Source organism: Tachyglossus aculeatus, chromosome 14, assembly GCF_015852505.1.
Source record: "Tachyglossus aculeatus isolate mTacAcu1 chromosome 14, mTacAcu1.pri, whole genome shotgun sequence".
NCBI classification, from domain to species: domain Eukaryota; kingdom Metazoa; phylum Chordata; class Mammalia; order Monotremata; family Tachyglossidae; genus Tachyglossus; species Tachyglossus aculeatus.
Window position 1 is genome coordinate 1913470 of NC_052079.1, and position 144179 is coordinate 2057648.

Below are 144179 nucleotides of genomic sequence, written 5' to 3' on the forward strand. Positions count from 1 at the left end.
GGTTCGAATCCCAGCTCCACCTCATGTCTGCTGTGTGACCTTGGGCAAGTCACTTAACTTCTCGGAGCCTCAGTTACCTCATCTGTAAAATGGGGATGATAACTGTGAGCCCCATGTGGGACAACTTGATCACCTTGTATCCCCCCCAGCACTTAGAACAGTGCTTTGCACATAGTAAACGCTTAACAAATGCCATCATTATTATTATTATTACCTTGTATCCCCCCCCCAGTGCTTAGAACAGTGCTTGGCACATAGTAAGCGCTTTGAGAAGCAGCGTGGCTCAGTGGAAAGAGCCCGGGCTTTGGAGTCAGAGGTCAGGGGTTCAAATCCCGGCTCCACCACTTGTCAGCTGGGTGACTTTGGGCAAGTCACTTCACTTCTCTGGGCCTCAGTTCCCTCAGCTGGAAAATGGGGATCAAGACTGTGAGCCCCACATGGGACAACCTAATCACCTTGTAACTTCCCCAGAGCTTAGAACAGTGCTTTGCACATAGTAAGCACTTAATAAATGCCATTATTCTTAACAAATACCAACATTATTATTATTAATTCTTAAATATACCTCTAATATGCCCACAATATGCCTGTTGTGGACAGGGAATGGTTCTGTTTATTGTTTACTGTTGAATGTGTCTCCCAAGCGCTTGGTACGGTGCTCTGCACACAGTAAGCACTCAATAAATACGATTGACGACAAATTCCACATTTCCTCTTCTCCCGTTCCCTTCTGCGTCTCACCCTGGCCCTTGGATTCGTATCCGTTATTCATCTCATTCATTTCTAGACTGTGAGCCTTCCAGACTGTGAGCCCACTGTTGGGTAGGGACCGTCTCTATATGTTGCCAACTTGTATTTCCCAAGCGCCTAGTACAGTGCTCTGCACACAGTAAGCGCTCAATAAATACGATTGATTGATTGATTGATCTCATCCTCCGCTCCGCAGCACTTAAGTCTTATCTCTAAATAGAGAAGCAGTGTGGCTCAATGGGAAAGAGCCCGGGCTTTGGAGTCAGAGGTCATGGGTTCAAATCCCGGCTCTGCCAATTGTCAGCTGGGTGACTTTGGGCAAGTCACTTAACTTCTCTGTGCCTCAGTTACCTTATCTGTAAAATGGGGATGAAGACTGTGAGCCCCCCGTGGGACAACCTGGTTACCTTGTAACCTCCCCAGCGCTTAGAACAGTGCTTTGCACATAGTAAGCGCTTAATAAATGCCATTATTATTATTATTATTAATTTATCGATTTCCTTTCATATCTGTCTGCTCCCCTGGCCAATGAGCTCATTGTGGGGCAGGGAACGTGTCTTCTAATCTCTGTTAGTGTCCGCCAACTCTGTTTTTGCATCCTCTCCCAAGTGCTTAGTACAGTGTACTAAGAACTTGTACTTCCCAAGCGCTTAGTACAGTGCTCTGCACACAGTAAGTGCTCAATAAATACGACTGACTGACTGAATGAATGAATATAGTGCTCTGTCCACAGTAAGTGCTCAATAAATGTCATTGATGGGGGCGCGTGTCAGCACTGAGATTCCATGACGGTTTGTTTCTTGTGAGTTTCCATAGCTGAGGGGGGGAATGCAGTGCCAAAATGGCAGCATGGAAGAGTCTCTAACTTCCATTCATTCACTCATAAATAAATCGTATTTATTAAGCGCTTACTGTGTGCCGAGCACTGTACTAAGAGCCTGGGAAAGAACAATTCCACAATTAACAGTGACAGTCACGTCGAAGTAGCGGGACAAAATTCCTGTCACCCTGGAGCACCACATAGCAGTGTGGCTCAATGGAAAGAGCCCGGGCTTTGGAGTCAGAGGTCATGGGTTCGAATCTCAACTCTGCCACGTCGGCTGTGTGACCTTGGGCAAGTCACTTAACTTCTCTGGGCCTGTTACCTCATCTGTAAAATGGGGGTTAAGACTGTGAGCCCCACGTGGGACAACTTGATCACCTCGTATCCCCCCCCAGCATTTAGAACAGTGCTCTGCACATAGTAAGTGCTTAACAAATGCCATCATTATTATTATGTGCAAAGAACTGTTCTAAGCGCTGGGGAGGTTACAAGATGATCAGGTTGTCCCACGGGGGGCTCACAGTCTTCACCCCCATTTTCCAGATGAGGTAACTGAGGCCCAGAGAAGTGAAGTGACTCGCCCAAAGTCACACAGCTGACAATTGATGGAGCCGGGATTCGAACCCATGACCTCTGACTCCAAAGCCCGGGCTCTTTCCACTGAGCCACGCTGCTTCACAACTTGTCAGCTGTGTGACTTTGGGCAAGTCACCTCACTTCTCTGTGTCTCACTTACCTCATCTGTAAAATGGGGATGAAGACCGTGAGCCCCACATGGGACAACCTGATAACCTTGTATCTCCCCCAGTGTTTAGAACAGTGCTTAGCGCTTAACAAATACCATTATTATTATAGCACTCAATAAATACGATGGATTTCCTCTCCTCTCCTCCCTCTCCATCCCCCCTGCCTTACCTCCTTCCCTTCCCCACAGCACCTGTATATATATATAGATGTTTGTACATATTTATTACTCTATTTTACTTGTACAGATCTATTCTATTTATTTTACTTTGTTAATATGTTTGGTTTTGTTCTCTGTCTTCCCCTTCTAGACTGTGAGCCCACTGTTGGGTAGGGACCGTCTCTAGATGTTGCCAACTTGGACTTCCCAAGCGCTTAGTACAGTGCTCTGCACACAGTAAGCGCTCAATAAATACGATTGATTGATTGATGGATTTTATTATTTCCCTTTCCGCTAGATCCCGGAGTCTCCCCTCTCCAGGATGGGCTCTGATGATTTATGTGGGCCCAGCCTGGGGGGCCTCAACCCTCCCTCTAATCCCCCGTCAAAGGACTCCGTCTTCGAGCCAGCTGCGATCTAACTTCCACGCCTTTGTGGTCCGGCAGATTTTTTTTTTATTACTTGGATATCTTTGTTTTCATTATTTTGAGATTTGGGGATTTGGTCTGTTTCATGGATATTGATTCCGTTTCCCCCTCGAGCTTCCCACTGTTTGTTTCTGCATTTGATCGGCGGGCAGTGGAAGGAAGACAACCTCTTCTCAGGCGGTGCCAGATATTTGTACTTCCCAAGCAATTAGTACAGTGCTCTGCACATAGTAAGCGCTCAATAAATACAATTGATGATGATGATGATTTCCAGCGCTCTGCTTCGCGCCAGCAGAAAAATGGATGCGTTGTGTGGTCTGAAATTCCAGGCAGGTCTCCTGGCTTTTTGCTGCGTAATAATTATAGTGGTTAATAAAAATGATGGGACTTGTTAAGCACTTACTATGTGCCAAACTCTGTTCTGACCTTCCAACTCCCAGGCCCGGGGGTCTATCAATCAATCAATCGTATTTATTGAGCGCTTACTGTGTGCAGAGCACTGTACTAAGCACTTGGGAAGTACAAGTTGGCAACATATAGAGTCAGTCCCTACCCAACAGTGGGCTCACAGTCTAAAAGGGGGAGACAGAGAACAAAACCAAACATACTAACAAACTAAAATAAATACAATAGATATGTACAAGTAAAATAAATAAATAGAGTAATAAATATGTATAAATGTATATACATATATACAGGTGCTGTCCACTATGCCATCCTGTTTCTCATAATAATACTAGCATTTGTTCGGTGCTTGCTGTGTGCTAAGCACTGGGGTAGATACTAGATCCCTGTCCCACCCAGCGTCCGTGGTCTAAGTGGGAAGGAGAACGGGTTCTGAATCCCCATTTTCCAGATGAGGAAACAGAGGCCCAGAGAATAATAATAATAATAATAATAATAATAATAATAATAATAATAATGGCATTTATTAAGCGCTTACTATGTGCCAAGCACTGTTCTAAGAGCTGGGGGGATACAATAATAATAATAATAATGGCATTTATTAAGCGCTTTCTATGTGCAAAGCCCTGTTCTAAGCGCTGGGGAGGTTACAAGGTGGTCAGGTTGTCCCACGGGGGGCTCACAGTCTTCACCCCCATTTTACAGATGAGGTAACTGAGGCACAGAAAATAATAATAATATTGGCATTTTTAAGCGCTTACTATGTGCAAATCACTGTTCTAAGCGCTGGGGAAGTTACAAGGTGATCACATTGTCCCACATGGGGCTCACAGTCAATCCCCATTTTACAGATGAGGTAACGGAGGCCCAGAAGTGAAGTGACTTGCCCAAAGTCACACAGCTGACAGTTGGTGGAGCCGGGATTTGAACCCAACAGTGGGCTCACAGTCTTGAATGGGAAGACAGAGAACAAAACATATTAACACAATAAAATAAGTAGAATAAATATGTACAAGTAAAATAAATAGAGTAATAAATACGTACAAACATATATACATATATAGTGGCAGCCATTTCTACCTCACTGCGTCACCATTAGGCTGGAAGAGCATGAAGGGCTGAGGGGAAGGTCTTGATCTTCCTTTTTGCATTCTCCCAACATCCCCCGTGTTTTGCCGCTCATTCGTTCATTCAATCATACTTATTGAGCGCTTCCTGTGTACAGAGCACTATAATAATAATAATGATGGCATTTGTTAAAGTGCTTACTACGTGCAAAGTACTGTTCTACAAGGTGATCAGGTTGTCCCACGGGGGGCTCACAGTCTTAATCCCCATTTTCCAGATGAGGTAACTGAGGCCCAGAGAAGTGAAGTGACTTACCCAAAGTCACCCAGCTGACAACTGGCGGAGCCGGGGTTTGAACCCATGACCTATGACTCCAAAGCCTGGGCCCTTTCCATTTAGCCACGCTGCTTCTCTACAAGGTAGAGAAGGTAATTACAAGGTAATCAGGTTGTCCCACGGGGGGCCTCACAGTTTTAATCCCCATTTTACAGATGAGATAACTGAGACACAGAGGAGTTAAGTGACTTGCCCAAAGTCACACAGCTGACAGTTGGCAGAGCAGGGATCTGAACCCATGACCTGTGACTCCAAAGCCCGGGTTCTTTCCACTGAGCCACGCTTGCCCAGCGTCACACAGCAGACAAGTCAGGGAGCAGGAATCAGAACCCTTGTCCTTCTGACTCTCAGGCCGATGCTCTATTGATTCATTCATTCATTCAATCGTATTTATTGAGCGCTTGCTGTGTGCAGAGCACTGGACTAAGTGCTTGGGAAGTCCAAGTTGGCAACACAGTCTTGAAGGGGGAGACAGACAACAAAACAAAACATGTGGACAGGTGTCAAGTCGTCAGAGCAAATAGAATTAAAGCTAGATGCACATCATTAACAAAATAAATAGAATAGTAAATATGTACAAGTAAAATAAATACAGTAATAAATCTGTCCAAACATGTATATGTTTGGACATATATATACTCCAAACATATACACTCCGGGCTTTGGAGTCAGACATCATGAGTTCAAATCCTAGCTCCTGCCAATTGTCAGCTGCGTGACTTTGGGCAAGTCACTTCACTTCTCTGGGCCTCAGTTCCCTCATCAGGAAAATGGGGATTAAGACTGTGAGCCCCACGTGGGACAACCTGATCACCTTGTATCCCCCCGGCGCTTAGAACAGTGCTTTGCACATAGTAGGTGCTTAATAAATGCCATTATTATTATGTCACAACTTCTCTGGGCCTCAGTTCCCTCATCTGGAAAATGGGGATTAAGACTGAGCCCCACGTGGGACAACCTGATCACCTTGTATCCCCCCAGCGCTTAGAACAGTGCTTTGCACATAGTAAGTGTTTAACAAATACAATCGTTATATTATTATTATATAGAGAGATGCTGTGGGGAGGGGAAGGAGGTAGGGCGGGGGGGGATGGGGAGGAAGAGAGGAAAAAGGGGGCTCAGTCTGGGAAGGCCTTTTGGAGGAGGTGAGCGCTCAGTAATAATAATAATAATAATAATAATAATAATAATAATAATAATGGCATTTATTAAGCGCTTACTATGTGCAAAGGGCTTTGAAGGGAGGAAGAGAGCTAGCTTGGCGGGTGTGTGGAGGGAAGGACGTGAGCCGGGGGTCGACGGCGGGACAGGCCAAGTGCTTAGTTCAGTGCCCCGCACATGGTAAGTGCTCAATAAATATGATTGATAGAGAGACAGAGAGAGACAGAGACAGTTTCCTCCCCAACCAAAGGATTGGATTGTCCTTGGTTTTCCCAGAAGAAGGGAATCCACTGTCCCCAGCCGAGTGGTTTCACCCTCTCCTCCGCCATCCGGCCCCGCAAAAGACGCCTGCCTTCATCCTCGTCCGCAAACCATCCCGACGCGCGGGTTGGGCTATTCAAATGGCTTTCCCCACAAAGTACTTTAAAATGCATTAAGTTATTAATTGCCTGCTGGCACTTTAATCAAATGGGAAAATTGACGTAGCCGGGAGCATGTATTTTTGTGGGAAGGAAATTTATTTAAGAAGAAACAGCAGCTCTTACTGCTTAATTTCAACGGAGAAGACTGTGGCAAATCGGCCGCCCTGGAAAATTAATAAAACATTTCCAGCTGCAAACAGTGACTAATTGTACGAGATGGAGGCTGCCCGGAATTAATAACTTGCAGTCTTCTGTGTGAAGAACCCCTACTAGTTCAATTTACCGGGAGATTAAATTACTTCTAAGTTTGCCATATTAAAGCAGAACATGAATAAAATGTTAGCGCAAGCACATCTATTATTTACCGTCTGTGATATGGATATAATTATTTCCAAACAACGACAACGTGTCGTGACCGGTAATATTCAAATCGTTCTCTAGCCCAGACCATCTCTTCCCTCTCCCTCGCCCCCCAAAAACAGTCAATTGGAGAGGCAAAAGAGAAGCAAGAGCCCGGGCTTTGGAGTCAGAGGTCATGGGTTCAAATCCCGGCTCCGCCAACTGTCAGCTGTGACCTTGGGCGAGTCACTTCACTTCTCTGGGCCTCGGTTACCTCATCTGTAGAACGGGGATTAAGACCGTGAGCCCCATGTGGGACAACCTGACCACCTTGTAACCTCTCCAGCGCTTGGAACAGTGCTTTGCACATAGTAAGCGCTTAATAAATGCTATTTTTAAAAAATGGAGGACTGAGAGGATGGGCCAGGGCTGGACAGGATCTGACCTTTGACCTTCCATGGCCCGGAGGGCTCCTTCCTGGTTCTGGGAGGTGGCCCGGTGGTTCGCTCGCATAGTTAGCCACAGGCCTTTGCAGCAGAGATCAGCCAGTCCTGGGGGTCCAGCACAGAGTGGAGGCTGTGGGGAGACCCCCACGGTCCCGACGAAACAGCGTGGCTCAGTGGAAAGAGCCTGGGCTTTGGAGTCAGAGGTCATGGGTTCAAATCCCGGCTCTGCCAATTGCCGGCTGGGTGACTTTGGGCAAGGCACTTCACTTCTCTGTGCCGCAGTTACCTCATCTGTAAAATGGGGATGAAGACTGTGAGCCCCCCGGGGGACAACCTGATCACTTTGTAACCTCCCCAGGGCTTAGAACAGTGCTTGGCACATAGTAAGCGCTTAACAAATACCATCATTATTATTATTAATAAGAAATATCATTGGTTGGCTGATAATGAGCTTACAGTCTCCAAGAGCTCAATCCATTGCTCTGCCCAGAGAAAGCACTCAATAAATAGCACTGCTTGATTGATAACGAGCTCATAGTCTCCAAGTGCTCAGTACAGTGCTCTGCACTAAGCGCTCGATAAAAACCATTCCTTCACAGATCGCTTGATAACCAGCTTACAATCTCCTAGCGCTAAGTATACTGCTCTGTACATGGCGTTCAGCTGATGCCTCCTCCTCCTCTCCACCCTTACTCCTTCCCTTCCCCACAGCACCTGTATATATGTATATATGTTTTTACGTATTTATTACTCTATTTATTTCACTTGTACATATTCTATTTATTTTATTCTGTTAATACGTTTTGTTTTGTTCTCTGTCTCCCCCTTCTAGACTGTGAGCCCACTGTTGGGTAGGGACCGTCTCTAGATGTTGCCAACTTGGACTTCCCAAGTGCTTAGTCCAGTGCTCTGCACACAGTAAGCGCTCAATAAATACGATTGAACGAATGAATGCCCTGGACAGAGGGAATGAACCCAGGCCCAGCTGAAAGCACATTTCCTCAATTCTAATCTCTTTTCCAACCAGAGAGGCTGAAAGCACCCAGCACTGAAGCCTGATGTGCCATAACGGGGCTCATTATTTCTTGGGTCAGAAGATAAGACATCCCGCAAATAAATTAGTTCCAGCAGATCTGTGTGCCTAACAAGCAGCGCAGACTAGGACTGGAGTCTGTTTTTCCAAAGACACGTTCCCATTTCAGTAATTAATTGGGGGGGGCGGCCTTAATTCCCAGCTTTTCCACCGGGCAGAGACCAGAGCTTCTCCTCTGGATGTTCGATGAAAGTCGATGCTGTCATTACGTTACCTGGATAATTAAAAAGTGTCACTCACTCGCCTCAGTATTCGACCGTATTGAAGTCTCATTTTCTAATAGAGTTGTCTTGGCTCAGGTGAAGAATTCTCCTTAGAAAGAGGAGGCCTGATTATTCAGTGACATGGCCTCTCATCCCTCGAGAACCTTTCCTAACAATCGGAGATGTAAGACACTTGTTTTTTTTAATTGTTCCACTCTTGTGGCCTGAATCACAGAAATTAAAGTTGAAAGAGATCCAGCTGTGGTCATTTCCTTCCCATCCCCGTCTCGCTCTCATCCCTTTGTTTTTGATTTTTATGGCATCTGTTAAGCACTTACTGTGTGCCAGGCACTGTGCTGAGCGCAGGGGTAGATACAAGATAATCAGGTGGGACACAGTCCCTGTTCCACGGACTCACGGTCTTAATCCCCATTTGACAGATGAGGTAACTGAGGCCCAGAGAAGTGAAGTGACTCGCCCAAAGTCACATGGCTGACAATTGGCAGAGCCGGGATTAGAACCCATGACCTCTGACTCCCAAGCCCAGGCTCTTTCCACTGAGCGACTCTTGAATGAGGGTAACTGTTGGTTCAGTGCTTAGAACAGTGCTTTGCACATAGTAAGCGCTTAACAAATGCCATCATTACTATTTAGACAGGAAGGGGGATTGTGAGTGGTCCCCTTCGTAAAGCCCCTGGAGGGGTGAGGGGCAGAAGTAGGGTCCTAGGGGTCAGAGAGCACAGGGCTCCAGCAGATTGGGGAAGGGGAGAGAGCTAATAATAATAATAATAATAATAATGATGATGGCATTTCTTAAGCGCTTGCTATGTGCAAAGCACTGTTCTAAGAGCTGGGGAGTATATGTATATATGTTTGTATGTATTTATTACTCTATTTATTTTACTTGTACATATCTATTCTAGCGGGCTCAATACTTCATGCTGCTGCCCGGATTTTCTTTGTCCAGAAACGCTCTGGGCATGTTACTCCCCTCCTCAAAAATCTCCAGTGGCTACCAATCAATCTGCGCATCAGGCAGAAACTCCTCACCCTGGGCTTCAAGGCTGTCCATCCATCCCCTCGCCCCCTCCTACCTCACCTCCCTTCTCTCCTTCTCCAGCCCAGCCCGCACCCTCCGCTGCTAATCTCCTCACTGGGCCTTGTTCTCGCCCGTCCCGCCATCGACCCCTGGCCCACGTCATCCCCCGGGCCTGGCATGCCCTCCCTCTGCCCATCCGCCAAGCTAGCTCTCTTCCTCCCTTCAAGGCCCTACTGAGAGCTCACCTCCTCCAGGAGGCCTTCCCAGACTGAGCCCCTTCCTTCCTCTCCCCCTCGTCCCCCTCTCCATGCCCCCATCTTACCTCCTTCCCTTCCCCACAGCACCTGTATATATGTTTGTACATATTTATTGCTCTATTTATTTATTTATTTTACTTGTACATATCCATTCTATTTATTTTATTCTGTTAGTATGTTTGGTTTTGTTCTCTGTCTCCCCCTTCTAGACTGTGAGCCCACTGTTGGGTAGGGACCGTCTCTATATGTTGCCAACTTGTACTTCCCAAGCGCTTAGTACAGTGCTCTGCACACAGTAAGCGCTCAATACTAGCTAGCTCTCTTCCTCCCTTCAAGGCCCTACTGAGAGCTCACCTCCTCCAGGAGGCCTTCCCAGACTGAGCCCCTTCCTTCCTCTCCCCCTCGTCCCCCTCTCCATCCCCCTCATCTTACCTCCTTCCCTTCCCCACAGCACGTGTATATATGTATATGTGTTTGTACAGATTTATTACTCTATTTTACTTGTACATATCTATTCTCTTTATTTTATTTTGTTAGTATGTTTGGTTTTGTTCTCTGTCTCCCCCTTCTAGACTGTGAGCCCACTGTTGGGTAGGGACTGTCTCTATATGTTGCCAACTTGTACTCCCCAAGCGCTTAGTACAATGCTCTGCACACAGTAAGCGCTCAATAAATATGACTGATTGATTGATTAGTGGAAAGAGCCCAGGCTTGGGAGTCAGAGGGCGGGAGCCACTTCTCGGCTGTTCTCTGTGCCTCAGTTACCTCATCTGTAAAATGGGGATTAAGACTGGGAGTCCCATCCATGTAGGACAACCTGCTTATCTTGAATCTACCCCAGTGCTTAGAGCAGTGCTTGGCACATAAGTGCTCTGCACACAGTAAGCACTCAATAAATATGAGTGACTGAATGAATAAGTGCTTAACAAATACCATAATTATTATGTTCCCTGTGCTAAGCGCTGGGATAAGATAGCTACTCTCCCTCCCTCTCAGACTGAGACCTCTGTGTGGGAAAGAGGCTGAGTCTAGGTGGGGAGACCGACATGACTATAAATAAATGATGGATAGGGACATAAATGCTGTGGAGCTGAGGGATGGGGGGAATAAAGGGAGCAAATCCACATGCAAGGGTGACGCAGAAGGGAGTGGGAGAAGAGGAAAAGAGGGCTTTTAGTCTGGGAAGGCCTCTTGGAGGAAATGGGCCTTCAGTAAGGTCTTGAAGGCAGGGGAGAGTGATGGGCTGTCGGATTTGGGGAGGGAAACAGTTCCAGGCCAGAGGCAGGGCGTGGGCGAGAGGTCAGCCGGCAGCGGTCTCTGAGGGCCGACCGCTCGTGTGGTTGATCACGGCTCCACAAGAAGTACGGCAGGCTGGACAATGGGGACGCCGGGGTTCATGGATGGGGACTCTCAACACCCCTTCTTTCTAAATAAACAGGAAACAGCCCCCCCAGGTCTGATCCTCTTAACCTAAAGTTCTTACCCCGGGTAGCCGGGGGCTCTAGGGGAGCGAAAACCGGCAACAGAGTCCGCCAGGCCCCTCCGGAGAAACCGAGCAAATTGAAAGTCGCCAAGGGGTTCGGCTCCAAGCCGCTCGTAATTCCATTTTCTGTGTCCCAACAGGACAAGTCCCACTTTGAAGTTTTCCCTTCTTGTTACGAGGGGGCCCGGCTTTTGTTTAATCCATTTTAGCCCTTAATACCTGCCTGGGATCAATGCGGGTTGGCTAGCTTACCCTGAGCTCACACAGGCTGCCTCGAAACTGGCCTCGGGGCCTCTCTGCTCCTCTTCTGGGTGAGCATCCCAAATAATTAACGTCTACAGTCAGGCCAGTGCCTTCTTTGAACCCCCAGAAACTGTCTTTTCGCAGACATCAAATCCCATTTGGCTACAGATTTCTCGGAGGGAGAGGGCAGGGAAAAGGAGTGGGGAGAAAGGAGGGAAGTGGGGAGAGGGGAGAGAGGAGCTTTTAGGCCCAAATAAAAAGCCAAGCTCTCCCCTCTAAGAGAAGCGTGGGTAGGGTCCGGCCTTATACGTTTTGTTTCGTTGTCTGTCTCCCCCTTCTAGACTGTGAGCCCGCTGTTGGGTAGGGACCGTCTCTATATGTTGCCAACTTGTACTTCCCAAGCGCTTAGTCCAGTGCTCTGCACACAGTAAGCGTTCAATGAATACGATTGATTGATTAGTCCAGTGCTCTGCACACAGTAAGCGCTCAATAAATATGATTGAATGAATGAATGAGTCAGAAGGAACTGGGTTCTAATTCCACTCAGCCTCGTGCCTTCTGGGTCATCTGGGGTGAGTTGCTTCACTTCTCTGAGCCTCAGTTACGTCATTTGTAAAATGGGGATCACAACTGTGAGCTCCATGCAGGACACAGACTGTGTCCACCCCAACTGACTTGTAATGATAATAATAATAATAATAATAATGGTGGCATTTATTAAGCGCTTACTATGTGCAAAGCACTGTTCTAAGCACTGGGGAGGTTCCAAGGTGATCAGGTTATCCCACGGAAGGCTCCCAGTCTTCATCCCCATTTGACAGATGAGATCACTGAGGCCCAGAGAAGTGAAGTGACTTGCCCCAGAGTCACACAGCTGACAATTGGTGGAGCCTGGATTTGAACCCATGACCTCTGACTCCAAAGCCCGGGCTCTTTCCACTGAGCCCCGCTGCTTCTCTGCCAAGCTTAGTACAGTGCTTTGCACACACTAAGCGCTCCACACGGGGCTCACGCTCAGGATCCCCATTTTATGGATGAGGGAACAGAGGGCCAGAGAACTGAAGTGACATATCCAAGTTTTCACAGCACATAGGCGGCGGACACATTCATTCATTTATTCAATCATACTTATTGAGCGCTTACTATAAGAGGGTTTGCCCCCTCTTCAGTAAATGCCCAGTGCACTTTTATTATATTATTTATATAATATTATGATATATCATATATCACATATAATAGTGTATTTATATATCATATTTACTTCAATAAATATATAATTATATGCTAATTATATTGATTTTCATTAATAATAAATAAATAATTTTAGTTAATTAATTTCCTTGGTATTTATTACACATTTATCGTTTATTATTATTTATAATTATAAATTATTATTTATATTAATTTGTTTTTTATTATAAAAATCAATTTACGGCCTTTCTGGTTCTCTGGGTGGGCAGGGAGGCCGGCGTTTTTAGTCAAGCATCCACTGCCCTCTCATGGTCACAGGTCTGGGGGTCCAGGAGGCATTAATAAAGAACAAATAATCATTACGGTACGTGTTAAGCTCTTATAATGTGCCGAGCCCTGCACTAAGCATTGGGGTAGATACAAGTTGATCAGGTTGGACACAGTCCCAGTCCCACATTGGGCTCACACTCAGGACCCCCATTTTACGGATGAGGGAAATGAAGGCCAGAGAATTGAAGTGACTTACCCAAGGTCTCACAGCACGCACGCGGCGGGCTCATTCATTCATTTATTCAGTCGTATTTATTGAGCGCTTATTGTGTGCACAACACTGGACTAAGCGCTTGGAAAGTACTATTTGGCAGCAGATACAGTCCATTCCCAACAACGGACTGAACCCCCTTTTTCCTTTCCTCCTCCCCATTCCCCCCGCCCTACCTTCTTCCCCTCCCCACAGCACCTGTATATATGTATATATGTTTGCACAGATTTATTACTCTATTTTACTTGTACATATTTACTATTCCTCTTTATTTTGTTAATGATGTGCATCTAGTCATCAGAATAAGTAGAAATAAAGCTAGATGCACTGTACTAAGCGCTTGGGAAGTACAAGTTGGCAACATATAGAGACGGTCCCTACCCAACAATGGGCTCACAGTCTAGAAGGGGGAGACAGACAACAAAACATGTGGACAGGTGTCAAGTCATCAGAATAAATAGAAATAAACCTCGATGCACTGTACTAAGCACTTGGGAAGTACAAGTTGGCAACATATAATAATAATAATAATGATGGCATTTATTAAGTGCTTACTATGTGCAAAGCACTGTTCTAAGCACTGGGGAGGTTACAAGGTGATCAGGTTGTCCCATGGGGGGCTCACAGTCTTAATCCCCATTTTACAGATGAGGTAACTGAGGCCCAGAGAAGTGAAGTGATTTGCCCAAAGTCACACAGCTGACAAGTGGTGGAGTCGGGATTTGAACCCATGACCTCTGACTCCTAAGCCCGTGCTCTTTCCCCTGAGCCACCCAAAAATGGGCTCACAGTCTAGAAGGGGGAGACAGACAACAAAACAAAACATGTGGACAGGTGTCAAGTCATCAGAATAAATAGAAATAAAGCTAGATGCACGGTACTAAGCGCTTGGGAAGTACAAGTTGGCAACATATAGAGACGGCCCCTACCCAACAACGGGATCACAGTCTAGAAGGGGGAGACGGACGACAAAACATGTGGACAGGTGTCAAGTCTTCAGAATAAATAGAAATAAAACTAGATGCACATCATTAACAAAATAAATAGAACAGTAAATATGTACAAGTAAAATAGAGTAATAAATCTGTACAAACATATATACATTAACAGTAAGTGTTAATGTCTTCTTTCATCGTTTTCCAAGTGCCTAGGACCTTGCCCTCCATACAGAGGGCATTAAATTACAAAAAAAATGCTGATTCTGATCATTCTGACCGAAAAGCTAGAACAAACTTCCACCCTAAAGTCCTTGCGAGTGAAATGACTCGCATTTTCAAAAAAGAAATGATTTGTGAAGGTACACCTGTCTACATGCTGACACCTGTCTACATGTTTTGTTTTGTTGTCGGTCTCCCCCTTTTAGACTGTGAGCCCGCTGTTGGGTAAGGACCGCCTCTAGATGTTGCCGACTTGGACTTCCCAAGCGCTTAGTACAGTGCTCTGCACACAGTAAGCGCTCAATAAATACGATTGAATGAATGAATGAATGAATGTACAGGTGCTGTGGGGAGGGGAAGGAGGTAGGGAGGGGGGGAGAGGTTGGGCGGGGGGGATTGGACTCTCCCAAGCGCTTAGTACGGTGCTCTGCCCATAGTAAGCGCTCAATAAGTAGCATTGATTGATTGATTAGCCCTGAAAACTGGTCAAAGTCTGTTGCAGAAGGAATTTAGGCCCTCAGGCACGAAGTACTCACTTTGGCCACAAGATGGCGGCAGCACTCAGCTGTTGGGCCCTACTTAGAGGAAAAACTGCTCTGAAATTATAATAATAATAGTAATAATGGCATTTATTAAGGGCTTACTATGTGCAAAGCACTGTTCTAAGCGCTGTGGAGGTTACAAGGTGATCAGAAATTATAATAATAATAGTAATAATGGCATTTATAAAGCGCTTACTATGTGCAAAGCACTGTTCTAAGCGCTGTGGAGGTTACAAGGTGATCAGAAATTATAATAATAATAGTAATAATGGCATTTATAAAGCGCTTACTATGTGCAAAGCACTGTTCTAAGCGCTGGGGAGGTTACAAGGTGATCAGAAATTATAATAATAATAGTAATAATGGAATTTATTAAGCGCTTACTATGTGCAAAACACTGTTCTAAGCGCTGGGGAGGTTACAAGGTGATCAGAAATGATCATAATAATAGTAATAATGGAATTTATTAAGCGCTTACTATGTGCAAAGCACTGTTCTAAGCGCTGGGGAGGTTACAAGGTGATCAGAAATTATAATAATAATAGTAATAATGGCATTCATTAAGCGCTTACTACGTGCAAAGCACTGTTCTAAGCGCTGGGGAGGTTACAAGGTGATCAGAAATTATAATAATAATAGTAATAATGGCATTTATTAACGCTTACTATGTGCAAAGCACTGTTCTAAGCGCTGGGGAGGTTACAAGGTGATCAGGTTGTCCCATGGAGGGCTCACAGTTTTAATCGCCATTTTACAGATGAGGGAACTGAGGCACGGAGAATAATAATAATAATGATGGCATTTATTAAGCGCTTACTATGTGCAAAGCACTGTTCTAAGCGCTGGGGAGGTTACAAGGTGATCGGGTTGTCCCACGGGGGCTCACAAATTTCATCCCCATTTGACAGATGGGGGAACTGAGGCCCAGAGAAGTGAAGTGACTTGCCCAAAGTCACACAGCTGACAATAAGCGCTCAATAAATACGATTGATGATGATGATGAATTGGCGGAGCCGGGATTTGAACCCTTGATCTCTGACTCCAAAGCCCGGGGTCCTTCCTATTGAGCCACGCTGCTTATTTTCTTTTTTTTTATGGTACTTTTTAGGCGCTTACTATGTACCAGGCGCTGTTCTAATTGCTGGGGTAGATATATGTCAATCTAGGCTGTGAGTCCGTTGTTGGGTAGGGACTGTCTCTATATGTTGCCAACTTGTAATAATAATGGCATTTATCATCATCATCCATCGTATTTATTGAGCGCTTACTATGTGCAGAGCACTGTACTAAGCGCTTGGGAAGTACAAATTGGCAACATATAGAGACAGTCCCTACCCAACAGTGGGCTCACAGTCTAAAAGGGGGAGACAGAGAACAAAACCAAACATACTAACAAAATAAAATAAATAGAATAGATATGTACAAATAAAATTAAGCGCTTACTGTGTGCATAACAATATCATTTATTAAGCACTTACTATGTGCATAGCACTGTTCTAAGCACGGGGCGGGGGCATTTACAAGGTGATCAGGTTGTCCCACGGGGGGCCCACCGTCTTAATCCCCATTTTCCAGATGAGGTAACTGAGGCTTCTCTACTTGTACTTTCCATGCGCTTAGTACAATGCTCTGCACACAGTAAGTGCTCAAGACGATTGATGAATGAATCAGGTTGGACACAGTCTCTTTTCCGCTGCTCCCCCTGCTCCACAGTACTTGTTTATTAATAATAACAATAATAATGACATTTGTTAAGCGCTTACTATGTGCCAAGCACTGTTCTAAGCACTGGAGGGGATACAGGGTTGTCCCACATGGGGCTCACAGTCTTCACCCCCATTTAACACACGAGGGAACTGAGGCCCAGAGAAGTGAAGGGATTTGCCCAAAGTCACACAGGTGACAGCGGAGCGAGGATTTGAACCCATGACCTCTGACTCCCAAGCCCGGGCTCTTTCCACTGAGCCATGCTGCTTCTCAGTGATGGCATTTGTTAAGCGCTTACTATGTGCAAAGCACTGTTCTAAGCACTGGGGGGGATACAGGGTGATCAGGTTGTCCCACGGGGGGCTCACAGTCTTAATCCCCATTTTACAGATGTGGTAACTGAGGCACAGAGATGTGACTTGCCCAAAGCCACACAGCTGACAAGCAGCGGAGCCGGGATTTGAACCCATGACCTCTGCCTCCCAAGTCCGTGCTCTTTCCTCTGAGCCACGCTGCTTCTCTCTCTCTCTCTCTCTCTCTCTGTATTATATGTGTATATATGTCCATATTTATAATTATAATTCTATTTATTTTGATTAATGCTGCATATATATCATGGTATTTACTTATAATGATGTTACTGATGCCTGTTTACTTGTTTTGATGTCTGTCTCCCCCTCTAGACTGTGAGCCCGTTGTTAGGTCGGGATTGTACCCATCTGTTGCCGAATTGTACTTTCCAAGCGCTTAGTACAGTGCTCTGCACACAGTAAGCGCTCAATAAATACGACTGAATTAATAAATGAATAATCAGTTCAGACAGAGCCCCTGTCACACCTGAGTGGGAGGGAGAAGCAGCGTGGCTCAGTGGAAAGAGCCCGGGCTTTGGAGTCCGAGGTCATGGATTCAAATTCTGACTCCGCCGCTTGTTAGCTGTGTGACTTTGGGCAAGTCACTTCACTTCTCTGGGCCTCAGTTCCCTCATCTGTAAAATGGGGATGAAGACTGAGCCCCCTTGGGACAACCCGATCACCTTGCATCCCCCCAGCACTTAGAACAGTGCTTTGCACAAAGGAAGTGCTTAACAAATACTATTATTATTATTATTGAATCCCCATTTTGTAGATGAGGAAACTGAGGCGCCGAGAAGTGGACTTGCCCAAGGTCACATGGTGGACAAGTGGAGGAGTCCGAATTAGAACCCAGATCCAGGCCTGTGCTCCTTTCCCTAAACCACACTGCTTCCCCTCCTTGAGGGCATGGTTCTCTCTTTTTATGATGCTGATGGTATTTGTTAAGCGCTTACTATATGCCAAGCACTGTTCTTTTATGTCCATCGCCTACTCCCAAGTGTTTAATACAGTACCCTGTTTAATACAGCACCCTACTCAGAGCAGGAGGCCGACAGATACCAGTGACTGATTGAAATTGTGAGACGGTCATTTCAAGCAGCGTGGCTCAGTGGAAAGAGCCCGGGCTTTGGAGACAGAGGTCATGAGTTCAAATCCTGGCTCCTCCAACTGTCAGCTGTGTGACTTTGGGCAAGTCACTTCACTTCTCTGGGCCTCAGTTCCTTCATCTGTAAAATGGGGATTAAGACTGTGAGACCCCCACGGGACAGCCTGATCACCTTGTAACCTCCCCAGCGCTCAGAACAGTGCTTGGCACATAGCAAGCGCTTATTAAATGCCATCATAATAATTAAAAGCAAAACAAAAAAAAAAAAGCAAACCCTCACCAACCCACAACACCTAATGAGTTTCAGCCGATGAAATAGATTCGCACCAGTTGCGGTCCAATTAAGGAAAGTAGTTCACGGGGGAAATACTTGCTTACAATTTCCCTAAACGAGCCCGCTTCCTTTTAGGTGCAATTAGCAGTTTCTTAATTTTTTTTTTATCCCCTAGCAAATGGAACATTCAATCATATTTATTGAGCACTTACTGTGTGCAGAGCACTGTACTAAGCACTTGGGAAGTACAGGGTGGTAACATATGGAGACGGTCCCTACCCAACAACGGGAACACAAAGAGTCACCCTCTCAGACCGCGATCTCAGAGCAGAGAGGCCCAGTGGGAAGAGCCAGGACTTGGTTTATATTCCAGACTCAGTGACTTGCCCGCTGTGTGACCTTGGACAAGTCATTTCACTTGTCCCACTCTCTTCTGCATTACTCTGTCTTCCTCCCTTTATTCCAGCCCCACCCCTACTTAGGGCCATATCTGTCATTTATTTATATTAGTAAATGTCTCCCCCTCTAGACTGTAAACTCGTTATGGGCAGGAAATATGTCCGCTTATTGTTATATCATACTCTCCTAAGTGCTTAATACAGTGCTCTGCATGCAGTAAGCACTCAATATAATAATAATAATGGCATTTATTAAGTGCTTACTAGGTGCAAAGCACTGTTCTAAGCGCTGGGGAGGTTACAAGGTGATCAGGCTGTCCCGCGGGGGGGCTCACAGTCTTAATCCCCATTTTACAGATGAGGTCACTGAGGCCCAGAGAAGTGAAAATAATAATGGCATTTATTAAGTGCTTACTAGGTGCAAAGTGCTGTTCTAAGCGCTGGGGAGGTTACAAGGTGATGAGGTTGTCCCGCAGGAGGGTTCACAGTCTTAATCCCCATGTTACAGATGAGGTCACTCACTGAGGCCCAGAAAAGTGATTTGCCCAAAGTCACCCAGCTGACAATTGGCAGAGGTGGGATTTGAACCCATGACCTCTGACTCCAAAGCCCGGGCTCTTTCCACTGAGCTACGCTGAATAAATATGACTGAATGAATTGTCTGGGCCTCAGTTCCCTCTTCTGTAAAATGGGGATTAAGACTGTTAACCCCATGTGGACAGGGACTGTGTCAAACCTGATAACCTTCTATATACCCTAATAATAATAATGGCATTTATTAAGCGCTTACTATGTGCAAAGCACTGTTCTAAGCGCTGGGGAGGTTACAAGGTGATCAGGTTGTCCCATGTAGGGCTCACAGTCTTAATCCCCATTTGACAGATGGGGTAACTGAGGCACAGAGAAGTTAAGTGACTTGCCCAAAGTCACACAGCTAAGTGGCGGAGCTGGAATTTGAACCCATGATCTCTGACTCCAAAGCCCAGGCTCTTTCCACTGAGCCACACTGAATAAACATGACTGAATGAATTGCCTGGGCCTCAGTTCCCTCTTCTGTAAAATGAGGATTAAGACTGTGAACCCCATGTGGACAGGGACTGGGTCCAACCTGATAATCTACTCTCGCGCTTTGAACAGTGCTTGACACATAGCGAGCACTTCAAAATACCACCATTATTATTCCATGATACGCTTACTACACACCCACAAATCAGCACCAAGCATATGCATTATTATTCATTCTATCATATTTATGGAGCGCTTACTGTGTGCAGAGCACCGTACTAAGCGCTTGGAAAGTACAATTCGGCAACAGATAGAGACAATGCCTGCCCACAGCAGGCTCACAGTCTAGAAGGGGGGAGACAGACACCAAAACAAAACAAGCAGACAGGCATCGATGGCATCAATATAAATAAATAGAATTATATTATCATTATTACTATGGAATTTGCTGTTACTAGGTGTCCATCAGGTCCCACAAAGGGCTCACGGTCTGAGTAGGGGAGAGAGGTCCCCATTTTACAGAGGAGGTAACTGAGGCCCAGAGAAGTGAAGTTACTGGCCCAAGGTCATGCAGCAGGTGAGAGGCGGAACAGGATTAGAACCCACGTCCACCGCTCGTTCTTCTGGGGAATTAGAGGGCAGGTTTTCACCCCGACATGCGAGACTCATCGATCAGGCATGCCTTACCCCCCTCAACTGGATAAAAGCCATTATCCCTGGCCATCAATGAAGCACTTAACCCTTCCCACCTGGGGATCCATTACCTTAATCCCCAGACACCCCTGAGACAGCCTGCTTGGAGAAGCAGCCCGGGTTAGTGGCTAATAATAATAATAATAAAATAATGATGGCATTTATTAAGCGCTTACTATGTGCAAAGCACTGTTCTAAGCGCTAGGGAGGTTACAATGTGATCAGGTTGTCCCACGTGGAGCTCACAGTCTTAATCCCCATTTTACAGATAAGGTGACAGATGCACAGAGGAGTTATGTGACTTGCCCAAAGTCACACAACTGACAATTGGCGGAGCTGGGATTTGAACTCATGACCCCTGACTCCAAAGCCCGGGCTCTTTTCACTGAGCCACGCTGCTTCTCTAGGACACGGGCCTGGAAATCAGAAGGGCCTGGGTTTTAATTCCAGCTCCGTCACTTGTCCGCTGTGTGACTTTAGGCCAGACGCTTCACGTCTCTGGGCCTCAATTCCCTCATAATAATAATAATGGTACTTGTTAAAACATTTACTATGTGCCGAGCACTGGGGTAGACACAAGTGAATCAGGTTGGACACAGTCCCTGTCCCACATGGGGACAACGCTCTTAATCCCAAATTCCATAGTAATAATGATAATATAATTCTATTTATTCATATTGATGCTACTGTTGCCTTTCCACTTGTTTTGTTGTCCGTCTCCCCCCTTCTAGACTGTGAGCCTGTGGTGAGCAGGGATTGTCTGTGTTGCCAAATTGTACTTTCCAAGTGCTTAGTACAGTGCTTTGCACACAGTAAGTGCTCAATAAATACGACTGACTGAATGAAGTGACTTGCCCAAGATAATAAAAATAATAATGATGGCATTTAAGCGCTTACTATGTGCAAGGCACTGTTCTAAGCACTGGAGAGGTTACAAAGGTGATCAGGTTGTCCTACGTGGGGCTCACAGTCTTAATCCCCATTTTACAGATGAGGGAACTGAGGCACAGAGAAATTAGGTGACTTGCCCAAAGTGATGGAGCCGGGATTTGAACCCATGACCTCTGACTCCAAAGCCCGGGCTCTTTCCACTGAGCTACGCTGCTTCTTCTAGACTGTGAGCCCACTGTTGGGTCAGGACCATCTCTATATGTTGCCAACTTGGACTTCCCAAGCGCTTAGTCCAGTGCTCTGCACACAGTGAGCACTCAATAAATACAATTGATTGATTGATTAATTCTCAAAATCACACAGCAGGATGAAGATGGTGAGCCCCATGGGGGGGGGGGGGACACTGTCCCACCTGATTATCTGGTGTCTGCCCCAGCGCTTAGAATAGTTCCTGGCACATAATAAGTGCTTAAAAAAACACCACACTGAGGAAGAATGACTTCCTGACACTGAGGAGGAATGAATTCCTGGCATTAAAGGGGGCGGACGATAGTTTCCCTCGGGAGGTGGTCCAGGAAGACCCCCGGAAAAGAGCTGCCGATAAATAAGACGTCATTAATAAATCAGTGATGGGAAATGGAGGATGAGGTTCGTGGGTGGAAGAGGGCTTGGGTGAGGCAATCACGCTGTGGCCAACACGGAAGCATTAATAAATCTGTCCCCTCTCCCGGCAAAATGAAGCTTGAGGAGCCATTACAGCCAAATAAATGGGGCATCTCCCCATGATACACAAGGCGGGCTCTTCTTTATTTTATATTTTGGACGGCGTTAGCAAGTACAACTGCATCAAGGCCCCAGGTGGTACACACCCTGAGCTCCTTTTGAACTGAACTTCGTTCAATCGTCTTGATTGAGCGCTTACTGCGTGCAGAGCACTGGACTAAGCGCCTGGAAACTACAATTCCGCAACATCTAGAGACAGTCCCTACCCAACAACGGGCTCACAGTCTAGAAGGGGGAGAAAGACAACACCACATGCAGACAGGTGTCAAAACCGTCAGAACAAATAGATGTTGGGTACGTATTGTCTCTGTTGCCGAATCGTACGTTCCAAGTGCTTAGTACAGTGCTCTGCACACAGTAAGCGCTCAATAAGTATGATTGAATGAATGAATACACACACACACACACACACACACGCAGAGTGCCTAGATCCTGATTATCCCAGCTTTAAACACACACAAATGGAATGGCTATTCAAGCCACTACGATCCCAAGCTTACGGATTTTCAAGCCAAAATCCTGAGTCTCCCAACCTAAAAAACACACATGGTATGGCTAAACAAACCACCAAGATCCCAAGTCTCCCAGCTTTAAAACACACACACCAGATATTCAGGCCAACAAGATCCCAAGCCTTAAAATACACACAAACACACACACATACACGATATTCAAGCCACCAAGATCCCAAGCCTTAAAATACACACAAACACGATATTCAAGCCACCAAGATCCCAAGCCTTAAAATACACACACACACACACACACACACACAACAGATTTTCAAGCCACCACAGACCCAAGCCTGAGGATTTTCAAGTTAAAATCCCAAGCCTCCCAGTCTAAACAAACACTCACATACACACGGAGTGGATATTCAAGCCACCAAAATCCTGGGCCTCTCAGCCTTCAAATACACACATCAGGTATTTATATTCAAGCTACCAAGATCCCAAGCCTCATACCCCTGAGAATTACCACAACTGCATAGATAAACTCCCTTTCCTGATTCGCAGCCACTGACTGACACACAAACTTGGGGAGAATTTCAAGCCAAGTTCCCTAAACACAAAAGCACTAAACTTACCCACACTGAAACGTCTAAATGAGCGAGAAAGCTTCCTTAAATACACAGAAAAGGTACTGAGCAGCTCACCAACTCCCAAGCAGCCCACGGCCACGGACTGACACACAAACTTGGGGGGAATTTCAAGCCAAGTTCCCTAAACACAAAAGCCCTATACCTACCCACACTGAAACGTCTAAATGAGCGAGAAAGCTTCCTTAAATACACAGAAAAAGTACTGAGCTACCCACACTGAAACGTCTAAATGACCGAGAAAGCTTCCTTAAATCCACAGATAAAGTACTGAGCAACTCACCAACTCCCAAGCAGGCCACGGCCACTGATTGACACACAAACTTTGGGGGGAATTTCAAGCCAAGTTCCCTAAACACAAAAGCCCTACACCTACCCACACTGAAACGTCTAAATGAGCGAGAAAGCTTCCTTAAATACACAGATAAATTTCTGAGCGACTCACCAACTCCCAAACAGGCCACAGCCAGGCGTTTCCACTGGCCTAATCAGGTGTTCTTCATCACACTTCCCTCCCCTCAATTTGAAAGTTTCCACGTGGGCAAGCCTGGCTTTCATCCCAGAGGATTATAGGAAATGTAGTTCCTTGGCAATCACTGCTGCAAATGTTGTGGTTCTCACAATCACTCGATATTAGTTCCACTAAGCTCCCTATCCCCAACCCTCCATTCATTCATTCATATCGAGCGCTTACTGTAAGCAAAGCACTGTACTAAGCACTTGGGAGAATACAATACAGCTGACACATCCCCTGCCCACAACGAGCTTATAGAAATAAATAATGAGTTAGAGCCCTTTTTGATCTTAGTGCCTCTAAGATCACTAAGGCCGCCTGAGTCAGGAGACCTGGGTTCTAATCCCGGATCAACCACAAGCCTGCTGGATTGGCAACTCAATCACTCTGGGCCTCAGTCTCCTCATCTGTAAAATGGGGATTGAATCCTAGTCCCTCCTACTTAGACTGCAAACCCCATGTGGGACAGCGACCAAGTCCAACCTGATCATATTATGTATATATGTTTGTAAATATTTGTACATATTTATTACTCTATTTTACTTGTACATATCTATTCTATTTATTTTATTTTGTTAATATGTTTGGTTTTGTTTTCCGTCTCCCCCTTCTAGACTGTGAGCCCACTGTTGGGTAGGGACCGTCTCTGTATGTTGCCAACTTGGACTTCCCAAGCGCTTAGTACAGTACGATAAATGGAAACATCCCCTGACGCCAACTTCCCCGTTGATCCCTTGATCACCCTCTTCTCTCCTGCTTGTTACTCCCTCCTTTACGTCTGAGAGGCCCCATTTCAAGTCCTCAAAAAATCACATCTCCTCCAGGAAGCCCTCCCTTAAAGGTCTGTTCTCTCTCCAACCACCAGCACCTATGAATACATCCTTATTCTCAGGTAATAATAATAATAATTATGGTATGGTAATAATAATAATTATGGTATTTGTTAAGCGCTTACTGTGCGCCAGACACTGTACTAAGCGCTGGGTACCGCCCCTACTTGTAATTTTTTTAAAATATCTGTCTCCCCTGCTAGAGTAAGCTCCTCGAGGACGGAGATCATGTCCGCTTACTCTACTGTCCTCTCTCAAACGCTTAGTAAGCACTCAATAAATACCATCCATTGTTTGATTCAGCCAAGCGCTCCCAGCAAAATCCAAGGATTCCCTCTTCTGCTCGATTTAGACGGAGCGGGCATTCCCACCAAGCGGAGCCGTTATTCCAGGTGCGACCGGGCACATTCCCTTTGCTTTCCACAAGCACAGGAGGAAGCCGTCAGGCCCATTCATTCAAACTCAGCATCTCAAAAGGAGTCTGTGTGGACTGAAATTACCTGCTTGCAACTCGGACGAAGCGACGGGTCCAAAAGAAATTGCGTTGGCCGTTTGCTGCGGTTCTTCCACAGAGCATCGGGAAGGGTGATGGTTTGGTGAACTATTAAAGGGAACAGGAAGCAGCATGGCCTAGTGGCTAGAGCCCAGACCTGGGATCCAGAAGGACCTGGGTTAGAACCTGCCTGCCGTGTGACATCGGGTAAATTGTCTCACTTCTCTTGGCCTCAGTTACCTCATCCGCAAAATGGGGATTAAGTCTGCGAGCCCTGTGTCCAACCTGACGATCTTGTAGCTATCCCAGCACTCAATCCAGGGCCTGGGACACGGTAAGCGCTTAACAGATGCTAAAAGGTGACAGATGAACATTGACATTCACACTCTGGACACAAAGAGTCGAGATACAACCCGAGATTGAATATTTTAATCGTTTCGGAAGGTTTCCTTTCCTTGAAAATGGCTTGTACTTCCACAGGTATGACGGTGAAGAAATAAATTTCTCAACTGGTCATGGCGTAGAAAAGAGTGGTTTTACTTACAAATCGACCCGGAAAACGGAACCGTGGAAAACACCGGAAACCGTGCTCGCCACTCGGAGGGTAGGGAGGGGGAAAAAAATTGCATATGCGTTGATTTTTCTGGAGCCCGTTGTCCCCCCTCCAGCCTTGGTTCTCCACTGGAAATCAACGTCGGCCCGTCACGCTTCCAAGCAGGGCCACGTGGGATAATGTCCCCATATAGGTCAGCTCTCATTGGGTTAAAAGCTTTCCCCCGCCCCCTCGGCATCACTGCCTGGCCCAGGATCAGGTCTTGATTTAATCTGAGACTAAATTTTGGGTGGGTTGCAACCCCCGATGTCAAATTCAGGGGATACTCGTAGGGGACCGCGGTCACCCCTTGACAAGTCTACGATTTCGTAGACTTGTTTGGCTGGACACCGCCCCCTCCTCCACTCTGGAAAGCCTGTCTGGCCGAGAGCGGACGGCTAAATTTTCTGACGTGCCGCTTGCCGTCAGGTGTGGATGGCATTTGCTGTCCGCCTCTAGACGGTAAGCTCGTCCTCTAGACTGTAAGCTCGAGGTGGGTAGGGAGTGTGTCTACCAACTTTGTTTTACTATACTCAGCCAAGCACTTAGTACAGTGCTCTGCACACAGTAAAGGCTCAATAAATACCACTGACATTGATACCGCTTCCCTTCCAAAACTGAGGGACGACTACTTTTCTTCTTTTGTTGGGGGATCGTGAACTCCTCAATGCCGTGACCGAGAGCAAGTGGTAAGTGGCGATGACTATTACGAGGGCACATTTTTTGGAGCAACATCAATCGAGAGGAAGGGAAGGTGAGATTGAGGGATTTGCCTTTAAATTTGGTGATCCGGCGCTTTCCCCAAATGGTGGGAGACCAAACGTCGCCGGAGCCCAAAATCGAGATAAGCCCAAGCGGAAATCCAAAGCTCTGGATAGCTCGAATTTTGAGAGCGAGTGCTCCTAAAACCCCTCGGGATTTAATAATCCCCTTCTCCAATTCTGAAACTTAGAAAATGACTCTCTTCCGCGTCAAAGCTAACAGGAAGTGCCCACGAGGAAGCGCGTCGTTCCAAAGCAACCGGGCGTTCGTCATCTTCCTGTGGAGAAAAATAGCCACGACCAAGAAGCTTTAGAAAGACAAACTCTCCTTGGCTTTCTTACTGACAACCTGGAAGCTGATCGCTGGCAGCCCTGGGCATCGAGATCCCTCCATCTCCCATGGCATTTATCTTTCCCCACGCCCGCAGTTCTTCGCCAGTCAACCTCATTTCGGGTGGCCCCCGAGGCACAGAGTCACGAATAAAAAATGAATGGGTGACGACCCTGTTATCTTCTTTCCTCCCTTATTCCAGTTCCCTTGGATGTCTTGAAAAACACCAGCAACTACAATGCTGAGTCTTTCCTGGGAATGTGAAGGTGCCCCTCGAACTGATCTGAATCCGACGAACAGACGGCAGGTGGGGTAATGAGATGGGTAATGAAAGGAGCTCCATTATGAGCCATTTTTTTCCATCCCAAATATGCAAGGTCAAAGGGGAACAGGAAGAACAATGTGGGAGGAAGGGCAGCGTGGCCCAGCGGAAAGGGCCCAGGCTTGGGAATCAGACCTGCATGTCTGTTGGGTGACCTTGTTAAGTCATTTCACTTCTCTGTGCCTCAGTTACCTCATCTGTAAAACGGGGATTACGTCTATGAGCCCCATGTGGGGCGAACACTGTGATCAACCTGATGGTCTTTTATTTACCCCAGCACTTAGCCCAATGTTTGGCACACAGAAAGCGCTTAACAAGTACAGTGGTTATTATTATCGGGACAGGAGCTTCACTGTGCACAGAATTGGGGGTCTCAGAGTCACTGTGCACGCTGCTGGTGTGGGAGGGCGGGGGCTGAGCTTCACTGAGCTTGACAAATGGGTTTTGTTGTGGTATTTAAGAGCGTATTATGTGCCAGACACTTTTCTAAGTGCTGGGGTTGGACACAGTGGCCTTTTGTGGCCTCTAGGCTCAGAAAGTTTTGGAAAAATTTTTTTCCAAGGACATAAACCTGACTCTTTGCAGCTGAGGTGGTGGGTGGGTGGGTGGGTGGGTGGTTGTGTGTGTAAGGGTGTGTGTTGGACAAGTTGAAAAACAGGGCCACTTGGCTGACTCATCACCCCTCGGACCTTAAAATTTCTGACCTCGGAGCCTTGGGAACAAGCACGCCCGGCATCTGAATCCCAGGCTCTGACCGACTGAGGAGGCCCCTGGACCATCTTCAAGGCCCGCCCGATTGGCTCTGTCCCTGCCCGCGGGTGAACCGATGCGAACTGGAGCATGGGGTTCGGAGTGGGAACTCTCGCTGCTGCCACTGACCTCTTTCCTCACAATCCCAAACGCCACCCAGGCCCCAACACACTTCAGACCCTAAAAGGCGGCGGAAGAGTAGAGCTATCGTGAAAGAACGGATGGGATGGATTCTATACCGCAAGGAGCTTTGGGAAGCAGTAGCCTGTCCAGCATCGACAGGTTAACTAGACGACGGCGGACAGCCCAACGCTGATGAAAATCGCCCCAAATCAGAGCTCTCTCGAGGCCCCACCCAAGGCCCCGACGGTGGCCGAGGTCAGACCGGACTGGACTTCAATCCCGGGTCACGTGCTCCGCTCGGCTCCTCCCAAACCCATCCGTGATTCCGATGAAGAAAGGCCTCCATGAGGTTATTATTCGGGACGGAGTGAGGCCGGGGGACGGAGGGCACGATTCGGCTCGAGAAGGCCCCTGGACAAGTTCGAGAGCCATGATGCCAAGCTGGGGGCTGTGTTCACACGTTTCTGGGGGCCGGAGAGCTGAGGATGGCATCTCCGTTTCTGCCTAGCTCGCAGATGTTTTCCAGAGGCTTCTCGTGCTGCCGCGGAACCACAACCCCATCTCCCGATGGTTTGCCGCCCTCCGCTCGCGGTATTCTGGCTACCCCTAAAGCCAGGAAGAAAACCTGGGCATGAGCTTGGAAATGGCCACTTATCCCGGTACCGCTGTCCGAGCTCCGCAAGTAACTCGATTTGCATAAATCTGGAAAGGCGGCATCCGGGCCTAATTGGCTTCATCGGCCTGGGTTGCTACATTTCGATCCGCTCCCCCGGGCAGACAAGGGGAGCCGTAGGGATGCCAGTGAGGGAGGATGGAAGGGGGTGGAAAATTCCTCATTTTATCCTTAGAAGGGGCTCTGGTGGTGCGGGGGTGGAGGGGGGTGAGAGGAAATTCCACTCCATCGCATGAAGTTCCAAAAACACCACCGCCAGCAGAATCTCCGTGCCCTTCAGAGGGGAGCGCCAAGACAATCTCCGGTTCCAAACCGCCCCGCGCCGGGCTGAGGCGGCTCCTTGGCCCTCCCACCCAGGGCACCCGGGGGCAAGGAGAGCGTGCCCTCACGTGCCTTCTAAATCAGAAAGACACGGACCTAAGGGCCAGACAAAACCCGCCAGGAACATACGTCGCCAGGGGAGCGGAGGTGAAAATCAAAACGGAGGACCCCTTCGACAAGATCGCTACAGAAAACGCCTCAGGTCTGGGTCGGTGCCAATGCTTCTGTCGCCGGAGAGCAGGCAACATCGCCGACACATCCGAGGGACTCCCGGTCCCCCATCCCCCGGAGGGAGGATGATCCGAAGGGAAATCCGGCGACCGTGGACGGGCCGGGGGACGGCGGGGAATGGGGGCACAGGAAGCCTCAGTCGATGGGGCCCTGGAAAATGAGTTTGATGCAGTTGTGTTCGGCGGCCAGCTGCGTGGCACAGAAGGGGCAGGCGGCGTGGAACGCGTGGGTGCCGTGAGGCAGGGGGATCTGGGACCAGTATCTGGCCGACTTCTCCGAGCACACGTGGCCGCAGGGGGCAAAGGCATGGGTGGGAGGCCCGGCGTCGACGTAGAAGCCGGCCTCGCAGCCCAGCCAGAGGGGCACGTAAGGGCCCACCGTCCGGCACATGGGGCACTCGCGCTCGTTGGCTTCCGCGTCGCCGCGGTGGCCCCAGTTGTGGTGGCCATGAACGTGGCCACAGGTGAGGTACGCCCAGGGCTGCTTCTCCTCCACCACCTCCTTCCGGCTGATGCTGGGGAAAGCCAGGGTGCTGAGCCCCACGGGGCACTGGGGGCGGGCGGCGTTGATCTCCCGGCGCAGGGCCTCGATGTGCTTCTGCGTCGGGGTGTGGAGCAGCCCGTCGGCCGTCCGCCAGAGGAGGGTGGCCCCGCACAGGTCCACCAGGGAGCCGTCCTGAAGGACGTTGGTCTCGCTCTCGACCTGCACGAGGGGACGGCGGAGACGGGACGTCAGCTCCTCCGGGACGGGGGTCGTGCTCGCGAACCCTCTAGACCGTCACCTCGTTGCGGGCGGGGAACGTGTCTGTTCGGTTGGACTCTCCCAAGCACTCAATAGTGTTCCGCACTTGGGGTAGACACTACATAAACAGGATGGACACAGTCCCTGTCCCACAGAGGGATCACAGTCTTAATCCCCATTTTACAGATGAGGTAACTGACGCACAGAGAAGTCGAGCGACTGGCCAAAGGTCACCCGGTAGACAAGTGGCGGAGCTGGGGTTAGATATGTAATATGTAATGTAATATTACAATATCACCTTGTAACCTCCCCAGCGCTTAGAACAGTGCTTGGCACATATTAAGTGCTTAATAAATGCCATCATTATTATTAGTATGTAATATGTACATATTTACCATTTCTTTTGTTAATGATGTGCATTTAGCTTTAATTCTATTTCTTCTGACAATTTTGACACCTGTCTCCGTGTTTTGTTTTGTTGTCTGTCTTCCCCTTCTAGACTGTGAGCCCGTTGTTGGGTAGGGATCGTCTCTATATGTTCCCGACTTGGACTTCCTAAGCGCTTAGTCCAGTGCTCTGCACACAGTAAGCGGTCAATACATACGATTGAATGAATGAATGAATGAACAGACCCATGCTCTTTCTACTGGGCCATGCTGCTTCTCCTCCTGTTCCCCCTTCTCTTCCCCGTCTTCCTTCTCCTTCCCCCGCCCCCCCCGATCCCCAACTTACAGAAGCAGCGTGGCTCAGTGGAAAGAGCCCGAGTTTAGGAGTCAGAGGTCATGGGTTCTAATCCCAGCTCCACCACTTGTCAGCTGTGTGACTTTGGGCAACTCACTTGACTTCTCTGTGCCTCAGTGACCTCATCTGTAAAATGGGGATTAAGACTGTGAGCCCCATGTGGGACAACCTGATTACCTTGTATCCCCCCCAGCGCTTAGAACAGTGCTTGGCACATAGTAAGCGCTTAACAAATGCCATCATCATCATCATGATTATTATTATTATTAGAGGGTAAACCTTTTCCACAGATGATAGGGCTTTCCAGAGGGAAGCAGCTTGGCCTAGTGGACGGAGCCCGAGACTGGGAGTCAGAAGGACCTGGGTTCTAATCCCGCCTCACCACTTGTCTTCTCTGAAACCTTTGGCAAGCCACTTCACTTCTCCGGGCCTCGGTTCCCTCCTCTGCACAAATAGGGATGAAGACTATGAGACCCACGGTGGACACGGACTGTGTCCGCCCTGAAAACTTTATAGCTACCCCAGAGCTTAGAACAGTGCCTGGCACATAGTAAGCGCTTCACATTAAGAGTGTGAGCCCCACTTGGGACAGGGATTGTGTCCAAACCGATTTGCTTGTACCCATCCCAGTGCTTAGAACAGTGCCTGGCACACAGTAAGCCCATTAACAAATACCGTTATTATTATTATTAATAATAATAACAAATTCCATTAAAGAAAAGAAAAAGAAAAAAGGGGGGGGATCTGCACCTACCAGCTTTCCCCTCTGCTGTGCGGATCTCGTCTCTCGCAGCGTGTAGACGTCTCCGCACACCGAAATCTCCCTCCAGACTCCGGGTTTGGACTCTTCGGTGAAGCCGCCCCTGGGGTGCATCACCAGAACGCCGTTTGTGGTCAACCCGTCCATATGGCCATCGGGGTTCTTCCACTTGGCGGCCTTTTCCTAGACAACACGCCACAGTCCGGGGGAGAAAGTCGGGCTTTTATTTTCACGGACTCGACAGGGAGATGCCTTTTTTTGGGTGGGGTGGGCATTTCAGGGTTCTTGGAAATCATCTGCTGCTCTTTTTCTCATTCCTCTGCTTTGAGGGAAGACCATCAGTAAGCGAGCTGGTCATATACGCTCTTTGGGGAAGCAGCGTGGCTCAGTGGAAAGAGCCCGGGCTTTGGAGTCGGAGGTCGTGGGTTCGTATCCCACTCCGCCACTTGTCAGCTGTGTGACTTTGGGCAAGTCACTTCACTTCTCTGTGCCTCGGTTCCCTCATCTGTAAAATGGGGGTGAACACTGTGAGCCCCATGTGGGACAACCTGATCACCTTGTAACCTCCCCAGTGCTTCGAACAGTGCTTTGCACATAGTAAGCGCTTAATAAATGCCATCATTATTATTATTACTATTATTATTTGGAGTCAGAGGTCATGGTTTCAAATCTCGGCGCCGCCACATGTCAGCTGTGTGACTTTGGGCAAGTCACATCACTTCTCTGGGCCTCAGTTATCTCATCTGTAAAACGGGGATTAAGACTGTGAGCCTCACGTGGGACAACCTGATCACCTTGTAAACTCCCCAGTGCTTAGAACAGTGCTTTGCACATAGTAAGCGCTTAATGAATGCCATTATTATTATTATTATACGCTACAGAATCTGGCAATGTTTGAGAGGAATGGCCTCTCTCCTGACTGGCAGGAGTTTCTCAGGCAGAAACTCCTCACCCTGGGCTTCAAGGCTGTCCATCAGCTCGCCCCCTCCTACCTCACCTCCCTTCTGTCCTTCTCCAGCCCAGCCCGCACCCTCCGCTCCTCCGCCGCTAATCTCCTCACCGTCCCTCGTTCTCGCCTGTCCTACCATCGACCCCCGGCCCACGTCATCCCCCGGGCCTGGAATGCCCTCCCTCTGCCCATCCGCCAAGCTAGCTCTCTTCCTCCCTTCAAGGCCCTACTGAGAGCTCCCCTCCTCCAGGAGGCCTTCCCAGACTGAGCCCCTTCCTTCCTCTCCCCCTCGTGCCCCTCTCCATCCCCCCCATCTTACCTCCTTCCCTTCCCCACAGCACCTGTATATATGTATATATGTTTGTACATATTTATTACTCTATTTATGTATTTATTTATCTTACTTGTACATATCTATTCTATTTATTTTATTTTGTTAGTATGTTTGGTTTTGTTCTCTGTCTCCCCCTTCTAGACTGTGAGCCCACTGTTGGGTAGGGACTGTCTCTATATGTTGCCAACTTGGACTTCCCAAGCGCTTAGTCCAGTGCTCTGCACACACTAAGCGTTCAATAAATACGATTGATTGATTGATTGATTGATTGATTCCTTCCCTTCTTGTAGGGCAAAGTCCAGAAACTCTAGGCCTACCTCCGGAAACCCGAGGTGAGGCGGCAGCGTGGCTCAATGGAAAGAGCACAGGCTTTGGAGTCAGAGGCCAGGGGTTCAAATCCTGGCTCTGCCAATTGCCAGCTGTGTGTCTTTGGGCAAGTCACTTCACTTCTCTGTGCCTCAGTGACCTCATCTGTAAAATGGGGATTAAGACTGTGAGCCCCACATGGGACAACCTGATCACTTTGTAACCTCCCCAGCGCTTAGAACAGTGCTTTGCACATAGGAAGCGCTTAATAAGTACCATCATCATTATTATTATTATTTTTAACATCAGCTCCCCAAACCGACCACGGGAAGAAACCCAGCCCAGGCCCAGGGGCCATGACCAGACCCTCGGCTGAGGAGCCGGGTTTTCTCTGGTGGGCGCTCACCCCGAGGAAGATGTTTTTGGAGGAGTCGAAGCCGGCGGCGAAGATGCGGGCCGTGTAGGGGGCATTGCGGTCGCAGACGATCCGGCACGCGAATCGCGAGATGGTGCTCTGCGTGATCTGGGTGTCGTCGTCGTCGTCGTTCTGGCCGCCGGACAGCGTGTCCGTCACGACGAAGTCGATGGGACTCTCCGTGGACCTTCCAACCTGCGAGCAGAGGACGCCGTCACGCGCCCGCACTCCCGGCCCCCCGAAACCTTGCGGTGTTCCGAACGGCAGCAATAATGATGATGATGATGATGCTATTTGTTAAGCACTTACTATATAATAAATGGGACCCACCTTTCAGGAAGCAATACCATTTCATTGCAGTCGAAACTTGCTACCCATTCTCCCAAATCCGGAAAGCATCGTGTGCCTTCTGGGGAATCATTTGCTTGGGAAATGTATATATGTACATATGTTTGTACATATTTATTACTCTATTTATTTTACTTTATTTTTATTTTATTTTATTTATTTATTTTATTTTATTTTATTTATTTTATTTTATTTATTTATTTTATTTTATTTTATTTATTTTTATTTTAATAGAGGATCTATTTATCTATTCTATTTATTTTATTTTGTTAATATGTTTGGTTTTGTTCTCTGTCTCCCCCTTCTAGACTGTGAGCCCACTGTTGGGTAGGGACTGTCTCTATATGTTGCCAACTTGGACTTCCCAAGCGCTTAGTACAGTGCTCTACACACAGTAAGCACTCAATAAATACGATTGATTGATTGATTGATTATAATAATAATGATGGCGTTTATTAAGCGCTTCCTATGTGCCGCTGGGGAGGTCACTCGCGGGGGGCTCACAGTCTTCATCCCCATTTTACAGATGAGGGAACTGAGGCATAGAGAAGTGAAGTGACTTGCCCAAAGTCACACAGCTGACAACTGGTAGAGCCGGGATTTGAACCCATGACCTCTGACTCCAAAGTCCGGGCTCTTTTCCACTGAGCCACGCTGCTTCTCTATCAAGCACTGTTCTAAGCATTGGGGTAGAGACAGGTTTATCAGGTTGGACATAGTCCCTGTCCCATATGAGGCTCACCGTCTTAATCCCCATTTTACAGATGGGGTAACTGAGGCCCAGAGAAGTGAACTGAGGACCAGAGAGGCTCCTCTTCCCCTCCTCATAGTCCCCACTCCCTCCCTCTGCTCTAACCCCTCTCCACCCCACAGCACTTGGGTCTATATGTACATATTTATAATTCTATTAATTTTATTAAAGCTCATCAATCGTATTTATTGAGCGCTTACTATGCGCAGAGCACTGTACTAAGTGCTTGGGAAGTACAAATTGGCAACATATAGAGACAGTCCCTACCCAACAGTGGGCTCACAGTCTAAAAGGGGGAGACAGAGAACAAAACCAAACATACTAACAAAATAAAATAAATAGAATAGATATGTACAAACAGACACATTCCCTGCCCACAATGAGCTCACAGTCCAGAAGGCCGCACAATACATTGATTCCCAAATAGCTACAACAAATTTAGGACTCAGAGGGCAAATGAAAACTTTGGTTCACCTACTCCACAGAGTTCTTTATTAAAAATAAGGGTTTTTTTTTCCAAGAACTCTTTCTGCTGGAGCAGAATCCATCTCTAGATGGAATTTTCCATAGCAGCCATTTTGTTTAAACTGTATTTAAGGGGCACTTAACTATTGTTTAGGATTTTGTTATATTACCTCATTGATTTTTAGCCATAAACAAAGACGCCCTGTCAGATGAGCTATAGTTCTGCTTTTTTCTCAGAGGATCTTGGCTCCCCATTCAATCGTATTTATTGAGCGCTTACTGTGTGCAGAGCACTGTACTAAGCGCTTGGGAAGTCCAAGTTGGCAACATATAGAGACGGTCCCTACCCAACAGTGGGCTCACAGTCTAGAGGACTCTCTATTTAGGAGTGATACTAAGCTCGCGAGCCAGAGAGACGGGATTTTGGGATGGTATCCAAAAGAAAAAGAAGAATCCTAGAAACATAATATCGATCGGAATACGAATGCATCGCAAGTGTTTTCCTCCCTGGGATAAGCAGATTGGAGTAGCGTGGGCCGCGCCGGGAGAGTAATCAGCAACGACAATAATGATCGTATTTGTTAGGCGTTTACTATGTGCCCGGCAAGAGGTTTAGAAGTCAGGTCTCTTGACTCTCATTCATTCAATCGTATTTATTGAGCGCTTCCTGTGTGCAGAGCACTGTACTAAGCGCTTGGGAAGTGCAAATTGGCAACCCATAGAGTCGGTCCCTACCCAACAGTGGGCTCACAGTCTAGACTGCTTCGCGATTCATGGTCAAGGGCAGAACCAAGACACCTTGAAGAGGCCTGCTACTCACCTGATTTTCACAAGCAAACATACCTGAAACATATCTGTGTCTTTGTCATGGATATATTCCACCACCACGGTCTGGTTTCTTGACAAAGTGTAAGAGATACTGTGCTGACCCTTACAGCTGACGGCCTGCGGAGGAAAGGACAGGAAAAATTCGCCATTTTCAAATCCCCTTCGACTCTACTGCTGCTTCAGTGTTGTTAGCAGTGTAATACTAATAATGATAATTATGGTATTTGTTAAGCGCTTACTATGTGCGAAGCACCGTTCTAAGCACTGGGGAGGTTACAAGGTGATCAGGTTGCCCCACGGGGGGGCTCACAGTCTTAATTCCTATTTTTACAGATGAGGGAACTGAGGCACAGAGAAGTGAAGTGGCTTGCCCAAGCTCACACAGAAGACAAGGGGCGGAGTCAGGATTAGGGAGAGACCTGGTGGAGTGGGGTTCCTTGACAGAAGAAATCAGTGAGGCCTAGAGAAAAAAGCCCAAGACTGGGAGTCGGAGGATATGGGTTCTAATAAGTACCTTCTGTGTGCCCTTGGACAAGTCACTTCACTTCTCCGAGCCTCAGTTACCTCACCCGCAAAATGGGAATTCAATCCTTGTTCTTCCTCCAACTTAAAGACTGTGAGCCCCATGTGGGACCGGATTATCTTGCATCTACTCTAGCGCTTAGTACAGTGCTTGGGGCTTATCAAATACCAAAATTATTATTATTCATATTCATTCAATCATATTTATTGAGCGCTTGCTGTGTGCACAGCACTGGACTAAGCACTTGGGAAGTACAAGTTGGCAACATTCATTCATTCATTCAATCGTATTTATTGAGCGCTTACTGTGTGCAGAGCACTGTACTAAGCGCTTGGGAAGTACAAGTTGGCGACATAGTGAGACGGTCCCTACCCAACAGTGGGCTCACAGTCTAGAAGGGGGAGACAGACGACAAAACAAAACATATTAACAAAATGACAACCGTCAGACAACATATAGAGACGGTCCCTACCCAACAGCGGGCTCACAGTCTAGAAGTCTATTATTATTGTTAAATCACCAGGGAGGGTCCAAGTGTCCACTTTACTTCCAGTGAAGCTGTATTTATGCAACAATGCACAGTTCTGGGTAATTCTGCTAAACGGGGTGTCCCATTCTCGATTCAGGGACCAAGCTTCCACTGTAAAGTTCCGATGAGAAGATTGTTTCTGATTAGCCTCCCGTCTCTCCTTCTCCAGCTCAGCCCGCACCCTCCGCTCCTCCGCCACCGTTCACCTCCTCACTGGGCCTCGTTCTCTCCTGTCAATCAATCAATCAATTGTATTTATTGAGCGCTTACTGTGTGCAGAGCACTGGACTAAGCGCTTGGGAAGTACAAGTTGGCAAAATATAGAGACGGTTCCTACCCAACAGCGGGCTCATGTCTCGCTGTCGACCCCCAGCCCATGTCCTCTCCCTGGCCCGGAATGCCCTCCCTCCGCACATCCGCCAAGCTAGCTCTCTTCCTCCCTTCAAAGCCCTACTGAGAGCTCACCTCCTCCGGGAGGCCTTCCACTGAGCCCCCTTTTTACTCTCCTCCTCCCCACCTCCCCCCGCCCTACCTCCTTCCCATCCCCACAGCACTTGTATATATCTGTACAGATTTATGACTCTATTTAATTTATCTGTACATACTTACTATTCTATTTATTCTGTTAATGATGTGCATATGGCTATAATTCTATTTATTCCGACGATTTTGACACCTGTCTACATGTTTTGTTGTCTGTCTCCCCCTTCTAGACTGTGAGCCCGTTGTTGGGTAGGGACCGTCTCGATATGTTGCCGACTTCTAGACTGTGAGCCCACTGCTGGGTAGGGACCGTCTCTATGTGTTGCCAACTTGTACTTCCCAAGCGCTTAGTACAGTGCTCTGCACACAGTAAGCGCTCAATAAATATGATTGATTGATTGATTGATTGACTTGTACTTCCCAAGTGTTTAGTCCAGTGCTCTGCACACAGTAAGCGCTCAATAATTACGATTGAATGAATGAATGAACAAAATTCCGAGTCGGGAGACAGTCCTTCGGAAGCTAATCATACCCGAAACGTGCCACCTTCCAGATTTGTTCATTTGGGCTTGGGATGCACACTGGCTATCACCGTAAATCTACCAGGGATAATCCGATCGTGACAAATATTAGTTTCCCCAAACCGTGGCTTTTAACATCAACATAAAAAAGACAATTGTGCAATAATTCTCCGACATCAGACATAAATTGCCTCGGGGAAGAGGAGAGGGCTTCGCGGTGACTATAAAATATGCATGAGTTGTTTTTCAAAGAAACAAATTTAGCCGAAGGAATGCGGAATCTATTTTGCGTGTTGATGTTCTTGGGAATTTTCTGTCTTTTTCCAGGAATAACGTTTCCATCACGCACTTGGAACGTGGCTGCCTCGGAGGAGACCCCAAGTGCTGACTCTAATATTTTCCTAATAATAACGGTCTGTTTTATGTGCTTCCTTGATGCCAAGCACTGTGCTAAAAGCTGGGGTGGATACCAGACAGGGATAATTGAGCAGTGCGCCCTACGGACTGAATCCTGGCTTGGGAGTCAGAAGGACCTGGGTTCTAATCCCGGCTCCACCACGTATCAGCTGTGTGACCTCGGGCAAGTCACTTCACTTCTCTGGGCCTCGGTTCCCTCACCTATATCGTGGGGATTAAGACCGTGCCCCTTATGTAGGGCAGGTACTGTGTCCAATCTAATTAGCCTGAGAAGCAGCGTGGCTCAGTGGCAAGAGCCCGGGCTTTGGAGTCAGAGGTCATGGGTTCGAATCCCAGCTCTGCCAATTGTCAGCTGTGTGACTTTGGGCAAGTCACTTCACTTCTCTGTGCCTCAGTTCCCTCATCTGTAAAATGGGGATGAAGACTGGGAGCCCCCCATGGGACAACCTGATCACCTTGTAACCTCCCCATCACTTAGAACAGTGCTCTGCACATAGTAAGCGCTTAATAAATGCCATCATTATTATTATTAGCTACTTAGAACAGTGTTTGACATATAGTAAGCGCTTAACAAATACCATCATCATCACGTGGACTGTGTCCTACCAGATTAGCTTGTATCTATCCCAGTGCTTGGCACATAGTAAGTGCTTAACATCCACCATTACAAAAAATACATATACCAACACTAATGATAATCTAGTGCCTCGCTGTCTGAGGGAAAAGATTTCCTCTTGGTGCCTGGAAACGAGTGAGGCTTGTTGAGTAGCAACAGGTCAATTTTTTAAATTGACTCCAATATAACAGAGCGGGTAGACACAGTCTCTGCTTCTCAGTGCCCTTTCCTGACCCCCCCCTTACTACACACCTCAAAAAAAGAGTCTAAGGCCGGACGCTGGGAATCAAATTGTCTAAACTTTGTTCAAGAGAACACTCCTTCATAGCAGGAGCCACAGTATAAATGTTTTGTAGCTAAGCCCTGATTTTCAGCCTATTTCCCCAGCCTCCCTCCCAAAGACGCACTTTAAAAATCTCAGATCCCAGATAAACCCTTCCTTACTCGGCGACTCAGTCGCCACGGAATCAATTATCCCACACCGCTGGGGAAGGGACACATTTTTCTGCCGTAGCTATTGTTTAAACAGCTGCCCACCTTTTAAAGTTTAAATAAACCAAAGATGCACTAAGCAGAATTTAGTAGAGGATAAAACCTCTCTTGCCAACGGGTTTGAGAATGGGAGTGGATTTCACCGGCAGGCTGCGGTGGCAGCCAGCCTAAATGAACAGAAATAGAATTCGCACTTCTCGTTTCTTTCCCAAGAGAAATGTGGGTGCAAACATTTCGGCTCTCCCTGAAACTCTATTCGTTCTCCATCTTCTTGCACCAAACATATGGACACTGGCGAAATTCCTCCTATATGACCACATTCCCAATCAGGCTTCCACCTTTTTTCTGGCAATTCTAAGCTTGGACTGTAAGCTCACTGTGGGCAGAGAATGTGCTTGTTATATTTTCCTCTCCCAAGAGCTTGGTACAGTGCTCTGCACGCAGTAAGCTCTCCGTTCATTCATTCATTCGTATTTATTGAGCGCTTACTGCGTGCAGAACACTGTACTAAGCGCTTGGGAGTACAAGTTGGCAACATATAAAGATGGTCCCTACCCAACAACAGGCTCTAGAAGGGGGAGACAGACAATAAAACAAAACGTGGACAGATGTCAAGTCGTCAGAACAAATAGAATTAAAACTAGATGCACAAAATACTAAATACTATTGACTGATTGGCAGGGTAATGGTATTTCTGAAGACCCTCCCACAAAAGCCTTGTCTTTGTCCAGCCTCCTTTCCTCCCCTCCACGTACACAAGAGCAAATGGATTGGAAAATCTGTAACTCCCAGGGTACAGTTGCTGCTCTCAGAAAAATCTTTATTAAGGGCTCCCTGGGGGGGCATTTGGAGAAGCTAAGCTCTTCCCACTCTTCCTCTGGGATTTCAAGGCTCCGTTTTCCCTCCCTAGATAATAATCCTAATAATAACTGTGGTATTTGTGATGTGCTCGGCCCTGCATTAAGCGCTTAGGTAGATACGAGAAAATCGGTTTGGACACAGGCTCTGTCCCACGTGGGGCTCGCAGTCTTCATCCCCGTTTTACAGATGAGGGGGCTGAGATCCAGGGAAGTGAAGTGACTTGTCCAAGGTCACATAGGAGACAAGCAGCAGAGCCGGGATTAGAACCCAGGTTCTTCTGACTCCCATCCATTATACCACACTGCCTCTCTATAGAAATAAATCTAGATAAAGTCCGCCATCACCTTGGCTTCACTGCCCAGGGTTTCTTACTTTTCTCCGAAGGAGAATGATACTTCTCCCACTCTCTTGTGTGTTGCCCCTTGCGCTTGGATTTGCACGCTTATTCACCCCTTCCTCAGACCCTCAGTTCTTATGTCCACATCCCTCATTTATTTATATCAATGTCTGTCTCCCTTTCTAGACTGTAAGCTCGTTTTGCGCAGGGAACATGCCTAGGAGGTCATAGGGTCTAAACCCGGCTCTGCCATTTGCCTGCTGTGTGACTTTGGGCAAGTCACTTCACTTCCCTGTGCCTCGGTAACCTCATCTGTAAAATGGGGATTGCGACTGTGAGACCCTGTACTCCCAGTGCTTTGTACAGTGCCTGGCACATAGTAAGTGCTTAACAAATGCCATCATTATTATTATTATTACCACCAAGTTATAGTGTACCCTCCGAAGAATGGGACAACGTGATGATCTTGTATCTCCTCCATTCATTCATTAATTCAGTTGTATTTATTGAGCGTTTACTGTGTGCAGAGCACTGCACTAAGCGCTTGGGAAGTACCAGCTGGCAACATATAGAGTCGGTCCCTACCCACCAACGGGCTCACAGTCTAGAAGGGGGAGACAGACAACAAATTGAAACATGTGGACGTGTCAAGTTATCAGAATAAACAGAAGTAAAGCTAGATGCACATCATTAACAGTGCTTTGCACATAGTAAGCGCTTAATAAATGCCATCATTATTATTATCATTAAGAAAATAAATAGAATAGTAAATATGTACAAGTAAAATAAATAGAGTAATAAAACTGTACAAACATATATACAGGGGCTGTGGGGAGGGGAAGGAGGTAGGGTGGAGGGGATGGGGAGGGGGAGAGGAAGGAGGGCTTTGCACATAGTAAATGCTTAACAAATACCATCATTATTACTATTATTATTACCACTAAGTTAGTTATAGTGTACCCTCCCGAAAATGGGACAACCTGATGACCTTGTATTTCCCCCAGTGCTTAGAACAGTGCTTTGCACATAGTAAGTGCTTAACAAATACCACCATTATTATTATTATTACCACCAAGTTAGTTATAGTGGACCCTCCCAACAACTGACTTAGGGATGAAGCTTGGGCTGGGAGTCAGAGGGCCCTGGGTTCTAATCCCAGCTCTGCCACTTGTCTGCTGGGTGACACTGGGCAAGTCACTTCACTTCTCTGGGCCGGGATTTGAACCCCTGACCTCTGACTCCAAAGCCCGTGCTCTTTCCACTGAGCCACGCTGCTTCTGTTTGATTGATTGCTGGCAAACACGGGCTCTTGTCAGTTCCAAAACCCAGATGATTAGACCCTCAAAATGGGGTTGAGGTTTAGCCTAAGTAGGTGGGAGAAAGGGTACTGAATCCCCATTTTACAAATGAGGGAACTGAGGCACGGAAAAGTGAAATGACCTGCACTAAGGTCACACAGCAGCTCAGCGGCAGAGGCAGGATTAGAACCCAGGACCTCGGACTCCTGTCTCCTTCCACTAGGCCTTGTCACTTCACAACTCAGCTAGGATTGTGCGCAAAAGAGGCGTCTGACTGATAATCCAAAGTATCACTAGCCGGAATCCACCAGGATTTATCCCAATCTCATCATGAGAGAGAAGTTTCTTTTACAAAAAGCAACAGCAGTTAAACGTAAACTCCAAATTAGAGGGTCTTTGGCGTTAACGAGCTGTTAGCCCACCTACGTGAGCACAAATTTCACATCTTCGAGATAAATGGAATCCCACTCTTTCCATGCTGAACTTTCATTTGTTTAAAATAGCTGCTCGTGTTAGGGATGCACGTCTTCAGCAGCGATTGTGAAAGGTCACTTCTCTGCTTTTCCAGTAGATTTTCCCTCCTAATGAAAACCTCGCTAGGAAGATGAGGTGAGTATTATTTTGTCTCGAGGCAGCGAGAATATAAGCTTGTAAAGAAACACCGGTACATAATCCACGGGGTTAGGAAACATCAAAAGAGAAGCTAAAGTTTTTTCTTCAAGAACTCGAACACCAAATGGTAAGAAAAACTGACATGCTCATGCATGATGGCATGCTCATCTTTGAAGATAACCCAGGAAAGAGACCTCAAAGGATTCATTTTTCACCGAATCATCTGCTCCTAATTGGCTTTCAAAAAGGAAAAGTGGGCCAGAAAATTCCACCACGCCTCCAACCGAAAAAAAATTAAAAATGGGCATTCTCATTCCTTGGGCTGCCTGGTGTTTTTTTGTTTTGTTTTGTTTTGTTTTTTTGGCAAAATAGAAGGAATGAGCTGAGCGGTGAGAATCTGCTGGTTCACAAGCCACTGGGTTCAAATCCCAACTTTGCCAATTGTCAGCTGTGTGACTTTGGGTAAGTCACTTCATTTCTCTGGGCCTCAATTACCTCATCTGTAAAATGGGGATTAAGACCGTGAGCCCCTCGTGGGACAACTTGGTCACCTTGTATCCTCCCAGCACTTAGAACAGTGCTTTGCACATAGTAAGCACTTAACAAATGCCATTATTATTATTATTTACTGTGGTTATGCAATTGGTCCATGAATACTATTTACTGAACACCTGCTGTGTGCAAAGAACTGCCCTAAGCGCCTGGGAGAGTACAATAGAGATAGAAGACAAGATTCCTCCCCTCAAGGAGCTTACAAGCTTTTCGGGGAGACGGGCATTAAAATAGATTATTAGTCAGGGGAAGCAATTGAAAATAAAGTCACCCAGCAGACCAGTGGCAGAGTGGGGATTAGAATAATAATGATAATAATTGTGGTATCTGCTAAGCGCTTACAGTATGCCCGGCCCTGTGCTAAGCTCTGGGGTAGATACAAGGTATTTGGGTTGGACACAGTCCCTGTCCCACATGGGGCTCACAGTCTTAATCCCCATCATACAGATGAGGGAATAATAATAATAATAATAATAATATTTGTTAAGCACTTACTACTACTACTAATAATAATGATGGCAGTTATTAAGTGCTTATTATGTGCAAAGCACTGTTCTAAGCGCTGGGGAGGTTACAAGGTGATCAGGTTGTCCCGCCGGGGGCTCACAGTCTTAATCACCATTTTACAGATGAGGTAAGCCAAGCACTCACTATTCTAAGCTCTGGAGTAGATAGAAGGTAATCACGTTGTCCCACATGGGGCTCACAGTCTCAATCCCCATTTTACATATATATTATATATATATTCATTGTCATATTTATTGAGCGCTTACTGTGTGCAGAGCACTGGACTTAGTGTTTGGGAAGTATAAATCAGCCACATATATATATATGTATTATACATATAGTCATTCATTCAATCGTATTTATTGAGCGCTTACTGTGTGCAGAGCACTGGGCTGAGCGCTTGGAAAGTACAAATCAGCTACATATATATGTATTATATCTATATATATTCATTCAATCGTATTTATTGAGCGCTTACTGTGTGCAGAGCACTGGACTGAGCACTTGGAAAGTACAAATCAGCTACATATATATGTATTATATCTATATATATATTCATTCAATCGTATTTATTGAGCACTTACTGTGTGCAGAGCACTGGACTGAGAGCTTGGAAAGTACAAATCAGCTACTTATATATGTATTATATCTATATATATATTCATTCAATCATATTTACTGAGCGCTTACTGTGTGCAGAGTGCTGGATTGAGTGCTTGGAAAGTACAAATCAGCTATATATATATAGCTGATATATATGTACGTATATAGACATATGTATTATGTCTATATATTGAGCACTTACTGTGTGCAGAGCACTGGACTTAAGCGCTTGGAAAGTACAAATCAGCTACTTATGTATTATATCTCTATATATGTCTATATATATTCATTCAATCGTACTTATTGAGCGCTTACTGTGTGCAGAGCACTGTACTAAGTGCTTGGGAAGTCCAAGTTGGCACCATCTAAACTCCTTGTGGGCAGGGGTCACATCTAGACTGTGAGCCCGCTGCTGGGTAGGGACCGTCTCTATGTGTTGCCGACTTGTACTTCCCAAGCGCTTAGTACAGTGCTCTGCCCACAGTAAGCGCTCAATACAGCGCTCTGCACACAGTAAGCGCTCAATAAATACAATCGATTGATCGATCTACCAGCTCTGTTGCAGTGTACCCTCCCGAGCGTTTTGTACGGGGCTCTCCACAAAGCAAGTGAGTGCTCAGTACATGCCAGAGATCAATCGATAACCATCGATAGATAAGGAGTATGGCATGGGGTTAGGGCAGGGGCCTGGGAGTCACGAGGTTTACTGCCAATTGTCTGCTGCATAGGGTTGGGGCACGGGCCTGGGAGTCACAAGGTTTGCTGCCACTTGTCTGCTGCATAAGCGCTTAGTACAGTGCTCTGCACACAGTAAGCGCTCAATAAATACGATTGATTGATTGATTAGGGCACGGGCCTGGGAGTCAGGAGGTTTGCTACCATTTGTCTGCTGCATAGGGTTAGGGGACGGGCCTGGGAGTCAGGAGGTTTGCTGCCATTTGTCTGTTGCATAAGAGCTTAGTACAGTGCTCTGCACACAGTAAGCGCTCAATAGATGCGATTCATTGATTGATTAGGGCACGGGCTTGGGAGTCAGGAGGTTTGCTGCCATTTGTCTGCTGCATAAGCGCTTAGTACAGTGCTTTGCACACAGTAAGCACTCAATAAATACGATTGATTGATTGATTAGGGCACGGGCCTGGGAGTCAGGAGGTTTGCTGCCATTTGTCTGCTGCATAGGGTTAGGGCACGGGCCTTCGAGTCACGAGGTTTGCTGCCATTTGTCTGCTGCATAAGCGCTTAGTACAGTGCTCTGCACACAGTAAGCACTCAATAAATACGATTGATTGATTGATTGATTAGGACACGGGCCTGGGAGTCAGGAGGTTTGCTGCCATTTGTCTGCTGCATAGGGTTAGGGCACGGGCCTGGGAGTCACAAGGTTTGCTGACATTTGTCTGCTGCATAAGCGCTTAATACAGTGCTCTGCACACAGTAAGCGCTCAATAAATACGATTGATTGATTGATTAGGGCACAGGCCTGGGAGTCAGGAGGTTTGCTGCCATTTGTCTGCTGCATAGGGTTAGGACACGGGCCTGGGAGTCACAAGCTTTGCTGCCATTTGTCTGCTGCATAGGGTTGGGGCATGGGCCTGGGAGTCACAAGGTTTGCTGCCATTTGTCTGCTGTATAAGCGCATAGTACAGTGCTCTGCACACAGTAAGCGCTCAATAAATACGATTGATTGATTAGGGCACAGGCCTGGGAGTCAAAAGGTTTGCTGACATTTGTCTGCTGCATAAGCGCTTAATACAGTGCTCTGCACACAGTAAGCGCTCAATAAATACGATTGATTGATTGATTAGGGCACAGGCCTGGGAGTCAGGAGGTTTGCTGCCATTTGTCTGCTGCATAGGGTTAGGGCATGGGCCTGGGAGTCACAGGCTTTGCTGCCATTTGCCTGCTGCATAAGCACTTAGTACAGTGCTCTGCACACAATAAGCACTCAATAAATGCGATTGATTGATTGATTAGGGCACTGGCCTGGAAGTCAGGAGGTTTGCTGCCATTTGTCTGCTGCATAGGGTTGGGGCACGGGCCTGGGAGTCACAAGGTTTGCTACCATTTGTCTGCTGCATAGGGTTAGGGCACGGGCCTGGGAGTCATAAGGTTTGCTGCCATTTGTCTGCTGCATAAGCACTTACTACAGTGCTCTGCACACAGTAAGCACTCAATAAATATGATTAATTGATTGATTAGGCCAGGGGCCTGGGAGTCAGGAGGTTTGCTGCCATTTGTCTGCTGCATAGGATTAGGGCACGGGCCTGGGAGTCACAAGCTTTGCTGCCATTTGTCTGCTGCATAGGGTTAGGGCATGGGCCTGGGAGTCACAAGGTTTGCTGCCATTTGTCTGCTGCATAAGCGCTAAGTACAGTGCTCTGCACACAGTAAGCACTCAATAAATACGATTGATTGATTAGGGCATGGGCCTGGGAGTCAGGAGGTTTGCTGCCATTTGTCTGCTGCATAGGGTTAGGGCACGGGCCTGGGAGTCACAAGGTTTACTGCCATTAGTCTGCTGCATAGGGTTAGGGCACGGGCCTTCGAGTCACGAGGTTTGCTGCCATTTGTCTGCTGCATAAGCACTTAGTACAGTGCTCTGCACACAGTAAGCGCTCAATAAATACGATTGATTGATTGATTAGGGCACGGGCCTGGGAGTCAGGAGGTTTGCTGCCATTTGTCTGCTGCATAGGATTAGGGCACAGGCCTGGGAGTCACAAGTTTTGCTGCCATTTGTCTGCTGCATAGGGTTAGGTCATGGGCCTGGGAGTCACAAGGTTTGCTGCCATTTGTCTGCTGCATAAGCGCTTAGTACAGTACTCTGCACACAGCAAGCGCTCAATAAATACAATTGATTCATTAGGGCACGGGCCTGGGAGTCAGGAGGTTTGCTGCCATTTGTCTGCTGCATAGGGTTAGGGCACGGGCTTGGGAGTCACAAGGTTTGCTGCCATTTGTCTGCTGCATAGGTCTAAGGCACGGGCCTGGGATTCACAAGCTTTGCTGCCATTTGTCTGCTGCATAGGGTTAGGGAACGGGCCTGGGAGTCACAAGGTTTGCTGCCATTTGTCCGCTGCATAAGCGCTTAGTACAGTGCTCTGCACAGAGTAAGCATTCAATAAATACGGTTGATTGATTGATTGATTAGGGCACGGGCCTGGGAGTCAGGAGGTTTGCTGCCATTTGTCTGCTGAATAGGGTTGGGGCACGGGCCTGGTAGTCACAAGCTTTGCTGCCATTTGTCTGTTGCATAGGGTTAGGGCACGGGCCTGGGAGTCAGGAGGTTTGCTGCCATTTGTCTGCTGCATAAGCGCTTAGTACAGTGCTTTGCACACAGTAAGCACTCGATAAATACGATTGATTGATTGATTAGGGCACAGGCCTGGGAGTCAGGAGGTTTGCTGCCATTTGTCTGCTGCATGGGGTTAGGGGAAGGGCCTGGGAGTCACAACGTTTGCTACCATTTGTCTGCTGCAAAAGCACTTAGTACAGTGCTCTGCACACAGTAAGCGCTCAATAAATACGATTGATTGATTGATTAGGGCACGGGCCTGGGAGTCAAGAGGTTTGCTGCCATTTGTCTGCTGCACAGGGCTGGGGCACGGGCCTGGGAGTCACAAGCTTTGCTGCCATTTGTCTTCTGCTGCATAGGGTTAGGGCACGGGCCTGGGAGTCACAAGGTTTGCTGCCATTTGTCTGCTGCATAAGCGCTTAGTACAGTGCTCTGCACACAGTAAGCGCTCAATAAATACGATTGATTGATTGATTAGGGCACGGGCTTGGGAGTCAGGAGGTTTGCTGCCATTTGTCTGCTGCATAAGCGCTTAGTACAGTGCTCTGCACACAGTAAGCAGGCAATAAATACGATTGATTGATTGATTAGGTCACGGGCCTGGGAGTCAGGAGGTTTGCTGCCATTTGTCTGCTGCATAGGGTTAGGGCACGGGCCTGGGAGTCACAAGCTTTGCGGCCATTTGTCTGCTGCATGGGGTTAGGGGACGGGCCTGGGAGTCACAAGGTTTGCTACCATTTGTCTGCTGCAGAAGCACTTAGTACAGTGCTCTGCACACAGTAAGCGCTCAATAAATACGATTGATTGATTGATTAGGGCACGGGCCTGGGAGTCAAGAGGTTTGCTGTCATTTGTCTGCTGCATAGGGTTGGGGCACGGGCCTGGGAGTCACAAGCTTTGCTGACATTTGTCTGCTGCATAGGGTTAGGGTACGGGCCTGGGAGTCACAAGGTTTGCTGCCATTTGTCTGCTGTATAAGCACATAGTACAGTGCTCTGCACACAGTAAGCGCTCAATAAATATGATCGATTGATTAGGGCACGGGCCTGGGAGTCAGGAGGTTTGCTGCCATTTGTCTGCTGCATTGGGTTAGGGCACGGGCCTGGGAGTCACGAGCTTTCCTGCCATTTACCTGCTGCATAGGGTTAGGGCACGGGCCTGAGAGTCACAAGGTTTGCTGCCATTTGTCTGCTGCATAAGTGCTTAATACAGTGCTCTGCACACAGTAAGCGCTCAATAAATATGATTGATTGATTGATTAGGGCACGGGCCTGGGAGTCAGGAGGTTTGCTGCCATTTGTCTGCTGCATAGGGTTAGGGCACGGGCCTGGGAGTCACAAGCTTTGCTGCCATTTGTCTGCTGCATAGGGTTAGGGCACGGGCCTGGGAGTCACAAGTTTTGCTGCCATTTGTCTGCTGCATAAGCGCTTACTACAGTGCTCTGCACACAGTAAGCGCTCAATAAATATGATTGATTGATTGATTAGGGCAGGGGCCTGGGAGTCAGGAGGTTTGCTGCCATTTGTCTGCTGCATAGGGTTAGGGCACGGGCCTGGGAGTCACAAGCTTTGCTGCCATTTGTCTGCTGCATAAGCGCTTAGTACAGTGCTCTGCACACAGTAAGCGCTCAATAAATACGATTGTTTGATTGATTAGGGCACGGGACTGGGAGTCAGGAGGTTTGCTGCCATTTGTCTGCTGCATAGGGTTGAGGCAGGGGCCTGGGAGTCACAAGGTTTGCTGCCATTTGTCCCCTGCATAGGGATCCTCCCAGCTAGATCTCTTCCTCCCTTCAAGGCCCTACTGAGAGCTCACCTCCTCCAGGAGGCCTACCCAGACTGAGCCCCTTCCTTCCTCTCCCCTTCGTCCCCCTCTCCATCCCCGCATCTTACCTCCTTCTCTTCCCCACAGCACCTGTATATATGTATATATGTTTGTACATATTTATTACTCTATTTATTTATTTTAGCTGTACATATCTATTCTATTTATTTTATTTTGTTAGTATGTTTGGTTTTGTTCTCTGTCTCCCCCTTTTAGACTGTGAGCCCACTGTTGGGTAGGGACTGTCTCTATATGTTGCCAACTTGTACTTCCCAAGCGCTTAGTACAGTGCTCTGCACACAGTAAGCGCTCAATAAATACGATTGATTAATTGATTGATTAATTTACGGATGAGGTAACTGTGGCACTGAGAAGTTAAGCGGCTTGCCCGAGATCACACAGCGACAAGTGGTGGAGCTGGGATTAGAACCCATGTCTTCTGACTCTCGAGCCTGTGCTCTTTCCACTAAGCCACGCTACGTCTCAGAAATAATAATTATGTTATTTGTTAAGCACTAACTATGTGTAAAGCACTGTTCTAAATGCTGGGGTAGCTACAAGCTACAGTTCATGTCCCACATGGGGTTTACAGTCTCAATCCCCATTTTACAGATGAGGGAATTGAGGCACAGAGAAGTGAAGTGACTTGCCCATGGTCACACAGCAGACAAGCAGAGGAGCGGGAATTAGAACCCAGTTCCTCCGACGTCCCTGGCTCATTAAACTAGGCATGCTGTCTCTCTTTTTGCAAGATTCTCCGCCCCCTTAATGACTCCGTGGCTCTAGGCTGTTGAGATTAATTCGGTTTATATCTAGCACCAGTATCACAGCCCATTAAATGCCTTTATGGACGATCAATTGTCTGCAATAAACCCAGCCCCGAGGAGGTCGAGACGGATTTAAAAGCAAAATAGTAAAATGTCTTGAGATTGAACTGAGCTTCATTGATGAGCAAGTTGTGAAATAATTCAAGCTATTTTCACTTATATCCTTACCCACAATATCACTGTGAACTCAATTCATTTTCATTCCAGTTACTCTGTCTACAGATTGTCTTATCCTCTAGAGTAGAAGCCCCTTGTGGGCAGGGAAGCAGTGTTTGACACACAATGAGTGCTTAGGAAATACCATTAAAACAAAACAAAATCCTCATTTTCCAGGTGAGGTAAAACTTGTTCTCTAAACACTTGTAATAGCAATAATAATCATAATTACGATATTGTTAAGCACTTACTAAGCATCACGCACTGTTTTAAGCGGCAATTGCAGTATTTATTAATCCATCAATTGTATTTATTGAGCGCTTACTCCGTGCAGAGCACCTGGCAGAGTATGATAGAATTAGACATGTCCCCTACTCATAATGAGCACCCTATGGAAAAGGCCTGTATCTGGCCCGATTGACTTGTATCTACCTCAGCGTTGAGAAATCTGCTTGACACAGAGTAGGCGCTTAATGAATACCATAAAAAAAAAAAATCGTCACCTCTGGTGATGAGAGAAATTAAAGCCAGCAATAGATTGTGCTTGTATAATCGTTGTTTCAGTGAAAAAAAAACCAAAACAAAACCCTTGTTTCCTGAAAAGAAAACGAGATTGAACACTGGATCCAGCCCCATAGAGAAATGAGTAACGTAAATAGTGGTAGTTATGATAGAGTTTATTGAGCACTCCCCTGTGTTAAATGCTTGGCGAGTGCGAAGCGAAGAAGTGAAAAGAGATTTTTGAATCTTTCCCAACCGGCTGGTTGTCTGTATCCTTCACACAAAAACATCCAGGCCCTTAAAACCTCGCCTTACACTTGGACTTTAAAAAGACCGGCAAATTCGTCGAAGATGATTTGCCGTCAAATTGCGTGTGCCCTGATCCCTGTGTGACTCTTGGGGACTCGGCCCGTATTTTGGGAGAACAAATACGTCCTCTACGTTTAACGCCAACAGGACTGAAGAAAAACTAGTGTGCAGCTGAACAAAAATGGGGGAACAGATCGGAGGAAGCAGAGTTGCAACGTGGCGTAGAACGTAGAGCACGAGCTTGGGAGTCAGAATAATAATAAGAAGAATAATGACGGCATTTGTTCCGTGCTTACTATGTGCCAGACACTGTACTAAGCGCTGGGGTGGATACAACCAAATCGAGTTGGACACGGTTCCTGTCCTACATGGGGCTCACAGTCTCAATCTCCATTTTACAGATGTGGGAACTGAGGCACAGAGAAATGAAACTGGGTTCTAATCCTGGCTCCGCCACTTGTCCACTGGGTGATCTTGGGCAAGCCACTTCATGTCTCAGGGCCTCGGTGACCTCATCTGAAAAATGGGCGTTAATACCGGGCGTCCATGTGAGACACAGACAGTGTCCAGCCTGATTTCATCAGCGTCGGGAAGCGCTTAAAAAATACCGTAAGAAAATCGCACGCCTTAATTACGACTGTTGTAACAACCAGACACCGGTCAAAGTCTGGGAGGTGAAATGTCAGGAGATGACTTACGTGACAGAGATGGAAAAGAGACTTCGGGACGGGCAGGAGAATCGTTTAGTAAGAGGCTGAGAATTCAGAATATCTTTAACTTCCATATATAGCTGCCAAACATTGCCTCCTAAAAATATTTACGACGAGAATCTACACTAGAACTAATTGATTCTTTGATATACTGTGCGCGCCGAGCTCCAAACCAGCAGGAAGTCAAATTAATGCAGGCAGATAGAATGGCAATTGAGATCAAATGCAAGATGGAGAGAGATGTAAAAATCTTTAATCTCTTCTTTTAAATCAAACACAGTAAATGAAACCCCCCTGAAAAATGTAATCTTCTGAAAGTCAATATAACTGCAGGAGGCTTTCGGAGTCAGTAGATTTGGTTAATATTACCGTAATTATAACGGACTCACTGGAGCTGTTTTTCAGAGAGGAATGACCTAAGTCTAAATGATCAGCTCTCAGGACACGGCAGATTTCTGGATACGTTCCCCAAGATACCAGATTGTTTTCTTTGCCTCCAGAAATGCACTAAGCAGAGATAAATAAACTCGAATTTTTTTTAAAAAAAAACACACTCTAATGTCAATTCACAAATGATTCGTGTTCTCAATATTTTATACTGTATATGTTCCTAGAGGAAATTTTAGCTGCCAGCATCCAACTGTAGTGTTTGATGGAAAAAAATACTGGAATTTAATCGGTGCTCAAGAGGGCCATTATCATCATTATTATATCATTATTATCATCATATTTTTAAGTGCTTAAGTGGTACTTCCCATAACTAAGCGGCATGGCTTAGTGGAAAGAGCATGGGCTTGAGAGTCCGAGGACGTGGGTTCTAATTCCGCCCCTGCCACTTGTCTGCTGTGTAACCTTGGGCAAGTCACTTAACTTCTCTGTGCCTCAGTTATCTCATCTGTAAAATGGGGCCCCATGTGGGACAACCTGATTATTCTGTATCTACCCTAGTGCTTAGAACAGTGCCTGGCACATAGTAAGTGCTTAACAAATACCGTAACAATAATAATTACATTATAGTAATTTAATATTAATTTTAATATTTATAATAGTTAATTTAATATTATATTAATATTATATTCGTTATATTATTATTATTATTATTATTATTATTATCATTGGCATTTAATGATCTAAAATGACTTCTGCCACGATAGCTATTATTAGAGAAGCAGCGTGGCTCAGTGGAAAGAGCGCAGGTTTGGGAGGGTCAAGGGTTATGGGTTCTAATCCCGGCTCCGCCACCTGTCAGCTGTGTGACCTTGGGCAAGTCACTTCACTTCTCTGTGCCTCAGTTACCTCATCTGGAAAATGAGGATTAATGACTGTGAGCCCAGCATGGAACAACCTGATTACCTTGTATCTCCCCCAGCGCTTAGAACAGTGCTCGGCATACAGTAAGCGCTTAACAAATACCAAAATTATTATTATTATTATTACTTATCTTATCCTCTGCAACATGATCTGTTTTGACGTGGTTTGAAGGAGAAAGATGATGACCATCCAAGTCTTGTGCCTGAATTAAAGACTCACTCTTCTAAGGTTTCGTTTTGTTCTCTGTCTCCCCCTTCTAGACTGTGAGCCCACTGTTGGGTCGGGACCGTCTCTATATGTTGCCAACTTGTGCTTCCCAAGCGCTTAGTACAGTGCTTTGCACACAGTAAGCGCTCAATAAATACGATTGAATGAGTGAATAAATGAATGACAAAGTTACTTAACCTGTGGAATGAGTCGTACAGTGAAATGCAGAATTAAAAGACTACAGACTCATCTCTGTAGTGACCATGAACCTCTCCTTCCTGGGGGCAGGGAACGTGTCTAAAAATCAGTTATATTGTCCTCTCCCAAGCGCGTAGCACAGTGCTCTGCACGTAGAAAGCGCTCAGTAAATACCACTGATTGATTGATATCGACTGACCAAAAGCCCCTGAAAAATATCAACCACAGCTTTTGCAAACAATCAATCAGCTTACGGTGCGCTGGGCACTGTACTAAGTGCGTGGGAGAGTACAATATAATAGACACATTGATGATGATGATGGTATTTAAGCGCTTACTATGCGCAAAGCACTGTTCTAAGCGCTGGGGAGGTTACAAGGTGATCAGGTTGTCCCACGGGGGGCTCACAGTCTTAATCCCCATTTTACAGATGAGGTAACTGAGGCACAGAGAAGTGACGTGACTTGCCCAAAGACACACAGCTGGCAATTGGCAGAGCCAGGATTTGAACCCCTGACCTCTGACTCCAAAGCCCGGGCTCTTTCCACTGAGCCATGCTGCTTCTCTAATAAGCACTGAGTGCTGAAAAGACATTCCCTGCCCACAACGAGCTTACAGTCTAAAGGATGAGCTTCAGTAGTCGGAAGGATCTGGGTTCATTCATTCATTCATCCAATCGTATTTATTGAGCGCTTACTGTGTGCAGAGCACTGTACTAAGCGCTTGGGAAGTACAACTTGGCAACATCAAAGACGGTCCCTACCCAACAGTGGGCTCACAGTCTAGAAGGGGGAGACAGACAACAAAACATATTAACAAAATAAAATAAATAGAATAAATATGTACAAGTAAAATAAATAAATACAGTAATAAATATGTACAAACATATATACATATATACAAGTGTATATATATACAGGGTTCTAATCCCAGCTCCACCACATTTCTTCTGGGTGACTTTGGGCAAGTCCATTCACTTTGCGAGGCCTCAGTTCCCTCATCTGCACAATGGGGATTAAGACAGTGAGCCCTTTGTGGGACAGGGACTGTGTCCACCGTGATTAGCTTATATAGTAATAAAAATAATAATAGTAATTGGTATTTGTTAAGTGCTTACTACATGCCAGGCACTATACTAAGCACTGGGGTGGATACAAGCGAATCGGGTTGGACACAGTCCCTGTCCCACGTGGGACTCAGTCTTCATCCCCATTTTACAGGTGAGGTAATTGAGGCTCAGAGATGTGATGTGATTTGCCCAAGGTCACACAGCAGACAAGCGGAAGAGCCGGGATCAGAACCCAGGTCCTTCGGACTCCCGGGCCCGGGCTCCAGCCACCAAACCACTCTATTTATATTTATGGAGAAATATATATATTTCTATATATATTTATATATCTATATCCCAGGCCTTAGTTAGAGAAGCAGCATGGCTCAGTGGGAAGAGCCTGGGCTTTGGAGTCAGTGGTCACGGGTTCAAATCCCAGCTCCACCAACTGCCAGCTGTGTGATTTTGGCCAAGTCACTTCACTTCTCTGTGCCTCAGTAGCCGCATCTGTAAAATGGGGATTGACTGCGAGCCTCCCGTGGGACAACCTGATCACTTTGTAGCCTCCCCAGCGCTTAGAACGGTGCTTTGCACATAGTAAGCGCTTAATAAATGCCATTATTATTATTACAGTGCCTGGCACAAAATAAGCTCTATACAAGTACCATAAAAACAGAAAAAAATCAAGAGCAGAATGGAGGGAATCCTCTTTGGGTGTCAGCCTGCTTGGCTGACTGTGAAAAATTAGCCCCTGCGCTGAAAAATACTGGCTCTCATTCCTCTGGTCACGGGTTCAAATCCTGGCTCCGCCAACTGTCAGCTGTGTGACTTTGGCCAAGTCACTTCACTTCTCTCTGCCTCAATTACCTCATCTGTAAAAAGGGGATTGACTGCGAGCCCCCCGTGGGACAACCTGATCACTTTGTAGCCTCCCCAGCGCTTAGAACGGTGCTTTGCACATAGTAAGCGCTTAATAAATGCCATTATTATTATTACAGTGCCTGGCACAAAATAAGCTCTATACAAGTACCATAAAAAAAGAAAAAATCAAGAGCAGAATGGAGGGAATCCTCTTTGGGTGTCGGCCTGCTTGGCCGACTGCGAAAAATTAGCCCCTGTGTTGAAAAATACTGGCTCTCTTTCCTCCCATCTGCTTCTCACTCGCTCCATCTCCCCGGCTCAGACCGCGGCTGGGGTCCCCCCCCGAAAAGGGGAGCCCACTGTTGGGTAGGGACTGTCTTTATATGTTGCCATCTTGTACTTCCCAAGCGCTTAGTACAGTGCTCTGCACACAGTAAGCGCTCAATAAATCCAATTGATTGATTGATTGATTGAGTCTGGAAATTGTTACCACACGGACCTGGAAATGGCCGACAGACGGTCATCGACTTGAGGACAGGGAGAGTATTTCTTCTCCGTGGCGCTCTCTGAAGCACTTAGGGGAAGCTTCCTTCAACAGCGAATCTGTACTTTATTTATTCTATTCATGTCTGTCTCCCCGTCTAATAGTAACAACTGTGGTATTTGTTAAGCGCTCATCTGTCTCCATGTTTTGTTTTGTTGTCTGTCTCCCCCATCTAGACTGTGAGCTCGTCGTTGGGTAGGGACCGTCTCTCTATGTTGCCGACTTGGACTTCCCAAGCGCTTAGTACGGTGCTCTGGACACAGTGAGCGCTCAATAAATACGATCAAACGAATGAATGCTATGTGCCATCATCATCAATCGTATTTATTGAGCGCTTACTATGTGCAGAGCACTGTACTAAGCGCTTGGGAAGTACAAATTGGCAACATATAGAGACAGTTCCTACCCAACAGTGGGCTCACAGTCTAAAACCATTCCCTCTTCTGGAGAGGAAACACATTTGGTGAAGCACCGAAAAAAGCCACTTGGAATTGGTAAGATGAGTCCAAACGGGAAAACAACAATGCAAAATGGGTCCAAATCCCACGACTTCTGTTCAAAACGCGCCTCAAACTCTGACTCTCTCTCAGGGATTTATACGGGCATACAGCCCTGACGTAAACCTCATACGGGTGGAAAATGTCCATAACCTCCACCTCGAAAATCAAGCACAGCTTGTTCTGGAAACATTTTTTGGACAAGGATTCCGAGCCCGTGACCCGGGAACGACTGACCCCCATTCCCAAGGGCTGCCGTCCTCCCGTCTCCGCTCCGGGAAAAGCCGCTATCCGAGTCTTCTGAAGCCGAATCCGCAAAGGAGCAACGTGGCCTAGCGGATTAGAGCTCCGGCCTGAGAGTCAGAAAGACCTGGGTTCCAATCCTGACTCCGCCATTTGTTTGCTGGGAGACCTTGGGCAAGTCACTTCACTTCTCTGGGCCCCAGTTTCCTCATCGGTAAGAGACCATGAGCTCCATGTGGGACAGGGACTGTGTCCAACCTGATTTGCTTGCATCCACTCCAGAGCTTAATACAGTGCCTGGCACACAGTAAGCACTTAACAAGCACCACAATTATTATTATTATCATAATAATACTAATAATGGCATTTATTAAGCGCTTACTATGTGCAAACCACTATTCTAAGCACTGGGGAGGTTACAAGGGGATCAGGTTGTCCCACGTGGGGCTCACAGTCTTAATCCCCATTTTACAGATTAGGGAACTGAGGCACAGAGAAGCTAAGTGACTTGCCCAAAGTCACACACAGCTGACAAGTGGTGGAGCCGGGATTTGAACCCATCACCTCTGACTCCAAAGCCCGGGCTCTTTCCACTGAGCCACACTGCTTCATCATTCTTATTAATGCCTTGCTTTTGGGCTTGAGAGGGATGAAACTCGATGTGAAAAAAGACAGGAGGAAGCCATAAAATTGCTGGTAATTCTGAGAAGGAAAAAACTGGAAATCCATAAAACCATTCTCAGGGCTGTGATTGTGGAGAAATAAAAAACAATCTTCTACGTTCTTAAACGCTTCGTTACAATGATTGGTTTCCTCTTTCACCATCATCTATGTATAATTATTATTACTTGCTAGCTTTTATGTGCTTATTTACTCCGATCCTTAGCACGTAGATATATCTGTTCATTCAGATGAACGTGATTTTGTCTGTCTCGCCCGTTCAAAAGGAAGCTCCTTGTAGACAGGGAATGTGTCACTTTGATATTCTGTACTTGCCCAGGGTGCTCTTGAATAATACTTTCTTAACTGCTCAGCACAGTGTTCTACACACAGTAAGTGCTCAATAAATTCCACCGATTGACCAATTGATTGAATAAAAGGAATTACTACGGCTAACCAAACGCAGTCACTTTTCCAAATTGGTCATTTCATATAGGACAATCTCTCCTCTCAGCTCAATCAATCAAGGGAATTTATCAAGCGCTTACTATTTGTAGGTACTGGGTGTCCAAAAAACAGTGTTGAACCCCTCCCTACCAAACTATAAAACAAAGCATCCTCACTCAATATTCTAGTGGGGTTACACCACACCACAGCTTGGCGATATGACAATCTGAACCAGAATGCACTGGAAAAAAAAAAATCTCATATCCTTCTTAGCAATTACCCCAAAGCTATTATTACTCTGGTTTCCACAGAAATTATCTCAGCTGTATCAATCACAGAAAATGGAAAATATTTCTAAAGTAAAGCAACTGAACTAAAACAGGACCCTGGTTTTTCAACCCAGACTAGAGACAGAGATTCACGGAGTCAAACGCAAAGGGCTCCTGTCTTTTATATGAAAAAGTATTTTTCTCCAAATATTTGGTTCGGTAAAGGAGGTCTGGGATACCCTTTGCTGTGATTTGCACTATTGGTTTAATTGTCAATTTGCAGAGCGCGTGGCTTGTTGGAATCGAGGGAGAACGTCACGAGGCTCAATGCGGGAGAGGAAAAAAAACCTCTTGGATGTCAAAATCTCGCTATACGCGGGCTGCTCTTTTGATGGCAATTTTGGTTATTAATTTCTGCCGTCCTTACCTGATTCCGGTTCAATAGCCGTGTGATCACAGAAGACTCAGGGGCCTTATTTGGGTGTCCGTTGAGCACATTTTGATTAAAAACAGCCAACAGGATTTCGGGAAAAGGAAATCATCTACCCAACATGAGGGAATTCTAATAATACTAATACTAATGTTGGTATTTGTCAAGCGCTTACTATGCGCCGAGCACTGTTCTAAGCGCTGGGGTAGATACAAGGTAATCAGGTTGTCCCACGGAGGACTCACAGTCTTCATCCCCATTTTACAGATGAGGTAACTGAGGCACAGAGAAGTTCAGCGACTTGCCCAGGGCCACACAGCTGACAAGTGGTGGAGCCGGAATTAGAACTCATGACCTATGACTCTCAAGCCTGTGCTCTAAGGCACGCTGCTTCCCTAAATTCTACCATTTCCAACCCTTTTCCTTCCTTCTTGGACTGTGAGTCCCATGTGGGACACGATTATTTTGTATCTTCCCCAGCGCTTAGTACAGTGCTTGGCTTATAGGAAGCGCTTAACAAATACAGCAATTATTATTAGTGGTAGTAACAGTACCATCACTTCTGCTGCGTGGCAATAAAATGAGGAGTAAGGAACCTGGAATTCTGCAATTAATTTATTCACATTATTGCCTTCCCCCCTCCTCTAGATTGTAAGCTCGTTGTGGGCAGGGAATAAGCCTGTTGTTGTATTGTGCTCTCCCCAGCGCTTAGTACAGTGCTCTGATCCCAGTAGGCACTCAATAAACATGATCAAATAAATGAATGAATTTCAGACAGCACTTCAAGTTCCACATCGAAAGGTTAACAGCTAGGTTAGAGAGCCAGGAAGTGAACAGAAAATTGGCTTTATACTGGTAAAAAGGCTCAACAGCAGGAAATAGATAGAAAATGCTCAAGCTAGAGAGAGGGATTATGACCTGGATCTTTGACTTGCTTTGAAAATGAAAATAATAATAATAATAATGGCATTTATTAAGTGCTTACTATGTGCAAAGCACTGTTCTAAGTGCTGGGGAGTTACAAGGCGATCAGGTTGTCCCACGGGAGGCTCACAGTCTTCATCCCCATTTGACAGATGAGGCAACCGAGGCCCAGAGAAGTTAATTTACTTGCCCAAAGTCACACAGCTGACAAGTGGCAGAGCCGGGATTCGAACCCATTATCTCTGACTCCAAAGCCCATGCTCTTTCCTACTGCGCCACGCTGCTTATTTCCTTTTCTTTATGGTATTTTTTAGGCGCTTACTATGTACCAGGCACTGTACTAATTGCTGGGTTAGATATATGTCAATCCAGACTGTGAGCCCATTGTTGGGTAGGGACTGTCTCTATATGTTGCCAACTTGTAATAATAATGGCATTTATTAAGTGCTTACTATGTGCATAATAATGGCATTTATTAATAATAATAATAAAAATAATGATGGCATTTATTAAGCGCTTACTATGTGCAAAGCACTGTTCTAAGTGCTGGGGAGGTTACAGGGTGATCAGGTTGCCCCTCATGGGGCTCACAGCCTTAATCCCCATTTTCCAGATGAGCGAACTGAGGCCCAGAGAAGTAAAGTGACTTGCCCAAAGTCACACAGCTGACAAGTGGTGGAGCCGGGATTCGAACCCATGACCTCTGACTCCAAAGCCCGGGCTCCTTCCACTGAGCCACGCTGCTTCTAATCAGATGAAACTGCCCCCAAACTCTCACATCTCGGATCCAGAGCCACCGCAGAGGCACAAGTATTTCGAGACATCATTTCATAGGTCTAAAGATCGACAGAAGCAGCACACTTGTCTGCTGTGTGACCTTGGGCAGGTCGCTTGACTTCTCTGTGCCTCAGTTCCCTCATCTGCAAAATGGGGATTCATTCCTTCATTCATTCAATCATATTTACTGAGCGCTTACTGTGTGCAGAGCACTGTACTAAGCCCTTGGGAAGTACAAGTTGGTAACATAGAGAGACGGTCCCTACTCAACAGCGGGTTCACAGTCTAGAAGGGGGAGACAGACAACAAAACAAAACGTATTAACAAAATAAGACAAATAGAATAAATAAGTGCAAGTAAAATAGAGTAATAAATATGTACAAACATATATACATATATACAGGTGCTTCCTCCTTCTTAGACTGTGAGCCCTGATGACCTTATATCTACCCCAGTGCTCAATGGATAGGAAGCGCTTAACAAATACCACAATTATTATTACATTAATTTGTAGTAACACCCACGCATAACACACAGTGGGAGGTCATATGAGGTTCAAAATGGAAAGTTCCAGACACACACATACTGACCCAGTCCTGAAGTTGGTTGGAAAAAAAAACCCACCTCAGAAAAGGTCTTTCCAAAATAAAAAAGCCACTTTTACGTAAGAAAAGAAGGCTAAATCCGACAAACACCTATCTAAGCCCCCAACCCCCTTGTCTATTATTCTTGTTTATTTCTGGTTCTTGAAAGATCAAAAAACCTTTTCCGTTTTTCTCTGTGAAAGCAGATTATGGGATTGTGCTTCTGTGTAGTCAAAGGAGCTTGTTTTCCCTGGAAGTTGTGGGCAACCGGTCACAAGAGCCGGAGAGGCCAGAGCCCAGGCTTGGGAGTCTGAAGGTCATGGGTTCGAGTCCCGGCTCTGCCACTTGTCTGCTGTGTGACCTTGGGCAAGTCACTTCACTGGGCCTCCGTTCCCTCATCTGGAAAATGGGGAAGAGGGTGGGAAGTCCAAGTCGGCAACATATAGAGACGGTCCCTACCCAACAACGGGCTCACAGTCTAGAAGGGGGAGACAGAAAACAAAACAAAACATGTAGACAGGTGTCAAAATCGTCAGAACAAATAGAATTAAAGCTGTGTGCACATCATTACCAAAATAAAAAGAATAGTAAATATGTACTAAACGTTTTCCACTGGCTGTTAACACTGTCCAAATATTTCTTAACAGTGTTGTGATGACCCAGCCAAGAGGAAAAAGTCTCAATAACACAGTCTTATAGATGTCTTTTAAATATCTGATGCAGAAAGAAATATTTGATACCACCAGCATCTGAATCTTCCTTGCCCCATAGCAGGGCATTGGAGAATTTCATTGTTTGGAGAAAGTCTTGTAGACAGATAACCTCTACCCAATCAATGAGTAACTAATATCCTGCTAATTGCACATACCAGTGTAAAAAGCAAACAAGCACACAGGTCATGGGTTCAAATCCCAGCTCCACCAACTGTCGGCTGTGTGACTTTGGGCAAGTCACTTCACTTCTCTTCACTTAAAATAAGTCACTTATTTTATTTGTTTATTTCTTTTACTTGTACTTATCTATTCTATTTATTTTATTTTGTTAATATGTTTGGTTTTGTTCTCTGTCTCCCCCCTTCTAGACTGTGAGCCCACTGTTGGGTAGGGGCCGTCTCTATATGTTGCCAACTTGTACTTCCCAAGCGCTTAGTACAGTGCTCTGCACACAGTAAGTGCTCAATAAATACGATTGATTGATTGATTCTCTGGGCCTCAGTTACCTCCTCTGTAAAATGGGGACGAAGACTGTGAGCCCCACATGGGACAACCTGATCACCTTGAATCCTCCCCAGCGCTTAGATCAGTGCTTTGCACATAGTAAGCACCTAACAAATGCCATCATTATCATTATTATCGCAAGGGACATTTCAGACAGACCACGTGGGCATAAAGTGATTCCAGCTGGTACTAGCTCACAAACCAAGTGAAAATGCTAATCTGAGCGTGACACTCTAGGTAATCAAATGCTGACGACTTTCCCTTGCAAGGATTTTCTGTTATTAATTACACACTTCAGTGCAGAAGAGTTGCCTCGGTTACTTTTTAGAGTAAACCGAGCCCTTCCTGGAGAAGAAGCAGAGAAGCTGTGTCGCCTAATGGGTAGAGCCCAGCCCTGAGAGTCAGAAGGACTTGGGTTTTAATCCCGGCTCCGCCACTTATCTGCTGTGTGACCTTGGGCAAGTCACTTCACTGGGCCTCAGTTACCTCATCTGGAAAAATGGGGATTAAGACTGTGAGCCCCGGGGGGGGCAGGGACTGTGTCCAACCTGATCTGCTTGTATTCACCCCAGCACATAGGACACATAGTAAGCACTTAACAGATACTATTATTATTATTAAGTATGCAGTCTTCCCCCCAGCACACACACACCAACTTTTTATTTGGCGCATGGAGGTAAAATAGCGGCATTTTAGCGGGGAATGAGATCTGGATAATGACGGGCTCCAAGGAGCTGATAGGCCGTGCTTAACTTCCCTATGCCTCCATTCCTTCCTCTGTAAAATAATAATAATGGGATTTATTAAGCGCTTAGTAGGTGCAAAGCACTGTTCTAAGCGCTGGGGGGGTTACAATAATAATAATAATGATGGCATTTATTAAGCACTTACTATGTGCAAAGCACTGTTCTAAGCGCTGGGGTAGATACAAGGTAATCAAGTTGTCCCACGTGGGGCTCACAGACTTAATCCCCATTTTACAGATAAGATAACTGAGGCCCAGAGAAGTGAAGTGACTTGCCCAAAGTCACACAGCTGTCAAGTGGCGGAGTCGGGATTTGAACCCATGACCTCTGGCTCCAAAGCCTGTGCTCTTTCCACTGAGCCAAGCTGCTTCTCATACAAGATGATCAGGTTGTCCCATGGGGGGCTCACAGTCTTAATCCCCATTTTACAGATGAGCAAACTGAGGACCAGAGAAGTTAAGCAACTTGGCCGAAGTCACACAGCTGACAATGGGCAGGGCCGGGATTCGAACCCACGACCCCTGACTCCAAAGCCCGTGCTCTTTCCACTGAGTCATGCTGCTTTGCAATAGCTGTTCTCCTTCTCCCCTGGACTATAAGTCCCTCAAGAGTCAGGGACCGGGGCTGACGCCTTTACCTTGCATCTTTCCCAGTGTTTAGTCCTCTGCTTGGCGCTTAGTAAGCGCTTAACAAATAGCACAGTGGTTATTATGATATTATGATAGTCCAGAAAGCTGCCACTTTGGGTCTTTTTGGCTCTGACGGGAAGCTCTCCGGTCTCTTCAAGGCCCAGAGAGAAGCGAGGTTGGGTGCACCACTCAACGCCCCCCGTCCCCAATCCAAAAAGCCTTCCAGCAGCTGTCTCCCCAAGTTCCCACCCTCACTAATTATTCCAGTAAGAGGCACTTACTATTTTTGCCACCTTTTCACAGCGCCTCTTTAATGCTTACTGTTCTCTGTGATAATTACTGTGATCGCCTCCTCCTGTGGCAACTTGGCTTCCTCCGGGAGTCGGCGTGACGGACCGCAGAGGGTGCCCAGCGCTGGCCGGGGTTTGACGGCGACGCCGCGAAAACCCCAGTGGTTCACAGGCTTGAAGGAAACCCCTTCCTTCCTCTCCCCCCCGTCCCCCTCTCCATCCCCCCCATCTTACCTCCTTCCCTTCCCCACAGCACCTGTATATATCTATATATGTTTGTACATATTTATTACTCTATTTTACTTGTACATATCTATTCTATTTATTTTATTTTGTTAGTATGTTTGGTTTTGTTCTCTGTCTCCCCCTTTTAGACTGTGAGCCCACTGCTGGGTAGGGACTGTCCCTATATGTTGCCAACTTGGACTTCCCAAGCGCTTACTACAGTGCTCTGCACACAGTAAGCGCTCAATAAATACGATTGATGATGATGATGAAAGGGCGCAAAACCGGGCCGTGGTCCCAGACATCCCCCGAAAACAGATGAGGACCCACTGGTGAGGTTTTTTTTGCTCCGCTGAGCTACTGAGTCATCTCTATTTTTGGACATCTCACAGTCATTTGAATAACCAAGCCACTGAACTCAAAACCTACCTTTTAGAAGCCCTAAACCTCTCTCCCTCTCGCATCCGCATTCTCTCTCAAACACCCATATTTTCTCTTTCTCTTTCTGTCCCCCGCACACACAGTTTCTCTCTCTCTCTCTCTCTCTCTCAGAAAAGTTCTTGGAAAATCTGTACTTGGGAGATTCATTTTTATTCATTCATTCATTCAATCGTATTTATTGAGCGCTTGCTGTGTGCAGAGCACTGGACTAAGCGCTTGGGAAGCACAAGTTGGCAACATATAGAGACGTGTCAGAGCCAGGCAAAGGAGAGTGAGGAATCGTTAGCAGACTTTGAGAGGGGAAAAAAGAGTGCATGCTTAAGAGACAGGGAACGGCCAACCGGTAAAACTCAAAGAGCTATGGTATTTGTTAAGCGCTTACTATGTGCCAGGCACTGGGGTGGATACAAGTTAGTTGGACCCAGTCTCTGGAGAAGCAGCGTGGCTCAGTGGAAAGAGCCCGGGCTTTGGAGTCAGAGGTCATGGGTTCACATCCCGGCTCTGCCAATTGTCAGCTGGGTGACTTTGGGCAAGTCACTTCACTTCTCTGGGCCTCAGTTCCCTCATCTGTAAAATGGGGATGAAGACTGGGAGCCCCCCGCGGGACAACCTGATCACCTTGTAACTTCCCCAGCGCTTAGAACAGTGCTTTGCACATAGTTAATAAATGCTATTATTATTATTATGGGGCTCCCAATCTTAAACCCCATTTTACAGATGAGGGAACTGAGGCCCAAAGAAGTGAAGTGACTTGCCCAAGGCCCCACAGCAGGCAAATGGCAGAGCAGGGATCAGAACCCAGGTCCCCTGACTCCCAAGCCTATGCTCTTTCCATTAGACCACACTGCTTCCTGTTTAAATCATCCATTTCTTTGGTGAATACTTGGGTGTTAACAGTATCTGAAAGGAGCTAGGCCTGGTTATAATAATAATAATAATAATAATGAAAGCATTTATTAAGCACTTACTATGTGCAAAGCACTGTTCTAAGCGCTGGAGAGGTTACAAGGTGATCAGGTTGTCCCATGGGGGGCTCCCAGTTTTAATCCCCATTTTACAGATGAGGTCACTGAAGCACAGAGAAGTTAAGTGACTTGCCCAAGGTCACACAGCTGACAATTGGCAGAGCTGAGATTTGAACCCATGACCTCTGACTCCAAAGCCCGGGCTCTTTCCACTGAGCCACGCTGCTTCCACTGAGCCACGCTGCTATTATTCATTCATTCATTCATTAGAAGAGCACGGGCTTTGGAGTCAGAGGTCATGGGTTCGAGTCCCGGCTCTGCCACATGTCTGCTGTGTGACCTTGGGCAAGTCACTTAACTTCTCAGAGCCTCAGTTACCTCATCTGTAAAATGGGGATGATGACTGTGAGCCCCACGTGGGACAACCTGATCACCTTGTATCCCCCCCCAGCGCTTAGAACAGTGCTTTGCACATAGTAAGCACTTAACAAATGACATTATTATTATTATTATTCATTCATTCAATCGTACTTATTGAGCACTTACTGTGTGCAGAGCACTGTTCTAAGCGCTTGGGAAGTCCAAGTTGGCAACATATAGAGACGGTCCCTACCCAACAGTGGGCTCACAGTCTAGCAGGGGGAGACAGAGAACAAAACAAAACATCTTAACAAAATAAAATAAATAGAATAGATATGCAAATTACAATAATAATAATGGCATTTGTTAAGCACTTACTATGGGCCAAGCACTGTTCTAAGCGCTGGGTAGTTACATAAGAGTGGGACATGAAACATGAAAGAGGATTGGCCTTCTAATAGGATAATCATGCGCTGCTCAGGTCTTCTCACGCGCCAAGGCAATCGTTAACTTGCCTTCCAACTCCTCGGATTCTCGGTTTAAATGAGGACACGGATGTCAGAACGGCCATTAAGCTCAATTATTCACCACGAGAGTCTCGCTTACTGTTGTCGCCTGCTAGAAATTCTCTCTCAGTGCTTGTGCCACCCCAAACACGCAGGCAGGCTGCACTTCTTTAGAACTGCTTTTACTTTAATATTTCAGACTGTAAAGAGGGTTTCCTCATCCCCTGTTGCCAACCTGTACTTCCCAAGCGCTTAGTCCAGTGCTCTGCACACAGTAAGCACTCAATAAATACGATTGATTGATTGATCCCACATCCTAATGGTTAGAGCAGGTGGCTGGCAGACAGAAGGATCTCAGTTCTAATCCTGGCTCCGCCCCTGGTCTGTTGTGTTACCTTGGGCAAGGCATTTCACTTCTCTGGGCCTCAGTGACCTCATCTGAAAAATGGGGATTAGGATTGTGAGTCCCATGGGGGAGGGGGACTGTGTCCAAATTGGACACAAATTGGACACAACTGGACGGGGATCAGAAACAAAGCAGCGTGGCTCAGTGGAAAGAGCGCGGACTTGGGAGTCAGAGGTCATGGGTTCCAATCCCGGCTCCGCCACATGTCTGCTGTGTGACCTTGGGCAAGTCACTTCACTTCTCTGGGCCTCAGTTACCTCATCTGTCAAACGGGGATTAAGACTGTGAGCCCCACGTGGGACAACCTGATCACCTTGTAACCTCCCCAGTGCTCAGAACAGTGCTTTGCACATAGTAAGTGCTAAATAAATGCCATCGTTATTATCATTATTATTGACTTGTATCTACTCCAGTGCTTAGAACAGTGTCTGACACATAATAAGCGCTTAACAAATACCATAAAAAAAAGAAGTTGCCATTTGTGTCCATTGGGATACTTAGTAGGGATTTTTCCCGCCATTCTCTGTCTAATCTATAAGATCGTGGGGGCAGAGAAGGTGTCTGTTATTATTGTATTGTCCTCTCCCAAGCGTCTAGTACAGTGCTCTGCCTCACAGACACCCCAAGTGTGCTGTGTGACCTTGGGCAAATCACTTCACTTCTCTGTGCCTCAGTTACCTCATCTGTAAAATGGGGATGAAGACTGTGAGCCCCCTGTGGGACAAACTGATTGCCTTGTAACCTCCCCCGCACTTAGAACAGTGCTTTGCACATAATAAGCGCTTAACATGTTTTGTTTTGTTGTCTGTCTCCCCCCTTCTAGACTGTGAGCCCACTGTTGGGTAGGTATGTTGCCAACTTGTACTTCCCAAGCGCTTAGTCCAGTGCTCTGCACACAGTAAGCGCTCAATAAATACGATTGATTGACTGACCGTCTCTATATGTTGCCAACTTGTACTTCCCAAGCGCTTTGTACAGTGCTCTGCACACAGTAAGCGCTCAATAAAGACGATCAATTGACTGACCGTCTCTATATGTTGCCAACTTGTACTTCCCAAGCGCTTAGTACAGTGCTCTGCACACAGTAAGCGCTCAATCAATACAACTGAATGAATTGGTTTTGTTCTCTGTCTCCCCCTTTTAGACTGTGAGCCCACTGTTGGGTAGGGACTGTCTCTAGATGTTGCCAACTTGTACTTCCCAAGCGCTTAGTACAGTGCTCTGCACACAGTAAGCGCTCAATTAAGACGATTGATTGATTGAATAGTAAGTGCTTAATAAATGCCATTATTATTATTATTATTGTAAATAATACAGTGAAAGGAGGAAGAAAACATCGCCGTTAGCGGGACCTAAACAGCATCCCCAAATCAACCAGGCTTTAGAGTCAGAGGTCATGGATTCGAATCCCAGCTCCACCAATGTGTCTGCTGTGTGACCTGGGGCAAATCACTTAACTTCTCGGAGCCTCAGTTACCTCATCTGTAAAATGGGGATGATGACTGTAAGCCCCACATGGGACAACCTGATCACCTTGTATCCCTTCAGTGCTTAGAACAGTGCTTTGCACATAGTAAGTGCTTAACAAATGCCATTATTATTATTTTGGAGGAGAGGGGCTTTTAGTAAGGCTTTGAGGGTGGGGAGAGTGGTCGCCTGTTGGATATGAAAGGGGAGGGAGAACCAGGGCAGAGACAGAAATAGGAAGCAGCAGAGGAAGCAGCCTGGTGTGGTGGCTAGAATGCGGGCCTGGGTTCTAATCCTGCCTCCGCCACTTCTTTGCTGTGTGAGCTTGGACGAGTCACTTCGCTTCTCTGGGCCTCAGCTCCCGCCCGGTAAAATGGGGATTAAGACTTTGTGCCCCATGTGGGACAGGGACTGTGTCCAACCCCGTTTGCTTGTAACCATGTCAGCGCATAGTACAGTGTCTGGCACATAGTAAACGCTTAACAAACACCATAATTATTATTGTTATTATAGGGACACGCTCTCCTATACCTCCAGAGGGCTATCCATTCTCTGCTTCCAGAGTAGTTACTTTTTTTTTAAATAGCATTTATTAAGCGCTTACTATGTGCAAAGCACTGTTCTAAGCGCTGCCTCTACTTTGAGGAAGAGCACTTCATTTGGAGAGTTCAAAGCAACATGGCTCAGTGGAAAGAGCCCGGGCTTTGGAGTCAGAGGTCAGGGGTTCAAATCCCGGCTCTGCCAATTGTCAGCTGGGTGACTTTGGGCAAGTCACTTCACTTCTCTGGGCTTCAGTTCCCTCATCTGTAAAATGGGAATTAAGACCGCGAGCCCCACATGGGATAACCTGATCACCTTGTATTCCCCCAGCGCTTAGAACAGTGATTTGCACATAGTAAGCGCTTAACAAATACCATTATTATTATTATTATTATTATTTCAAAGGATCCCTTAGCAAAGACACAGGGAGGAAGGCACTGCCAGATGGATTTGTACAAAGGGCCTGCGATTCCTTTCACAAACATGTGTGCATTCACACACCACCACATGCACACAAACACTTTGCGGGTGCAAGGAGAATCTGGGCTGAGACTCCAAAAAAATTGCTCTTACAGCTGCACATTCTGTCCCAGAGCGTTTCATATTTGTGGGAGGAAGGCGGGGGAACCAAGGGGGTCATATGTCCGTTGCACGACATGCCTTACAGTGTGACACTCGGAAAAACAGCGATTTTTAAATCGGGAGTCTGAAAACGGCCAGCTGGAAGAACGGGTTTCATTTGGCCACCGGATTCCCATCTGGAGTGATTCGGAGCGAGAGTTCGGCTCCAAAGAATTCTTGAAAGCTGGTTCGGAGTGAAGCCAAGGACACCCCGGAAAGGCAGGAAAAGTCTCATCGAGTAACTGAAGCAACGTGGTCTAGTGTTTAGGGCCCAGGCCTAAAAGGAAGAAAACCCTGGCTTCTAACCCTGACTGGACAGGCCATTTCATCGCTCTGGGCCTCAGTTACCTCGTCTGTCAAATGGGGATTACGACCGACAGCCCCACGTGCGACTTGGGCTGGGTCCAACCTGATTAGCTTGTATTCATTCATTCAATCGTATTCATTGAGCGCTTCCTGGGTGCAGCGCGCTGTACTAAGCGCTTGGGAAGTCCAAGTTGGCAACATCTAGAGACAGTCCCTACCCAACAGTGGGCTCACAGTCTAGGAGGGGGAGGCAGACCACAAAGCAAAACATAATAACAAAATTAAATAAATAGAATAAATATGTCCAAATAAAATAAATAGAGTAATAAATACGTACAAACATATATACATGGGTTCAAATCCCGGCTCCACCACTTGTCAACTGTGTGGCTTTGGGCAAGTCACTTAACTTCTCTGGGCCTCAGTTCCCTCATCTGTAAAATGGGGATGAAGACTGTGAGCCCCACGTGGGACAACCTGATCACCTTGTAAATTCCCCAGCGCTTAGAACAGTGCTCTGCACATAGTAAGCTCTTAATAAATGCCATTATTATTATTATTGTATATACAGGTGCTGTGGGGAGGGGAAGGAGGTAAGGCGGCGGGGGATGGGGAGAGGGATGAGACTCCAAAAAATTGCTCTTGCAGCTGCACATTCAATCAATCAATCGTATTTATTGAGCACTTACTGTGTGCAGCGTGCTGTACTAAGCGCTTGGGAAGTCCAAGTTGGCAACATCTAGAGATGGCCCCTACCCAACAGTGGGCTCACAGTCTAGAAGGGGGCGACAGACCACAAAGCAAAACATAGAATAAATATGTCTAAGTAAAATGAATAAATAGAGTAAGAAATACGTACAAACATATATACAGGTGCTGTGGGGAGGGGAAGGAGGTAAGGTGTGGGGGGGATGGGGAGGGGGATGAGTAAGTGCTTACTGCAGTGCTCTGCGCATGGTAGGCGCTCAATACCTTATGTTGCCAACTTGTGCTTCCCAAGCGCTTAGTCCAGTGCTCTGCACACAGTAAGCGCTCAATAAATACGATTGAATGAATGAATAAATGACTGAATACATCCGACTGACTGACGACTAAGCGCTTGGCAGAGCACAATTCAACAGGATCAGGGGACACATTCCCTGCCCCTAACGAGCTTACGGTCTAGAGAAGGGCTTACCGCACTGAGGTTGGACACAGGCAGTGACTCTCTCCCTCGCCCTTCAAAGTTTTATTGAAAGCCCATCTCCTCCAAGAGGCCTTCCCTGATGATGATGATGGTATTTGTTAAGCGCTTACTATGTGCAAAGCACTGTTCTAAGCGCTGGGGGGATACAAGGTGATCAGGTTGTCCCACGGGGGGTTAAGCCCCCGTTTCCTCTTCTCCCATTCCCTTTGTTCATTCCCCCCTCCCAGCCCCACACGACTTACGCCCATAAGAAGCAGTATGGTCCAGTGGATAGAGCCCAGACCTGGGACTCAATCAATCAATCAATCAATCATATTTATTGAGCGCTTACTGTGTGCAGAGCACTGTACTAATCGCTTGGGAAGTACAAGCTGGCAACATATAGAGACAGTCCCTACCCAACAGTGGGCTCACAGTCTAGAAGGGGGAGACAGAGAACAAAACCAAACATACTAACAAAATAAAATAAATAGAATAGATAGGTACAAGTAAAATAGAGTAATAAATATGTACAAACATATATACATATATACAGGTATATACATATATACAGGACTCAGCAGGTCACAGGTTCCAATCCTGCCTCTGCTACTTGTCTGCTGTGTGACCTTGGGCCAGTCACTTCTCTGGGCCTCAGTTACCTCATCAGTAAAATGGGGCATGAGACTTTGAGCCTCAAGTGAGACTTTGAGAAGCAGCGGGGCTCAGTGGAAAGAGCCCGGGCTTGGGAGTCAGAGGTCACGGGTTCTAATCCCGGCTCCGCCGCTTGTCAGCTGTGTGGCTGGGGGCAAGTCACTTCACTTCTCCATGCCTCAGTTACCTCATCTGTAAAATGGGGATGAAGACTGTGAGCCCCATGAGGGACTATGTGATCACCTTGTATCCTCCCCAGCACTTAGACCAGTGCTTTGCACATAGTAAGTGCTTAACAAATGCCAACATTATTATTATTATTAAGTGGGGCAGGGGTTGTGTTCAACCCGATTTGCTTGTATCCACCCCATTCATTCATTCAATCATATTTATTGAGCGCTTACTGTGTGCAGAGCGCTGCACTATACTAAGCACTTAAACGCCCAGTGCTTAGTACAGTGCCTGGCACATACTAAGTGCTTAACAAATACCACAATTATCATTATTATATCTGTAATGTATTATTTATAATAATAAGAATAATAATGACGGTATTTGTTAAGCACTTAGTCTGTGCAAAGGACTGTTCTAAGCGCTGGGGAGGTTACAAGGTGATCAGGTTGTCCCAGGGGGGCTCACAGTTTTAATCCCCATTTTACAGATAAGGTCACTGAGGCCCAGAGAAGTGAAGTGACTTGCCCTTGGCGGAGCCAGGATTTGAACCCATGGCCTGTGACTCCAAAGCCCGGGCTCTTTCCACTGAGCCACACTGCTTTATAACGTCTGTCTTCCCATCTTGTACATATTTACTACTCTATTTATTTTACTTGTACATATCTATTCTATTTTTTATTTTGTTAATATGCTGGGTTTTGTTCTCTGTCTCCCCCTTCTAGACTGTGAGCCCACTGTTGGGTAGGGACCATCTCTATATGTTGCCAACTTGTACTTCCCAAGCGCTTAGTACAGTGCCCTGCACACAGTAAGTGCTCAATAAATACGATTGATTGATTGATTGATCTAGACCGTAAGCTCGTTATGGGCAGGGAGTGTGTCTGTTTATTGTTATTGTGTACTCTCCCAAGTACTTAGTACAGTGCTCTGCACGCAGAAAGTGCTCAATACAAACGATGGAATAAATATATGAATACAGCATAACAGAGTTGGTAGACACATTCCGTGCCCATAACGAGCTTAGAGTCTAGGGGGAAGGTGGACATTCACAGAAATGGATTAAATTATGGATATTCAGTGCTTACAACAGTGCTTTGCACATTATTACTCTATTTATTTATTTTACTTGTACATATCTATTCTATTTTATTTTGTTAGTATATTTGGTTTTGTTCTCCGTCTCCCCCTTTTAGACTGTGAGCCCACTGTTGGATAGGGACTGTCTCTATATGTTGCCAACTTGTACTTCCCAAGCGCTTAGTACAGTGCTGTGCACACAGTAAGTGCTCAATAAATACGATTGATTGATTGATTAACAAATACCATCATTATTATTTTGTACATATGTGTGATGGGGCTGAGGGAGGGGTGAATAAAGAGTGCAAATCTTAGGGCAGAAGGGAGCGGGAGAGGAGGAAATAAGGGCTTAATTGGGGCATTTGGTATTCATTCCACCCTCAGCCTCACAGCACTTAGGTTTCTATCAATAAATTATATATTATAAATCATTTCTATTACTGTCTGTCTCCCCCACTAGATTGTAAGCTCATTGTGGGCAGGGAACGTGATGTATTGGGCTCTCCCAGGCGCTTAGTACACTGCTCTGCACCCAGTCAGCCCTCAATAACTACCTTTGATGATCATCCAAACATAAGGAGGAAAGCTGGTGGCTAGAGCGGAAAACCTTCAGGAAAACCAACTTTGGAGTGTGACTTGGCCTGAGAGCGGAGATAAAAGCATAGCCGAGGAAAAGAATGCTTGCAAAAGATTTCTAATGAGCGCAGATGTTTTCTATCCACAAGGGGACAAGTTCTTTGCTTTGCTCCGAGTTTCCCCCACCCTCTGCTGAGCGGCGACTCTCCGTCCTGTCAATCAATCAATCGTATTTATTGAGCGCTTACTGTGTGCAGAGCACTGTACTAAGCGCTTGGGAAGTACAAGTTGGCAACATATAGAGACAGTCCCTACCCAACAGTGGGCTCACAGTCACACTGTCCCGGGCCAAGCCCCTTCCCTGACTAAGCCCCGCCGTTCCTCTTCTCCCACTCCCTTCTGCGTCGCCCTGACTTGCTCCCTTTATTCATCCTCCCTCCCAATTCCACACCACCTACGTCCACATCCGTAATTTATTTCCTTATTTTACTGTCTGTCTCTCCCTTTATAATAATAACAATGATGGCATTTATTAAGCGCTTACTATGTGCAAAGCGCTGTTCTAAGTGCTGGGAAGGTTACAAGGGGATCAGGTTGTCCCTCAGGGGCTCACAGTCTTCATCCCTATTTTACAGATGAGGTCACTGAGGCCCAGAGAAGCGAAGTGCCTTGCCCAAAGTCACACAGCTGACAATCGGCGGAGCCGGGATTTGAACCCATGACCTCTGACTCCAAAGCCCGGGCTCTTTCCACCGTGGGCAGGGAATGTGTCTGTTTATGGTTATATCATACTCTCCCAAGCGTTTAGTACAGTGCTCCGCTCAATAAAGACGATTGCCTGCCTGACTGGCCCTGAATTAATAATCAATCAATCAATCGTATTTATTGAGCACTTACTGTGTGCAGAGCACTGTACTAAGCGCTTGGGAAGTACAAGTTGGCAGTTATTATTATTATCATTATTATTATTAATAATAATATAATAATGATGATACCATTTATTAAGTGCTTACTATGTGCAAAGCACTGTTCTATGCGCTGGACTGTGAGCCCGCTGTTGGGTAGGGACCATCTCTATATGTTGCTCACTTGTACTTCCCAAGCGCTTAGTACAGTGCTCTGCACACAGTAAGCGCTCAATAAATATGACTCATTGAATGGGGAGGTTACAAGGTGATCAGGTTGCCCCATGGGGGGCTCACAGTCTTAATCCCCATTTTACAGATGAGGGAACTGAGGCACAGAGAAGTCTTGGAGGAGATGGGCCTTCTATAAGGTTTTGAAGGGAGGGAGGTAATTATTTGTCAGATATCAAGAGGGAGGGCGTTTCAGGCCAGATGTAGGATGTAGGTGCATGAAAAATATCATTGTCATTATTACTGCATTATTACTATCATTATGTGTTCTGCCTCCAATAGGCTAATCAGAAACAGGAATCCCAGCCAGAAATATTATGTGTTCACGTGAACGGGAAAGAAGACAGGATAAAAGACTATCGATTCTCTCTAGACTGAAACCTCACTGAGGGCAAGGAATATGTCTACCAACTCTGCTATTCTGCACTCTCCCAAGTGCTTAGAACGAGTGCATTGCATTCAGTAATAATAATAATAATAATGGCATTTATTAAGCGCTTACTAGGTGCAAAGCACTATTCTAAGTGCTGGGGAGGATACCAAGTGATCAGGTTATCCCTTGTGGGGCTCACAGTCTTCATCCCCATTTTACAGATGAGGGAAATGAGGCCCAGAGAATAATAATAATAATTGCATTTATTTATTTTATTTTGTTAGTATGTTTGGTTTTGTTCTCTCTCTCCCCCTTTTAGACTGTGAGCCCACTGTTGGGTAGGGACTGTCTCTATATGTTACCAAGTGCTTAGTACAGTGCTCTGCACACAGTAAGTGCTCAATAAATACAATTGATTGATTGATTGATTAAGCACTTACTATGTGCAAAGCACTGTTCCAAGTGCTGGGGAGGTTACAAGGTGATCAGATCATCCCATGTGGGGCTCAGTCTTCATCCCCATTTTACAGATGAGGGAACCGAGGCCCAGAGAATAATAATAATAATAATAATCGTATTTATTAAGCACTTACTATGTGCAAAGCACTGTTCTAAGCGCTGAGGAGGTTACAAGGTGATCAGATCATCCCATGTGGGGATCAGTCTTCATCCCCATTTTATAGATGAGGGAACCGAGGCCCAGAGAATAGTAATAACAATAATAATCGTATTTATTAAGCACTTACTATGTGCAAAGCACTGTTCTAAGCGCTGAGGAGGTTACAAGGTGATCAGGTTGTCCCACGTGGGGCTCAGTCTTAATCCCCATTTCACAGATGAGGGAGCCGAGGCCCACAGAAGTGAAGTGATTTGCCCAAAGTCACACAGCTGACCAGTGGCGGAGCCGGCATTTGAACCCATGGCCCCTGACTCCAAATTCCAGGCTCTTTTCCACTGAGCCACACTGCTTCTCGATAGCTATGCCGTTTCTAGACTGTGAGCCCACTGTTGGGTAGGGACCGTCGCTATACGTTGCCAACTTGTACTTCCCAAGCGCTTAGTCCAATGCTCTGCACACAGGAAGCGCGCAATAAATACGATTGAATGAATATACCGTTATCACTACTACTATTATTATTACTACTACATCATTACAATCATTATCATTACTCTTACTACTTTCAACAGGCTAGGGACAACCTGATCACCTTGTAACCTCCCCAGCGCTTAGAACAGTGCTTTGCACATAGTAAGCGCTTAATAAATGCCATCATTATTATCATTATTATTACTCAGAAACAGGCAACCCAGCCAGAAACGTAAGCGTTCGGATGAACGAGAAAGAGAACAAGACGAAAGACGAAATTCCCTCTCGACCAGAAGCTTGTTGCGAGCAGGGAATGTGTCTGTAATAGTGCTATCCCATACTCTCCCGGGTGCTTAGTACAGTGTTCTATCCGTTCAATAAACACCTCTGATGGGTTGATGGATCGATTCCCCGTTGTGGAATCTCCGCTGTCCACACTTGGGTGCCCAAAATGCCAAGATAAAACTTAGGACCACTACACCACACGGTCTCCTGAATATTAGAGAATGCGGCGAGAGCCCATTACCTGCCGGTCGGAGGAAAACTGAAGGAGCTGGGGCAGAACAAAAAATTTGAAGGGCGCCCTGCGAGTTATTTCTGGACCAAAGGAAAAGAAAACGTTTCTGCATTTTATATCTTCTCTTCAAACTTTCCGGAAGCATTTACGACGCACCCCGGACCGCTCCGGGATATACCGTTGCTGCTCAAACCTTAATTTTAAACCCCTGATCAGGTGATTTTGGAAAATGTAATATCCTTTTCAAGCCAAAAGAAGAGCACTGGGAGAAATCAAATGTGTCACCGATCCCCAAGTACCACTATCAGAAACACTTTCCAAGAAGCCAGAGCAGTGCGGCCTAGTGGAAAGAGCCCGGGCCCGGGAGTCAAAGGGCCTGGGTTCTAATCCTGGCTCCGCCGCTTGTCCGGCCGCCTGACCTTGGGTAAATCACTTCACTTCTTTAAGCCTCGGTTTCCTCATCTGTAAGACGGGGATTAAAACTGGGAGTCCCAGGTGGGAACGGGAAGGGTGAGATGCAGGAGTCAAACATGGCTCACAAGGGCAAGGAGCAGCCTCGGCGGCGGCTAAGGTTGGAGGGATCGGCCGGGGTCATCCCCAATCGTGGGCAGGCCTGTGGACTTGGGGGGAAGTTATGGGCTGGGTGATAGACTGAGGGCATCCCTTCCCCACAGCACCTGTATATATGTATATATGTTTGTACATATTTATTACTCTATTTATTTATTTATTTTACTTGTACATACCTATTCTATTTATTTTATTTTGTTAGTATGTTTGGTTTTGTTCTCCGTTTCCCCCTTTTAGACTGTGAGCCCACTGTTGGGTAGGGACCGTCTCTATATGTTGCCAACTTGGACTTCCCAAGCACTTAGTACAGTGCTCTGCACACAGTAAGCGCTCAATAAATATGATTGATTGATTGACTTGCCGGGTTTTGGGGCGCTGTCCTTCGATTTCGCCTATCTCGCCGCCGACCTCTTGCCCCCATCCTGCCTCTGGCCTGGATCGCCCTCCCTCCTCATAGCTGACAGACAATTCCTCTTCCCCCCGCTTCCAAACCTTACTGAAGTCCCACCTCCTCCGAGAGGCCTTCCCTGACTAAGCCCTCCTTTCCCCTTCTCCGTCTCCCTTCTGCATCGCCCTGATTTGCTCCCTTTATTCACCCTCTCCCCGCCCCACCGCTCTTTCGTCCATATCTGTAGTTTATTTCTACTAATGTCCATCTCTCCCTCCAGACTGTTCTAAGCGCTGGGGGGATACAAGGTAATCACGTTGTCCCACAGGGGGCTTACAGTCTTAATCCCATTTTACAGATGAGGGAACTGAGGCCCAGAGAAGTGAAGTGACTTGCCCAAAGTCACCCAGCTGACATGGCGGAGCTGGGATTTGAACCCATGACCTCTGACTCCAAAGCCCAGGCTCTTTCCACTGAGCCACGCTGATATCTGTAGTTTATCTATTTCTACTAATGTCCGTCTCTCCCCCTAGACTGTACGCTCATTGTGGGCGTATTTTTATATTGTTGTGTTGTACTCTCCAGCCCTGGACACAGTAAACGTGTCTACCAACTCCCCTGTAATGTCTGTCTTCTCTTCTAGACAATAAGCTCATTGTGGGCCAGGAACGCGTCTGTTACATTGTTGTACCGTACCCTCCCAAGCGCTTAGCACAGTGCTCTGTACACAGTATGGGCCCAGGAAATACGACTGAGTGATTGATTTGGTTTCCAGACATAACCTCCTAAAAGGGGTTCGGAGAGACCCTTGTCGAGAGTCAGTCCCGGCACCGGGAAAAGAGGTGGGGGAGAATAATAATAATAATAATGATGGTACTTATTAAGCACTTACGATACGCAAGGCACTGTTCTAAGCGCTGGGGAGGTTACAAGGTGATCAGGTTGTGCCACGGGGGGCTCGTAGTCTTAATCCCCATTTTACAGATGAGGTAACAGAGGCCCAGAGAAGTGAAATGACTTGCCCAAAGGCACACAGCTGACATGGCGGAGCCGGGATTTGAACCCATGACCTCTGACTCCAAAGCCCGGGCTCTTTCCACTGAGCCACGCTGCTTCTCAAAATACGACTGATTGATTTGGTTTCCGGACATAACCTCCTAAAAGGGGTTTGGAGAGACCCTTGTCGAGAGTCCGTCCCGGCACCAGGAAAAAAGGTGGGGGAGAATAATAATAATAATGGCATTTATTAAGCTCTTACTATGTGCAAGGCACTGTTCTAAGCGCTTGGGGGGAATACAATCAATCAATCAATCGTATTTACTGAGCGCTTACTGTGTGCAGAGCACTGTACTAAGCGCTTGGGAAGTACAAGTTGGCAACATATAGAAACAGTCCCTACCCAACAGTGGGCTCACAGGTTGTCCCAAGTGGAGCTCACAGTCTTCATCCCCATTTTCCAGATGAGGCCACTGAGGCCCAGAAAAGTGAAGTGACTTGCCCAAAGTCACACAGCTGACAAGTGGCGGAGCCGGGATTTGAACCCATGACCTCTGACTCCAGAGCCCGGGCTCTTTCCACTGAGCCACTGGAGACAGAGATTGAGCTCAAGGTGCACGGCAAGGGTTAAATGAACTGGAATTTGGGGACCGCGGAGGGGGAGGATCAAGGTGGGAGATTGTGGGGGAGAGGGGGCAAGTTTGATCTTGCATAGGGTGGGAGGCGAGGAAACAAGTTAACTCGGAAAAGCTAGCCCAGGGGGCAACTTCCTGCGTGGCTGGGCAGAATAACAACAGCAATAATAATAATTGTGGTATTTGTTAAACTCTTACTACGCGCCAGACACTGTACTAAGCGTTGGTGCGGAAACGAGCAAATCGGGTTGGACACAGTCCCTGCGTCCGCCTGAATCTCCATTTTCCAGATGAGGTCACTGAGGCCCGGAAAAGCGAAGTCACTCGCCCCAGGTCACACAGCAGCAGATCAGTGGGAGAACCTGGATTAGAATCTGGGTCCTCCTGATTCCCAGGGCGGGGCTCTAATGATAATAATAATAATAATAATAATAATAATAATAATAATAATAATAATAATGGCATTTATTAAGTGCTTACTATGTGCAAAGCACTGTTCTAAGCACTGGGGAGGTTACAAGGTGATCATGTTGTCCCACATCTCTGGCAGAACCGGGCCGCGGAGTGGTCCCGACTGGAAGCTGACATCCCGCCGGATCGCGGCAACTGTGAGTGGCTCTGGCCGGGATCCCGGATAATAATAATAATAATAATAATAATAATAATGATAGTATTTATTAAGCACTTACTATGTGCAAAGCACTGCTCAATGCGCTGGGGAGGTTACAAGGTGATCAGGTTGTCCCATGTGAGGCTCACAGTCTTCATCCCCATTTTACAGATGAGGGAACTGAGGCCCAGAGAAGTGAAGTGACTTGCCCAAAGTCACACATCTGACAGTTGGAGGAGCCGAGATTTGAACCCATGACCTCTGACTCCAAAGCCCAGGCTCTTTCCACTGAGCCACAGTGCTTCTCTAACCACTAGTGGTCTAGCCACTAGACCACGCTGCTTCTCTAGTGCATCTCCGGCAGATCCGGGCCACGGAGTGGTCCCGACCGGAAGCTGACATCCCGCCGGATCGCGGACACTGTGAGTGGTTCTGGCCGGGATCCCGGATAATAATAATAATAATAATAATGATAGTATTTATTAAGCACTTACTATGTGCAAAGCACTGTTCAAAGCGCTGGGGAGGTTACAAGGTGATCAGGTTGTCCCACAGGGGGCTCACAGGCTTCATCCCCATTTTCCAGATGAGGGAACTGAGGCCCAGAGAAGTGAAGTGACTTGCCCAAAGTCACCCAGCTGACAAGTGGCGGAGCCAGGATTTGAACCCAAGACCTCTGACTCCGAAAGGAACCACGGCCCGGGATGGGGGTGACGGGAAGCCCCTCTCTCTCGGCTCGGCCGGCCCTCCCCTCCCTCTGCCGCCACGTACCTTGGAGGCCTGGGGGGTGGACAGCACGTGAACCGTGCTGGGCTGGACGCCGTTAGCCTTGGGCCGCTTGTACAGGGCGAACCGGCTCTTCCTCCGTCCTCGATCTCCGCTCGGCAAGGCCCCGTTGTAACTATGGAAAAATGGGACAGTGCTTATTATCCGGCCGGGCCGGGGGACTGCCGGGGCAGCGATAAACAACGGGACGGTTCGGGGCCCAAAGACCAACTCATTCATTCATTCAACTGTACTTACTGAGCGCTTACTGTGTGCACAGCACACTACTACTACTACCATTACTACTAATAATAATAACGATGACATTTATTAAGCACTTACTCTGTGCAAAGCACTGTTCTAAATGCTGGGAAGGGTACAAGGTGATCAGGTTGTCCCACAGGGGGCTCACAGTCTTCATCCCCATTTTACAGATGAGGGAACTGAGGCCCAGAGAAGTCAAGTGACTCGCCCAAAGTCACACAGCTGACAAGTGGTGGAGCCGGGATTTGAACTCATGACCTCTGACCCCTTCTTTCCTCTCCCCCTCGTCCCCCTCTCCATCCCCCCGCCTTACCGCCTTCCCCTCCCCACAGCACCTGTATATATGTATATATGGTTGTACATATTTATTACTCTGTTTATTTATTTATTTATTTATTTTACTTGTACATTTCTATCCTACTTATTTTATTTTGTTGGTATGTTTGGTTCTGTTCTCTGTCTCCCCCTTTTAGACTGTGAGCCCACTATCGGGTAGGGACTGTCTCTATGTGATGCCAATTTGTACTTCCCAAGCGCTTAGAACAGTGCTCTGCACATAGTAAGCGCTCAATAAATACGATTGATTGATTGATTGATTGACTCCAAAGCCCGGGCTCTTTCCACTGAGCTACGCTGCTTCTCAACTAAACGCTGGGGAGAGCACCGCACAACAATAAACAGTGACATTCCCTGCCCCCAGTGAGCTCACGGTCTGCCGGGGGGAGACAGACGTCAATCCAAATAAATAAAATCACAGATTTGGACATGTGCTTTCATTCATTCATTCAATCATATTTATTGAGCGCTTACTGTGTGCAGAGCACTGGACTAAGCGCTTGGGAAGTCCAAGTTGGCAACATCTAGAGACGATCCCTACCCAACGGTGGGCTCACAGTCTAGAAGGGGGAGACAGACAACAAAACAAAACATATTAACAAAATAAAATAAATAGAATATGTACAAGTAAAATAGAGTAATCAATCAATCAATCAATCGTATTTATTGAGTGCTTACTGTGTGCAGAGCACTGTACTAAGCGCTTGGGAAGTACAAGTTGTCAACATATAGAGACGGTCTCTACCCAACAGTGGGCTCACAGTCTAGAAGGGGGAGACAGAACAAAACAAAACATATTATTCATTCATTCAATCGTATTTATTGAGCGCCTACTGTGTGCAGAGCACTGGACTAAGCGCTTGGGAAGTACAAGTTGGCAACATATACAGTCCCTACCCAACAGTGGGCTCACAGTCTAGAAGGGGGAGACAGAGAACAAAACCAAACATATTAACAAAATAAAATAAATAGAATAGATATGTACAAGTAAAATAAATAAATAGAGTAATATATATGTACAAACATCTATACATATATACAGGTGCTGTGGGGAAGGGAAGGAGGTAAGATGGGGGGGATGGAGAGGGGGACGAGGGGGAGAAGAAGGAGGTTTCCTGAGGTTTCCTTGGTCCGGGAGTAGGGGGTCTTGGGAAAGGAATTCATTTCTCAGAGGGACCTAATTGGTTACCATGGGCTAGAAATCAATCAATTGTATTTACTGAGCGCTCACTGTGTGTGAAGCGCTGTACTAAGTGCTTTGGAGAGTACGATCCAACAGAATTAGAGAGATGCATTCCCACCTGTATCGAGCTTATAATAATAATAATATTGATGACATTTATTAAGCGCTTACTATGTGCAAAGCACTGTTCTAAGCACTGGGGAGGTTACAGGGTGATCAAGTTGTCCCACAGGGGGTTCACAATCTTAATCCCCATTTTACAGATGAGGTAATTGAGGCCCAGAGAAGTGAAGTGACTTGCCCAAAGTCACACAGCTGACAATTGGCAGAGCCGGGATTTGAACCCATGAACTCTGACTCCAAAGCCCGGGCTCTTTCCACTGAGTCATGAGGCTTCCCCTTATGACCTAGACCTAGCTTATGACCTAGAGGAGCCTATCAGCCGAATATTCATTCATTCAATCGTACTTATTGAGTGCTTACTGTGTGCCGAGCACTGTACTAAGCGCTTGGGAAGTACAAGTCGGCAACATATAGAGATGGTCCCTACCCAACAATGGGCTCCCAGTCTAGAAGAATATCTAGACTTCCAGAGTAAAAGCCGAATATCCTTTTCTCCACCTCACCAGACTGTCAGCTTCTCGAGAGCGGGCATGTGTGTCTACTATTTACTCATTATTAACATTATTAATCTCCATTTTACAGACGAGATGACTGAGTTCTAGACTGTGAGCCCGCTGTTGGGTAGGGACCATCTCTATATGTTGCCAACTTGGACTTCCCAAGTGCTTAGTACAGTGCTCTGCACACAGTAAGGCTCAATAAATACGATTGAATGAATGAATGAATGAATGAGTCCCAGAGAAGTGAAGTGACTTGCCCCAGGTTATACAGCAGATGAGTGTCGGAGACGGGATTAGAACCCGGGTCATTCCCAGGCCCCGGCTCTATCCATTTCCACCTACCGACCGCCTCTCTTCTGGTCTCCCCCTTCTAGACTGTGAGCCCGCTGTTGGGTAGGGACCGTCTCTATAATGTTGCCAACTTGTACTTCCCAAGCGCTTAGTCCAGTGCTCTGCACACAGTAAGCGCTCAATAAATACGATTGAATGAATGAATGAATGAATGAATGAATGGTGAAGAATTGGGGGAAAGTAGGCCAGGAAGTTGGAAAAAGTCTGAATTCCAGATTGGGGGTTTAGGAAAAGCGCTTAGCCGATATCTCCCTTATCTCCACCACATCCCCGAGGGTGAAGAGAGATAATTTCGGGACTGGAAGGATCTCCTTGGATCCCTTGAATGACAGCAACGAAGCTGGGCCTACCTGGAAAAGGAAAAGCCCACGTAACCTACCCCCGGACACCCCCAAGGTGAGGAGAGAGGCCATGACGAAGCTAATTACGAAAGAAAGGAAGGCGGCAGGAAAAATGTGTGTCCTGTGCAAGAGACGACGGATGTTTGACGTTTTAAAATAACAAAACCAAGCTCCCCACGCCCCCACAATCCTCTGCCCCGACCGGTAGCTTTCTCCTAACGGGAACACTTGGAATGGCGTTCTGGAGCTGAGGTAACACTCTTGGTTAGGCGCGAGGAATAATAATAATAATAATAATGGCATTTATTAAGTGCTTACTATGTGCAAAGCACTGTTCTAAGCGCTGAGGGGGGGGATACAAGGTGATCAGGTTGTCCCACGCGGGGCTCACAGTCTTAATCCCCATTTTACAGATGAGGTAACTAAGGCTCAGAGAAGTTAAGTGACTTGCCCAAGGTCACACAGCAGACATGTGGCGGAGCCGGGATTTGAAGGCCTCGGAGGATGTTACACTATGTCCGACACCGCCCGGATTTCTCCCCTCCTCTTCTCACCCCACCGCAATTCGGCCGGACACAGAGCCAAGAAACTCCAGAAGGACGATTTAAAAGTCTTCCCTCCAAACTGAAATATGACTTTTTCTAACTGGGAAAGAAGAGGTTACTGTGGGCTAGGGATCAATCAATCAATCAATCAATCAATCAATCAATAATCGACTGTATTTACTGAGCGCTCACTGTGTGTGAAGCACTGTACGAAGAGCTTTGGAGAGTACGATCCAACAGAATTAGAGGGACGCATTCCCACCCGTACCGAGCTTACGACCTCCTCCAGGAGGCCTTCCCAGACTGAGCCCCCTCCCTCCTCTCCCCCCAGCACCTATAAATATGTATATATATTTGCACGTATTTATTACTCTATTCATTTATTTCATTTGTACACATTTATTCTATTGATTTTATTTTGTTAATATGCTTTGTTTGTTTTGTTTTGTTGTCTGTCTCCCCCTTCTAGACTGGGAGCCCGCTGTTGGGTAGGGACTGTCTCTAGATGTTGCCACCTTGGACTTCCCAAGCGCTTAGTACAGTGCTCTGCATACAGTAAGCGCTCAATAAATACGATTGAACGAATGAATGAAAGATAGAAATCGACCCCGAGTAGACAAGTGACCTCCAATACCAACCCAGGGAAATGGGAAAAACGGAACCTTCCATAGTGCGAAAGGATATAAAACGGGAGACTTTTTCCCCTTCATATCCCACAGACGATCGCTCGCCCCACCTTCAAGGCCTTATTAAAATCACATCTCCTCCAGGAAGCCTTCCCCACCTAAGCCCTCATTTCCCCTTTCCCCTCCCTTCTGCATCGCCCTGGTACTTAGATTTGCATTCATTCATTCATTCAATCGTATTTATTGAGCGCTTACTGTGTGCAGAGCACTGGACTAAGCGCTTGGGAAGTCCAAGTCGGCAACATATAGAGACGGTCCCTACCCAACAACAGGCTCACAGTCTAGAAGGGGGAGACAGACAACAAAACAAAACATTTGAACAGGTGTCAAGTCATCAGAATAAATAGAAGTAAAACTAGATGCACATCATTCACAAAATAAAATAAAATTTGCACCTTTGATTCACCCCACTCCCAGCCCCACAGGAGTTTTCCGAAATTTATTTCTATTATTTCTATTAATGTCTGTCTCCTCCTCTAGGCTGTAGTTTCACTATGGGCAGTTACCATGTCTACCAACTCTGTTCTGTTGCACTCGCCCAAGCGCTTAATACAGTGCTCTGCACACAGTCAGCGCTCAATAAATACTACCGATTGACTTGACACCTTAAATCAGTTTCACCCCGGATTGCATGACTCCTTGCTCAATCAATCGTATTTATTGAGTGCTCACTGGGGGCAGAGCTTAGAACAGTGCTTTGCACATATTAAGCGCTTAATAAATGCCATTATTACTATTATTATTAAGCACTTGGGAGAGTACAATAAGACAAGAGTTGGTTGTCGCTTAGTATAGCATCGAGAAGCAGTGTGGCTTAGTGGAAAGAGCACATGGGCTTGGGAGTCAGAGGTCTTGGGTCCGGCTCTGCCACTGCCAAAGTCAGCTGTGTGACTTTGGGCAAGTCACTTCACTTCTCTGTCCGTCAGTTACCTCATCTGGAAAATGGGGATTAAGATTGTGAGCCCCACGTGGGACAACCTGATCACCTTGTATCCTCCCCAGCGCTCAGAACAGTGCTTCGCACATAGTAAGCACTTAACAAATACCCAAATTATTATTATTATTATTAAGACTGTGAGCGAGCCCCATGTGGGACAACCTGATTACCTTATATCTACCCCAGCACTTAGAACAGTGCTTGGCAATCATTCATTCAATCATATTTATTGAGCGCTTACCATGTGCAGAGCACTGTACTAAGCGCTTGGGAAGTCCAAGTCGGCAACATCTAGAGACGGTACCTACCCAACAACGGGCTCACAGTCTAGAAGGGGGAGACCCACAACAAAACAAAACATGTAGTAAAGCACTTAAATACCATTATTATTACTACAGTGCCAAGTGCTTAGTACAGTGACAAGCACTTAGTACCCAGTTAGTGCTCAATAAATATGACAGAATGAAGAGAATTTCCCCATTGGAGGTGTCTTTGAATACAAAAGGCAACTATATGGTCCCCTGTCTGCTTCACAGGTGGAACCAAACAGCTCTTCTTTCCCTTTAATACTAGAATCAATCCATCAATAGTATTTTTGAGCACTTACTGAGAAGCAGCGTGGCTCAATGGAAAGAGCCCGGGCTTGGGAGTCAGAGGTCATGGGTTCAAATCCCGACTCTACCAAGTGTCAGCTGTGTGACCTTGGGCAAGTCACTTCACTTCTCTGAGCCTCAGTTCCCTCATCTGTAAAATGGGGATGAAGACTGTGAGCCCCCCGTGGGACAACCTGATCACCTTGTATCCCCCTCCAGCACTTAGAACAGTGCTTTGCACATAGTAAGTGCTTAACAAATGTCACTATTATTATTATTATTATTAAGCAGAGCACTGTACTAAGTGCTTGGGAGCGTACGATACAACAGACTTGGTAGACACATTCCCTGCCCAAAACGAGCTTACAGTCTAGAGGTAACTACCATGTAAGCTCCTCTCCACCAGGTATTCATTCATTCAATCATATTTTTTTGAGCGCTTACTGTGTGCAGAGCACTGTACTAAGCGCTTGGGAAGTACAGGTTGGCAACATATAGAAACGGTCCCCTCTCAACACCACCACATCTCTTATCAGTAGTTGACTGAAGATCTCAAAATCAATTAGAAATATTTAGATGGGAAGCCAGGCGGCCTAGTGGAAAGAGCAAGGGCCTTGGAAGTCAGAGGACCTGGGTCCCGATTCTGGCTCCACCACCCGCCTGCTCTCCACGGAGTAAGCGCTCAATAAATACCACCGATGAGAATGATAATGATGCGGCATGACCTGGGGCAAATCACTTCACTTATCTGTGCCTCAGTTACCTCATTTGTAAAATGGGGGTTAAATTCTCCTCCCTCTAACCTGAACAGTGGCATGTGGAACAGGGACCATCTGCTCAGATTACCTTGTATTTTACCTCAGCGCTTTGTACAGAGCATGGCAAGTAATAAATGCTTAGCAAGTATAATAATAATAATGGCATTTATTAAGCGCTTACTATGTGCAAAGCACCATTCTAAGCGCTGGGGAGGTTACAAGGTAATCAGGTTGCCCCACGTGGGGCTCACAGTCTTAATCCCCATTTTACGGATGAGGTAACTGAGGCCCAGAGAAGTGAAGTGACTGGCCCAAAGTCACACAGCTGAAAGTATGTGACACGGATTAACTACATTTCTGACTCTAGTGATAATAATAATAATGATGATGGCATTTGTTAAGCGCTTATTATGTGCCAAGCACTGTTCTAAGCGCTGGGGAGGTTACAAGGTAATCAGGCTGTGCCACGTGGGGCTCACAGTCTTAATCCCCATTTTACAGATAAGGTCACTGAGGCCCAGAGAAGTGAAGTGACTGGCCCAAAGTCACACAGCTGAAAGTATGCGACATGGATTAACTACATTTCTGACTCTAGTGATAATAATAATAATAATGATGGCATTTGTAAAGCGCATACTATGTGCCAAGCACTGTTCTAAGCGCTGGGGAGGTTACAAGGTAATCAGGCTGTCCCACGTGGGGCTCACAGTCTTAACCCCCATTTTACAGATGAGGTAACTGAGGCCCAGAGAAGTGAAATGACTGGCCCAAAGTCACACAGCTGAAAGTATGCGACATGGGGCTCACAGTCTTAATCCCCATTTTACAGATGAGGTCACTGAGGCCCAGAGAAGTGAAGTGACTGGCCCAAAGTCACACAGCTGACAAGTGGCGGAGCTAGGATTAGAACCCATGACCTCTGACTCCCAAGCCCGTGCTCTTTCCACTGAGCCTGGCTCCTTCGTATACCCCTAATCTCATAAGGCTCCATTCCCTTCTGTCTGTTATAATGTACTATTCTACTCTCCCAAGTGCTTAGTAGTACAGTGCCCTGCACATAGTAAGCACTCAGCAAACGTGATTGACTGGCACCTGAATCCCCAATTTATGGCTGAGGAAACTGAGGTACGGATAAGTGAAGTGACTTTCCCAAGGTCACACAGTTGTGTCCCGTTACTTCAGTAGGTCATCCAGAATTTATAAAAAACAAACAAACTCATAACGCCACTTTGCGTAACTTCCTCTCTGCGTTGTTGGGAAGAAAAACCCACTGATGAACTTAACAGGCCTTTTGCCATCCAGCTTCCTTTCACGGAACTGATGAAGCAGCACAGCATAACGGCTAGAGTCCGGAACTGGGAGTCAGAAGGTCATGGGTTCAAATTCCGGCTCCGCCACTTGTCTGCTGTGTGACTTTGGGCAAGTCACTTCACTTCTCTGGGCCTCAGTTACCTCAGCTGTAAAATGAGGATGAAGACTGTGAGCCCCCCGTGGGACAACCTGATCACCTTGTATCCTCCCCAGCGCTTAGAACAGTGCTTTGCACATAGTAAGCGCTTAACAAATGCCATCATTATTATCATTATCCGGAAAAGGGGGATTGAGACTATGAGCCCCACATGGGCCATGAGACTGTGTCCAATCCACACATAGTAAGCGCTAAATAGCATAATTATTATTATTATCTGATGTTTTCTCCTGCCACCACATTTCGTGGATGTTTTCAACTCTTTCAAATGATCACTCCTTTTCTTTTTGGTATTTGTTGAGCACTTACTAAGTGGCAGACACTGTACTAAGCTCCGGGACTTCCATCCCTGAATGGGAGGCGAGCGTATCAATATGCTTTGCCATTTATCAGAGACCGGACCTGGGAGTCGGATGACCTGGGTTCTAATCCCGGCTCTGCCACTTGTCTGCTGTGTGACCTTGGGCAAATCACTTCACTTCTCCGTGCCTCAGTTCCCTCATCTGTAAAACGGGGATTCAGACCACGAGCCCCATATGGGACATGGGCTGGGTCCAACCTGATTAGCTTGGATCTACCCTAGCGCTTAGCACATAAGAAGCGCTTAACGAAAGCCATGAAAAAATCCAATAAAAATACAAATAATAAGGTTAATCTGGTGCCTTGCGAGCTGCGTCACAGTGAGGGAAGACACTTCCTCTTGGCCCCCGAGAAACGGCGAGGATGTTGAGTGGCAACAGTCTGTGACGTGATTCCCCGGCTCTCAAGGCTCCTTTGGGCTTCTGCTTTCTTCATCTGGGCCAGTGAAGTCTCGGTTTTATTTTTAGAAAGTCGAACGTCTCTGGCAGGGGGGACTAGCACCGTGGAGGCAAGTTGCAACGCGAAAGGCGCTGAACAATAACGACGGCCCTTGAACACCTCAGAGAGAAGGCAGATCAGAGAGAGGGAATGTTTCCCCCCAAACCCTTCTCCTCCCCCTCTCCGGCCCCCGCCCGATTAAAAAGAAATGTGAAAAATCCAGGATGCGCACAAAGGGAGCAATGATGGAGAAGACCGTGGGAGCAGAGTGGGTGGGTTTGGGCTAGCTCAGAGCTGGAAGCGAAGGTCAAGGAGAGGCGTATGCCGAGTGGCAGAATGCCCAGGGTCAGTGTGCCCAGCCTCCGGAGGGTGAGGTGTTTGACGCTGGTTATTCGTTCACTGGCTCTTTCATTCAATCCTTCCTCAGTGGCGGGTCTCCTGGTGGAATATTCTGCCTTTTGTCAGCCGGAACTGGGTTGAGGGCCGGATTAGAGAAGCAACGTGGCCTAGCGGATGGGAGTCAGGACCTGAGTTCTCACCCCGGCTCCGCCACTTTTCGGCTACGGGGCCAGGGGGCAAGTCACTTCACTGTTCTAAGCGCTGGGGTGGATACAAGTTATGAAAGTTGAACACAGTCCCTGTCCCACATGGGGCTCCCACTCTTCATCCCCGTTGTACAGACGAGAGAACTGAGGTCCGGAGAAGTGAAGTGACTTAATAATGGCATTTATTAAGCGCTTACTCTGTACAAAGCACTGTTCAAACCACTGGGGAGGTTACAAGGTGATCAGGTTGTCCCACCGGGGGCTCACCGTCTTAATCACCATTTTACAGGTGAGGGAACTGAGGCAGAGAGGAGTGAAGTGACTTGCCCAAAGTGACACAGCTGACAATTGGCGGAGTCGGGATTTGAACCCATGACCTCTGACTCCAAAGCCCGGGCTCTTTCCACTGAGCCACGCTGCTTCTCAAGATCACTCAGCAGACGTGTGGCGGAGCGGGGTGAGAATCCAGGTTCTTTTTCAACCACTAACCACTAAGCCACGCTGCTTCTCTAAGTGCTTACTCTATGCAAGGTACGTCCAATAAAACACCCATCTTCGGGGGCCCACTGTTGGGTAGGGACTGTCTCTATATGTTGCCAAGTTGCACTTCCCAAGCACTTAGTACAGTGCTCTGCACACAGTAAGCGATCAATAAATATGATTGATTGATTGATTACAATCTAGTAGGGAGATTGTAGGAATGTTAAAATGAATATCGGCAGGAGACGCATCTTCAAGAAGGCTTTGAAAGAGGGGAAGGTGACTGTCCGTCGGATTTGAGGAGGGAGTCAGGGCCGCGGGCGATGGGTCAGAGGCCCAGAGAGGTGAGAGGGAGGCCCAGCGAGAAGGTTGGCGTTAGAGGAGCGAAGTGTGTGAGCTGGGTTGGAATAGGAGAGTATCTAGGTGAGGTGGGGAGGGGGCGAGGTGGTCTGCTTTAAAACCTGTGGTGAGGAGGGTTGTTTTTTTTTTTACATTCCAGGAGAAGATGTAATTTTAGTAAGGCTTTTAGTGGGGCCGGTGGAGTGGGGGTCGGGGGAGAAGGAACAGGATACAAAGAACTGGAGGAGTTACCTCGGAGGAATTGTTTCCAAGCTGACCGGAAATGGCCACACTGTGGCCCTTCTGAGGAGATGGAGGATATCAGGAGGATGGAGGATATATTTATTTTGTTAATGATGTGCATTTAGCTTTAATTCTGTTAGTTCTGACGACTTGACACCTGCCCACGTGTTTTGTTTTGTTGCCTGTCTCCCCCTTCTAGACTGGGAGCCCGTTGTTGGGTAGGGACCGTCTCTATATGTTGCCAACTGGTACTTCCCAAGCTCTTAGTACAGTGCTCGGCACACAGTAAGCGCTCAATAAATACGATTGAATGAATGAATGAATCAGGAAGGAGCAACTAAGAAAATTCTAGAAGCAGAGCAAGAACTACATCCCCGGACACTCTGAGACATGAAGACGGAGGTTTTTTGGCTGCAAAAGCATCTTCCTGTTATATCACGGCCAGAAAAGACTTGTCTGAGGGCAGAAGGGCCCGACATACACAAACCTCAGAGATGTCAACGACAACTTCCATAGTCTGTACACATCATCAAACCACAGCACCTCTCTCGCTGTAAGTTTCTGTGTGTTGTCTCTCTCTTTTCTTCATGGTACTTAAGCGCTTACTACATGCCAGGCGCTGAACTAAGCGCTGGAGAGGGCAGGGATTGTGTCTTGTAGCTAATCGGGCAAAAATGCTTCCATCCACCAGAGAAGACATGGCCCCAGAGATGCTCGGAGAAGCAAAGAGAAAAGCTGACAACTGGAAGATGGAACCATTAACTCACAGAACAAGGTGTGCGGAGATGAGATTCAGGGAAGAGACAAATCTGAAGAATATTTGATGATGCCTGAGTAGAAAAGAGAGAAACCAACTGCACATGACTGACAGAGAGCCAGCAATTGATCCATCACTCGTGTTTACCAATGCTTACGGTGTGCTGAGCACTGTACAGAGCACTTGGGGGAGTCCAATATAACAGAATTGGTAGACATGTTCTCTGCCCGCAAGGAGCTCATAGTCTAGAGACACAACAAACCCCTCCAACAAACTGCTTTCTGGTAATGATAATAATAATGATGGAATTTATTAAGCACTTGCCGGGGACTGTACTAAATGCTGGCAAGGAGACAGAGAATCAGCATGGCCTAGTGGCAACAGCACGGATTTGGGAGTCAGAAGACGTGGGTTCTAGTCCCGGCTCTGCCACTTGTCAGCTGTGTGACCTTGGGCAAGCCACTTCACTTCCTCTGTGCCTCAGTTACCTCATCTGGAAAATTGGGATTAAGATGGTGACCCCCACATGGGACAACCTGATTACCTTGTATCCCCCCAGCGCTCAGAACAGTGCTCCGCACATAGAAAGTGCTTAGCAAATACCACCATTATTATTATTATTATTATTATTATTATTATTATTGTAGAAGGGAGTGGGAAACAAGGAAAAGAAGGCTTAGTCAGGAAAGGTCACCAAGGGGGTCTGCTTAACAGCTAGATCACCAGAATGGAGATTCTATGACTGAGTGAGCATAGAGCAATGGGCAATAAATTGATAGCCCTTTCCAGAGAAGATCAGAGAGGAAGAGGCAAAAATGGAAAGCGGATTAAGTGCCACAGACACATCAAAGGGAGGCTTTCAGGCACGCCCCATGGGAAAGGGGCAGTCCGTGTGTCTGAACCCACGGATAAAGTTCACCATCTGGGAGAAAGGAGGAGGGATATAACATCCACACCAAAAAAAGGAAGAACAACAGCTGAGGAAGACAGTCAACGGGGGCCTTCAGGACAAACAGACTTCCATTTGAAGGGAAGAACTTAAAGTCTCCTGAATGGGCCACGGGGAACACCAACCCAAATACGCGATAATTGAAAGCGTGGTCCCTGAGGGAGATTAAAGACTGGATCTTTCTTGGAAAAGGAGAAGGATGACAAGTGTTTATGAGAGAGGACTTCCCCTGAGGCCTTTCACCTCAGGCCATAGATGAAAGAAGCCTAATTACCCTCTCACCAGAGGGGTCAAATTTTTCCCCCAGAAGCTGCTGGGAAGCTTCTATTCCACTACTCTAATACAGATGAGTCTGACGCAGTCATGGAGAAAAGTAGCGATGCCCAGTGGGAAAAGCCTGGGTTTAGGAGTCAGAGGTCATGGGTTCCAATCCCAGCTCCGCCACTTGTCTGCTGTGTGACCGTGAGCAAGTCACTTTCGCTTCTCTGAGCCTCAGTTCCCTCATCTGTAAAATGGGGATTCAATCCAACCCTCTCCTGCTTAGACTGTGAGCCTCAAGAGGGTCAGGGACTGCGTCCAACTGGATTAACTTGTATCTACTCCGGTGCTTAGCCCAGTGACTGGCACATAGTAAGTGCTTAGGTACCATAATTTTTATTATTTGCCTCTTATTTTCTTTACAGGTTTCAAGTGGAAAATATGAGGGCGGAACTCTCCCTCAATATCCAGTCCCTCGCGGTCATGGACTGTCTGTGCTTAGCAGAACCGTTAAGTCACGCTCCCTCTTGCCCGTCAACTGCAAGGTTTCGAACGTTTTTCCTGTGCAGATCTGTTTGTCGTTTGGTTGTACTCTCCCCAGTGCTTAGTACAGTGCTTTGCACACAGTAAGCGCTCAATAAATATGATTGAATGAATGAATTTATGAATAAGGTGTATGGTGAGCTTTTATGGAGGTGAGCGGGACTTTTCCGCAGTAATGTACAGATTTATTACTCTATTTTAGACTGTGAGCCCACTGTTGGGTAGGGACTGTCTCTCTATGTTGCCAACTTGTACTTCCCAAGTGCTTAGTACAGTGCTGTGCACACAGTAAGCACTCAATAAATACAATTGATTGATTGATTGATTGATTATTACTTGACTATCGGCCAGGCGCTGAGGATTTTCTTCATTCAACAGCCAAAGCACCATTTCCGACTCTCAACATTTCCCCTTCGTAACTTGATTTCAGAGCTATTCCGACTAGCAACTGCAGTCAATCCATCAATCCATGAATGATAATAACAGGAGAAACTGGGTAGTCCAGTAGATAGAACACAGGCCTGGGAATCAGAAGGACCTGGGTTCTAAACCCGGTTCTGTCACTTGCTGCTGTGGGATCTTGGGCGAGTCACTTCACTTCTCTGGGCCCCAATTCCCTCTTGTGAAATGGGGAATAAGACTGTGAGCCCCATGTGGGACATGGAGTGTGTCCAACCTGACTAGCTTCTATCCACCCCATAAAAGAGAAGCAGCGTGGCTCAGTAGAAAGAGCCTGGGCTTTGGAGTCAGAGGTCATGGGTTCAAACTTCGGCTCTGCCAATTGTCAGCTGTGTGACTTTGGGCAAGTCACTTAACTTCTCTGGGCCTCAGTTACCTCAACTGTAAAATGAGGTTTAAGACTGTGAGCCCCCTGAGGGACAACCTGATCACCTTGTAACCTCCCCAGCGCTTAGAACAGTGCTTTGCACTTAGTAAGCGCTTAATAAATGCTATTATTATTATTATTATTATTATTATTATTATAAGTAGTCAGGGAAGGCTTCATGAAGGAGGTTAGGTTGAGGAAACAGGCAATGCAGAGCATCATCCCTGAACCGATTAGTGTCCAGCTTTTTCATTTGTTTCTTTGTTTTTAACTGTAATAATAATGGCATTTACTAAGCGCTTACTATGTGCAAAGCACTGTTCTAAGCACTGAGGAGGTTACAACGTGATCAGATTGTCCCACGGGGGGCTCAGAGTCTTCATCCCCGTTTTACAGATAAGGTCATTGAGGCCCAGAGAAGTTAAGTGACTTGCCCAAAGTCACACAGCTGACAATTGGCAGAGCCAGGATTTAATAATAATAATAATAATAATAATAATAATGGCATTTATTAAGCGCTTACTATATGCAAAGCATTGTTCTATGCGCTGGGGAGGATACAAGGTGATCAGGTTGTCCCAAGAGGGGCTCACAGTCTTAATCCCCATTTTACAGATGAGGTCACTGAGGCCCAGAGAAGTGAAGTGACTTGCCCAAAATCACATAGCTGACAAGTGGCAGAGCCAGGATTTGAATCCAAGACCCCTGACTCCAAAGCCCAGGCTCTTTCCACTGAGCCACGCTGCTTCTCAATGAGTCCCTGAGTCACCTGAGCCTTGACCAGCAGAGCTTTGAGGTCTTTTACATCTTCCCTGGCCCAAGGCCCAGGAATGCAATCATCCAACCTCGGCAAACAAATGTGGTTTGGCGTAGAAATGCCCAGCCTCCAGGGAGCTTTGGAAACGACGGTTGGAAAAGGGAGCGACGTAGGGGCTGGGGCATCACGGACCAGAGGACCAGAGTAGGACCACTGGGTGACGAGAAGCAGCGTGGCCTAGTGGCTAGAGCCCGGAAGACCTGGGTTCTAATCCCGGCACCGCCGCTTGCCTGCTATGCGACCACGGGCAAGTCGCTTCGCTTCTCTGTGCCTCAGTTCCCTCATCTGTAAAAAATGGGGATGGAGACCGTGAGCCCCATGTGGGACGGTGACTGTGTCCAACCTGATTTGCTTGTAACCACCCCAGTGCTTAGAACAGTGACTGGCACGTAGTAAGCGCTTAACAAATACCACAATAATAATAATAATAATGATAATAATGGCATTTATTAAGCGCTTACTATGTGCAAAGCACTGTTCTAAGCGCTGGAATTAAACTCCACGATTAATAAGCCTGGGACCAGAAATGTTATCAGATATTTAATCGGGGTTTCCCTTTGTTTCTCTCCCCCTCACCCAGCCAGTTTGTCAGAAGTGACAAATAAGCCTGAAGAAACCAGGAGTAGAAACCACAAAGCAACACAGACAACCACATACTCTAAACACATCTAAAGTTAGCAGAGGAAAATATAGAAACCCAAAGCCGGCAACACCACGGATTGCTGGAGCCCACAGATTTTGACTCGGTGCCCGCTACACAGATCTTAGCTCTCGATGACTACATTTCATCCCCAGATTGGACTTTCAGTGACCGTTCTCTAAGCAGGAAATAAAAAACTCGACCGGCTGAAAAACCAGCAAACATTCTCCGTGTCAAAGGACACGGGCATTTGAAGTAAGAATAGTCCCGCTCGGAAAGATGGGGAACGAAGACTGTAATTAAAGGACTGGTAATATTTCTGGACATACGGCTGAGGGGAAAATAATGTAGCCGAGCCAAGTAAAAAGAGGAAAGTGGAAGAATTTTACTTGTTTGTTAACAACAACAAAACCAATCATTCAGGGGATTAGAGTTCATTGAACTCTGCCTTTCCCGATGTAATGCGGGAAAGGAGAAGCAGCTTGCCCTAATGGATAGAGCAAAGCCTTGGGAGTTAGAGGTCCTGGGTTCTGATCCTGGCTCCATCACGCGTCTGCTGTGTGACCGTGGTCAAGTCACTCCACTTCTCTGGCCTCATCTGCAAAATGGGAATTCAATCCTTATTCTCTCTCTATGTGAGATTATGAGCCCCACGTAGGACCAGATCATCTTGTACCTACACAAGCACTTAGTAGAGTGTGTGGCACAGAGTAAGCACTTAATACCACAGTTCTTATAATGCAAAGTAATAACATCTGCTCATCATCACCATCAAGGGGATTTATTGAGGGCTTACTATGTTCAGAGCACTGTACCACGTGCTTGGGAGAATACAACAGCGTTGGCTCCTAAAGGATTTTAAATTGTGCGGTTGGCTTTCTGCCACCTTTCTCCTCTTTTAACCACTCAGATGCACGAGGTTAGACACATCAAAGGGAAAGAAACTTTTACTGAGGTAAAAACATGTTATCCTTCCAAGATTTTCTCCTCAGGCTCACAACTACCAGATAAGGGGAGTTGAAAAGCTGAATGAAACAATCATATTTATTGAGCGCTTACTGTGAGCAGAGCACTGTATTAAGCGCTAGGGAAGTGGGAGAAGAGGAAATGAGGGTTTTCATCACGATCCAGTAATTAGAAAAAAACAGCAGTCAGAGCCTCTTACAGTCACAGAGAAATCCAGACCTAAAGAAACAGGCAGGAATGGGGAATCCATTCACCATCAAGCAGTTTCCCTCCTCCTGTTGCTAGTGATTTTAACCTGGCTGGTTTCATTTACATGACTGGGAGGTTTATCAGTCATGTCGAAAACAAACAAACAAAAAATAAATCACCAAGCCTGAAAGGTCCCATCAACTCTACACACACCCAACCCAAGGCACTGGATGGTTTTAGAAACGGCCATTTAAATACATGTGTAACCTAAAACGTCTAGACTTCAGGGATCTTGTCTTTCTAATGCCACACAGCAGGCGCTCAATAAATACCGATTGATCTTCTGTGATCATAACTTGTAGGCAAGGAATCATAGCTAGCGGCTGTGTGCATCTTTTCTTCTAAGAAAATGTTGAAATTCTGGCCCTCCGCGTTAAATAATCTGGGAAGACTCCTTGAAAAAAAGTGTAGGCTGTAATGCCACTTACCGCCTGGAAAAAAATAAAGGCTAGAATTCTTTAGAGACCATGTCAGCTAGTCCTTGCTCTCCTTTGAGAAACTTTAGTTCCACTAAAAATATTATCTCTCAGCCACCTAACATAACCAGAGACTTAAAGCACTCAAAATTAGAAGGCTAATTATCTGATAAGCTCCCAGAACAGGGTGACTGCACCGTAAACCAAACCTTTCAAAATAAATAATGAAAGGACTTTTAAAATTCTGTGCCTACCCCCTTAATTAAAGGGGCCAAAAGAAAAAAAGATTTAGAAGCTATTACACATTAACGCCTCTGAATCACCACACAAATACAGCTAATCCTTCAAGGAGAAGATTATCCCCCTGAAAACTATATTACCTGGATTTCTTTAGTTTTAATAATGGTGGGAACAGAAAGGTTCTGAGGCTATTTAAGAACAGGGAGCGATGCTCAGACCAAAACCTGGTTGATGAATGATGTTTCTGTTTAGCAAAGGAGAGAAAATGATAGAATCCCGCGCCCTTTTCAGCCCTCTATTAAATGATCAAACAAGCTCCCATCTAAGTTTACAGACAACTGGCCGGTTAAAGTCTTTAAATCATAATTTGGTTAAGAAGGAAAAGCACCCAGGAAGCCCGTGTTTTCCTACTTTTTTGGTTCCAACCAATCATATTTCTTCCTCTTCCTACCTTCAAAGCCCTACTGAGAGCTCACCTCCTCCAAGAGGCCTTCCCAGACTGAGCCCCCTTTTTCCTCTCCTCCTCCCCATCCCCCCGTCCTACCTCCTTCCCCTCCCCATAGCAACTGTATATATGTTTGTACAGATTTATTACTCTATTTATTTTACCTGTACGTATTTACAATTCTATTTATTTTGTCAAAGATGTGCATCTAGCTTTACTTCTATTTATTCTGATGACTTGACACCAGTCCACATGTTTTGTTCTGTTGTCTGTCTCCCCCTTCTAGACTGTGGGCCTGTTGTTAGGTAGGGACCATCTCTATACATTGCCAACTTGTACTTCCCAAGCGCTTAGTCCAATGCTCTGCACACAGTAAGCGCTCAATAAATACGACTGAATGAATGAATGAATGAATGAATATTTATGGAGCACTTACTGTGCCCAGAGCACTGTACTAAGCATTTGGGAGAGTCGACTAACAAAGTCAATAGACAAGTTCCCGGCCCACAGCGAGTTTACAGTCTAGAGTCTATTTTTATGTATTTGCTTAACAGACCCATGAAGGTATTTTTAGGGTTTTTTTTAAAAAAAAGATATTAAAAAATAGTAAAATCAATGCGGATTGCATTTACAATGCAGGTAAACAGTGTAAGGAACAAGTATCATGGTTTTCCAAAATCGACACGATGGTACATAAAAGGATGACATGTGTCAACCTATGATCAAATCTTGCTTTAATAACAATAATAATAATAATAATGGTATTTGTTATGCTCTATGTGCCAGGCACTGTACTAAACGCTGGGGTGGATACAAGCAAAGTGGGTTGGACAATCTCTTTCCCGCACAGAGCTCACAGCCTTAATCCCCATTTTCCAGATGAGGTAACTGAGGCACAGAGAAGTGACTTGCTCAAGGCCACACAGCAGACAAGTGGCAGAGCTGGGATTAGAACCCATGACCTTCTGATTTTACCAACAGAGAAGCAGCGTGGCTCAGTGGAAAGAGTCCAGGCTTTGGAGTCAGAGGTCATGGGTTCAAATCCTGGCTCCGCCAATTGTCAGCTGTGTGACTTTGGGCAAGTCACTTCACTTCTCTGGGCCTCAGTTACCTCATCTGTAAAATGGGGATTAAGACTGTGAGCCCCCGGTGGGACAACCTGATCACCTTGTAACCTCCCCAGTGCTTAGAACAGTGCTCTGCACGTAGTAAGCGCTTAATAAATGTCATCATCATCATCATCATCACTCCACAACATAATTCTACTGGGATAATTTCAGAAGTCACCTCTCAATCTACCCCATCAGGGAAGCAAATCAGAAGCTCAACAGGTTAAAAAGTACATTCGCCTCTTCATGCAATATAAAATAAGACAAAGAGACCGTGTCCCAACCGACATAATTTTATCTACCCCAGCGCTTAGTACGGTGCTGGGCACTTAGTAAAGTGTTTAGCAGACACCACAATTATTAGTTAGCATGAAGTCTTTCCGGCTTGAGTTTCCGGTAGCAGAGGACCTCAAAAAAAGAATTGCTTTTCAAACGGAATAGAGCCATCTCTCATTAGCACAAATCAATTTATGAAGATTGCTACAGATCGACTTTAAGAGCTGTTTTCTATTTCCGGCCTGTTTACACACTCACAGTCATACACCCTGCCTCCTCTCTTCCCTCCCTCCTTCCCCTCCGATACACATTGTTTTCCTCGGAAACATCTCAACCCAGATTTCCTCAGAAGGAAATGATGAAATAAATAACTCTTTCATGTCGGTTAACAAGCACTAAATTTACTGCAAAAAGAGCTTCCCACAGAAACTCCTCCTAACAGCTTAAAATGGGGAGTTTCAAAAAACTTTCAAGCGACACAGCCGCCTAAAAACTCAGGGTTTAATGATCCCCTCCTATTTTCTTACTGCTTTTTTTTCCCTCCCTTCTCCAATTGTTTTGCCCAGGAGGAAAACGAACGTCGTATCTGAAAAACCAACTGTCTAAAAATGGATAATGCTTTCCTAATCCCATTCCAAGAATTGGTAGGGGAGAGAAGAGGGCGGCGATAAGCACTTTGAAACGGTGAAAGTTGTAATTTACCTTCGAATTCTCTGTTGTCTCTTTTTAATGTTCTACAGGGGGTTTAATCTGAGGACCAAAACTGGTTTTAAATTTGGGACTTCAGCAATCAATCCTATTTATTGAGTGCTTACCACGCACAGAGCACAGTACAAAGCGCTTGGGAGAGGACAATACAACAGAGTTGGTAGACGCACTCCCTCCCCACGAAGAGTTTATAGTCTAGAGGATGATGCTCTCCTAGTTGAGGATTCGGAAACTGGATGAGTTGGTAAATCGTATTTATTGAGTGCTTCTGTGTGCAGATCACTGTACTAAACTCTTGCAAAAGTACAGTACAATAAACAGACACATTCCCTACCCACAGGGAGCAAGAGGGAGGCTCCTGGCAACTAAGGCTGTGGTCAAGTGGATAGATCACAGACAGGCCTGGGAATCATCCCGACACTGCCTCTTCCATCCATCCATCCATCAAATGGGGATTAAAACTGTAAATCCCACATGGGACAGGGACTCACAGGGATCCAATTAGCTTGCATCCACCCCAGCACTTAGTACAGTGACTGGCGCGTAATAAATTCCACAATTCTTACTCTCATGATTATCATAGGCACGTGTCTATTAACTCTGCTGTACTGTCCTCTCTCAAGCGCTTAATACGATGCTCTGCACACAGCAAGTGCTCCATAAATACCCTCATTTGACTGACAGATCACTGTGTCCAGGACTTCTTGGGAGATGTGGGCTTCGAGCTGGGGCAGCAAAGACAAAACAGCGGGCGGCCCAGCACACATCACGCAAGTGGAAACAGGAAAATCCACATTTTCACGCAGGGGTTGAATCCCATTCCTCTTTCTTCCCCGCCCCGTCCACCCGAGGTGCTGGATTTGTCCCCGGGAAGCTCGGGAAACAGCTCGAGTTGAATCTCCCATCCCAAAAGGTCCCGATTTGGACACCCGCGCTCCAAAACGGGGTGTATGGGAGAATTGGCAAATCCGTGGCTCTCAGCTGGCCCAGCGGGCAGGTGGGCTCGGAGGTCATCTGCAAGGCTACTTGCCCGGCCGGAGGGTGGGCTGGGGGTGTAATCTGGAGGGCTACTCGCCCAGCTGGCCGGTGGGCTGGGAGGCCACCATAAAGGCTGCTTACTTGTCCGGTGGGCTGGAGAGCTGTCTTCAAGGCTGCTCGCCCGGTGACACTGGGCTGAGGGCTCAGCTGTCTGGTCACCCCCTGGTCACTCCAGGGGTGGCTTTATTGGCCACCTATGCCCCCGCCCCTAACCCCAGGCTGGAGGGCAAATTTGGGCTTCCTGGGGTTGGGGGGCTATGGGAATAGGGTGCCCTAGGGAAGAATAGGGGGCTACAGACATGGGATGCCCGAGGGAAGGATGGGGGGGGCCTACAGACATGGGGTGCCCAAGAGAGGCCTATAGATATGGAGTGTCCGAGGATGAATGGGGGGGCTCTTTGGGCATGGGGCACCCAAGGGAAGAATGGGGGGCCTCTATGGTCATGGGATGCATGAGGGAAAAAATGGGGGCAACAGACATGAGGTGTCTGAGGGAAGGATGGGGGCAGGGGACTATGGGCATGGGGTAGCCGAGGAATAATAACAATAATAAAAATGTTAGTATTTGTTAAGCGCTTACTAGATGCCAAGCACTGTTCTAAGCACTGGGGAGGTTACAAGGTGATCAGGTTGTCCCACGTGGGGCTCATAGTCTTCATCCTCATTTTACAGATGAGGGAACTGAGGCCCAGAGAAGTGAAGTGACTCGCCCAAAGTCACCCAGCTGACAAGTGGCGGAGCCGGGATGGGGGGGCCTACAGACATGGGGTGCCTGGGGGGGGGGGGCGGTGGATATGGGGTGCCCAAGGGAAGAATGGGGAGGCTACGGATATGGGGTAGCCAAGGGAAGAACTGGAGGGGGCGGCTATGGATATGGGGTGCCCAAGGGAAGAATGGGGGGAGGGCCTATGGGTTCAAATCCCGGCTCTGCCAATTGTCAGCTCTGTGACTTTGGGCAAGTCACTTCACTCCTCTGTGCCTCACTTATCTCATGTGTAAAATGGGGATGAAGACTGTAAGCCCCCCGGGGGACAACCTGATCACCTTGTAACCTCCCCAGCGCTTAAAACAGTGCTTTGCACATAGTAAGTGTTTAATAAATGCCATTGTTATTATTATTATTATTATGGGGCATCCAAGGGAAGAATTGGGGGGTGGACGAGAGACATGGGGTGCCCAAGGGAAGAATAGGGGGAGGGCCTATGGGCATGGGGCATCCAAAGGAAGAACTGGGGGGGATATGGATATGGGGTGCCCAAGGGAAGAATGGGGGGAGGGCCTATGGGCAGGGGGCATCCAAGGGAAGAATTGGGGGACAGGCTAGAGACATGAGGTGCCCAAGGGAAGAATGGGGGGAAGGCCTATGGGCATGAGGCATCCAAGGGAAAAATTGGGGGGCAGGCTAGAGACATGGGGTGCCCAAGGGAAGAATAGGGGGAGGGCCTATGGGCATGGGGCATCCAAGGAAAGAATTGTGGGGGCGGGCTAGAAACATAGGGTGCCCAAGGGAAGAATGGGGGGAGGACCTATGGGCATGGGGCATCCAAGGGAAGAATTGGGGGGGGGCTAGAGACATGGGGTGTCCAAGGGAAGAATTGGGGGGGGGGGTATGAATATGGGGTGCCCTGGGGAAGAATGGGGGGAGGGCCTATGGGCATGGGGCATCCAAGGGAAGAATTAGGGGGGGTATGGATTTGAGGGGAAGAATGGGGGGGCTCCAGGGAGGAGGAAACAGTGTCCCCCTTCCCCAAATGGGACCCTCTCCCAATGTGGGGGATGGAGGGGGGCTGTCCGGGGAAGGTCCACCTCTCGGGGGGTAAACTGAGGACCCGCCCCCAAAGCGGGGGTCCCCTCCCCCCAGCCCCAGATCCCCGACTCACCCCAGGACCAGCAGCTCCCCGTACTTGCAGGGCTCCTCCGGGGTCGGGGACAACATGGGGCCGCCTCGGGCCGGGCCCGCACACCCCTCCGACCCCCCGACCTTCGACCTTTGACCTCCGACCCCAGCCCCCCGACCCCCCGAGCCCGCCCGGAGCCCGGCCGAGACGGTCCACACCCGAACCCGGCGGCGCCGGGGCAGCGCGGGAGCCCGGGGGCGGAGCCGCGGCGGGACAAACCACCGCGCCCGGGGGGGGACTCCACCCCCTCCGGAATCTCCCCCTTCCCAACCCGCGATCCCACCCTCACCAAACCCCAAACCCACCTTCTTCCCCAATTTACAACCATTCTTCTACCATTTAAAACGCGACCCTCCCCTAGAAGACCCCCCAAACGGGGCCCTCAATAAACCGTCCCCCCAGTCCCCGAGTTGGTATCGCCCGCTCTGTTATGTAAACATAGAGTAAAGTGGACAGGGAGTCCTTAAAGGGCCAGTGGGAGGGGGGGTCTTTCCCGCTTTTCATTCATTCAGTCGTCTTTATTGAGCGCTCACCGCGTGCAGAGCACTGGACTAAGCGCTTGGAAAGTACAAATCAGCTGCGTATATATTTATTATATCTATATATAGATATATAGTCATTCATTCAATCGTATTTATTGAGCTCTGACCGTTTGCAGATCCCTGGACTAGGCACTTATATATATATGTATAAATTAGATAGATAGATATAGATGATAGATAGATAGATAGATCATCTATATATAGAGATAGATAGATAGCTAGATCATCGATAGATAGATAGATCATCGATAGATAGATAGATCATCGATAGATAGATGTGGGACAACATGATCACCTTGTAACCTCTACCTCGCTTAGAACAGTGCTTTGCACATAGGAAGCACTTAATAAATGACATTGTGTGTGTGATAGATAGATAGATAGATAGATAGATAGATGATAGATGATAGATAGATAGATAGATAGATAGATAGATAGAGATGTATGTACTATATATTTGGAAAGTACAAATCAGCTACATATATATGTATTATATACACAGTCATTCATTCAGTCGTATATATTGAGCGCTGACTCTGCAGAGCACTGGACTAAACGCTTGGAAAGTACAAATCAGCTACGTATACATGTATTATATATAGTCATTCATTTAGTCATATTTATTGAGCGCTCACTGCATGCAGAGCACTGGACTAAACGCTTGGAAAGTACAAATCAGCTACATATACATGTATTATATATAGTCATTCATTCAGTCATATTTATTGAGCGCTCACTGCGTGCAGAGCACTGGACTAAGCATTAGGAAAGTACAAATCAGCTGCGTATATATGTATTATATCTATATAAATATATAGTCATTCATTCAATCGGATTTATTGAGCACTCACTGCGTGCACAGCACTGGACTAAGCGCTTGGAAAGTATAAATCAGCTACATATATATGTATTATATCTATCTATATATAGATAGTCATTCATTCAATCGTATTTATTGAGTGCTGACTGTGTGCAGAGCACTGGACTAAACGCTTGGAAAGTACAAATCAGCTACATATACATGTATTATATATAGTCATTCATTCAGTCGTATTGAGAGTTCACTGTGTGCAGAGCACTGGACTAAGCCCTTGGAAAGTACAAATCAGCTACGTATATATGTATTATATCTATCTATAAATATAGATAGTCATTCATTCAATCACATTTATTGAGTGCTGACTGTGTGCAGAGCACTGGACTAAGTGCTTGGAAAGTACAAATCAGCTACGTGTGTGTGTATATATATATACACACACATATATCAGCTACGTATATATGTATGTATGTATGTATTATACATATAGTCATTAATTCAATTGTATTTATTGAGCGCTTACTGTGTGCAGAGCACTGGACTAAGCGTTTGGAAAGTACAAATCAGCTGCATATATATGTATTATATATAAAGGCATTCATTCAATCGTATTTATTGAGCGCTCACTGCATGCAGAGCACTGGACTAAGCGCTTGGAAAGTACAAATCAGCTACATATACATGCATTATACATAGTCATTCATTCAGTCGTATTTACTGAGCGCTCACTGCGTGCAGAGCACTGTAGCAAGCGCTTGGAAAGTACAAATCAGCTGCATATGTATGGATTATACATATAGTCATTCATTCAATCGTATTTATTGAGCACTCTGCATGCAGAGCACTGGACTAAGTGCTTGGAAAGTACAAATCAGCTGCATATATATGTATTATATATAAAGGCATTCATTCATATTTATTGAGCACTTACTGTGTGCAGAGCACTGGACTAAGCGTTTGGAAAGTACAAATCAGCTGCGTATATATGTATTATATCTATGTAAATATATAGTCATTCATTCAATCGTATTTACTGAGCGCTCACTGCGTGCAGAGCACTGGACTAAGCGCTTGGAAAGTACAAATCACCTACATATACATGCATTATATATAGTCACTCATTCAGTTGTATTTATTGAGCGCTTACTGTGTGCAGAGCACTGGATTAAGAGCTTGGAAAGCACAAATCAACTACATATACATGCATTATATATAGTCATTCATTCAGTCATATTTATTGAGCGCTTACTGTGTGCAGAGCACTGGACTAAGCGCTTGGAAAGTACAAATCAGCTACGTATATATGTATTATATCTATATATATATAGTCATTCATTCAATCGCATGTATTGAGTGCTGTGTGCAGAGCACTGAAATAAGCGCTTGCAAAGTACATATCAGCTATGTATATATATACATATACATACACACATATATACATATATATGTATTACATATAGTCATTCATTCAATCGTATTTATTGAGTGCTTACTGTGTGCAGAGCACTGGACTAAGTGCTTGGAAAGTACAGATCAGCTACATATATATGTATTATATATATTCATTCATTCTGTCATAATGATTGAGCACTTACTGTGTGCAGAGCACTGGACTAAATGCTTGGAAAGTATAAATCAGCTACATATATGTATTATATATATATATATTCATTCAGTCAGTCATATTTATTGAGCGCCTACTGTGTGCAGAGCACTGGACTAATCGCTTGGAAAGTATAAATCAACTACATATATATGTATTATATATAGTCATTCATTCAATCATATTTATTGAGCGCTTACTGTGTGCAGAGCACTGTAGTAAGCGCTTGGAAAGTACATATCAGCTACATATATATGTATTATACATATAGTCATTCATTCAATCATATTTATTGAGCACTTACTGCGTGCAGAGCACTGTAGCAAGCGCTTGGAAAGTACAAATCAGCTACATATATATGTATTATACATATAGTCATTCATTCAATCATTTATTGAGCGCTTACTGTGTGCAGAGCACAGGGCTAGGCGCTTGGAAAGTACAAATCAGCTACATATATATGTATTATATCTATATTCATATATATAATCGGAGAAGCAGCGTGGCTCAGTGGACAGAGCATGGACTTTGGAGTCTGAGGTCATGAGTTCAAATCCCAGCTCCCCCACTTGTCAGCTGTGTGACTTTGGGCAAGTCACTCAACTTCTCTGTGCCTCAGTTACCTCATCTGTAAAATGGGAATGAAGACTGTGAGCCCCCCGTGGGACAACCTGATCACCGTGTACCCTCCCCAGCACTTAGAACAGTGCTTTGCACATAGTAAGAGCTTAATAAATGCTACCATTATTGTATAGTCATTCATTCAATTGTATTTATTGAGCACTTACTGTGTGCAGAGCACTGGACTAAGCGCTTGGAAAGTACAAATCAGCTACATATATGTGTATTATATATATTCATTCAATCGTATTTATTGAGCACTTACTGTATGCAGAGCACTGTACTAAGCGCTTGGAAAGTACAAATCAGCTACATTTATATGTCTTCTATATATATATATATATATACACATATATATACATTCATTCATTCAATCGTATTTATTGAGCACTTACTGTGTGCAGAGCACTGTAGTAAGTGCTTGGGAAGTACAAGTTGGCAATATATAGGGACAGTCCCTACCCAACAACAGGCTCACATTCATTGAGCACTTACTGTGTGCAGAGTACTGTACTAAGCGCTTCTTCCCCCCACTTTTTCTTCTGACACTTGAGCGCTCTTTGCCCGCTTTTTAAGAAAAATCATCAATAATAATTCCAATCATCATTTTTGTTAAGCTGTCTCGATGCACCAGGCACTGTGCTAAGCACTGGGGTGGATCCAAGCAAAGGGCGTCGGACACAGTCCTTGTCCAGCCCGGGGCTCGCCGTCTCCCGAGGACTATTGATCCCGAATGAATCAATCAATCAAATGTATTGAATGCTTATAATTAGTATTCATCATATTTACTGAGCACTTATAATTACAAATAATTGTATTTATCGAGCGCTTGCTGTGCAGAGCGCTATAATAATAATAATAATGCTGGTATTTGCTAAGCGCTTACTACGTGCCAAGCACTGTTCTGAACGCTGGGAGGATACAAGGTAATCAAGGCTGTCCCACGTGGGGCTCACAGTCTTCATCCCCATTTTCCAGATGAGGGAACTGAGGCCCAGAGAAGTGAAGTGACTTACCCAAAGTCACACAGCTGACACGTGGTGGAGCCAGGATTTGAACCCATGACCTCTGACTCCCAAATCGAGGCTCTTTCCACTGAGCCACGCTGTACTAAGCGCTTGGGAGAGGCGATGGCATATCAAACATATTTCCTACCCACAACGAGCTCACACTGCACTACTACTAATAATAATTGTATTTATCGAGCGCTTGCTGTGTGCGGAGCGCTATCATAATAATAATATTGTTGGTATTTGTTAAGCGCTTACTATGTGCATAGCACTGTACTAAGCGCTGGAGAGAGGGTGGTGACGGGGAGAGCTGGGGACAGCACTACCGCAGTGCTTAGAACAGTGTTTGACGCCTGGTAAGCGCTTAACAAATACAATAAAAAAAAAAGAAGGGAAATGGGAAAACCTGCATTTCCAGAATAATAATAATAATCATAATGATGGTATTTGTTAAGCGCTTACTATGGCCAAGCACTGTTCTAAGCGCTGGGTGCAAGGTAATCAGGTTGTCCCACTTGGAGGTTCACTGTCTTCATCCCCATTTTACAGATGAGATAACTGAGGCACAGAGAAGTTAAGTGGCTTGCCCAAAGTCACACAGCAGACAAGTGGTGGAGCCGGATTAGAACCCACGTCCTCTGACTCCCCAAGCCCGGGCTCTTTCCACTGAGCCACGCTGCTTCTCAGATCCATACTCACCCCACTTGCTGGGTTTTTTTTAGGGCCGCTTTTCTTTCTGCCCCGTTGGACAAATAGAAAGGGAAGTGACATCCCCCTCTGCTCTTTTTAAAATTTAATAATAATAATAATAAAATTATCGCATTTGATAAGTGCTTACTACGTGCCACCACTATTCTAAGCGCTGGGGTAGATACAGGTTAATCGGATTGGACACAGTCCCTGCCCACGTAGGGCTCACAGTCTCAATCCCCGTTTTACAGATGAGGGTAACTGAGGCCCAGAGAAGTGAAGTGACTTCCCCAAGGTCACACAGCAGGCAAGTGGGATTAGAACCCATGACCTCTGACTCCCAAGCCCGGGCTCTTTCCAATCAATCAATCAATCAATCGTATTTATTGAGCGCTTACTGTGTGCAGAGCACTGTACTAAGTGCTTGGGAAGTACAAGTTGGCAACATCTAGAGACAGTCCCTACCCAACAGTGGGCTCACAGTCTAAAAGGGGGAGACAGAGAACAAAACCAAACATACTAACAAAATAAAATAAATAGAATAGATATGTACAAGTAAAATAAATAGAGTAATAAATATGTACAAACATATACGCATATATGCTGCTTCTCTACCTCGAATCATTGTTCCGCATTCTGTTTTTCCAGGCTGTTGTGAGCCCAGAATGATTCTGGAGCAAGGAAACCATTTCCCGGTGCCGGCTGTTTTCCATTATCCGGCATTTAGTATTTGTTAGCATTTATTTATTAGCATTTAGAGAAGCAGCGTGGCTCAGTGGAAAGAGCACGGGCTTTGGAGTCATTCATTCATTCATTCAATCGTATTTATTGAGCGCTTACTGTGTGCAAAGCACTGGACTAAGCGCTTGGGAAGTCCAAGCTGGCAACATCTAGAGACGGTCCCTACCCACCAGCGGGCTCACAGTCTAGAAGGGGGAGACAGACAACAAAACAAAACAGATTAACAAAATAAAATAGAATAAATATGTACAAATAAAATAGAGTAATAAACACGTACAAACATAAAGGTCATGGGTTCAAATCCAAGCTCTGCCAATTGACAGCTGTATGACTTCGGGCAAGTCACTTCACTTCTCTGAGCCTCAGTTCCCTCATCCAGAAAATGGGGATTAAAATTGTGTGAGCCCCCCGTGGGACAACCTGATCAACCTGTCACCTCCCCAGTGCTTAGAACAGTGCTTTGCACATAGTTAGCGCTTAATAAATCCCATTATTATTATTATTATTATTATCCTCTTGAAGATGTTCAAAGCTCGCCCACCCCCGCCTCGGCTTGTGGTTGGCATAGAGCATTTTCCCGCCTTCCCTTCCCCGACGTCGCACGATCGTCAATCGATAGGTGGTATTCATTGAGCGCTTATGGTGCTCTGCCCATAGTACTGAGCTCTCACTATGGGCAGAGCCCTGGGCTAAGCGCTTGGGAGAGCACGATACGACAGAATTAGCTGACGCTTTCCCGGCCGATCCGTTTTCAATGGAGCTGCTGTGATTTGGACGTTGCAGGATTTGGGTCTACATTCATTCAATTGTATTTATTGAGCACTGGACTGAGCGCTTGGGAAGTCCAAGTCGGCAACATATAGAGACGGTCCCTACCCAACAACAGGCTCACAGTCTAGAAGGGGGAGACAGACGACAAAACAAAACACTGTGGGATGCTTAGGAATACAATTGAACGAATACCACGTACACTCTCTATCCGCTTCCCTCCACCTCCATCGATCGGAGTCAAGCAGCCCAAAAGTCACCGTGTTGTCCTCCTGTTCTCCCTCCTGCTTAGGATGGGAGCCCCATGGATTGGGTCCAACCTGATTAACTTATATCTACCCCCAGCGCTTAGAACAGTGTCTGGCACTTAGCGCTTAACAAACACCATAAAAAAAGAAGGGAAATGGGAAAACCCATCTTTTCAGAACCATACCCACCCCACCTGCCATTTCTTTCCACTGCCCCTTCTTTTTCTGCCCCGTTGGACAAATAGAAATGGAAGCGACGTCCCCCCTGCTCTTTTTTCACACCAATCATTGTTCCGTAGTTCTGTTTTTTCAGGTGGTTGTGAGCCCAGAATGATTCTGGAGCAAGGAAACCATTTCCCGGTGCCGGCTGTTTTCCATTATCCAGCATTTAGTATTTGTTAGCGTTTATTAAGCCGCCTCAGTGCATAGGCACACCCGTCCACATAGCTTCACCCTGTTTATTTGCTCCTTAAAATATTTAACACTCTATAAATAGGGGGCTTGCCCCATTTTTAACTGTTAGAGGTAAAAGGCCACAAGCGAAATAAGTCTTGGCCGCAGATGTTGGGTTGGGAAGGGAATGTTCCATTAAGTCGGCTGGTTTCTGAGGATCGGAATGAAACACGATGGAGGGGTAGACGATTTAGAAACGCTTATCTCTGCTCCCTTTTCAGGGTTGCATTCATCCTTGAAATGTTGCACAATTGCTTGGGTGGTATCTATTCCAGTTCTAAACTCAGTTGACCGGGAGAGAGTGACTTAAACCTGTAATCTGGAGGGCAAATCGGCACCTTAATTTAAAGGGCCAGGGAAACCCCAAAGGCCCATCGGTCCAGATGGAGCTAACTTCCCCTGTTCAACATCTGAAATAATAATAATAATAATGATGATGATGATGATGATGATGATAATAATAATAATGGTACTATGTGGGGTAGACACAAGTCAATCAGGTTGGACATAGTCCCTGTTCCAAACGGGGCTCGCACTCTAAATCCCCGTTTTCCAGAGGAGGGAACTGAGGCATAGAGAAATACAGCAGAGGTTGTTGAAGAGAGTACCAAAAACCACATGCACACAGGTCTGACTGGATTGTAAACTCCCGATAGATTATTAGATTCCTCAAGAGCAGGGATCGTGTCAGTGGTAGAAGGGATCGTTCTTCCCCCTTCTAGACTGCGAGCCCGTTATTGGGTAGGGATTGACTCTATTTGTTGCCGAATTGTACTCTCCAAGCACTTTTTTATGGCATTTATTAAGCGCTTACTATGTGCAAAGCACTGTTCTAAACACTGGGGAGGTTACAAGGTGATCAGATTGTCCCACAGGGGACTTACAGTTTTAATCCTCATTTTACAGATGAGGTAACTGAGGCCCAGAGAAGTGAGGAGACTTGCCCAAAGTCACCCAGCTGACAATTGGCGGAGCCAGGATTTGAACCAATGACCTCTGACTCCAAAGCCCGTGCTCTTTCCACTGAGCCACGCTGCTTCTCAGTACTTTTTTTATGGCATTTATTAAGTGCTTACTATGTGCAAAGCACTGTTCTAAACGCTGGGGAGGTTACAAGGGGCTCACAGTCTTAATCCCCATTTTCCAGATGAGGCAACTGAGGCCCAGAGAAGTGAAGTGACTTGCCCAAAGTCACACAGCTGACAATTGGCGGGGCTGGGATTTGAATCCATGACCTCTCACTCCAAAGTGTATGCTCTTTCCACTGAGCCACGCTGCTTCTCACACTGCTTCTTAGTACAGTACTCTCCACACAATAAGTGCTCAATAAATACGACTGAATGAATGAATTCAATCAATCCGGGTTTGGATGGAAGGTAGGGTGTCAGGCGACCTGTGATATTTCCTGAGCGGGGCTGTTTTCCAGGCCAGGGCACACCTAGAATCGCTCCCAGCTAGATACCCAAACAGCTACTACACAGCGGGGTTGGGGGGAAACCAAAGTCAAGGAGAACAGAGCAAACAATTTATGGACAAAACAAAGCCACAGCCATGGCTGCGTCTCAGCTGAAGGCTGGGAGCCCAAGGCCTCTCAACTAGACCATTCATTGAATTTTATTTATTGAGCACTTACTGCGTGCAGAGCACCGTACTAAGCTCTTGGAAGAGTCCAGTACGACAATAAACAGACCCACTCCCTGTCCACAACGAGCTTACAGTCTAGAGCTAACAGTTTATTGTTCTATTGTACTCTCCCCCTTCTAGACTGTGAGCCTGTTGTTGGGTAGAGACCGCCTCTATATGTTGTCAACTTGGACTTCCCAAGCGCTTAGTACAGTGCTCTGCACACAGCGCTCAATAAATACGATTGAATGAATGAATGAATATAGGAAGCGCTCGATAAATACCCCGATTGATTGGTTCATTTTTCATTCTGCCACATCTCCTTCCCCCAAACCATTCTGCACCTATCAGTCATTATTTCTCCTCTCTCCCTACCCTTTCACAAACTGGCGAAGTATGTTTTAAATTAAACTTTTTTTCCTCTCTCTCTCTCTCTCTCTCTCTTGTAGTTCTGCTTTCTCCGACAAGGTTCAGGTTGTTCGGCTTTGTCAGTCTGGGACATTTTTCCCTAGGGGGAGAAATACCCATTATCTTAACCCGTGTGGAGTTAACACACCAAAAATTCCTTTTAAAGGAGTTAAGCAAGACGTGGCCTTCTCCTCAGCGACTCACGAGGCGTTCCTTGACAAACAGACACTTTAATTATACTTCTCTTTCCTGAGTCGGGGGGCAGTGCTTGGAATATTACCCGTCAAAAACTCGTGGCCGGCTTCCCTCCCCTAATTCTGATACGATTATTTTTCCGAGAGCAGAGACGGCCGGTACCTGAAACAAGGAAAGCCACTGGGTGCTTCTTAACCAGTCTGACATAAAAATCCTTTAACAGGGCTCAAATGGCGGGGCTGTGTTGGATCGCTCCTGAGCCTCTTATATCATTGGAGGGTCCCCGCTTTAAAAATTATAATAATAACAGTAATAATAATTGGGGTATTTGTTAAGCCCTTACTCTGTACCAGACACTGTACGAACGGCTGGGATGGATACAGCATATTGGGTTGAACACAGTCCCTGACCCACGTGGGGCTCACAGTCTTCATCCCCATTTTCCACCTGAGGTCACTGAGGCCCAGAGAAGTGAAGTGACTTGCCCAAGGTCACACAGCAGATGAGGGGAGGAGCAGGATTAGAACCCATGACTGTGAGCCCCACGTGGGACAACCTGATCACCTTGTATCCCCCTCCAGCACTTAGAACGGTTCTTTGCACATAGTAAACGCCATAGTAACAAATGCCATCATTATTATTATTATTACTGAACACGTAGATTTGCAGACGATACTGTCTAAGCACTTACCCACACATCTTCCTTTGCATCCTCTGTTTCCTCCTAGCTGTAATTTATTTGGTCTCTGTCTCCCCTGCTAGATTATAGGTTATTATTATAGATATTATATTCTAGATATTATAGATTATAAGCCTCAAGGGGCTACTTATTTAACATTGTACTCTCAATCAATCAATCAATCACCTCAGTTGTATTTACTGAGCTCTTAAAGTATGAAGAGCTCTGTATGAAGTGCTTGGGAGAGTATTAAGTTGGTAGACATATTCCCCGACCATAGTTTACGGTCTAGAGGGGGAGAACTCTCCCAGGGTTTAGGACAGTGCTCTGCATAAAGTAGATACTCCTGTGAGGCCTTGGGCAAGTCACTGCTTCTCTTGGCCTCAGTTACTTCATCTGGAAAATGGGGATTAAGATCGTGAGCCCCACGTGGGACAGGGAATTTAACAAATGCCACAATTATTGTTATTAAGGGGAAGCTCCCTATTGCCTTGGGAAGCTCATTTTAGATTTTACTTTTCTCCCAGAAATGTTCAGAAGCCATTCCACGTCTCGTTCGGGGTTTCGAAACCAAACAAAACCTGGCAGACAGATTCACATCTTAATCTCTCGAATTTTCCGCGCTTTTCTCCGGTACCATGACAACCAGGCCAGAGAGCCCCTCCAATCTCTTTTGGTTAATCCAGGGGATTCCGGATTGGGAAGATAAGCGGATCCCTCCCTCCCCCAAACCTTTTCTTCCTGGGGAAAACCCTTTGTTTAAAGATGGGGGTCTCGCCTTTGGGGGAGCAGGTGGAGCCGGGGTCAGATGGAGCTCCCTGGTCTTCGGAAAAGGACGAGGCAGATGCTCATTAAGGACCGCGGCCTCCGTTTACCGTGAACTCCTATTGGAACGACCAGGCCTCTGTGACCTCCTGCTCCGCCAGCTGCGATCCCTTCTCGGCATCCGTGGGGAGCAATCCTCACCCTTTAGCGTGACCCCGATCGATACTCGGTGGTGGGGGGAGAAAGAGGAAGGGAGGGCAGGAGGAGCCGAGGGGGAACAGGGGAAAGAGATAATAACTCTTTTCATTCCGACTGCTCAGAAGGAAATCTCTAATTCTGCTAAGGTTATAGGCCTAGGAGAGAATCACAGGGCAACACAATTTTAAGTTGCTTCCCTCTCTTGCATTCTTTCTTCCTTTCTTTCTTTCTTTCTTTCTTTCTTTCTTTCTTTCTTTCTTCCTTCCTTCTTTCTTTCTTCCTTCCCTCTTTGTCTTTCTTTTTCTTTCTTTCTTTCTTCCTTTCTTCCTTTCTTTCTTCCTTTCTTTCTTTCTTTCTTTCTCTTTCTTTCTTTCTTCCTTCTTTCTCTTTCTTTCTTTCTTTCTTTGTCTTCCTTCTTTCTCTCTCTCTCTTTCTCTCTCTGTCTCTCTTTCTATCTCTCTTTCTCTCTCTTCCTTTCTCTCTCTCTTTCTATCTTTCTTTCTTTCCTTCTTTCTCTTTCTTACCATTTTTCTCTCTTCCTTTCTCTTTCTTTCTCTCTTTCCTTCTTTCTTTCCCTCTCTTTCCTTCTTTCCTTCTTTCTTTCTTTCCCTCTCTCTTTCTCTCTTTCTCTCTCTCTCTCTTTCTTTTACTTCCTTCCTTTCTTCCTTTCTCTCTCTCTCTCTCATACTTATTAAGCGCTTACAGTGTGGAGAGCACTGTACTAATCACCTGGGAGAGTACAATGCAACGATATAACAGACACACTCCTTGCACACACTCACTCCCCCCCACCCCCGGGTGTCAGTCAATGGTATTAAGCATTTAGTACAGTGCTAATCACTTAGTATAGTGCTCTGCACACAGTAAGCACTCAATAAATACAATTGAATGAATGAATGAATTTATTGAGCACTTATTGCATACAGACCGCTGTACTAAGTGCTTGAAGGAGTACGATACAACAGTATGAGACGTATTCCCTCCCTGTCTTTTTCTCTCTCTTTCTCTTTCCCCTCCCTCCCCCTTTCTCCTCTCTTTCATCCACATCCTTATCAGATAAACACGCACATATGCTTGAGTGTGCTTTTGTTTGTGTGTCTAGGGTGCAAAGATTATCAATCAACCAGGCAGTGGTATTTATTGAGCGCTTATTAGGGTTTTTTTTTCCCCACAGCAGGCACATGTGGGGGGGGGTGTTTTTGTTTGTGTGTGTGTGTACCGTTGTAAGGATTTTCAATCAATCAATGGTATTTATTGAGTGCTTATTAGGGACTTTTTTCCCACCGGATATAAGGACAATGAGAATGAGGGGGGTTTTTTGTCTCCTTATTTCACACCTCAGAGTCACTTCAAGAGCACAAATGTTTTGGCTTCCACTTCTTTCCCATCCCAGTTCGCAAGTGAGGACTGTCCACCCTTCTGCCGATAAAACAAAGTCCAATCCCAGCCCTGGCAGCTGTCGCCCTTCCCTCCTCCATCGCTCCCTCCTGCTCTCCTCCTCCCTCCTCCTCATCCTCCCCTTCCCTTCATCCTCCCCTCACGGGCACCTCCATCCTGCCTACCCGCCTGGCCTGACTGATGGATGGAGAGAAACAAAACTCAGTGTTTTGGGCTTCACCTCAGTCACCCACTCCCCTCGGCCTCCTCTCCTTCGCCCACAGACTGCCAAGCCCCCTGAGACAAAGCTTTTCTTTTCCCCCCAAATCCCAATTGCACGGGAGATAGTGTCAGCAAATCTGGGAGCAGCACAAAGAGACGGCTGTCCTGAGGCGGAGAGAAAGTTCAACTCTGTCCCCGTTTTCCTGATGATTCGGAAATCCGTACACCGATCTCATTGTTCATTCAGTCGTATTTATTGAGCGCTTACTGTGGGCAGAGCACTGTACTAAGCGCTTGGCTAATTACAAGAAGAGAGGGGTTACTCTCCCAACAGTGGCTACGGCCTTCAGGAAGCTTTCAACCATACCCTGCCCTGAGAAAACGCTCAAATGGTTAATAACGCTCGGATCGAAACTTACTTTAGAAAGTGGCTTTTTCCTCTAACTGCTGTGGGGCCTTTGCCAAGTCACTCTTAACTTCTCTGGGCCTCGGTTTCCTCATCTGTAAAATGGGGATTAAGATGGTGAGCTCCACGTGGGACAGGGACTCGGTCCAACCCTATTTGCTAGTATCACCCCAGCGCTTAGTAATAATAATAATGATGGCATTTATTAAGCGCTTACTATGTGCAGAGCACTGTACTAAGCGCTGGGGGGATACAAGTGATCATGTTGTCCCACTTGGGGCTCACAGTCTTAATCCCCATTTTGCAGATGAGGTAACTGAGGCTCAGAGAAGTTAAGTGACTTGCCCAAGGTCACACAGCAGACATGTGGCGGAGTTGGGATTCGAACCCATGACCTCTGACTCCAAAGCCCGTGCTCTTTCCACTGGGCCATGCTGCTTCTAAGTACAGTGCTTAGTACAGTGCCTGGCCCTTAGTAAGTGCTTAACAGATGCCATATATGTTTAATTGTATTTAATTATATTGTTGTCTGTCTCCCCCTCCCCAGACGGTAAGCTCGGGAATGTCACTATTTACCGTCGCATTGTACTTTCCCAAGGATTTAGTAGCGTGCTCTGCACGCAGTAAGTGCTCAATAAATGATTGAATGAATTAAAAACATAACAAAAAATCATGGAATCGCCTTTCCAGAACTGAGATGGAGGGCACTTACTATCACTCTTTCTCTGTCTCTCTCCCTCATCCTCCATTCTCAGGAAGGGGCTCTGCTTCACACCCAGCTATTTTCTTTGGCTGCCCGGCGGGGTGGGAGATCTGTGCCCACACCCAAGCTCGTTCCCTTCGGTCTGGCTTTATCTTTCGGGCGTTCTGAATTCTGCAAAACAAAAAAAAAATCACAATTCCGACTTCAGCGATTCTCTGCCCCACGCCCTGTCAGAGGAAGCCCAGACTTATCTTTTTGTGCGCGGGCCAGCGAAGTGGAATTTTGCTGCCCAGTGTAATTCATCAGGGCTGGGGAAATGAGAGGAATGGGCCTTTTGGGAAGTTTTCGGTGTCATTTGGGGGGTTCACGCTCCTGGAAATGTACCGTGTTATTTTGGGCGTCCGGCCAGTGAGAGATGAAATGGAGCCAGGAAGTGGGGAGCGGGTGGGAAGGGGGGATGGGGAGAGAAGGGCTCAGAAATCGGGTCAGGGTGGGCAGCGGAGGCTCTCTAGCTCCCTGGGTGAGATGTTGGCAGTGCCAATCAATCAGTCAATCAATTGTATTTATTGAGCACTTACTGTGTGCAGAATCACTGGACTAAGCGCTTGGGAAGTACAAGTTGGCAACATATAGAGACGGTCCCTACCCAACAGTCGGCTCACAGTGTAGAAGACAAGACTGTGCCAGCTCGCCCCTTATCCACATATATATATGTGGATATACATATATGTATATATGTTTGTACATATTTATTACTCTATTTATTTATTTTACTTGTACATATCTATTCTATTTATTTTATTTTGTTAGTATGTTTGGTTTTGTTCTCTGTCTTTCCCTTTTAGACTGTGAGCCCACTGTTGGGTAGGGACTGTCTCTATATGTTGCCAATTTGTACTTCCCAAGCGAATAGTACAGTGCTCTGCACATAGTAAGCGCTCAATAAATACGATTGATGATGATGATGATGATCCACGACCCGGCCACTGTCTCTGGAAATGACTCTGGCAAGGGTAGGAATAAACAATAATAATGCTGGTATTTGTTAAGCGCTTACTAGGTACCAAGTGCTGCTTAAGAGCTGGGGTAGAGACAGAGGAATCAGGTTGGACACTGTCCACATCCCACGTGGGGTTCCCAGTCTTAAATCCCATTTTGCAGCCGAGGGATCTGAGGCCCAGAGAAGTGAAGTGACTCGCCCACGGTCACACAGCAGACAAGTGGCGGAGCTGGGATTGGAAACCACGTCCTTCTGACTCCCAGACTCTGCCTTTGACTGGACATGAGATACTCATATCAGTCAGTCAATCATATTTACTGAGTGCCTTATTTAGTGCTTACTATGTGCTTGTTCAGTAGCGTAAGTAGACTCTCTGTGTGTCTGCGTGTGTGTGTATGTATACATACATATACACAAAAATGTGTACACAAAAATTTACACGCACACACACATATAAGAAGCTTGCACGTAACACATATATAAGAAGCTTACACGCATACACATATATGGAAGCTTACACGCACAGACATATATAAAAAACTTACACACAAATTTATATGCGCACACACATACACACATAAATTTATACACACACATATAAATTTATACACACATAAATATATACACACATATATATAAATTTACACACATATATATAAATTTACACACACACATATAAACTTATACATACATAAATTTATACACACACATATATATAAATTTATATAAACACACATATATAAATTTATACATATTTTTTGTTTTGTTGTCTGTCTCCCCCTTCTAGACTGTAAGCCCGCTGTTGGGTAGGGACCGTCTCTATATGTTGCCAACTTGGACTTCCCAAGCACTTAGTACAGTGCTCTGCACACAGTAAGCGCTCAATAAATATGATTGAATGAATGAATGCAGAGCACTGTACTAAGTGTTTGAGAGAGTACAATATAACAATATAAGAGACACATTCCCGCCTCACAGCGAGCGCAGTCTACAGCGGAAGACAGACATTAAAAATCAATTTATTTCTTCCCCTGGGCATTCAAAACATTACCAAGGTCCCATCTCTTCTTTATTTATTACGCTCTTTACATGTGCTTAGCACTGGGGTAAATGCAGGTTAATCAGATTGGATCCAGTCCCTGTTCCACCACTCTGGAATAGGTTTACTATCCTTATTTTACAATGAAAAAACCAGAGGCCCTCCATTAGAAAAGCAGCGTGGCTCAGTGGCAAGAGCCAGGGCTTTGGAGCCAGAGGTCGTGGGTTCAAATCCCGGCTCCGCCACTTGTCAGCTGTGTGACTTTGGGCAAGGCACTTCACTTCTCTGGGCCTCAGTTACCTCATCTGGAAAATGGGGATTAAGACTGTGAGCCCCCTGTGGGACAACCTCATCACCTTGTAACGTCCCCAGTGCTTAGAACAGTGCTTTGCACATAGTAAGCTTAATAAATGGCATCATTATTATTATTATTATTATTAGCCTCGCTGATGATTTGAGGGCTTCTGAGAACCTTCAAGCAACTGTCCCAGTCTTCTGAGCTGCTGTATTTAAGAACAATCAATCGCATTTCTTAAGCCCTTACAGTGACTACTACTACTAATAACAACCGTAACTGTGGAATTTCTTCAGCGCTTACTATGTGCCAGGCACTGCTCTAAACACCGAGGTAGAAACAAGATTTAGGGCTGTGTATTAAGCACTTGGGAGAGTCCAAGAGAACAATATAATAGACACAGTCCCTGCTCACAACGAGCTTACAGTCTAGAGAAAGAGTTTAGATTACTCATGGCTTTACTAGGATTTCCCTTCCCTCCTCCAACTGGCCAGAGTCTCTCTCTCTCTCTCTCCCTTTTTTTAATAGTATTTGTTTAGCGCTTACTATGTGCCAGACACTGTACTAAGCGCTGGGGTGGAGCCAAGCAAATCGGGTTGGGCACAGTCCCTGTCCCACGTGGGGCTCACGGTCTCAATCCCCCTTTTCCAGATGAGGCAACCGAGGTCCAAAAAAGTGAAGCTTCCAGACTGTGAGCCCACTGTTGGGTAGGGACCGTCTCTATATGTCGCCAACTTGGACTTCCCAAGCGTGCTCTGCACACAGTAAGCGCTCAATAAATACGATTGAATGATGAATGAATGAAGCGACTCGCCCAAGGTCACCCAGCAGACGTGTGGCGGAGGCAGGATTAGAACCCGTGGCCTCCCGGCTCTGTAGCCCTACTACGCCACGCTGCTTCCCGGAATCTCGGCGTCATCTGGTGTTTGCTTCGGGGGCCGAGTTTCACCGGGATCCTTGGCCGAGAGAAGGGGCTAGCAGATGGGCCGGCAGGTGAGTGGCTAGCACTGGGCCCATCTCCGGTGCCCCCCTGCCACCCTCAATCCTCCCCCGTGCCCGCCCAGGATGCAGCAGGCACTAGGGTGAGAAGGCCCGGAGAAATCCTCCGCCAACCCCATTGTTTCTGTCTCAATAAGCAGGGCTGATCCTTTTTACCGGCTCAGCCTTCAATGCCCTCCTTGTTCGCCCAGATTGGTTCCACCAGGGCACGGGAGCCAGTGTCAAGCTGCCGCCCGCCGTCCGGAGCCAGCTACTGGCTCCCGGCCTGGTTCGTTCGATCCGATTTATTGAGCGCTTACTGTGTGCAGAGCACTCTTGGGGATGTACAGAACAGCAAAGAGAGAACCCCTGCCCACAGTGAGCTCAAAGGCTGGCAAAGGGGAGACAGACAGCAATACAAATAAACATTCATTCATTCATTCAATCGTATCTATTGAGCGCTTACTATGTGCAGGGCACTGTACTAAGCGCTTGGGAAGTACAAGTCGGCAGACGGTCCCTACCCAATAGAAATAACCAGACACCTCTGACTTCCAGCCTCTGCCCCGTCTTCACCTACTCCAGTTCCCAGAACAGTTTCTGGCACATAGTAATAATAACGATGGTATTTGTTAAGTGCTTGCTATGTGCCAAACACTGTTCTAAGCGCTGGGGTAGATACAAGGTAATCAGGTTGTCCCACGTGGGGCTCACAGTCTTCATCCCCATTTTACAGAGAACTGAACGGAAGCACAGAGAAGTGACTTGCCCAGGGTCACACAGCACAGAAGTGGCAGAACCTGGATTAGAACCCAAGGCCTCTGACTCCCAAGCATGGCCTCTTCCCACTAAGCCACTCTGCTTCTGCTGCTTAGTAGGCGCTTAACTAATACCATTATTATTATTATTGTTACTATCCCAGGCCTTCGGCCCTCATGAGCCCCTGACCTCCTCGTCCAACCCAGCTCAGATCCACCCCAGTGCTTAGTACAGTGCCTGACACATAGTAAGCACTTAACAACTACCATAATCATTAATATAATTAGTCTCTGGCTTCTAAGCTGCAGCAGAGAGGGTTTTCCCTGGCAGAAACACGCAGGGGCTGTCTCCCTCCCTGCCTGCCTCCCACATCAGAGATGATATCAGACCCATCCCCATTCATAACCCTGACATCGGATCCTGCTCTCCAGAGCAGTTTTTAATGAAAAACCCCCGCTAGATAACAGCCGGGCAGAGTCGCTAGCAAGAGGCATGATGAATGTCCTAAAGTAAAATGAGATACAGGTCCGAGATTGTTTAAAAGGAAAAAAAGAAATATTAAAAAGGAGAAGAGGAGTCAGCAGCGTTTCCTTCGCGAGCTCCAAACCTGGACACAGGATATTTCTTTCTGTCCCTGGCGAGGGGCGCCGGACTTGATTTCCCTCTCCCGGCCGGACAACGCCTCCCTCCATCCCTGCCTAGAAACCGTTGCCCCGGGCAACTGATGGGAAGGGATGAGAGAGAGTCCAAAGTGTTCAAACTGGAGACAGGCCACAGGAGAGCCAGAGCCCGGCTCTGACCATGGGCACTTCATTCATTCAATCGTATTTATTGAGCACTAACTGCGTGCTGAGCACTGGACTAAACGCTTGGGAGAGGACGATGGAACAACCAACAGATACGTTCCCTGCCCACGACGAGCTTACAGTCCAGCTGGGCCCCGTTGGGCTTACAGTTGCCCAAAGCGCTCCTGCTGAGCACACTGTACACCACTAACCACTGAGCCTGGCACAGGCCGGGAGTCAGAAGGTCCTGGGTTCTAATTCCACCTCCTCCACTTAATAATGTTAGTATTTGTTAAGCGCTTACTATGGGCCAAGCACTGTTCTAAGCACTGGGGTAGTTCCAAGGTAATCAGGTTGTCCCACGTACAGCTCACAGCCTTCAACCCCATTTTACAGATGAGGTAACTGAGGCATGTGTCCATTGCTGTGTTACATTGTACTCTCCCAAGTGCTTAGGACAGTGCTCTACACACAGTAGGCGCTCAATAAATGTGATTGATCAAATGATCATTTAATGGTATTTGTTAAGCGCTTACTATGTGCAGGTGCTATATCCCAGCTCAGCCACCTGTCTGCTGTGTGACCTTGGGCAAGGCACTTCACTTCTCTGTGCCTCAGTTCCCTCATCTGTAAAATGGGGATTGAGACTGTGAGCCCCACGCGGGACAGGGATCGTGTCCAACCCTATTTACTTGTACTTACCCCAGCGCTTAGTTCAGTGCCTGGCACACAGTAAGCGCTTTACAAATTCCACAATTATTACTATTAATTAGTGTTATTACCACCAAATACTGGGGTGGATACAAGCTAATCAGGTTGGACACAGTCCCTGTCCCACATGGGGCTCACAATCTCAACACCCATTTTACAGATGAGGAAGTCAAGGTACAGAGAAGTGAAGTGACTTGCCCAAGGTCACACCGCAGACACGTGGCAGAGCCAGGATTGGAACCCACGACTTTCTGACTCCCAGTCCCTGGCTTTTTCCAATAAGCAATGCTCCCTCCCATCACTCCCCAATTAAAATCATTACTGATAATAATAATAATAATAATAATAATACTGATAACTACAGATGCCTCACGAGACAAAAAACCCAGGGTTCCCCTTTCTCTGTTACCATCGTTCTAAGCTCCGAGTGAGTTTTTCCTCCTGGTCGACCTGACTGCAAACTTGATAAGTGGAGAGAAAAAGCTTCTGATAGGGAAGATTATCCCAAATCTTCGAAGTGTTTCCTCATGCAATTAGACTGTTTGGAAAGATCCGGATGAAATCCAACATTGCGCTGGAATCTGGCCTCCGAAACACAAGCCCCCAGCTTTCTCACGGAAATTTTCACGCCAAGCAGCCTCTGTTGACTTAGACATTACATTTGGCTGAGTTATAAATAATGCAGCGTTTACTCATTTTAGTGGCTCTCTCGGAAAAAAAAAATCAATCACAGGACGCAAATTTATTGTCCATCTCAGTGAACGGATCAATTAATATGCAACGTGTAGTCGGGCGTTTAGTCAAATTCAAAGGCAATAATACATTGTAACTGAGAGCAGCGACAATATGTCCAAAGAAGGGGAGCCTTCTTAATTGGGGAGGATGGTGAAATAAGGAGAGGATAGATGGATGGATGGATGGATGAATGGATGGAATATACAGATTTATTACTCTATTTTACTTGTACATATATACTGTTCTATTTCTTTTGTTAATGATGTGCATCTAGCTTTATTCTATTTGTTCCGATGACACCTGTCCACATGTTTTCTTTTGTTGTCTGTCTCCCCCTTCTAGACTGTGAGCCCGTTGTTGGGTAGGGACTGTCTCTATACGTTGCCAACTTGGACTTCCCAAGCGCTCTGCACACAGTAAGCGCTCAGTAAATACAACTGAATGAATGAACGGGATGTTTCATTATCATTAAATATCATTTTATTCTTATTAAACAGGCCCAGAGGGTATGCATTTTGGGGGGTTCTCCTCTCTTCAGCCAGAATCACCTCAGAAGAGGCACATCAATGGAAGCAGTGAGGCAGAACATCTGTTTGGAAACCTCCTGAGCCAGACAGTTGGAAGTCTCACCCGCTGGCCCTCTTGCTACATCTTTTTGACGGCTAACGATTACTTAATGTTGCTCAAAGGGGCATCCTCACCGCCCCCCGCCCCTTCCCTCCTCCAATTCTAGACTGTGAGCCCACTGTTGGGTAGGGACCGTCTCTAAATGTTGCCAACTTGGACTTCCCAAGCGCTTAGTACAGTGCTCTGCACACAGTAAGCGCTCAATCAATACGATTGAATGAATGAACCTTCGGGACCTGCTCTGTGGCGAGCCGTGTGGCTTCGTGGCTAGAGCCCGCGCCTGGGAATCAGAAGGAGCTGAGTTCTGATCCCGACTCCACCGCTTGTCTGCTGGGTGGCCTTGGACAAGTCACTTCACTTCTCTGAACCTCAGTTACCTCACCTGGAAAATGGGGATTGAGACTGGTCAGTTCCCTCATCTGTCAAATGGGGATGAAGACTGTGAGCCCCCCGTGGGACAACCTGATCACTTTGTAACCTCCCCAGCACTTAGAACAGTGCTTTGCACATAGTAAGTGCTTAATAAATGCCATCATCATCATTATTATTATTATTCTCTGAGCCTCAGTTCCCTCATCTGTAAAATGGAGATTAAGACTGTGAGCCCCACATGGGACAATGTGATCACCTTGTATCCCCTCCAGAGCCTAAAACGGTGCTTTGCACATAGTAAGCGCTTAACAAATGCCATCATTATTATTATTATTATTATTATTATTAATAATAGCAATATTTGTGGCCACATAAGTCAAGGCCACCCAGTAGACACGTGGTGGAGCTGGGATTCAAATAGTTTAGAACCTAGGTCCTTCTGACTCCCGGGCCTGTGTGCTCTAACCACTAGGCCATGCTGTCCTTGGACACAGGGGTGCCAATTAATCAGTGGTATTTATAGAGCGCTTACAATGTGCAGAGCACTGTACTGAACAGAAATAGCAGACCTGTTCCCTGCCCACAAAAAACACAACAGTCTCTGGAAGGACCACCAATGTCGGGGGCCGGGGGTGGGGGGGAAGCAGAAGCAGGAAGCCAGAAGTGAATGTGTGTGAAGTGTAGGTGTGTGTATCTGTGGAGGCATTGTGTGTATTTGCACCGTGTGTGCAGGGAAAGGGGTTGTCGGTTGTGTTTTTCTCAGGAGTCTGCTCTATCCCCTGAGGCTGCAGGCTTTAATGAGCACTTTCATGTGCAGAGTTCATTAGGGTGGTACTACTAATAATAATAACAATAATGATGGCATTTCTTAAGCACTTACTGTGTGCAAAGCACTGTTCTAAGCGCTGGGGAGGTTACAAGGTGATCAGGTTGTCCCACAGGGGGCTCACAGTCTTCATCCCCGTTTTACAGATGAGGGAATTGAGGCCCAGAGAAGTGACTTGCCCAAAGTCACCCAGCTGGCAATTGGCAGAGCCGGGAATTGAACCCACGACCTCGGACTCCCTAGCCCAGGCTCTTTCCACTGAGCCATGCTGCTTCTCTGGGTGGGGGTGGGGTGTGTGTGTGTGTGTGTGTGTGTGTGTGTGTGTGTGTGTGTGTGTGTGTGTGTGTGTGTGTGTGTGTGTGTGAGAATTGGAGGGGAAGGAGGAATGGAGGGAGGGAGGAAGGGAAGGCAGGAGAGAAGGAGGGCTCTATTTAATAATAATAATAATAATGGCATTTGTTAAGCGCTTACTATGTGCAAAGCACTGTTCTAAGCACTGGGGAGGATACAAGGTGATGAGGTTGTCCCACGTGGGGCTCACAGTCTTAATCCCCATTTTACAGATGAGGTAACTGAGGCTCAGAGAAGTTAAGTGACTTGCCCAAGGTCACACAGCAGACATGTGGTGGAGCCTGGATTCGAATCCATGACCTCTGACTCTAAAGCCTGGGCCCTTTCCACTGACCCACGCTGCTTCTTTGTTCTGACGGTGTTGACACCTCTCCCCATGTTTTGTTTTGTCGTCCGTCTCCCCCTTCTAGACTGTGAGCCCCTTGTTGGGTAGGGACCGTCTCTAGCTGTTGCCGACTTGGACTTCCCAAGCGCTTAGTCCAGTGCTCTGCACACCGTCAGTGCTCAATAAATACGATGGAATGAATGAATGAAAGGAGGGAGGCCATTCCATCCCAGTACTTAGTACATCCCAGTACTTAGTACAACCCAGTGCTTAGTACAGTGCCTGGCACATAGTAAGCGCTCAACAAATACTCGTCATGATTATTTTTTTTAGAAACAGTGAAAAGTTGTCGCTTTCTCTCCCCCAATAGTTGCCTCTGAAGGCGTCCCCAGGAGACCCCCGCCTCTGTGAAGCTAAAGAGACAGATTGCCCGGCTCAGAGCGCCTGCCCAGGAAGGGAATTTAAAGGTGCTGTCATGGGATAGAAAGGGAACACAATGGATTGCCTGAAATAAAGGAAAGTGGGAAGTAAAATCGGTTCCACCCGAAGGCTGCTTTGGATTTAAGTTTCCATCGTTCATCGGCGGCCGCCGGGCCTCTCCGAAGACGGAAGCGTCAGGAAGGATCTACCGTCCGATGGATGGGCTTTCTCAAAATTCCAGCCCATGGCTTGGCTACCCGTTTTTCCAGAGAGGTCCAGCCAGGCATGTTTTCCTTTGGGAAACAGCTGGAGTCTGCTAACGTGCTCTCCCCTGCTCCCAGAGCCACAACTCTTAAGTCCAAATCTGTCATTTTATTTGTTTGTATTGATGTTTTCTACACTGTGAGCCCGCTGTTGGGTAGGGACCGACTCTATATGTTGCCAACTTTGACTTCCCAAGTGCTTAGTCCAGTGCTCTGCACACAGTAAGCGCTCAATAAATATGACTGATTGATTGATGTCTGTCTCCCCCTGCTAGACTGAAAGCTCATGTGGATAGGGAATGTGTCTGTTTATTGTTCTAGCATACTCTCCTAAGAACTAAATACAGTGATCTGCACACAGTAAGTGCTAAACAGATACAACCGAATCAATCAATCATATTTATTGAGCGCTTACTGTGTGCAGAGCACTGTACTAAGCGCTTGGGAATCAATGAGGGGATGTAACTACCCCAGCACTCAGAACAGTGCCCGCCACATAGAAAGCCCTTAAATAGCATGAAAAATGGAATCATTTTGGGCAAATTGTATTTCCTGAGCACTTACAATGTGCAGAGCGCTGTACTAATTGCCTGGGAAAGTACAATATAACAGAGTTTGCTGACACGTTCCCTGTCCACAACGAACTTCTGGTCTAAAGGGGGAGACAGACGTTAATACAGATACATAATTTATAATATAGAATTTAAAGATAGGGTCAGTAATGCCGTGGGATTGGATGAATATCGAATGCGATCATCAACATCAATAGTATTTATTGAGCGCTCACAAATCAGATGCGTTTAGACTCTCATTCGCCGAGGGCTAGGAAAACAACTATCCAAGGGCTCACAGGTGTGGGCAAGGAATCTGTCTGATTTTCACTGTATTGTTCTCTCCCAAGTGATTAGTACAGTGCTCTGCACAGAGTGAGCACTCGGTAAATACGATTGAATGAATAGTAATAATAATAATGGCATTTGTTAAGCGCTTACTATGTGCCAAGCACTGTTCTAAGCACTGGGGGGGACCCAAGGTGATCAGGTTGTCCCACGTGGGGCTCACAGTTTTAACCCCCATTTTACAGATGAGGTGACTGAGGCCCGGAGAAGTTAAGTGACTTGCCCAAAGTCACACAGCTGACAAGTGGCGGGGCCGGGATTAGAACCCATGACCTCTGGCTCCCATGCTCTTTCCACTGAGCCACGCTGAGTGAATTCTCTCAACAGACACACAAATCGGCAGTCACTCTTCCAAACAGGCAACTTGCCAGATGGGTTTCACCTGCCCTTCCAAATGGGCAGAGGTTTGCCGTAATTGAATGGAACCGTGTTCAATAATTTAAAATATCGTTCGTTCGGAGAGAAATTAGGCTTTAATGAAACGGGGCCATTTAATAGACTGACCGGCAGATACCGTAATTGGTTTCTTCAGAAAAGACCCCAGAAAGTCTCAGTTTTATTAAAGGGATAATGACATTAATTTAGGCCAATGGACATATAAATAACCTACCTGTGGACACCAAATCCCTCTCTAGGGAAGCAGGATGGCCTAGTGGAAAGAACCCGGGTCAGGGAGTGAGAGGACCTGGGTTCTAATCCTGACTCCGCCACCTGTCAGCTATGTGACTTTGGACAAGTCACTTCGCTTCTCGGTGCCTCAGTTCCCTCACCTGCAAAATGGGGATTAAGATTGTAAGCCCCATGTGGGACAACCTGATCACCTTGTATTCCCCCAGTGCTTAAAACAGTGCTTTACACATAGTAAGCGCTTAGCAAATACTATGATTATTGTTATTATTATTACTCCAGCACTTAGTACAGTGCTTGGTACATAGGAAGAGCTTAACAAATACCACAGTCATTACTATTAGACTGTAAACTCATTGTGGGCAGGGAGTGTTTCTTCCAACTCTGTTGTATTCTATTCTCCCAAGTGCTCAGTACAGAGCTCTTCACAACAGTCAGCGCTCAATAAGTACTACTGAAGATGATTGGACCCTAAGCTCACTGTGGGCAGGGAACGTTTCGTCCAGCTCTGATGCATCATCCTCGCCCAAACGCTTAATACAGTACTCTGTACTCAGCGCTCAATAAATACTTTTGATTGATTGAAAGGAGGCTGTGATGATAACAATAATAATGATAATGATGGCATTTATTAAGCGTGTACTATGTGCAAAGCACTGTTCCAAGCACTGGGGAGGTTACAAGGTGATCAGATTGCCCCATGGGGGGGGATCACAGTCTTAATCCCCATTTTCCAGATGAGGTAACTGAGGCACAGAGAAGTTAAGTGACCTGCCCAAAGTCACACAGCTGACAGTTGGCGGAGCCGGGATTTGAACCCATGACCTCTGACTCCAAAGCCCGGGCTCTTTCCACTGAGCCACGCTGCTTCTCTTAGAAGGGAAGTAGAAGGGAGAACGGGTGTTGAATCCCCATTTTGCAGCTGAGGAAACTGAGGCCCAGAGAAGGGAAGTGACTTGCCCAGGCAAGTGGCAGAGCTAGGATTAGAACCCAGGCCCCTCTGGCTCCCAGGCCTGGGCTCTATCCACTAGGCCACACTGCTAATGATGTGCATCTAGCTTTATTTCTATTTATTCTGATGACTTGACACCTGTCCACATGTTTTGTTTTGTTGTCTGTCTCCCCCTTCTAGACCGTGAGCCCGTTGTCGGGTAGCGACCGTCTCTACATGTTCCCGACTTGTACTTCCCAAGCGCTTACTCCAGTGCTCCGCACACAGTAGGTACTCAATAAATATGATTGAATGAATGAATGAAGCAGTGACGCTCTTGACATTCGCATTGTGATTCATCACCTGTCATAGGAGCTCAGCCGTCCCTGATCCGATAAGAATTTCTGATCCTCTTGCTTTTATTGAGACTGTCAAACTTCAAGCCAGGTTTGGTTTTCCTTTCCCATTTCCTCCTGCTCCGCTGCCTTTTGGGCGAATATGAATTTTGCGCTCTCCACCCACCGTAAATAAAGACTCCCGCCTTGCTCCAAGCCTGCCAAACATTCGAGTTGGTCAACGGATGGTGAGAAAAAATAAAATAAAAGAATCAAATCGCCTTGCTCCCGAGAGAAAACGATTACAATGGAAGATTGTGAAATGCCCACGAGAAAAAATGCCGTCATGTCACCACGACAGGACCGAGATGACATCAAAAGCCTCCAAACCTGACCCAGGAAATATTTGTATTCACTGATTCATTCAATCATATTTATTGAGCGCTCACTGTGTGCACAGCACTGTACTAAGCGCTTGGGAAGTACAAGTTGGCAATATATAGAGACAGCCCCTACCCAACAACGGGCTCACAGTCTAGAATGGGGAGACAGACAACAAAACAAAACATATAGACAGGTGTTAAGTCATCAGAACAAAAAGAATTAAAGCTAGATGCACATCATTAACAAAATAAATAGAATAGTAAATATGTACAAGTAAAATAAATAGAGTGATAAATCAGTACAAACATATATACAGGTGCTGTGGGGAGGGGAAGGAGGTAGGGCAGGGAGGGATGGGGAGGAGGAACGCTTAGTACAGTGCCTGGCGCATAGTCAAATACCATAATTATTATTATTATTACATACAGGAGAGAGATGGGTGGTCCTACGCAAGGGTTGGAATTGAAGAATAAAACTGTCTAGACCATCAGCATCACGCTTCCCGATCACTCAGATAATTACAACAATTTCTCAGTTTCAGGAGACGAGAAAGCATTTGCTCAGATTATTTCATATCACAGAGGCGTGGAACGGAAATTGAAAAGAATTATGGCAGCGCAAGGAAAGGAGAGACATCATTCATGCGTTTCCTCTGCACCCCGCCCTCAGAAGATGTGGAGAAAGCATTTTTCCCATGTAGAGAGGCCTCGAGATTTATTGACCGGCGATGGTGGAGGAGAGAATGCCACTCTCCTCACATTAATCTTGCTCGGGAAGCCAAGCAGTGCGCGGAAGAGCAAGGTGGACAGACGGCCCTAGCTTGGAGTCCACTCAGAGCTGCTCCGATGTTCAGTGAGTCTTAGCGGCTGAATTTTTTTAAAGCTATTTGTTAATAATAATAATAATAATAATCATGATAATACGTGAAGAAAGATAGGATAAGTCCATTTCGGTGCTTTCACGATGAAAGTAAAATATGATGATTGGCTGGATCATACCCCGGCGTCGGAGTTCAAAAATAATCGTTTTTTAAAGACTGTAAGAGAAGCAGCGTGGCTTAGTGGAAAGAGCCCGGGCTTTGGAGTCAGAGGTCATGGGTTCAAATCCCAGCTCCGCCAACTGTCAGCTGTGTGACTTTGGGCAAGTCACTTAACTTCTCTGTGCCTCACTTACCTCATCTGTAAAATGGGGATTAAGACTGTGAGCCCCCCCCCCCCCCCCCCGCCGTGGGACAACCTGATCACCTTGTAACCTCCCCAGTACTTAGAACAGTGCTTTGCACATAGTAAGCGCTTAATAAATGCCATCATTATTAGTATTAGTAGTAATAATGATGATGGCATTTATTCATTCATTCATTCAATCGTATTTATTGAGCGCTTACTGTGTGCAGAGCACTCTACTAAACGCTTGGGAAGGACAAGTCGGCAATGTATAGAGACAGTCCCTACCCAACAACGGGCTCACAATCTACAAGGAGGGGGACAGAGCACTTACTATGTGCAAAGCACTGTTCTAAGCGCTGGGGAGATTACCAGGTGATCAGATTGTCCCACAGGGGGCTCACAGTCTTCATCTCCATTTTATAGATGAGGTAACTGAGGCCCAGAGAAGTGAAGTGATTTGCCCAAAGTCACACGGCTGACAATTAGCAGAGCTGGGATTTGAACCCACGACTTCTGACTCCAAAGCCCGGGCTCTTTCCACTGAGCCACGCTGCTTCTCTAATCGCTTGCTATGTGCCAGGCACTGTACTGAACCCTGAAGTGGTTACAAGATAATCAGGGTGGACACAGTCCCTGCCCCACATGGGGCTCACAATCTCAATCCCCCGTTTTCCAGATGAGGGAACCGAGGCCCAGAGAAGTGAAGTGACTTGGCCAGGGTCGCACAGCAGACAAGTGGCGGAGCTGGGATTAGAACCCAAGTCCTTCTGACTCCCAGCCCGGGCTGCTAAGCCACTAAGATACGACGCTTTATCCATGGCACTGAAAAACAGCGTAGCTCTCCCTGAGCACGGGGGACTGCCTTCTCAAAGAATGCAGCAAAAAGCAGCATGGCCTAGTGGCTAGAGCACCGGCCCGGGCGTCAGGAGGACCTGGATTCTAATCCCGGCTCTGCCACTTGTCTGATGTGTGACCTTGGGGAAGTCACTTCACTTCACTGTGCCTCATTCTCGCCTGTCCCGCCATCAACCCCCGGCCCACATCATCCCCCGGGCCTGGAATGCCCTCCTTCTGCCCATCCGCCAAGCTAGCGCTCTTCCTCCCTTCAAGGCCCTACTGACAGCTTACCTCCTCCAGGAGGCCTTCCCAGACTGAGCCCCTTCCTTCCTCTCCCCTTTGTCCCCCTCTTCATCCCCCCATCTTACCTTCTTCCCTTCCCCACAGCACCTGTATATATGTATATATCTTTGTACATATTTATTACTCTATTTATTTTACTTGTACATATCTATTCTATTTATTTTATTTTGTTAGTATGTTTGGTTTTGTTCTCTGTCTCCCCCTTTTAGACTGTAAACCCACTGTTGGGTAGGGACTGTCTCTATATGTTGCCAACTTGTACTTCCCAAGCGCTTAGTCCAGTGCTCTGCACACAGTAAGCGCTCAATAAATATGATTGATTGATTGATTCCCTGGGCCTTAGTTCCCTCATCTGCAGAACGGAGATTAAGACTGTGAGCCCCACGTGGGACAGGGACTGTGTCCAAACCAATTCGCTTGTATCTACCCCAGCACTTAGTACAGTGCCTGACATGTAGTAAGCGCTGAGTACCATTACAAAAAATGGGGGCCTAGCCTGCGATATCGGTGTCTCTCGAAAGCCAAACTCTGCGGGAGTGTCCCGTCTCGTGGATTTTGATGCTTTTTTTCCGTTCCATGGCCTAGAAATAGAGGAAGAACTATGGATCATCTCTCTCTCTCTTGGAGTCAGTCTCTCACGGATGAGACAAACGGCCCCTTGAAGCTGGTGGAGTCTCCCCAATCAACAAAGACCCAAATCGCCTCCTCCTCCGTCCCCGGCTGAACCCGCCAATCGGTCTCCTGGCTTCTTTTAGACTGTGAGCCCACTCTTTCAGATTGTGAGCCCACTGTTGGGTAGGGACCGTCTCTATATGTTGCCAACTTGTACTTCCCAAGCTCTTAGTACAGTGCTCTACACACAGTAAGCGCTCAATAAATACGATTGATTGATTGATTCTGCCGGTGTAAGACGGCTTACGCTCTCTCCTCACTTTGCTATGAATCATCCATCACGAAGCTTTGCCTGTCTGCTTTCAGCCCAAAACTCAGAAAAATAATAATAATAATAATAATAATAATAATAATGGCATTTATTAAGTGCTTACTGTGTGCAAAGCACTGTTCTAAGCGCTGGGGAGGTTACAAGGTGATCAGGTTATCCCACGGGGGGCTCACAGTCTTCATCCCCATTTTACAGATGAGGTAACTGAGGCACAGAGAAGTCAAGTTACTTGCCCAAAGTCACACGGCTGACAACTGGGGGAGCGGGGATTTGAACCCATGACCTCTGACTCAACCGGGGGAGACCAGTGGAAAGGAGCCATCTTGCCGGCTTTGAGCTCAGACTCGGGGGAAATGGAGATGAGGAGGGGAAGCAATGTGCCCTAATGGAAAGACCACCGGCCTGAGAGTCAGAGGAGCTGAGTTCGAAACCTGACTCTGCCGACTGTCTGCTGAGGGACCATGGGCAAGTCACTTTGATTCGCCTTAGTTTCCTCATCTGTAAAATGGGGATTCAATTCATTCATTCAATCATATTTATTGAGCGCTTACCGCCTGCAGAACACTGTACTAAGCGCTTGGGAAAGCGTGGCTCAGTGGAAAGAGCCCGGGCTTTGGAGTCAGAGGTCATGGGTTCGAATCCCGACTCCGCCACATGTCCGCTGTGTGATCTTGGGCAAGTCACTTAACTTCTCTGGGCCTCAGTGACCTCATCTGTAAAATGGGGATTAAGACTGTGAGCCGCACGTGGGACAACCTGATCACCCTGTATCCTTTCCAGCGCTTAGAACAGTGCTTTGCACATAGTGAGCGCTTAACAAATGCCAATTATTATTATTATTATTATTGGGAAGTCCAAGTTGTCAACCTATAGAGACAGTTCCTACCCAACAACCGGCTCACGGTCTAGAAGGGGGAGACAGACAACAAAACAAAACAATTCAGTTCAGTGCTTTTTCTCCCTCCTGCTTAGACTATGTGTGGGGCAGGGACTGATTAGCCTGTAGCCTAGCGACCAAAACAGTGCTTCACATTTAGCACTTTACAGGGACTGTCCAAAAAAACTGATTAAAATATTGTTGATTCTGGTCTCTAAGAACAATGAAACAAATATTCCATGAAAAGCTAGAGACTAGCAAATCTGGAGACTAACTCTGGTATTCCCAAACCCATCTCCCCAGCTAGATTGTAAACCCTGAAGGGCAGGGAACATGGCTTCTCTCTGGTTCTTTCCCAAGAGAAGCAGCGTGGCTCAGAGGAAAGAGCCCGGGCTTTGGAGTCAGAGGTCATGGGTTCAAATCCCGGCTCCGCAACTTGTCAGCTGTGTGACTTTAGGCAAGCCACTTAACTTCTCTGCGCTTCAGTTCCCTCATCTGTAAAATGGGGATTAAGACTGTGAGCCCCCAGTGGGACAACCTGATCACCTTGTAACCTCTCCATCATCATCATCAATCGTATTTATTGAGTGCTTACTGTGTGCAGAGCACTGTACTAAGCTCTCCAGTGCTTAGAACAGTGCTTGGCACATAGTAAGCGCTTAATAAATGCCATCATCATTATTATTATTATCTGGGTTCTTGTCCCGGCTCTGCCACTCATCTGCTGTGTGACCTTGGGCAAGTCACTTTGCTTCTCTGGGCCTCAGTTCACTCGCCTGTAAAATGGGGACTAACACTGTGAGCCCCATGTGGGACAGGGACTGTGTCCAACCTGATTAGCTTACCCCAGCACTTAGAACAGTGCCTGGCACATGGTAAGCGCTTAACAAAAACCATATTAAAAAAAAAAACCAAAAAAACCCCGAGGCCAAGGTGAAGATTACTATCCACAGAGGAGATTAGGATAAAAGGATTATTATAGCCGAGCAGGGAGCGGGACTATAATTAAGAGAAGGCATACCAGGACTTGTAGGTTTCTTAAAAAAAAAAATCCACCTTTTCAAGAAGTTTGGTCTGGAAACACCACCTGCAGATGGTGGTTCCGTGAAGCACTTTACGTCCCAGAGAAATGGGGGGCTGCTCCTATCCGGGGTGAGGCGGGGGTCCCAGCGGATTGGGGAGGGTGGGAGTCCCAACCCAGGGTCTCCTATTTCCACCCTGGCCCTGGGACTTTGAGCAGGAACAGGAGCAGAGGTCAGGGCATTGCTCTGGCATCACTTCCTGCCCAGCTGCTGCTTTAATGTGTTCATCCATAGGTCTTCAAATGGGGGTTCCGGGGTGGGGGGTCCTAATAAATCATTCATTCTTATTTATTGAGCACTTACTGTGGGCAGAGACTTTATTAAGCACTTGGGAGAGTCCAATATAACAATAAACACATTCCCTGCCCACGATAATAATGTTGGTATTTGCTAAGCGCTTACTATGTGCCAAGCACTGTTCTAAGCGATGGGGTAGAGACAGGGTCATCAGGTTGTCCCACATGGGGCTCACAGTCTTCATCCCCATTTTCCAGGTGAGGGAACTGAGGCCCTGGGACTTTGAGCAGGAACAGGAGCAGAGGTCATGGCATTGCTCTGGCATCACTTCCTGCCCAGCTGCTGCTTTAATGTGTTCAACCATCGGTCCTCAAATGGGAGTATCAGGGTGGGGGGTCCTAATAAATCATTCATTCTTATTTATTGAGCACTTACTGTGGGCAGAGACTTTATTAAGCACTTGGGAGAGCCCAATATAACAATAAACACATTCCCTGCCCATGATAATAATGTTGGTGCTCTACACACAGTAAGCGCTCAATAAATACGATTGATTGATTGATTGATTGGTATTTGCTAAGCACTTACTATGTGCCAAGCACTGTTCTAAGCGCTGGGGTAGATACAGGGTCATCAGGTTGTCCCACATGGGGCTCACAGTCTTCATCCCCATTTTCCAGATGAGGGACCTGAGGCCCTGGGACTTTGAGCAGGAACAGGAGCAGAGGTCATGGCATTGCTCTGGCATCACTTCCTGACCAGCTGCTGCTTTAATGTGTTCATCCAAAGGTCCTCAAATGGGAGTACCGGGGTGGGGGGTCCTAATAAATCATTCATTCTTATTTATTGAGCACTTACTGTGGGCAGAGAACTTTATTAAGCACTTGGGAGAGTCCAATATGACAACAAACACATTCCCTGCCCACGATAATAATGTTGGTATTTGCTAAGTGCTTACTATGTACCAAGCACTGTTCTAAGCGCTGGGGAGGTTCCAAGGTGATCAGGTTGTCCCCCTGGGGCTCACAATCTTAATCCCCATTTGACAGATGAGGGAACTGAGGCCCAGAGAAGTGAAGTGACCTGCCCAAAGTCACACAGCTGATAAGTGGCCGAGCCGTGGTTAGAGCCCACGACCTCGGACTCAAGGTGACACAAGGTTGTCCCACGTGGGGCTCCCAATCTTAACCCCCATTTGACAGACGAGATAACCGAGGCACAGAGAAGTTAAGAGACTTGCCCAAAGTCACACAGCCGATTAGTGGCGGAGTCGGGATTAGAACCCATGCCCTCCGACTCCCAAGCCCACGCTCTCTCCACTGAGCCACGCTGCATCTCTATGTGTGCAGAACACTGCACTAAGCACTTGGGAAAGTACAACAATCAATCAATCGTATTTATTGAGCGCTTACTGTGTGCAGAGCACTGTACTAAGCGCTTGGGAAGTACAAGTTGGCAACACATAGAGACGGTCACTACCTGACAGTGGGCTCACAGTCTAGAAGAGACTAAACAGAGACGATCCCTGCCCACAACGAGCTCACAGTCCAGAGGATAATCTTGTAACTACCCCAGCACTTAGAATGTAGTACTTCATAATAACTCACATACATAAATATTATATTATATCATTATTACCAAGTGCTTACTACGTGCCAAGCACTGAGGTAGTTACACAATTATTATTATTATCATCATTATTATTATGCCAGAGGGTGACCACTGGCACTTTGCATTCCTCCAATATTCCCTACAAGCTGATGCTTTGGACATGGAAGTGCCTTCCTTTCTACAGACACAACTCTCTCTTAATTTATTCATTCATTCATTCATTCATTCAATCGTATTTATTGAGTGCTTACTGTGTGCAGAGCACTGTACTAAGCGCTTGGGAAGTCCAAGTTGGCAGCATTTAGCATATCTGACCCTTTGACACCCCTCTCCCGACCACCAGATCTGGGGAAAAACTCTCGGCTGGGGCCAGACTGCTCTGCCACTAACAATTCTGCTCCCACTGTTGGGTAGGGACTGTCTCTATATGTTGCCAATTTGTACTTCCCAAGCGCTTAGTACAGTGCTCTGCACATAGTAAGCGCTCAATAAATACGATTGATGATGATGATGATGATGCTCCAACCCTTATTTTATAAGTGCGTGTGTGTGTGTGTGTGAGAGAAAGAGTGAGAGAGAGAGAGGGTTTATTTTTGTTTCTCTCATCCCCTCAAAATTGTAAGCTTGTTGAGGAGAGGGATTACTATGCTCTCCTAAGCACTTAGTGCAGTGCTCTGCGCACTGTAAGTATTCAAAATAACTATCGATTGACCCAAAGGAGACAAAGAAGAGGTGGAAAGACAGACAAACGAAGGGAGCGGGAGACACAGAGGAAGAAAGAAAAGGAGAAGGAAGAGAGGATGGAGGAAAGGAGGAGGCAGAGAGGGAGGGAGGGAGGGAGAGAGAGAGAGAGAGAGAGAGAGAGAGAGAGAGAGAGAGAGAGAAATGACCTTGGGCAAGTCAATTCACTTCTCTGGGCATCATTCATTCATTCAATTGTATTTATTGAGCGCTTACTGTGTGCAGAGCACTGTACTAAGCACTTGGTAATGATAGCATTTGTTAAGCGCTTACTATGTGCAAAGCACTGTTCTAAGCGCTGGGGGGACACAAGATGATCAGGTTGTCCTACGGGGGGCTCACAGTCAAAATCCCCATTTTACAGATGAGGTAACTGAGGCCCAGAGAAGTTAATAATAATAATAATGGCATTTATTAAGCGCTTACTATGTGCAAAGCACAGTGACTTGCCCGAAGTCACACAGCTGACAATTGGCAGGGCTGGGATTCGAACCCATGACCTCTGACTCCAAAGCCCAGGCTCTTTCCACTGAGCTACGCTGCTTCTCTAATCTGCCTCAGTTACCTCACCTGTAAAATGGGGATTAAGACTGTGAGCCCTATGGGAGACAATGATAATAATAATAATAATGGCATTTATTATGCGCTTACTATGGACTGTGTCCAACCTGATTAGCGTCTATCTACACCAGTGCTTAGTACAGTGCCTAGCCCATAGTAAGCGCTTAACAAATACCACTTCAATAATAATAATAATTATGGTATTTGTTAAGCGCTTAGTATGGGCCAGGCACTGTTCTAAGCACTGGGTAGATGCAAGGTAATCAGGTTGTCCCACGTGGGGCTCACAGTCTTCATCCCCATTTTACAGATGAGGTCACCGGGGCCCAGAGAAGTGAAGTGGCTTGCCCAAGGTGACACAGCAGACAAGTTCATTCAATCGTATTTATTGAGCATTTACTGTGTGCAGAGCACCGTACTAAGCGCTTAAATGGTGCAGCCGGGATTTGAACCCACATCCTCTGATTCCCAAACAAGGGCCCTTGCCACTAAGCCACGCTGCTTCTCTTACAGTCTTTAAAAAACGATTGTTTTTGAACTCTGACGCCGGGGTGGGAACCAGCCAATCCTCATATTTTACTTTCATCGTAAAAGCGCCGAAATGGACTTTTATCCTATCTTTCTTCACGTATAATTACTAGCTTCTTTGCAACCAGAAATAGGCATGCTTTGTGTGCCAAGTGACTCCCAGAAAGGCCCTAATAGTACTTTAATTAGAGTTGGCCCCTTACCAAGGAAACTTTAATTCCCGTGTAACATGACAATTCGGAAATGAGCCTTCACAAGCGGCATTTAATGGAATCGCCCTGGATAACCGGGGGACAAACTTCCATTCAGCCGGCCACAGGAGGAGGAGGATCAGAGCTGTGCCCATCTCTGCAGGTTGTCCCACGGGGGGCTCACAGTATTAATCCCCATTTTCCAGATGAGGTAACTGAGGCCCAGAGAAGTGACAACTTGTTGCCAACTTGTACTTCCCAAGCGCTTAGTACAGTGCTCTGCACACAGTGAGCGCTCAATAAATACGATTGATTGATTGATTGACAGACAACAATTCTCCCTCCTCCCCAATCCCCCCAGCCTTACCTCCTTCCCCTCCCCACAGCACCTGTATATATGAGCTTAGTACAAGCACTTAGTACAGTGCTCTGCACACAGTAAGCACTCAATAAATACGATTGATTGATTGTACGGACTTATTACTCTATTTTATTCATACATATTTGTTCTATTTATTTTATTTTGTTAATATGTTTTGTTCTCTGTCTCCCCCTTCTAGACGGTGAGCCCACTGTTGGGTAGGAACCATCTATATATGTTGCAAACTTGTACTTCCCAAGTGCTTAGTACAGTGCTCTGCACACAGTGAGCACTCAATAAATACGATTGATTGATTGACAGACAATTCTTCCTCCTCCCCATCCCCCCGCCTTACCTCCTTCCCCTCCCCACAGCACCTGTATATATGAGCTTAGTACAAGCGCTTAGTACAGTGCTCTGCACACAGTAAACGCTCAATAAATACGATTGATTGATTGATTGTACAGACTTATTACTCTATTTTATTCGTACATATTTGTTCTATTTATTTTATTTTGTTAATATGTTTTGTTCTCTGTCTCCCCCTTCTAGACGGTGAGCCCACTGTTGGGTAGGAACCGTCTATATATGTTGCAACCTTGTACTTCCCAAGTGCTTAGTACAGTGCTCTGCACACAGTAAGTGCTCAATAAATACAATTGATTGATTGATTGCCAGGAGTATCAATCAAAGGCATTTACTGAGCGCTCACCATGCGTAGGGCACTGTACTAAGTGCTTGGGAGAACACTACTGTAGAAGCGAGGCCCGGGCAGCCCATTTTTGTGGTCATTTTTGAACACTTCACTCCAAGACTTCCTCCCTTCAAAACCCTACAGAGAGCTCACCTCCTCCAAGAGGCCTTCCCAGACTGAACCCCCTTTTTCCTCTCCCCCTCCCCATCCCCCCAGCCCTACCTCCTTCCCCTCCCCACAACACCTGTATTTATGTTTGTACAGATTTATCCCTCTTTTGATTTTACTTGGACATATTTACTACTCTATTTATTTTGTTAATGATAATAATGATAATGTCAGTATTTGTGAAGCGCTTACTATGTGCAAAGCACTGTTCTAAGTGCTGGGGTAGAGACAAGGTAATCAGGTTGTCCCATGGGGGACTCACAGTCTTCATCCCCATTTTACGGATGAGGGAACTGAGGCCCAGAGAAGGGAAGGGACTTGCCCAAAGTCACACAGCTGACAAGTGGCGGGGCCGGGATTTGAACCCGTGGCCTTTGACTCCAAAGCCCGGGCTCCTTCCACTGAGCCAAGCTGCTTCTCTGAATGAACCCCAACACTTAGTACAGTGCTTGGCATATACTAAGCACTTACCAAATATCACATTATTGTTATTATTATTATTGTTATTATTATTATTATTATGAATTCTGCCCACAGCAAGCTGATGGATACCACTGTCCTCGCCTTCATGGAGTTTTTTTTTTAATTCCCAGGGGCTACATTTGTACTATGTGGGCAGGGAATGTCACTGTTTATTGTCGTATTGTAATAATAATAATAACGTTGGTATTTGTTAATCAATCAATCGTATTTATTGAGCGCTTACTGTGTGCAGAGCACTGGACTAAGCACTTGGGAAGTACAAGTTGGCAACATATAGAGATGGTCCCTACCCAACAGTGGGCTCACAGTCTAGAAGCGAAGTGCTAAGCACTTACTATGTGCCAAGCACTGTTCTAAGCACTGGGGGGTGGATACAAGGTAATCAAGTTGTCCCACATGGAGCTCACAGTCTTCATCCCCATTTTACAGATGAGGTCACTGAGGCCCAGAGAATAATAATAATAATGATTGCATTTTTTAAGCGCTTACTATGTGCCAAGCACTGTTCTAAGCACTGGGGGGTGGATACAAGGTAATCAAGGCTGTCCCACGTGGAGCTCACAGTCTTCATCCCCATTTTACAGATGAGGTCACTGAGGCCCAGAGAATAATAATAATAATGATTGCATTTGTTAAGTGCTTACTATGTGCAAAGCACTGTTCTAAGTGCTGGAGGGGATACAAGGTGATCACACTGTCCCACGTGGGGCTCACAGTCTTCATCCCCATTTTACAGATGAGGTCACTGAGGCCCAGAGAATAATAATAATAATGATTGCATTTGTTAAGCGCTTACTATGTGCCAAGCACCGTTCTAAGCGCTGGAGGGGATACAAGGTGATCATGTTGTCCCACGTGGGGCTCACAGTCTTCATCCCCATTTCACAGATTAGGCAACTGAGGCCCAGAGAAGTGAAGTGACTTGCCCAAAGTCACCCATCTGACAAGCAGCAGAGCCGGGATTTGAACCCATGACCTCTGACTCTAAAGCCCGGGCTCTTTCCACTGAGTCACGCTGCTTCTCCATTGTACTTTCCCAAGCGCTTAGTACAGTGGTCTGCACGCCGTAAGCACTCAACAAATTCGACTGAATGAATTAATAAGTGAACAGAAATCATAGGGAAACAGCGTGGCCTAGTTGAAAGGGCAGGAGCCTGGGAGTCGGAGGACCTGAGTTCTAATCCCGAGTCCACCTCGTATCTGCTCTGTGACCTTGGGCAAGTCATTTCACTTCTCTGTGCCTCAGTTACCTCCTCTGTAAAATGGGGATTAAGACTGTGAGCCCCATGTGGGACAGGGACTGTGTCCAACCTGATTACCATGCATCTACTTAGTACAGTGCCTGGCACATAGTAAGCGCTTAACAGACACCATTCAATAAATAAATAAAACTTGGAGGAGTACCAAAGAGTCAAAAGTGGAGGAGAAGCAACATGGTGTGGAGAAGCAGCGTAGAACATGGGCCTGGGCTTCACAAGCTCATGGGTTCTAATGCTGACGCCACCGCTTGTCTGCTGTATGACCTTGGGCAAGTCACGTCACTTCTCTGGGCCTCAGTTCCCTCATCCGTAAAATGGGGATTGAGACTGTGAGCCCCACGTGGGACAGGGACCGTGTCCAACCCGATTTGCTTATATCCACCCCAGCGCTTAGTGCAGTGCTTGGAACATAGTAAGCGTTTAACAAATACCACAGTTATTGAGAAGCAGTGTGGCTCAATGGAAAGAGCCCGGGCTTTGGTGTCAGAGGTCATGGGTTCAAATCCCGGCTCTGCCAATTGTCAGCTGTGTGACTTTGGGCCAGTCACTTAACTTCTCTGGGCCTCAGTTCCCTCATCTGTAAAATGGGGATGAAGACTGTGAGCCCCCCGTGGGACAATCTGATCACCTTGTGTCCCCCCAGCGCTTAGAACAGTGCTTTGCACATAGTAAGCGCTTAATAAACACCATCAAAAAAAATTATTATTTAAAAGGCACCATCCCTGCCCTCAAAGGGGCTTCCCTTCGGCCTCCTCTCAGCCAAACGGTTCACGGTTGAATGCAAAACACAATCGAACCCCCAGATATTTAAACTCTTTTATATTCTCATTTCTTGAAAAATTCATGCCGCCTTTAGTAGCCAAATAACAAGATTGTCTCCAAAACGGAAGATTTCATCTGAGAATTAAACAGGCCCACCTAGAGCCCTCGATCTAATTCTCTTGAACTAAGCTGATTAAATGGTGAGAAGTTGAGAGCCTTTTTATAATTTTATTACGTTAGATTGCAGAGATGAAATGACTGTAAACCTGACCAGGAATGAAAGCAGACAGATCCATCAATATCAGCAGGTGCCTTAAGGTTATTCATATTGCAGAAATGTCAGACATGGGGCTCTGGAATCATAGCAAAATAGATTAGCGTGGTATTTTCATTCATTCAACCGTATTTATTGAGCGCTTACTGTGTGCAGAGCACTGTACTAAGCACTTGGGAAGTCCAAGTCGGCAACATATAGCGACGGTACCTACCCAACAACGGGCTCACAGTCTAGAAGGGGGAGACAGGCAACAAAACAAAACATGTAGACAGGTGTCAAAATCATCAGAACAAATAGGATTAAAGCTGCACATCAGAAGCAGCGTGGCTCAGTGGAAAGAGCCCGGGCTTTGGAGTCAGAGGTCACGGGTTCGAATCCCGGCTCCACCACATGTCTGTTGTGTGACCCTGGGCAAGTCACTTAACTCCTCTGAGCCTCAGTTACCTCATCTGTAAAATGGGGATTAAGACTGTGAGCCCCACGTGGGACAACTTCATCACCTTGTATTCCCCCCAGTGCTTAGAAAGTGCACATAGTAAGCACTTAACAAATGCCATCATTATTATTATTATTAACAAAATAGAGTAGTAAATATGTGCAAGTAAAATAGAGTAATAAGTCTGTACAAATATATACAAGTGATGTGGGGAGGGGAAGGAGGTAGGGCGGGGGGATGAGGAGGAGGAGAGGAAAAAGGGGGCTCAGTCTGGGAAAACTGACAACGCTTCCACTTTAAAAGAAAAATCTTAAAGTCGTGCTAAGGAATGCAGAAAAGAGGGTTTTGTTCTAATGCTTCTATTTTTTTTTAATTGTACTTAAGCGCTGAACAGGTGCTTCTCTGGGCCTCAGTTCCCTCATCTGTAAAATGGGGATGAAGACTGTGAGCCCCACGTGGGACAACCTGATCACCTTGTAAATTCCCCAGCGCTTACTTAGAACAATGCTCTGCACATAGTAAGCGCTTAATAAATGCCATTATTATTATTATTATTATGAACAGGTGCCAGGCACTGTACTAAGCTCTAGGGTCGACACACGCTAGGTTGGAGGCCTTTCATGTCCCACATGGGGCTCCCAATCTTAAACCCCATTTGCCAGATGAGGTAACTGAGGCGCAGAGAAATGAAGTGACTCGCTCAAGGTCACACAGCTGACACGTAGGTGCCTGAGCCGGGATTAGAACCCAGGTCCTGTGACCCCAAGGCCAGGCTCTTCCCACTAGGCCACTCTGGTTCCTCTAAGGAAAACAATTACAAAGCTTAGTCCCTACCTATTTCTACAGACAAAGGTTGATTAGCTCTAGACACAGATAAATGCCATCAGAGGGCAAATTTGGCTGCCTTGCTGATTACCCATTGCAACGAGTCTTATTACATAATTAAAAGAGTTTTCTCCTAATTGCACTTTGCGGCTAATTAACACTTTAGGCATTCTATGGTGGACACTTTGGGTTGCGGCAATGGAACTCGAATGGCATTTTTTAGGCAAGAAGTGGTTTCTGAACTAATTAATATTAGATGGGGGTGATAAAAGGGGGAACTCATTCACTCAATCGTATTTACTGAGCACTTACTGTGTGCAGAGCACTGTACTAAGCGCTAACACTGTA

General features: G+C 46.4%; 1 protein-coding gene across 1 annotated transcript; it reads right to left on the reverse strand.

The window, feature by feature from the left end:
- Nucleotides 1-29124: 29124 nt before the first annotated feature.
- PELI2 (pellino E3 ubiquitin protein ligase family member 2) lies at nucleotides 29125-102809 on the reverse strand. Its single transcript, XM_038756411.1, has 6 exons — nucleotides 102741-102809; nucleotides 80140-80269; nucleotides 35734-35835; nucleotides 33318-33521; nucleotides 31317-31505; nucleotides 29125-29782 (listed from the first exon to the last, which is right to left on the reverse strand). Exons 1-6 carry the CDS (start codon nucleotides 102794-102796, stop codon nucleotides 29216-29218), a joined length of 1248 nt encoding a protein of 415 aa, XP_038612339.1. The 5' UTR covers nucleotides 102797-102809; the 3' UTR covers nucleotides 29125-29215.
- Between the last annotated feature and the right edge of the window lie 41370 nt (nucleotides 102810-144179).

Coding starts and splice junctions, on each gene's coding strand:
- PELI2 (XM_038756411.1), bottom strand. CDS start 102,796: ATGTTGTCCCCGACCCCGGAGGAGCCCTGCAAGTACGGGGAGCTGCTG. Junction 80,270..102,740: donor GGGGAGCTGCTGGTCCTGGG/GTGAGTCGGGGA, acceptor ATTTTTCCATAG/TTACAACGGGGCCTTGCCGA. Junction 29,783..31,316: donor CACAGCAGAGGGGAAAGCTG/GTAGGTGCAGAT, acceptor CCCCTCGTGCAG/GTCGAGAGCGAGACCAACGT.